The sequence below is a fragment of the Dermochelys coriacea genome, chromosome 9 (assembly GCF_009764565.3).
Source record: "Dermochelys coriacea isolate rDerCor1 chromosome 9, rDerCor1.pri.v4, whole genome shotgun sequence".
Lineage (NCBI taxonomy): Eukaryota > Metazoa > Chordata > Testudines > Dermochelyidae > Dermochelys > Dermochelys coriacea.
The window spans coordinates 30,561,677-30,705,855 of NC_050076.1; the positions used below are offsets into that span (position 1 = coordinate 30,561,677).

General features: G+C 39.7%; 1 protein-coding gene across 2 annotated transcripts; it reads left to right on the top strand.

Annotated features, from left to right (window-relative positions):
* The first annotated feature begins 255 nt into the window (after positions 1-255).
* Positions 256-70,363, top strand: PLOD2 (procollagen-lysine,2-oxoglutarate 5-dioxygenase 2). 2 transcript variants are annotated; one of them, XM_038416840.2, is made up of 20 exons: positions 256-896; positions 17,178-17,269; positions 19,545-19,681; positions 26,470-26,633; positions 30,659-30,771; positions 32,922-32,985; positions 33,795-33,892; positions 36,155-36,256; positions 41,349-41,474; positions 43,363-43,484; positions 53,393-53,497; positions 55,562-55,687; positions 56,932-57,073; positions 58,281-58,343; positions 60,290-60,403; positions 60,823-60,888; positions 66,279-66,383; positions 66,639-66,785; positions 67,159-67,284; positions 68,220-70,363. In XM_038416840.2, exons 1-20 carry the CDS (start codon positions 782-784, stop codon positions 68,373-68,375), a joined length of 2,283 nt encoding a protein of 760 aa, XP_038272768.1. In that variant the 5' UTR covers positions 256-781; the 3' UTR covers positions 68,376-70,363. The 2 variants fall into 2 exon arrangements, with proteins under 2 accessions (XP_038272768.1, XP_038272769.1); XM_038416841.2 differs by lacking the exon at positions 58,281-58,343 and having other exon boundaries at positions 281-896.
* The last annotated feature ends 73,816 nt before the right edge of the window (positions 70,364-144,179 follow it).

The following is a 144,179-nucleotide window of genomic DNA, read 5'->3' on the forward strand; positions in this document are numbered from 1 at the left end:
CTAGGACACTAGACTTAGCAGCAGGCAACGTAGCAGGATAATTACGCCCCCCCCCCGTTAGCCTCCTTCTCCCAGCTGCACCCTCCCCCCTCCGACCCAGCCCCACGGTGCTAGGCTCCCTTGCACCCGTGGCCGTTTTGGCCTAGGGTCTCCCCTTCCCATGACCGCCCTGTTCAGCTCCGGGGCTCCGCCTGAGCCCGCGGGGCTCTCGCTCGCCCCCTCCCGCGCGGGGCACTGCAGGGGCAGCGGCCTCGCTTTGCGAGCGGGCACGTGCGGAGGCTTCCCACCCGCTGGCGGGAGGCCAGGCCGCTTCTGCGGTTCCCCAGGCTCCGGAGCCGGCTCTGCCGCGGCCCGATCCCCGCGCATGGGGCGGCCCGAGCTGCAGCCGCCCGGAGCCAGTCTCGCTCCTGCAGCCAATAGCGGGGATGCTGCAGGAGGAGCCGCCGCGGCTCCCATCTCCGCCCCCCGCGGGGGTCTGCCGGCGGCCCGGACCCTCCCACTGCCGCTAAGCTCATAAAGCCCCCGCCCGGCCTGGGGCGGCCCTTTGCCTATTGCCCTGAGCGGAGGAGGAGACAGGCGGCCCATTGCTGCAGCGGGTGGAGGCGGAGAGCTCGCGAGGGGGGCTTCAGTGCCCCCCCCCCCCACACTCAGCCCCTCCCCGGCAGCGCCCCCTTCTCCGCGGAGCCCGGCGCCTCCCGTGGCGCGGGGGAGGGGGGGGCGTGAGCGGCTGCGGCGGGGCAAACGGGAGCTGCTGGCGGCGCGTCCCACTGGCGGGGTGAAGATGGCGCTGAACGGCAGCAGGCAGCCCCCCAGCCTCCTCTTCCTGCTGGCTCTGGTTCTCCCGCTAGCGCCGCCAAGCCGGGCAGCGGACGCCGCGCTGCCCCCCATCCCCGCAGGTGAGTGAGGCGGGCGGCAGCTCCGGCCCCTCTTCGTGCGCTCCTGGAGGGCTCGTTCATTCACGAGCGGCCCGGCTGCAAGAGGCGCGGGGACGCTGCCCGCCCGGCTGGGCTGCCCCGGGCTCGCCAATGTCCCCTCCGGCTCGCGGTGGGCGCTCGGCGCGGGCTGCAGCGGGCGGCGAACTGGCCGCTGGGCGGCATCTGGGGAAGCTAGTTGCCCCTCCCCCGAGGGTGGCTTGATGATCACGCTTTATAGGTAGCTGCGGTCTGATGAGACGTTGACACCTCTCCGGTGGGTCTCTCAGCGTGGCGCGGCTAAGCCCCGTTGTTGAAATGCTCTCCCAAGAGCATCGCCAGCTCTGGCTTCGGGCTTGTGTGTGTCAGCGGAGTGGGTTGCTCGGGGGTTCTGCTCACTCCCCGGTGCAACGTCCGTCTGAAAGATCAGCCTCCTCCAGGCTCGCGGGTGACTTGCCCTACGTGACCGCTTGATGCTGAAACGGGGAGCGTTTTTAAAAAATTGGAAATGGTTTCTAAACCCCTGAAACAGTTTTATTTGGAGGAGGCAGTAGCTCTTTCTTCATGGTGCATGAATACCTACTGATCATGAAATTCCTGCAGGGGAGGAACTATTCAAAGATCTTCAAGTTGTTGAATAGCAAGCAGATAAATAGAGGGTCATAATGTATTTAGCAAACAGTAAGACAAACCACACAAATATAGACCTACGCTGGCTGAAAAGCTAATGTCCAAAGCCAGGATCTTCCCCCATAGGGGAAGAGATTTGCCCCTGTCTTCCCCTTTCCCTGTTAAGTAATCAGTCCTCCTTCCTCTCCCCCATGAATAGCCTGAGACTCCTGACAAGATGTTGATGGGCCACATACTTCCTAGCTCCTGGAAGAGCAGATGGTGCCACTCACTGATGACCCAACTTAGTAACTTACTTCCAGTGAAGCTACGCTACTTAGCTTCTTCATAAGACTTTTCTCCTAGCGGAACACATTAGAAGGCTGAGCTCCCTCCCTTTTGCTCCAAAGCTTGTTCACATTCTGCTGCTTGAAATCTTGTAACGTTCCAAGAAGCTAGACAGCAGCAAGAAATTCAATCCTTAGTGTTTCAGAGTTGCAACCATGTTAGTCTGTATCCGCAAAAAGAAAAGGAGGACTTGTAGCACCTTAGAGACTAACATAATTTGTTAGTCTCTAAGGTGCCACAAGTCCTCCTTTTCTTTTTGCGAATCCTTAGTGTGTAAAACAATAGCAAAAAGAATTTATGCCCAAAACCGGTTGAAAAAGTGGCCAGAAGCATCTGTCAAAATACTGCCTGTGCTTCCAGGAAATGACTTGTTACAGTTTTGCTGTAATTTTGAACCTCTAACTGGATCTTGCATGGGAAATGTATCCTATCCTGCTAGATGGATTTCACATGGTGATAAAAATAGGTAGAGTCTCTTGACAAGTTCAAAGCTATAATAAGGTTATTTTAATGCCTGGTTTAATTCTCTCAGTATGCAGAAGAAAACTTTTTGGGGAGTGACTCTTGTAAATCTCATCCCGTTTGATGAGACCATATTGGGTAGGGTTGTTGGGAGCTTGAGTAATAACTAATGTAACAAAATCTTGTGTTGACCTATACCAGACTCTGTAGACCTGTGTGAACCTGCTCATCTGTAGCTTCCTTATATGGACAGAGCTGGCCTTGTTAGCTTGCAATTCTGGCTTTAGTCCTGTTAGTGATTTCCTACAAAGCTGCTCTGTGCACAATTTATTGCAGTCTGTCAGAGGCTCTGTGTGTGTGTGTGTGTGTGTGCACGCGCGCACTGGCGCTGCTGTTTTTATATTAGTCAGCACAGTGTGTCAATTTACAGCAAACTGCTTCCATTTCATTCCATTTCAAGTACACTTCCTATAAAAGCACCTTTTCAAACTGTAATATGTGTCTGTTTTATTAACTGAGAGAAATAAGTGTTTCAGGGTGGGAAAGTTTTAGAGGTAGGATCTCAAGATTTAACAGATAGTTAGTGTTGTACTATGATCTAATAGAATACTTAACTAATCTGGTAGGGGTGTTACATTAACTAATCCTCGTGATAGCTCTGTGAAGTAGGATTGAACTATTAATTTTGAACAACATTAATAGAAAACAGTTATTTGTATTATGGAGGCTGTCACTTTTTTTTAAGTGGATTCTGGCTAACATGAATATTAAGAAAATCTGTACTGAAGTATAACAGACTGCTGACTTGAAAGCTGCTCCTTGAGTTTCTTGATCCCAGACATATAGCAAGTTTGTTTGTTAGCTGCAGGTTCCAGTTCTAACGGGCAATGATTTTCCTGAGTTATTCTGTGCACATTTTATTGCCTTCTATTAAGTATGTTTTGCTTCTCAGTGAGAAATAGAACGTGACACGTCTCACTTTTGTGTTATATCAGTCTTGAGCTTAATTTCTAGGTTGCTGGTATTTTGTGGAACAGTATGTAATTTTCAGTGTGTAACACACAGTTGGCATGTTAAATTTTCAAAACATCAATATTACTTGCATTGAAAATCATTTGTAACAGGAGTGTGGAAAAATGGCTGCCAGATACTATCTTGCTCTATTATTTTCAAACATCGTCTTGATCAAAAAGGCAAATGTTTCATTAATACAGAATTACAAATGTTCATGAAGAGTAACAAAAAGATAGTTAACAGACCAGAATTGTGCAGTTTATTGTAGCTAAAGTTACAAGACCTACATTAGGGGTCAATTCTAGTTAAACAAAACAAAAACTCTTCTCCCTCCATCTTCCCCTCCCCCCTGAAAACTCGGCTATTTTTTTCAGCCTTAAAAAAAAAAAAGTACATTAAAGACCATTATTATCCCAATTGGGTACATAATACTTAGCGAAGTTGAAATCAGTATCTAACTCAGTCCACTCTGTGGATGATGAAGCCACATTTGATGTCAAGACATTTCTTGTTGTGTCAAACTTAGTAAATATCTACATGTTGTCATCTAATGTAACCCACCCAAGTAAGTTAGGACACCTATAGGGTTCAGCAGGAATTTTATGGATTGCAGTAGAGTCTAAAACAGATTTAGGTTGCTAAATCTGGTGTTTAGGCACCTAGGTACCTCGTAGTCTTTTGGGTCCTGATCAACAGTTGACTTGCCCAAGATCACACTGGAAATCTGGCCGAGCAGGGAATTGTATTTGGGTCTCCTGAGTGTCAGGCTGCTGCCCTAAACCACTGAATTGCCCAGCAAAAATTACTTATGTGAAAAATCCCTATTTTTGTGAGTAGAGCCACTGAAGTCAATGTGGGCTGCTCCCATGTGTAATGATTATTTGCGGATGTGTTTGCAAGATCTGGCCCTGAATTAGATAAAAACATGCAGAATGATAACTGACTACTGTGGGTGTGCAGCAGGGAAGTGTGTGTGTCTGAAGATAACCGTAAATAAATAAACCTGGTTGCTCTTGGAGTGCTGATGAGAAAAGTTGCTTTTGTGTCACATTTCTAGTTATTTTTTAACTTCAAATATTGTTGGATTAACTTTGAAAGGCTTCCCTGGCAAAATAATTTTGACGCATTTTGCAAGCCTTTTATAGCATTCAGGATACGTGACATAATGAGGGTGGAGTGTGTTAACATGCGTAGTACGTGCTTTGATATATGCCTGTTAGTGCTGGAAATTTCAAATCATCTTAGATTTATAGACTAAGACAAGCTTTTCCTACCCTTCTTCACATTGAGAAACAACTTAGTGTGCAACTAGTTCCATTGATTTCATTGTGCAACTTGCAAGTGTAAGATGAATAAGTGTGGCAAAAATCTGACCCAAACACATTAATACCAAAGCAGACTTCAGTGGAACTACTCACTGAGCAAGTTTCTACTCCATGTGAGTAAAGGTGGCAGAATTGGTCTATTTATCATTGAGGCCCTGATCCTGCAAGCTGCAATGCACAGGTACCTTGGCCGGCTTGCTACTCATTTTAAGTCAGTGGGGCTCTGTGCAAGTAGCTTGCAGAATTAGGGTCTAAATTGGCTGCATGTGTCTCATAGGAAGTATTTATTTGCACTAATTAAAATATTTGGAAATATCATGACTAGATCATGTCTTAAGTGTTTTGATTTCTTCTCTCTGCCAATTTAATTACTCATTTAAAAACAAAAAAGTTACTGGACTGTTGGCATTGAGGGACCATTCAGTTTATGCAGTGAATTGTGCTATTAAAGTATGTTCAATGTAAATATCCTCTATTTCTTATGGAACTGTTATGTTTTAAAGTTTACTTTGCCCAGTGCTTGAATTGATTAATTTTCATGAAGAATAGGTATGGGCATTGTAAGGGCATCTGTAGGTTTTTATTTAAAATATTTGATTTTAAAATGCAAAAATAAAGTGCTCCTCAGAATTATGTTTGAGAGGGTCATAGACTGAAGATACAAGAGAGGAATAATTCCCTTTTCAATTTAAACAGTGACTTGACTTTTCTGCAGAATAAAAATATCTTGTTTGGTGACATTTCTCTAATGGGAATGTATTGTAACTGTGTAGGAAATATTTAGATAATAGTTAGATTATGATTTCATTGGAGGGGGTGTATTTAATCATTAAAGAACAGATTCTGATAGCCTTGCTCACATTCAGGAGCACCCTATTCAATGAGTAGACGAGTAGTCTTGACTATTCATGGAATAAGATACTACTCAAGGTGAGCATGGGTATCATAATCTGGCCCATATTGATCGGACAGAAGTGAAGCATCTAAAAAGCATATTAATGACAAAATAGGTCACTTTCCACCAATAAATAACTACACCCACAATTTTCAGTAGTTACTTGATAGTACACTGTTTCAGACACGCAACAATATCTTGCATTTGGCTCTTCTCAAAACATCCTGACTTCTTTACACTCCAATATCGTTTATTATAATGTGTATATACATTCCTTTATATTGTTTTGTTGGTTTTAATTCAATATTGTGGCTGTAGAACGTCTTACATGCTGACAAATGTTCAAAAACCTTATACTGAAAATATTTGGCCATTTCATCCTTTTCTATGGAAACCAAAATGAAAGGTGCACTATGTATTGCTGTATAATTTTATTGTAAATTATGATCATTTTTGTGATGAAGCACAGAGTAATTTAAGGCTGATTTCCGAAATAGTTTAAAGCAACAAAATACAACTCTGGTTTGATTAGGAACCTTAAACTGGAATTTTATAGGGGAACCATGAACAAAATCAATGTATTTCTTTTTTGATCCACTAGCATATCTTTAACACAACTTTAATTTTTTTTGCTGTAGAAGCAACTTGGAAGACTTACTGAGTGGATTTTTCTCGCAAGTGTGACATGGGGTTTGAAAGATCATGATTTAATGACTTGAAGGATTTTATTGGGAGATGAGAGTTAAAGAATATAAAGTGTAATATTTTTATTTGATAGCAATGCTAATTTCATTCTTTTGACATCACTGTTGTATTTAAAATCTGGCATGAGTTCCTATATTTGTAATTAATGTGAGGATTAAAGCAGAAAAAAGTACCATTAGCCTCGAAACCAGAGATGCAAGATTGAGCAAGAGGAAAGTGCTAGACAAACTTAGTTGTTCATTATGGGCTAAGTTCAGCATTGAAGTCAATAGGAATGTTTCTATTGACTTCCAGATGGTATAGGATCAGATTCCATAGGCCCGTCCTGCTTCCATTGATTTCAGTGGAAGCCAACTTGTGCCCACGAGTAGGAAAAATCAAATTCCGCTAATGAAAGCAGTTCCAGCAGGGTTATTCAATGAAATGCAAAAATTAATGAGTCTTTGTTCCATAGTGTGTGTTAATTTAGACCTCTTCTTATTATAGCAATGTGTTATTTAGTTACTGATCTGGATTCTGACCTTACACCTCTTTTACATCAGTGAACAGCAACTTTAATAGAGTTAATCCTCATTTATAATAGTGTAAGTGAGATCAGAATCAGGCACGTGGACTTAGTAAAAAGAATCTCAGTCATTAGCATAAGGGTGGGTAAGATACAAAGTCTTAGAGGTGAGCTAGGTATCCTCCTGCTTTTCTGTGCTGACTTCCATTACAAGAGTCCTGGCAAGTGTTAGCTCCAGGAGTAGAATGGGAGCAGTTTCTCACTGATGCTATATCAGGACTTGAAACACCATTTGTCTCCCTGGCAAGTAATATTAACTTTCCCTGGCAAGTTGGGTTGAGAGCCAGCCATTTGTGCAGAATAAAGGAGCTCTTCAGAAAGAAACACTTCTGTCCTGTATGGTTGTGAAGATGAACTTCTTGCAGCCTGTGTAACTGTTTAAATACTTAAAGCCAGACTTTCTAAAGAGCTCAGGGCCAGAATTTCAGGTGCTTAGCACCTACAATTGGGGTCAGATGTTTAAAACTGTTAACAGCTTAGCAGCTGCCAGTGTGAAACTTCTGGCCAGATTTTTCAAAAGAGCTCAGAATTTTACCATTTATTTGGTGCTTAATTGGGAGTGGAACAATTCTGAAAATCTGGTCTATATTGTGGGTGCTGACTTTGAGAACCACTGGTCTAGATAATACTTAGTCCTGCTATGAGTGCAGTGGACTGGACTAGATGACCTCTCGAGGTCCCTTCCAGTCCTATGATTCTATAACATTTGAGTCCCTGGATGGTGGAAATAGCATCAAAAGACCAGGCCTTGATTTTTATTTTACTTAATATTATAATTGGAGCATTCATGCTTTTGTATTAACACATTTAATTTTCCTATTGTGAAGGCCAAGACGGCTCCTATGAGCAATAGGCAGTGCAAACTAATGTCACACTAGAGATCTGGAATGGGGGAGTACTTTCTAGGGTCTTTCACTTCCCATCCAGGTAGCAGTTTGTGGTATTGTGATCAGTATCAGGAAGGAAAGAGTAGGGGAGCCAATCTCTTTGCTACAGGACCTTATAGTCATGTAGGGCTCCGACAGCGGTAGAAGAAAAATAGAATTGTTTTAGGCTTAGCCAGAGTAAACAATTCAGGATTAGACCCTTTCTCATAAAGGGCTTTCCTTTTCTTGAAACGGTGACAACATACAATGTTGCTGTATGTCTAGGAAGGCTTGTCTTTTCTTGGATTCCTTTGTACTGTAATAAAATTAAATTGCCTACTAGGTGCTCCTTTAATTGTTTATGTGAGAGTTCTGAGTTATACTTATCCAAATGGGAAAGGAGTACTTTGTGTGTGGTTTCAAAGGAGGGAAAAAATTAGGCTGAAAATAAGGTACTATCCAATATGTTTTAAATCAGCCCTATGCTAGCGACTTATTTTCTGTATAAGGCAAGGTAATTGTTGTAGAGTTCCTTACATTTTCCAGGATATGCTCCAGAAAAAAAATACTTGATTTGTAACACTGATTACAAAATGTAACTCTCAAATACACAGATTGTATCACAAAGAAGCTATTAAGAATTTTCCTTATCAACCTTTACTAGTCTCATCATAACGTTCTGGGTTATTTTGAGTTTTGAATTCTATTCAGTAGTTCAAAAACCCAAGGATCACTTCTCTGTGCCACATTGGTTTGGATTTAATAGTACATTCAGTAGTTGCCATTACCCTTTATATTTACTGTTGGGTTTGCGAGACAGCACATTTATGAGAGCAACAAAAATAAAACTGTCTACTGTGTCATGCTTGAAGGAACCTATCAGGAGAAGGTGCTGGCTGTGCAGATATCTTGGTTATAAGCACAGTTATGGACTTACTAACCAATTATCCATTCCAAATTTTTTTTTAGAATACCTCTGTTCAAGGCCCAGCAGAGGGGGGACGCAGGGAAAGTTCTCCAGCGGCTTTTTCTAAATACAAGTACTAAAAATTCTGGGAGTGCAGGCACCCAAATTCTGAAGACAATTTTTATTTATTTATTTATTTTACTTTTAGACTGATGCTTGATGTGGATGACCAACATCTAAGAGTGGCTGGGGTTCCTTTTTTTACAGGTTATTAGCTGCCTTTCTGTTCCAGCTCCTGTGGATGCAGGGGTTGGAAGGAACAAAAGTAGAATAATAATCAGGACTCTTAATAATTTCAGCTGTTTCCTGCTTCCATATCCATGGAAATGAGTATCCAACTGGGGAGCAAACAAGGGTTTAGAGAAGCTTTTTTTTTTTTTCTCCCTCTGTTTTCATTTTCTATGGAAATTGGATCAGAAAGGCTGCTGCAAGAACTCTTAGCAACTTTAAGCTATTGGTTTTGACCTTAGAGTACTCGGTACCAGGTTTCAAAACAGTAATTTAGAATTTTAAACGAAGGGGAGGGAACCTATTTATTTGTCTGTGATCTTCCAGTGAGGGAGAGGATGAGCTAGCAACTGCAGTAGAACCTCAGAGTTATGAACGCTTTGGGAATGGAGATTGTTCATAATTCTGAAATGTTCGTAACTCTGAACAAATGTTATGGTGGTTGTTTCAAAAGTTTACAACTTAACATTGATTTAATACAGCTTTGAAACTTTACTATGCAGAAGAAAAATGCTGCTTTTAACCATCTTAATTTAAATGAAACAAGCACAGAAAGTTTCCTTACCTTGTCAAATCCTGTTTTAAACTTTCCCTTTATTTTTTTTTTAGTAGTTTACATTTAATACAGTACTATACTGTATTTGCTTCCCCCTCCCCACTCCGGTCTCCGCTGCTGCCTGATTCCGTACTTCTGGTTCCAAATGAGGTGCGTGGTTGACTGGTCAGGTTGTAACTCTGGTGTTCATAACTCGGAGGTTCTACTGCAATACTTTATATGCAGGGCTAGCTAAATCTTTCTTTCCCATTTCAGGGATCTGAATCTTCACTTACATCCTCTTTGACGCATCCTACAGTCTGGAGAGTGATGTATGCCCTATTACTCAGGGAACACTATAGTGGGTCAGGACATCTATATGGATGGCTGGTCCCTCCGTCCAACTTGCATGGTTTCCATCTTCTGTTTGGTGCCATGCAGTCAAGCCCACCTGCCCCGGCCTCAGCCTGTCTCCCCTGACACACTTGAATAAGTCCAGCTGGAGGTGCAGCAGGGCTAAGACAGGCTTCCTGCGTGCCCTGGCTCCACATGGCTCCCAGAAGTGGCTGGCATGTCTGGCTCCTAGGCTTAGAATGGCCACGGGGGCTCCGCTTCCTGCCTGAGTGCCGGCTCCACAGCTCCCATGGGCCGGGAACTGTGGCCAGTGGGAGCTGGGAGGATGGCGCCTGCGGGCATGGGCAGTGAGCAGAGCTCCCTGACCCCTTTGTTTAAGAGATGGACATGCCGTCCGCTTCTGGGAGCTGACTAAGGTAAGCACCACTTGATTGGAGTCCGCACCCCAAACCTCCCACACACACCTTAACTTCCTCTGAGACCTTGCACCCCCTTCCTCATGCCAACCTCCCCCACCCCAGCCCTGAGCCCCTCCCATGCACCAAAACCCTTGGCCCTGCCCCAGAGCCACACCCCAAGCGGGAATCCTCAGGTCCTACCCTAGCCCGGAGCCTCCTCCTGCACTTTGAACCCCTCATTTCTGGCCCACCCCGGAGCCCTCTCCCCCTCCTGCACCCCTGCCCCTGCCTGGTGAACATTAGTGAACGTGGGGGAGAGTGAATGATGAAGGGGGGTGGTGGTGTGATCTGGGGGTGGGGCCTCAGAAGGGGTGGGGCTTCTGGGCAGGGCAAGGGTGTTTGGTTTTGTGCAATTAGAAATTTGGCAACCCTAGCCCAAGCTCCAGGACCCTCCCACTTTGCAATTAAATAACCTGTTAACTTGAGCCCTGCAAACCCAAGTTAGCTGTCATGGGCCAGCTCTGGGTATCAAATTGCAGTGTAGACATACCCTGGGAGAGCCGGTGTTTGTCTCTATGGCTGTGTCTTCTCTCCTTGGAGTCTTAGGCTCTCTTCTTCCCCCATTCCCTGTCTCTTGCCTTCTAGCCACTTTTGGCAGGTATTTGTGCCTTTTTGGTTTCCTCTGCACCCAAAAAAGAGGAGTATAGATCTAAAGAAGTTACCAGTTATTCAGTTATTCTGGCTGTAATTCTATTTTGGGTTTACATAGTCTCTAGAACCCTAGGGGTGGAACTATATTTCTGTAATTGTAAATCTTTAAAAGTCTATGCAGTAGAGGCTCAGAAATCCATTATCTCTTTTCTACTTGGGGAGAGCACAAGCACGTCTGTGTCAATAGGTCTACAAGGTTTGGATCTAAGAATTGAACCTCAGTCATCATATGGTAGCGAACAGTATTCTGAGTCTTGGCTGCTCCTAAAACAGTTCTGAAAGTGTTCACAAGCACTGCTGCAAATCTGTGTGTCTTCATTCAATATAAATAAAAACCATGTGGGACAAAGATTGGCAAAAGTCTAGCTAATCATACATTGTTTGGCAGGGGGCTTGGGTGGAGGACATTGTTACTTAAACTTGGCAGAACTGTTCCTGGCTTAGACCTTGTTGGCTAACCTTCAGTCCAAAGCAAATATTCTGAATTATAGTTCTGACTCCTGAAAACAAATCTTTATGATGGGAGTGTTGTCTGATCCTTGATTATAGCAGCCCAAAAGTCAGTTATGTAAGGGAAATTAGATGATGAAGTAAAATATTCATTAGGAATCCTAATAAGTTACAAAGACCTTTGTATGCAACCTTGGCTTTGTTGACGTGACTAGCAAAGTGTTTTCTTATTGGTAAAGTTATAATTTGCATTTAAAAATGAGCACATTTGCCCTGGAGGTACTGAGTGTCTCTCAGTGGTCGTCTCTGGAAAGCAGGTCTGTTTTATTCATGTAATTGTCAGACTGCCCTCTATAGTAGCACTCTAAGTTTAGCACACTCAGCTGGATTGAAGTTCCGGTCTGCATACATCCTTTTATACTTTGGCATTACGTTGGGCTATAGGATCACATGCTTCCTGTTTACACGCTGCTTAAGTCTGCTGTATAACAAAACACTGGACCTGATACTCCCCTCTGGTGACAGACAAGGTGCAAGTGACAGCACAAAGAATAGGTGGATGAGCAATGCTCATGGAGTGCCTTTGCCCCCTGCATGGATATCATTGGTCTCCTGCAGCTGCTTTGGTTCCCTAAGTGTATAGATCTGGGTGGGGAGGCACAGTCATGTTTGTTGTCTGAAATATTATTGGGCATGTAAATTGCATGTGGTATTGGAAGTTTCCAGAAACTAAATAGAATCCATTTTAATTTCAGCAGTTTGTAACACTACGCCATGGGTGTTCTGTCAGTAGCAATGTTCAAACCCAGTCCCTGTAGATCTAAAAATACAAGTCTCTACTGCTAAGCTAGAAGACCCCGCTCTGTTAGCACAAAGGCTGTATGAATTCTAGCGATCCAGCTATTAGAACAGGATAGAGCCTCGCTGGGTGACCCTGAATTACAAGCACATTATTATGTAGTCTCATGGAGATGAAATGCTAAGTTTTAACATGAGGATTTTTTAGCTGTTTCTTCTTTTTCCCTTCCCCCTCCTGCTTTTTAAGTGAAATGATAGTTTGTTAAAGGTACTGAACTCACAGACTTTAATATAATAAGTCCTGCTTTTATCCACAGGGCCAAGTCCTGCTTGGTGTCCGTGAGTAGCCCTGTTGGAGTAAAGGAGACTACTCACGTGAGTAAGGCGGCTAGGTATTGGCCCAGGAAAATTTATATCAAGTACAGTGATAAAGGAATCTTCCCAACATTGCTCAACAATGCATCCTAACCCTTGTTTAGAGGGATCACCTTCGGGAGCCAGATGCTAAGTGTAGCATTCAATTCTTGATCTATGACTTAGTCTTCCATCAGGGCGTGAGATATGATGATTTTTGTGATGTGTGGAAATCTGCTAGGAAACATACTGAGGCCATTGCATTATGTGGTCTTTTATTTGTTAATTTGAGGTTTGAGGCATCACATCTTGGAATCAAAAGACACCTTGATTAAACTTACCTGTCCTGATTCTGTTTTTCACATACACTAGTTTTATGACTTCAGTAGAGTTGCCTCAAGTTCATTCCAGTATAAGATCAGAATATGGCCCATTGACTTTAAGGACTTGCTGCATCTGAATGACTAAATTAGTGAATTCAGGTCCCTTTTAAATAAAACTAATTTTACCTCTTACATTTTCATAGCAGATTTCAAGAAATTTTTAATTGGAATTGACATTAGAAGGTAGCTGTTTTGCAGGATCAGTGTGTTAAAGCCACCAGGCTCTTTTTCTTTTTAAAATTGCTCAGAAATATAACTAATGAGAAGTAGAATTGTCGAAGAAATTGACATTAAAGATGAGTTGATAAGGAATTTAATGCGATGTGTGAATATAATTTTTTTTAGGTCTTCTTTTACAGAGGGCAAGTCTAGATTACAGAGCTACATCAGTGCAGCTGCAACAGGTCTGGCAATGCTGTCACATGCCGATGGGAGAGTGCTCGCCTGTTGGCATAATGACACCATCTTGGCGAGAAGTAGAAACTATGTTGATGAGAGAGTGTCTCCTGCCAACATAGTGCTGGTGTGGACAGCCCGAAACTTGCATCGCTCAGGAGGGGTGGGGCTTTTTCACACTCCTGAGCAAAGTAAGGTATATTGATTTAGGCTGTAGTTTAGACCAGCCCTCACTTATATAGGAATAAGTGAGCAGCAGCTCCAAGGACGTCGGGTATGCCAGTTCATGAGATCAGAATAAGTCCTATGAAGTTGTATGAATTACACGAGTATTTTTTTAGTAACTTGTTGGTTTGAAAGAAAAGGGAGCTGCTTTTTCAGTTGTGTGCCCATATAACTAACTAATCTGATAAATTTTTGCAGTGCCTCTCCGGACACAATAGACAGGATGACAGTGCATTCTGTCTGCTTTCTTCAGACCGATCCCAATTTAAAAAACAAAACAAATCCCTTCAAAGGATAACTATTGCATAAACAGAGTCCAACTCAAAGCACAGTAGCTGCAGTTGCTACTGTGTTTGTAAAAGAACTCTTCAAGAATCACATACACCTAACAACTTGTACCCTTATATGATCAATGGATTAGAGCTGCTGAATGAGAGTATGCAACAACTCATTAGCTGTAATATAAAAAAATGCATGTTCAAACCAGGACAAATATACCAAAAGACACAATATTCTTATTGCAGATATTACCTATAGCCTCATTTTGATATGACACAGTTTGAGACACTAAATAATGTAATCAGTTTGTGGTTTCAATTAATACGAACCATCTTGTAAGTCCTCTTGAAAATCAGTGTCAAATGTTCCTCAATGTGGCTGCCTACGTTTCCCCATTTTATACAGTCACAGGTTGTGAATATTTATATGTCAGCATACTTGCTCATTTCCCCCATCTTGAATGAGTCTAGAAAAATGTACTGGACCATTACTGTGCTGTATAATGAATGTTGGGCTAAATGAACACCGTGCATATTGGACTGCATGCCCCAAATGCCTTTGCACAAAATGCTGATGGCTTTATATAAACGTTCTTTATACCAAAAACCAAACAAATACCCCCTCCCCCCAAATTAGCTATGCTAGATAACTTGTGCTTGTCAGAACATATGTTGATTTGAATTTTTTTCTGAGTCATTAAGTTGAATTGCATATTTAAAAAAATCTCATCTAGCCCAGGCTTGGCACTTACATCATTGTGTCTAGTACAGATGTTGAAATCCTTGACGTTAACATTCTGCAGGAAAGGGTAGATGTAAAATATGTCAGCCCCAAATGAAATTCTGCCAAGTCTTGTAAGTCTGTAGCTAATTCTTTAGGGGTCATGTAGGATTAACTTGGCTTTGTAATGGTCTAGTATGATCACATTTTCCAGTGCATTCTATTTCTTTTAAGTACTGTATTTTTAAATTAATATATAATTTACTCTCATTTCACAAGGAAAAAACCCAACCCTTTTCTCTTCGGTTTTGTTTTAGTCGTGGTCCATGATTTACTTTTATTCATTCTATATTGACTCCCTTATAACCACTTTAGATTGGCTGTCCTTTAAACAAACAGTTTTTTAGTCATATAGAAGTACTATTTCACATTTTGTGTGTGGTTGTAGGTCAGTACCTCCATGGACACTTTGCATTGAAGTCCTATTGTGAGAATAACCCATACATTTTAAAACATGGGGACTGTATTTTTACAAAAGGTTGCTGAAATATTTTTAAGTTGCAAAGCTTGAGAAATTTAAAAATATTTGGTTAAGCACTCTAAAGCTTGGATGTATCTCTAAACCTGTCTAGTACACAAACTTGGGCTGTAAATCTCAAATTGATTTTTTTTCTTGTCACACTTGAAGAATTTCCCGTTTCCACTTTGGCTGGGGATATCAGAGCCACCTCTCTTGCACGATTTTGGTACTTTTGCTCCAGGAAAGGAAGATGTTCAAGGACCGGAGGAGTGGGAAATAATTCTCTTTTTTTAACCTCCAGAAGTTTTTGTCCACTCAGTTCTTAGGTTATCTGTACTACTTCACTGATCTCTATTAAATGCTACTATTTACTTAAAATATCATTTACATTTCTATTGGCTCTTTGATCCAAAATAATTTCCAAATACTTTAATTTAAAACTATTGACACCACTCCATCACTGAAATAAAGCCACACAAGAAAGGGAAGGCAGTAGTTAGGCAGACAACCAGGGCAAGGCACTGCACAACGGGGAGTCAGAGGTGTGTAATTTTGATTCCCTATTTATATGGATCTTGAGGCCAATCTCTGTAGTCTAGTGGGGTTGAATTAAAAGGAAACACTTTCCTTCATGAACGCTCTAGGTTAAAACTCCACTTCTCCTTTGATGTGGCTAGCGAATCGTTATTTTTTTGGGCCCTGTTCTGTTCGTAGTTTTCCTTTTGCTATTTTGCTAGCTCTCACCCAGTAATCAAAGGAGTAGGTGAAGAAGCAATGAAATAGTGATAGCTCAATTGGTTTGCTGAAGCTCACTGATCCCAGGGAACAGTAACTAGTGATATGCATCCCTTCTACAAGGCAAATGATGGTAAACGGATAAGCAGTATATTTACTACATCATGGTTTATTAATTTGATTGTTACCAAACAAAACAAAATGCCAACTGGAAGGTGACCAATAAAATACACAGATGTTGAAGACCTGTGTGTTTAGGGGCTGATCAGTCTGTCCTGGAGTGAGCTGCAATCATAGTAGGGATGTTGTCACAGCTTCTGCCTAGAACAGATGTTGCAGCACTGCTAAAGATAAGACTAGAGGATTTTTGGGGAAGTGAAGCAACGTGAACTCTGTCTGGAGAAGGTCATTTTGAATTTCTGGATGGGTTGATCTCACAAGCTCTGCTTAGAAAACTGCTGTGGCTTGAAACAAACTAGAGAACTGAAATACTCACTGGCGGACCGATCAGTCGAGTTATAAAGTTAAAGTTGGATAGGGTTCCTGCATGATTAGGTACTCATAACTGAGTGTGTACCTTTATTGCATAGCCATGGTACTGAGGCCATGGTACAGAGCACTGCTCAACAGTTGAGTCAGGGCAATGCCACACTCTTTCGGAGCTTCACAGTTTCATCTGAACCGTTCAAAATAGGGACTTCTCAGTCAAAAGCAAAGGCGATGACAAGAAAGTTTGTTGTACTGTCATTCGCTGGCATGCCACTGAAAGTACAGAGTAGTCAACAAGGTGTCATACAGACCTCAGACTTAGAATAAGAATGAACAGTTTTTCTCTTTGACAACATGTTCTAAAGGCAAAAAAATTTAATCAGTCACAGGAGTGCAGGCTTCCAGGGGACTCTACTCCCAGCAGTGTATTACTAGAACTGTAAACATGTTAACCTATAAACTAAGAGTCTCCAAGCCCCTGTGCCTGCCAGTTGCATTTAAAGGATTTGTTAAGCTGGGAACTGGTACAAAATTCTGTACTGCATTGCTGCCGTGGTGATCAGACATAGGATTAGTTCAAATTCAGACTAGAAATGTATTGCATCTTTTTTCTTTAGCTTGTTTTTCCTTTATATTCCATTTGTTTGTGTCTGAGATATATTCTGCTTTTTTCATTGGGGCATATGGAAGAACACTGGGTTTTTATTCATCTGAAGTCATTGGTTCCTCATTTGAAGTTATAATCCTGTAATGTGACATCCTCCCCATTTTTTTTCTAAATCAGACACACAGGGGCACAAGTACTTTAACACCACCATGTTGCTCAGGGTGGACTATGAAAGCTAATATGCATTAAAATCTGATGGTCAGCCTCTTTGTCATAAACTGTGGCTTTATGATATAAAGTTGTTCTTATCTCTCTTTGCCCCCACCAGATAAACTATTAGTTCTAACTGTCGCAACTAAAGAAACAGATGGCTTTCACCGCTTCATGCAAACTGCAAAGCACTTCAACTATACAGTGAAGGTACTGTATGCTCTGTCACTCATGCTGAATATGGGACATAGTTTTATAGCCTTAACTCAGAAATGAAATAGTCTTAACACAGAAACAATGTGTCATGATTATGCTGCAGTCAGGTAAAACAGTTATGGAACCTAGCAATGGAGACAACCCCTTAGGTCATCTGTTCCATAACCTTGCAGGATATGTTTCCCATTAGACATTTGCTAGTGTTTTGTCTAGTCTGTTTCTAAATGTGCCGGGGAATGGAGTTTCTTCCACTGACCTTGAGAAATTATTCCACATATTCATAGATTTCACTGTTGGAATGACATTTCTGAAAGTGTGTTTTCTTTCTTCATTTCATTCTATTACTACCACATTTGTTATTACTCCTAGCTATTTTGCTGTTACTTTGCTGTTATTTTGCAAGTTTTTATTCTAATACTTTCCCTCAGTATTCACACCCTTCAAGTGTTTGTAGATTATCATGTCACAGCTTAGTCTCTGCTTAGCAAAGCTATATTTATTTGACTACCTCATCATCCCTCCTGCAGCAAAACCTATGGGAGCTGTGCTGACAGAGCTTATGCAGCTGAAGATGCCTTCAGGGCCCCATACCTCTTAAATGGGTCCTATTATTGGGGAAGTGGGGTGCATAGAAACCTAATAAATCCCTTAGCTGTGTTACATTTCCCAGGGAATCTCTGTAGAGCTGGTGAGAGGACAATACAAATCTTGCCACTCCTCCCTTATCACTGTTTCACCACTTTTGATCACCCAATCCTCTTGCTGGCCTACTCTGGCCTACTATTTCCAAGGCAGAATGAAGGAATCTGTATCCTGAAGCTGCCTCCTGGATGCATATCTCACAGGAGCATGATCAGCCCTCCCCCCCTCATTTTTTAAACTTTTCTCCATAAATCAGTCCCTCAAGTCCAAACCAAGGGATTGAAATGTATCTTTGATAAAACATTATCCATGCTTATCATATCTGATGAAGTGAGCTGTAGCTCACAAAAGCTTATGCTCAGATAAATTTGTTAGTCTCCAAGGTGCCACAAGTTCTCCTTTTCTTATCACGCTATTGAAACTATAAATCAAAAGAGACCAATTCATGACTGTTGGCCCATTGATTTCTCTTTTAGAAATAAGTTGAAATGCTGCAGTCTGTTTACTTCAACCATCAAGTCCTGAAAAAGTACAGGAGGAAAAATCATCTTTCCTAACTGAACAATAATATATTAAAAATTCTAGGAAACTAACCTTTGGAGAGTGCCATTTGCTTGTAATTTTGCTGATTGTTATATAGCAACTATATTGCTGTAATCCCTCTGATATTTAGTAGTTCAAGAAAAATAATAATCTTGTGTTTAAACTTTCAAGGATTACAAAAGATTTAGGTGGCTATTGTTGATATGATTCCCTACAATACTTGGTAAGGTTGGAATTCTGTTTAGTTGATTTAATTGCCTATCATACATTGAGGAATCCATCCTAAACTTCTAGTGTGAGAAAGTGGCCTGAGGCATTAAAAACAACTAAATGTTTGTAGTATCAGAGGGGAGCCATGTTAGTCCGCATCTGTAAAAGCGGCAAAGAGTCTTGTGGCACCGTATAGACTAACAGACGTATTGGAGCGTATGCCACTTAAATGTTTATAAAAAGAAAAGGAGTACTTGTGGCACCTTAGAGACTAACAAATTTATTAGAGCATAAGCTTTCGTGAGCTACAGCTCACTCATCGCATCCGATGAAGTGAGCTGTAGCTCACGAAAGCTTATGCTCTAATAAATTTGTTAGTCTCTAAGGTGCCACAAGTACTCCTTTTCTTTTTGTGAATACAGACTAACACGGCTGCTACTCTGATAAATGTTTATAGTTTCCATTGTCATGTCCCTTCTATGCTCTTTTACCCCTCTTTCCCTCCAAATACTATAGCAATGTTTAAAGGTCATGTAGTGAGTGAATTATTGTTTTAATACACAATTTAGAGGAATATTATTCTCTTCCTAAGTGAGAGAGATATGAGATGTAGTGGAAAGTAATCTTTGGGTTCTTATTTGTTAGGAATTCTCTCTCCTATTTCTGAAATGATGTCATTGTGCTCAGTTCTACTTGAGACATGGAAAACTTACAATGCTTGAAATGCTGGCTCACTGCATTTTACAATGCTATAACATCCACTAGTTGATGTTTGCTTGCTTGCCTCTGCTTTGACATCCATTTTTTAATGAGGTTATATTAAAAATTACCCTTTGGGTACAAGTGAAAAAATACAATTTCTCCCTGTTCCCAGGTTCTTGGTAAAGGTGAAGAGTGGAAAGGTGGGAAGTTAATTAACTCTATTGGAGGAGGACAGAAAGTGCGATTGCTGAAAGAAGGAATAGACAGCTATGCTGATCAAGAGGACTTGGTTGTAATGTTTATTGAATGGTAAGCAAATTCTGCTTGTTGCTTTCATGCTCTACTCTGTATAGGATTCTAATAAAAGCTCTTGTGGCCTCCTTTAGTTTTTATCTGAGAAAGTTAGCTTCTAGTTTTCCATTCATAAAAATATTATGCAATTGGAGCAGATGTTGGTTTTTGTCAGATTTACAGATGTAAAAATTGTCTCAGGGCCATGGCTCTGCTGTACTATGAACAATGTTATTGCACGAACAAGCTGTGAAATCCATTGACTGACTAAACATTTGGTTATTGGTTTACCTTTTCCCATGAAAAAGCAACTGTCGCTGTTTAACAGAAAGTGATTGTGAGATGGAAATGGGGTGTGAGGAAGTGGTAAAAGCAGCTTCAAACTGAAGTGGTGGCCAGTAGACTGCTGGGGCATAATTTTCAAAAACACTAAAGCCCCTTTATGTTGGTCTGGCAGTTTAAAGGGGTCCTAAGTAGGCTGGAAATGCTCCCTGAAAATATTTCCTCTCCAACTGCTGTAGAGCTGCAGTAAGGGCCCCCTCGCCAGCCATGATTCTACTGTCTATGGGGAGAGGACAGCCCAACAGCAGGGATGTAACATGCTGCAGTACACTGAACTACCATGATTTTCTGCTTCCCAGGGCCCATAGCAAAGTATAAGTTAGAGCAACCGCCCTTGAGGGCCAGGTAGGTCCCTCAGACCAGAATACAAGGAGCACAAAGGTGACCTGAAGCTATCTTTCCCTATACCCTCCCCACCCCCAGATCCCTCCTGTTCCTTCCCTAAGGACAGGATTGGTGTAACTGAGAATCTGGTCCATGGAATTCTACAGAAGCTTCCCTGTCAACTTCTATCAGAGCCAGGTCAAACCTTTAAAGCAGTTACCTTGGTGGATGCAAGGAGAGTGAATCACAAAGTAGGGAATTGCAGAAATGCTTCAGTTTGCGCACCCTGAGAAGTTTTGTGTGAACCGAGTAACATCTGCTGCTTTTATTATTGACAGTGATGTCCTATCTGATACAGACTTTTGTCAGTTTGGAATAAAATTTTTGGCAGACATACTACAATTCTTTTTTTTTCTTTTCTCTTTCTTTTCATCTTTAAAACCACTCAGTCTGTCATTTACACACACACTCATTCTAAACAAGGCTGCAATGCAATGGCCTCTTGGACTTGCATCAGGTTAATTTCTCTTTTGATTTAGTATAACTTATGTGCAATTTTGGATTTCCTTTAAAGTTTAGGAGTGTTTTTGTAAGTTAAACAGATATGGAGGGGCTAGGTTAGCAAAATTCATGTGTGAGAGAGTGATCTCCCTGCATTCTTATTTATTCAAAAGTTCTCATGCTTTTCTGATTACATTATGAGTTAGGGCAGCTGTTCGACTGGATACTCAACCTTACAGTTATGTTTTATGACTTGACTTACATTCTCTCATTTTTTTTCTCTTTGTGATATGCAATAAGTAGTTAGAAATGGAAAGCACAAGTCAGTTTACCTGCTTTATGAATAATATTTGTAATAGAACTGACAGGGGACTAAATATTTTCACTCTCCTACATTTAATTTGCATTTAGAGTGATGTACGATTGGTAGGATAAGCTACCCATTCAGATATGAAATTGCTACTTGCAGACACTTTCTTTCATATTTAACCTTATTACCAATTTACTGTATTTTGATAAATGGAATGCATCTTGAGAGCAATTGTTTGTTTCATTCTTTAAAAGGAGTTAACCTTATTTGGGTTTGATAAAATGAGTAATTTACTCTGCCCTATTGGGCAAGTAGTAGTGAAACTTATTTTAAAATTTAATTTTGAAGATATCTTTACTTAGGGTGTGTGTGTGTGTGTGTGTGTGTGTGTGTGTGTGTGAGTGATCTCAAATTTTTATACTGATTGTAGAGGGATTTCTCCCCTCCCCCATTTTATATTTCTTGAGTTAGTCTGTCCTTTTGCTTTTGCCCTCTCCCTAAGTGGGTGTAAAAGTCACAAGGTCTTAGTCCTATAGTCTGAGTATTAAAGTCTCATACTGCTAATTCTCAGAGTCCCAGGTTCAAATCCCACTGTTGCTCATGCAAGGTCAGTTAGATACACTGAACTACTGGTGCAGTCTCATAATTCCATCTAGGAACAAGCTCAGTTTTCTAGCTAGAAATGGGCTGTGCTATTAATCTAAGCTATGGCTGAACACCTGTGTAGAATTGGGAAGGAATTTTTCCCATGCTGCAAGATGCTTTTTCTTTTTTTGCTTTCCTTGAAGTAACAAGCAGGCATGGCATGGCATGTAATGAATGATACAGTCAATGACAAGATTTAGTTACAACATTTAGTTACATTAATGTAGGAAAGTAGGGTAGTTTTTGCAAAGGCCTTTACTTACTTCAACCCTGAGCAATGGGCCAAGAGCCAATGAGGACTCAGATAGGGGTATTGGGCATCTAAATTGTGCACATGTTCACTCATCCATTATCAGTATTTTTAGCACTTTTCTCCATGAAAGAGAAGCATTAGAAGGATGGTTAATCCCTAATGCAGGCATTTGTTTGGATCAGAAGTGAAGCTGCCTTGTATGATAAGAGAGCCCTCTCAGTTAGTAGAAATTGGAGCTCTACAATGGATTGGTGTTGCTGAGTAACAGTTGTGGTGGTGGTGTTTAAATTAAAGCTCACTATTAATAAAGTCTAATCACACTGACTAATAAAGCTTCAGTTGGTTTTTTAAAGCCATAAACACCTTTATGGGTTATTCTTGCGCTGGCCAGGACTCAGCAAGTGAATCCATTTCACAAATAGTGCAGGGCATTACACTACTCTTGTGGGGATGAGGGAGGAATGGAGCCACCTTTGATAAACCCGTTATTGCAGTAGTAAATTTGCTTGGGAAGCAGTGTTCTGGAGATGCAGCTGGCTCCTGTCCTCAGCTGGAAGATGCTGCAGTAGCTTCATTTGATCAAAGTGGAAAAGTGCAGCCTGCCATAAAGCTACTGGGCTAAAGCCTTTGACCAACCCCCATTTTTCTTCTCCCCATCAGCCTTTTCCCTCTGTCTTGCTGTATCCTAGCTCTGAATCTCAGGCTTCACCAATTTGAATGGGAAGAAGAGGGAAGGAGGTTTCTGGGCAAAGGCAGATAATTTTTGGCGGGGGGGCTCCAAGGCATACTTATTTCTTTTCATAAAGCCTTGTGACAAACCTACAAGAGGGCAAACCAGTTTTCTATACGTTACGGAACACACTTCCTTTCCTTGAGGTGCGTATTTACCAGTTACTCTGGTTTGTGCTGTAGAGCCCTCCTCCTCTTTCCTCTTCCAAGCTAGTGGTGGCTGTGTTGGTCGGGTCTACCAAGCCAAATGGATAGGATTACCTTTTTTAAAGGCTCTTTATACAATTGCAAAATTGGAATGAGTGTTAAGAAGTTCTGTGAATGTAAAGATACTTAGATGTGAAGCACTGTATTTTAGCATCATAAATTTAAATCCTGTTAGAAAAATCTATAAAGACTAGACTCCAGCACCTTTATTCCTTATTCTACTCTGTAAGTAGGTCCCCTTCACTTCAAAGGTCTACTCTTAGAGTAGTACTCAGTGGATGGATTCTCCTTTAGTTTGTTCCTGCATTTGAGGAGGGAAGTAGCTTTCAGGCAGAGACCCTGGGGGTGGGGTGGGGGGTTCACCTTCTTTTACAGTGTGGGGCATTGATCACTTGCTGGTTTGAACTAGAGTAAATGGTGGATTCTCTGTAACATAGTCTTTAAATTATGATTTGAGGAATTCAGTAACTCAGTCAGAGGTTAGAGGTCTAATAAAGGTGTGGGTGGGTGAGGTTCTGTGGCTTGCAATGTGCAGGAAGTCAGACTAGATAATCATGATTGTCCCTTCTGGCCTTAAAGTCTGAGTAATTGATTATACCTTTTGCGGGGCCTACTCAGCCTCTGCTACCTGCCCCAACCCATGTAAATTAGAATGATTTCCGGGCTGCTCTGACACTCTGCTTCCCATGGTCGCTGGGAAGCAAAGAATAGATGTTGTGCAGTACGCTCTGGCATGCCTTCTCCCCTAATGTATATGCTTATGCCTTTTGGAGTTGAGTGCAGCAAGAAATTGCACCTGCTTGAAGAGAAAGGGGCACCAAAGAGGATACTATCAGAAAAATGAGTTTCCTTTTAAATTACTCATTTGTCTTCAGAGTAATTTGAGGCAAGGATTTTTTTCCCCTTAACTCCAGAAAATGGTATTCTTGCTATTACTGTGTCCTCATCTTGGCAGATAGATTGAGATTGTTTTTGAAGTCTCTCTTCCTTCCCCTCTTCCCCCATAGGAAATAAGCTAGAAAGTATGCAGCTATCCAAGTCTCTCAATAAGACTTGGAATAAGGCATCTTTTTGGCAAAGGGACTCAACTCTGACTCTGCTGCTTCTGTTATGGTTCATAATAAGTAGCTTTTGCCAGTGGTTTGCTCTTTCTTTATAGAGGATGCTTTGAAAACCTATTTCTCATAAATGTCTCTTTCAACACCTGTTTTATTACTTAAACAGTATTTTCCTCTAGATTAAATAAGATAAATGCCACCAATTTTCAGAGTGTATGCATGCTTAGACTTAATCTAGGGAAAATAGGGACTTGGGCAGATACCATGCCTTCCACTGCCAATGTCTACAGGAAAGTCAGTTATGTGGGGAAGCTAACTGCATTGTGTGGTATGGGTTAGGGGAGGTATAACAATAGCATTAAGTCAGGTCTTGAGGACTTCAGGGACTGATATAGCTTCATTGGTACAAATCCCTAGTGTAAAAGGGGAAGGCAAACAAGTGCAATTAGTCCCACTTTCAAGCAAAATAAGCTGCACCACTTCAAAGAGTATCTTATTTTTGCTTTGCTGGCTATACTGGGTATTGGTAATGATACAGCTACACTAATGGCTGATCACTCACTGCTATACCTGATTAGAGAAGGCCTCAGAGGAATCAGAGCCTTGTCAAGTGACAGGGATATGTAACTTAGAAATGCATGTTGGCAGGAATAATTTAAATAAATTGAACTACACATAAACATTGCTTATTGTAAAATTAACTGTAACCTCTTGGGAAAGAGACCTGGGCATCATCGTGGTCAGCTCAGTGAAAACTTCTGCTCAATAAGCAATAGCAGTCAAAATGTTAAGATGTGTAATGAATGGGATAGAAAATATTATAATGCTCTCAGTGATATGTCTCTCTTCACCTGGAATACAGTTTAGTTCTGCTCAACCAACCTCCAAAAAGTTATAGCAGGAAAATGGTGTTCAGAGTTGAGTAATATTACTAGAAATAGAAAGATTTCATTATGAGGATGGAATGAAACACTGGAGCTATTTAGTTTAGTGGTGATGGAGAAGAAGGGATATGTTTGCTTAATACCAAATGATGAATGAGACAGAGAAGTTAAATGCAGAGCTTCTGTTTACCAAGTTTAGTACTGTTTACTGTTTAGTACAAGAACATAATGAAATTGAAAGGCAACAATCTTCAAACTGAGAAGTTTGTTTCCCCTCTCCCTACTCGGCCCTCCAGTGCACAAACTTGTGACGCTACTGCTCCAAGATATCACTGAGACCAGGAGCTTAGCAGGATTCAAGGATTCTCATGGGTAAAGAGAACATCCACAGTAACGTTACACTGGCAGCGGGAGAGGGGGATTACAAGGAATAAAAAACTTTCTCTTTCATAACCATCCAGTAACTGACCGGATTTAGGCAAAACTTCTCCTATGGGCAAGTAGTTCAAACTGGCCTATTGAAGGGCTTCTTTCCCCTTCCTCAAACATCTAATGCTGGCCATGCTAGGAGACAGGCTGCTGGACAAGATGGACTACTGATTTAATTCAACCAGCAGTTTTTATTTCCTATGCTCCTATTAATTTGGTTTACTTTTTTGAAGTAAGTGACTAGATTGCATAGTAAAAAACCCATAGATCAAGACTCAGACCACAGGGCATATATCTGTGCTACGTAACATATTCATGGTATGAATTCCATATGTAATTGCTTTAAATACAAACCTCTATAATTGTCACTAAGGAAAGCAGGCATCCTAGCCTCCCACTTACTGACTGGAATAGCACCTAAAGTGTGTATTAACAGGGGCGCTAGTCATTAGATGTAGACAGTATTTCATTATATTAGTGAAGGTAGATGCGTTCACTGGTTTCTCTAGGTTTACAACTGTAGGGCTACTCTACATGCTCAGTATGTGACTTTTTAAAGATAGTCATCCCATCAAATCAAAACCAGTTGCTTTCTGGAACTCACTGCCTTCCAGCAAGGGCCATTTTATGCCAGATTTCAACCCCAATCTGTGTCAGTTGTTGAGCCCTTACCCAATAAATAAATTTTTAAAAAGTTGTTTTACAATTGGAAAAAGTATATTCTTATTCTTCCTATTTAAAACTTCTTAAACTAAAAAAACCCCAGCCAAACCCAAAAAAACCCTTCCAAATTAGAGGCAAAGCCTTACACATTTCAGCCACAAAAGTGAAATATTCAGAGAATTTTGTGTGTAAGTGAACAGGGAAGGGATACATATATGTAGAGTGGTTAAGATAGTGATTGGTCTTATCTAGGTAAGAAATAAGATCTGTAGATGGTGTTAACTTAAAGTATGATAATATGCCATGTTTCTGAATGAAACAGTTGCATCAAAATTAAGAGACCACTCTTTGGTTTATTTAACTCTGCATGGTTTTAAGTCTGAACAAGCCAAAGCTTTTCTGATTTGAATTTTCTTGTTTAAAATCAGAGCTATCTAACAGGTATTTCTCAATTACTTTAGCTATGATGTTATCTTTGCGGGTGGCCCTGAAGAGATGCTAAAGAAGTTCCAGCAAGCTAATCATAAAGTAGTATTTGCAGCAGATGGACTAATATGGCCCGATAAAAGATTAGCAGACAAGTATCCTGTTGTCCGGAGTGGAAAACGATTCCTTAATTCAGGAGGTAGGTATGACTGTTGTACATATTAAAGGTTAATTAAGGTTAGCTGTTCTGTTATTCTCATAGTGTGTGTGTGGGGGGGGGGGGGCAACTAACCTAAAGTGCAGGTTTCCTAAATTCATGTTTGGGCACCTAAATCACCATTAGAGGAAAAATTTTTGTTCACTCTTGTGACTGAGAGTCACCTTGTTCCTTTCTTCTTTCAGCATGGAGTCTTGCTTTATTCTTAGCTAAGTGTCAGCCTCCTAACATCACCAGCCTGTTAGCAACTCGAGCTCTCCTCTGAGCTATGCCAGTTCTTACTTTACCTTGCAGTTTAACAGGTTCAGCCCAGTACTCAAGTCCCTTTTGAAGTGATCCCCTCACATGGGCTACTCCAGAGCTACGAGGTCCACTGTTCCCAAAGGAACAGAACTCATCAGTTTGTAAGATTCAGCTCAAGATCAGAACTTTGCTTAATATCGCAGCACTTCAATAAACTTATTCTCATTTTCACTATACATTTATTATCAAAGATTCAAGTGATAAAGTAAAAATATTGGAAACAAATATAAAACACAACTGTAACATGCTTTCTAGAGTCTAAACTTAACTAACAGGTTAACCACTTGTTTATCTCTCTCAAAGTCCTCTGCAGCGTTTTCAACGAAGGCTCGCTAAGATCCCATATACCCTCAAAGTTCATTGTCTTTGCTCATAGACAGGAAACTACCTGAGGCTTGCTTCCCTTCCCCCCCCATCCCCCGCATGCTGCTTCTGTGTTGACTTTGACTTTGTATATAAGTGGGCATCCATTGTGTTAGCTTATACTTCTTAATTTACATCCTGAAAGAGGGATATACATTTCTTACCTCCTGGCTGAAGGAAAACCTGTTTTTCATCTTTGCTGGTAACTAATACCTTTATATAGACTTTAAAATACATTTGGAGGTCTTGTGCTGCCTATATTGAATTTCTAAGCATTATAGATGACCATTTCCTAACTCAAAAAGTGTTGTGGCCAATATGGAGGTTGATCTAATAGACTTAGACTTCTGTAAGGCATTTTACTTGGTATGCTCAACGTTTTGATTAAAAAAACTAGAACGATGTAAAATTAACATGGCACACATTAAATGGATTAAAACCTGATTGACTGATAGGTCTCAAAATGTGACTGTAAACAGGGCATCATCACTGAGTGAGTATGTTTACAGTGGTGTCCCAAAGGGATCGGTTCTTGACCCTAAGTTATTTAACATTTTTATCAATGACCTGGAAGAAAACATAAAATCATCACTGATAAAGTTTTCAGTGTGTGTGAACTGGATCACTTGGAAAACTGGGTGCAAGCAAACAATATGCGTTTTAATATGGCTAAATGTAGGAACAAAGAATATAGGCCATACTTGCAGGCTGGGGGACTCTGTCCTGGAAAGCAGTGACTTTGAAAAAGATTTGGCTGTTTTGGTAGATAATAAGCCCTACATGAGCTCCTAATATAATGCTCTGGCCAAAAGAGCTATTGCAATCCTGGGATGCATAAAAAGAGGACTCTTGAGTAGGCGTAGAGAAGTTTTGTTACCTCTTTATTTGGCACTGCTACTACCGCTGCTGGAATACCATGTCCAGTTCTGGTGGCCACAATTCAATAAAGGTGTTAATAAATTGGAGAGGATGCAGAGAAGAGCCACGAGAATGGTTAAAAGATTAGAAAACCAGTCTTATAGTGATAAATAGATTGAGCTCTATGAATCTAATCTAAGAAAGAGAAGGTTAAGAGGTAACTTGATTCCAGTCTATAAGTATCTGCATGGAGAGCAATTATTAAATAATAGGGTCTTCTATCTAGCAGAGAGGTATTGTGACAGGGCACTATTAGTAGCACCCTGGTCTCTGAGGTTGCTACAGCACTGGGATGAGTGCAGGCTTAATTGTGGCCAATTAATCAATTTTTGTTGAGGGTTACTGACATTTGGCAATTTCTGGGCTAATGGGACAATTGGCTCAGTAATTGGGATGGTATAAGTAGGAGGAAAAGGAAGCAGGGGAAAAGTTTAGAGAGTGAGCTGGGGCTGAGCAGAGAAGGCTATGTGGAAGCCGCTTCTTGCTGTAAGCCTGCAGTATGCTGTTATACTTTGTAAGGCTAGAATAAATACGTGGTGAAAGGGCAACAACCTGGTATGTTCTCAGTCATAAAAGACACATGAACTGACCAGGCAGTGAAGTACACTGGATAGCAACCAAGGAAAGGTATACATTGGAGAGGTATAACATAATCCAATGGCTGGAAGGTGAAGCTAGACAAATTCAGACTGGAAATAAGGTGTAAATTTTTGACAGTGAGGTTAATTGTCCATTGGAATAATTTACCAAGCATTGTGGTGGATTTTCCATCACTCACAATTTTTAAATCAGTGCTCTAGGAATTATTTTGGAGAAGTTCTCTGGCCTGTTATACATGAGATCAGACTAGATGATCACAATGGTCCCTTTTGGCCTTGGACTCTGTGAGTCAATCTATGAATTTTCAGTGTACGTATAAGTAATTCCTTATATAGTATCTGTACACACTTTTCACAGTGGTATTAATGACCAGTGTGACGCTGGCTTTCATTTGAGATTTCACATGAAATGCTATTGAGAACTAGGATGCACACACCAGACTCATGAGATTTCTATAACCCTTTGTCAGTTAGCATTGAGAGGTTCTTGAGTCACAAAACTTTTTGTAATAGTATTCTCTATTTTCTTTTGCAGGAATGCGTAGGAAGATGTGTGCTAATTTATGAGGGGGGAAAGGAGGGTTATTGAATTGAGAGAGCTAAAATATTTATTTAGCAAAAACATTGCTTGCATAAACTCTGGCTCTGGCGCTGCCAGGATGGGGTTTCTTCTTGGTGACTTTTCCCTGATGGCTGCCATGTTTGTGCTAGAGATTCTATGATTTATTTATTTATTATTTTAAAAAAACCAGCAGCGAAGTCTTTAGACTTTGTTTTTGCAAAGATGACCTACAAAATGTAAACCAAGTGTAACTGAGGCCTGTTCTACACTTAAAAATTAGATTGATCTAGCTATGTTGCTCTGAGCTGTGAAAACATTTTCACCCTGAGCCCTGTAGTTAAATCGACTTAAACCCTGGTGTTGACCTCCCTACCACCTCTCAGAGAAGCGTATTAACTACATCAATGGAAAGAATCTTTCCCTCAGTGTAGGAAGCATCTACCTTATAGCTCAACAGCAGCACGGCTGCAAATGATGTAGCTTTGCTGCCCCAGCGGCTGTGCTGTAGACACGCCTTATGAGTCTGCAAGCAGCTTGAAGCAATAGCTCTGAGAGAAGAGTGATTTACAGCTATTTGATTTCAGTGAAGTGCTAACTCTGAAGCCGAACTGTTGTCACTTTAAATGTCAGCATGGTGAACCAGCTAATTGCTGACAAGAAGGAAATACGTTGACTATGAAAACCTGTACCATCTGTTGTGCATGGCATCTTGTCTTGGGCTTCTCTTGGACTCATGAGTGGGTGGAGCTTCATAGACATAGCTTTTGAGAGTTAATGCCATTTCCCCCCCCCCACACACACACACAACCTAGCCCCTGCTTTGGTTTGTTTTGTCTTTGAAATAAATGTGATGTATGGCAAGTTTCAGCTGAATTTCCTGTACTGTTGTGGCATGTTGGATTTATACTTTCCTGCCAGCAAGGAGAGACTGACAACGATAAGGCTTAGCTTCTTGCCATTTTCCACAGCTGGATCCCTTCTTTCTCAGCAGCAGTCGTAGCCTCAGACCCACACCTTGGAACTGACTGAGCTCTCCTCTAGCCATCTAAAACAGATCCCAGAATCCTTCATGTTTCTTAAAATACCATTATAAGGAAAACTAACTAAACAGGTGAAAGCAATTCAAAATATGTATCATGAAGATAGATCTTTGGAGATGGAAATTGATGGCAGAGAATGGTTACACTGCCATCTGACATGCAATGGAATGATCAGAAAGATAATTTATTTCAACTTGAAAACTATCTTGTGTGATATTGCAGGATTTATTGGTTATGCTCCATATATAAACCAAATGGTACAGCAATGGAACCTGCAAGATAATGATGATGACCAGCTGTTTTATACCAAAATCTATATTGACCCACTGCAGAGGGTATGTAGTGACTCATTTTCTCCTTAATAGTAGTTCTTGCCACTTGAAATAACTTGCTGCTTCAATTATAGTGTCAGAAAGCTGCTACAAACCTGCTAAGAGTGGGGAAAAAAAAAGTTTGTATAATTAGCTGTGAATGCCATAGTGCAAAGATGGTTGCTGTACTGCAGGGGCTGTCAAGGCTAGAGGGTCACAAATAGGGTTCCGGAGGATCATGATTCAGAGTGTTGTTTCAGGCTGTCTGCGGTTCTTGGAAGGCATCACTGTATTGTCTTAAAATAATAGCTCTGAGATGTGATCAGCCCCATTAATCTCAATAAAGACCCTGTGGACTCTGCAGGTACCTCTTGCTCTCCAACTTTCCATCCAAAGGGAGAATTAATCAGATTACAGCCTGGATTCTCAGCATGGGGAGCACAAGCCCCTACCCATCCCATATTGCTAAATGGGAGTTCCAATTAAGTCCCAGCAAATGAGGAGATCACAGGGTGGTCCTGGTATGGCAAGAAAGGTCGCAGTGTGGAAGAGTCTGGGAACCAGAATGACGTGCCAAAGTTTCAGAAGGTCATGCTTCAGAAGTAATTTGGAGTTTATAACATAGGATAAAGGAAATGGCTTACTGAGAGGTGAAGTCCTTTGAAATGTATATAAAATCAAACGATAGTTTGTGAAACCAAGTCACAAAATATGTAAGGAAATCTGGAGAGCCCGAAGTAACTGTAATTCAAAGCTGAATATAAATCTGTTTGAAGTGTATATGCCTCGATCAACATTTTAATTTTGGGTTCCTACAGCCTGGCACCTAAATCTGTAATTAGAAATGTAACTCATACCCTGAGTTTCAGAGGTATAGTTAATCAGAGCTGCAGCGCTGGAATTCCTGTTTGATCCTTGCTAAATGCTGTTTTCACTGCAATGAAATACTTCAAAAATATTTGCAGATCACCTTTTACGCCTGATACTGAATTCTTTGTTCACCCTAAACTCCACTGAAGCCAAGGAGAGCTTGGGGTGTTCAATGAAATATACAAAGAAGCCCTAATTATTTTCTAGGGGCAGTGTAGAAACTTCAGTTTTAGTAGAGCTGAGTGTATTAGAGCTACTGATACTGTATTATATCAAGAAGCTTAGTTTTAACTTTTATATTTGAAGAAATAGGCTTTATTTTGTGTGTGTGGGGGGGGGGGGGTTGTTTGGTTTTAAATGTTAATCCTGTTTGGCTATGACTTTTTTTAGTCCTAAAGAGGACATGGGGGGAGATTTCTCTCTAGCTTATACTGACAAACGGATTCCTTTGGAAAGTCATGAGTCCATTTGCTGAGTTTACATAATTTAAAGCAAACTCATTGCTTATGTATAGGGCCCTACCAAATTCACAGCCATGATAAATGTGTCCCGGATTGTGAAATCTGATCTCCCCCCATGAAATCTGTATAGTATAGGGTAAAAGCATACAAGACCAGATTTCATGGAAACACCAGCATTTCCCAAACTAGGGGTTCTGTCCCAAAAGGGAATTGCAGGGAGTTGAAAGGCTATTTTAAGGGTGGCAATACTGCAAACCCCCCACTTCTGCGCTGTCTTCAGAGCTGGGCGGCCAGAAAGCAGTGGCTGTTGGCCAGGCACCCAGCTCTGAAGGCAGCACCGCCGCCAGCTTCAGCACAGAAGTATGGGTAGCAGTACCGCAACCCCCCCCACAATAACTTTGTGATTCCTTCCTCCCCTCCCCCGCCTCCACAAACTCCTTTTTTGGTCAAGACCCCTATAATTACAAAACCATGAAACTTTAGGTTTAAATATCTGAAATCATTAAATGTACAATTTTTAAAGCCTATGACTGTGAAGTTGACCAAAATGGACCGTGAATTTGGTAGGGCCCTACTTGCGTACTAGATCAATTTTAAACAATTTTCTGATTAATCAGATGTTCTGGAGGGAATACGTGTGCAACTAACTGTCAGCTGTAAAGCTAAATGAGACTTTGAAAAAGAAGAGTATTGAAAGATTAAAAACTTGCAATTAGATCCCGAAAATTGATGAAACCTAAAAAACCTGTAACTTTTAACTGGTTAACATCTGTCAATACATTTAAACATGTGCTATGCTAACTTCTATAACACCTCAATGTCTTTGCTGTTTTTAATTTTTAGGCACATATTAACATTACTTTGGACCACAAGTGCAGAATTTTCCAGACCCTGAATGGAGCTGTTGGTATGTGTATTAGCACGTATATTGATTGGCATGTACTGCATATGTGTCTGCCGTTAACATTCCTTTTTTGTTTGCTTTTAAAGTGAAAATAGTTCTTATTTTAAATACATAAATTTTACATGTATGCAAGAGATTACTCCATGATGAACACATTAGTAAGATTATCATGCCTCTCAGATCTGATATGTACAATATCAATTGATTTTTCTGTATCACTAGCAAAAAATTTTGATTTGGAGAGTTTTGGTATATCTAACACTAGGTTTGTCTAACAGTGAACTTCCTTCCTTACCTCCACCTTTGACCTTCAACTGTGGAACAACAAAATTGAATTCCTTCGTAAATGGAAAGTTGAAGTTAAGCTATTTTATAAGCTCTAAGCAAAGCTTCTTAAAACATGTGAAGGATGTAGACCTTATTCTCCATGTCTAATTTACCTATGCAGTGCTTAGAGACTAAGGTAAAAAGAAAGCCCTTTAGATAAATAGTATAAATAAATTAATACTTCACTCTTTTATATACCATTTTTCATCCACAGACCTCAAAGCATTTACCGAGGAGGTCAGTATAATATCTCAGTTTCACAGAGGGGAAACTGAGTCATAAGGCAGAAAAGGCACTTTCTCTCACTCACCCAGCAAAATAGTGGCAGAGCCAAGACTTGAACATAGGGCACTGGACTAGGGCCAGACTACTTACAGGACCAGAATATATTTAAAGTCTGTTAATTGTGACACAGCACCAATTGCTTGAGCATCCTCCAATTAACTATTTTCATTCGTATTGTTAACATGCTGGTTAATGTGCAGATGAAGTTCTTCTGAAATTTGAAGAAGGAAGAGTTAGAGCTAGGAATTCAGTGTATGAGACGTTGCCCATCACTCTGCATGGAAATGGCCCCACTAAAGTAAGTGACGGTCACTTTTTCAGCTTTTATCAAGGACCAGTTTTAATAAGACAACAAAAGAACCTGAAATAAACTTTCAGCATAGCACCGGTAAATGAGGGACTTACTTTCCGATTAACGTTAATCGTCATGTGGCTAAAGTTTCATATATTCTGCTGATCACTTACTCCTCGGCCTGTTATTCCATTGCCACTATAGTGGTAACAAGTTATAGCAATTGCTCACTCTTTGCTTAGCAAACTGATTGCAGCGCTGGATTTCAGAAGCTAATGCTTTCATTGAACTATCATCGTTGCTGAACAGCAAGTGGAGAACTTTGATTTTATTCATAATCACAGTAGGTGATTTATGCATAGTGGGGCTTTTTGTAAATGAAGTATGTAGAGGCTTTGGGGGGGAAGAGAAGTCCCAGGCAGGGCACAGAAGTGGAGTATAACACCTCAAGGCTGCAACTGCCATCCTGCCAACACTAATCATTTTAAAATCCCAGCCACTAGTGACTGTTAGTTTTTGGTTTTTTTTTCCTCCTAGCATTTCATCTTTTAAAATTAAAATCTACTATATTAGATGTTGTAAACTATGGTTGACTTAATTCTAAAATACATACTAGATAGCTGATATTTCTTCCATATTGCTTCCATTTATAAATATTTGCTTTGATTCTATTTGGCACTAATTAGTACCTCTACTTAGCTGTCAACACTCGGATACAATTGTATTTTTCCATTTTTGTTTTGTTTTTTAAGTAACATGTGTGACAAGTGGATCGGGAGAAGCCTAATTCCCAAAATATTCTATATTAAACAAAAATTATTTCCTGTTTGTAGTCACACAGCAGTTTACCCTATTTCTGTCACGGGGCAAAAGCATTTTAAGGATTTTAGTCTAAAAACCTACTGAACCAGGGAAAAAAATAATCCTACTATGAGTTTCTCTGAAACATTTTGTCATAGTCTTTGATTGTGCCCTTCAGTGGCAATAGAGCTTAAGCAGAGATGCATAAATGTGATGAACAGGTTAGAAAAACATTTAAACGTTCACCAGATGGGGAATGGCCATGCACTGAAATCTCCAAAACTAAAATACTTAATATTTGCAAGAAACTTCTATTTTATACATGCTCTGTTGAACTCAGATTAGGATTTAGTGGATTACTTTTTATCTAAAAAGTAGGAGCAAAATTATAGCAATAATGTAAAGTGTTCTTTATGCTTTTCCTTAGTGTAGTTATCTTTGTATTGGTGTCATATTTTATTTGGCTAAGCGCTCTTACAGATTTATTTTTAGGTATTTGAAAGTCCGGTAATGATTTAGTTTTTGTCTGATTTTGATAAATATTTTCCACTGACTGCATCTGATAAAGAAGAGGGAAATAAATATATCAGGAAATAAACAAATGGAAGCAAACTGTAACATATTTGAGTTTATCACGGAGCAGTTTTCACATGGGAAATTATGTTCTGCCTACTCATTGAGTATGATAAGGGTGGTTGTAGGGCAAATGAGTAGGCAAATTCTAAAACAGGTTTATGATTGTATGGAAGAAGTCCATTAACCCATGAGAATGGTAATATGAATTTGGAAGGGACCTTATTTGCTAATGTGGCCATGGATAAAATATGGCACCCTAGACAGCCTAACCTTCCAATAATTATATAACTGATTTGGAGCCAATTCCAAAATTGCCAACACAACTGCCAGAGAACCTGTTGGAAAGCCAGGTGCATCAGTGAAATATGTTCCACTGTTTGTTTTCTGGGTCCTGGAATAGCTGAAAAAGCTTCAGTCCAATTCATTTGACATCTGTGCACCTGTGTCTTCTAAATTTTATATATCCCTTCCCAGGAAGTTTTACCCTTTGCCCATCTCTGTTTTCACATAAATACCAGTGACCATCAGTTGCAGGAAGGGTACTAACTTGGTTCTGCTAATATTTTTTTGGCATGGCATCAGTCATGGCATTTTTCAAAGACCAGTGAAATGCAGTATGTGTTTTATTATGCCCACCATAATTGTTCAGCTTCCTGAATCTGGGACCACAAATTCCAGAGGATGTTATCGCTGTATCTTGTTAAAGGGGTCAAAATAACTTTTAGCAGATTTTTTTTTGTGTGTTTTGTTTTAAAGGAAGAAAAGCATACCTATACAGAAATTATCAAACCAATTTTGAGGATTAACACTGATGTGTTGAACTCTCTGTAAAGATACAGGGATGGGTTGCATTTACATACAGTAAATGTGAATTGTTCTTTTGCTTACTAGATTCAGCTCAGTTACTTTGGAAATTATATCCCTAATGCTTGGACACGTGAAACTGGATGTGGTGTTTGTGATTTAGATTTACGAGACCTATCAATGGTTAAAGTAAGTATATCTCAAGTATAACTGAACACTTTATAATGCATGAATTTCAGTGCCTTTATAATGCTTTTTCTGAGACAAAAAGGCTACAGTACATAATGTTACATTTCAAGCACACTTGAGGTTGTTTTCATATGTTAGATATTATACAAAATAATAATGGAAACAGATTCATGAGTTACAAACTTATTAGTACTATTTTAAGTGGCAAATGTCAGTATTTTCATATTGGTTATAATATATAATAATCATACCCCAGAGCCCTCATCTCCTCCACACCCCAATCCCCTGCCCCAGCCTGTGAAAGTGACTGAGGGTGCAGGAAAGTGAGAGAAGAATGAAGTGGGGATGGAGCCAGCAGGGGCAGAGCCTCATGGGGGGAGGGGATGGATGTTTGGTTTTGTGCGATTAGAAAGTTGGCAACCCTACTTGCATAAGTGTATGTGATTGCAGATAGCGCCCCTCAACCAGCTACAAGTCTGTGCAAGGATGGGAGGGACTATCTATGTGTGGAAGGGGGAATCACACCAGTTCAATGTTGTTGTTCCCTCACCCCACTCCCACCCCATGCTGCCTTCTGGACCCCTGTGAAGGGTGGGTCTTGAGCCCATGCTGTGGGAGAGGGTAGAGAATGGGAGAGGTCAAGGGGAAGGAGTGTATAGGCCAGGAATAGGGGTTGTTAACGTACATTCTCCCCACCATGCCCAGTGACGTACTCTCTTTTCATAGGTGTTTCCTTCACCACCTATCTCTGCTGCCCCAAGGCTCCCTGTGGGAGTGTCTGGTAGCAGGACTCTGCTGGAACTCTATAGCCTATGAGCAGAGGAGGGCCCACGAGGTCACCACCAGTGCAGAGGCCCAAGAACTCTGTGTGGCTGGCCCTGATCTCTTGGGGCTCACCAGGATCCACCAGATTTGCAGATGAGCCCTTCAGGTCTCTCTGTGGCTTGAGGGGGGCAAATCCTTCTCCCCTACCAAAAAAGCAGTACAGTGGTGGGGAATCTCTGTGAAATAAATCTTCATGCAGATTTCCTTCACCGTAGTCCTTTGTTTTCCTTTGTGTAATGAGCAAAGGATGCAATGGTGACTGGAGCACTTGTGTGTGGTGCTATGCAAACATGAGAGAGGAGATCCTTGTCCTTGAAGGGCTTACAGCTTAATAAAAGGCAAGATGCAACAATTGAGTAAGGTGTAGGGAGGATGGATGGACCATGATAAAAAAAATAATGAGGCTGTAAAGGTGCTGCTTCCTTAAAAGGGCTTATGGGACCACATCTCTTCCGTTTGCATTGGGGGGTGGGAAGGCTCAGCTACCTACCTCTGGTCCTGTTCCCTGGTGCTGCTGATGTGGTTGCTGCTTCTGAATTTCTTCCTGGGGCTATCTTGAAGTGCCACACCCCCAGAATAATCCCATGGAATTTGAAAAATATGCAAAATCCATTGTATTGCCTGTCTTGCTTGTGTGTGCTTTCTATTATTGGTAGCAATTACATATGCCCTGCTTTAATGATGCATTTTATTACAGCATGTGCACTTTACTGATAAATCATCTTCATAGAGTGGTTAACATTTGCTTGTAATCAACAATACAAGTTACCCTGACACCAGTCTCAGTAGAGCAGTTCCTGCCAGAATGACAGTAGATTGGAAATTTTAATAATGTGTGAAATCCAGAAACAGTGCTGTATGCAGTGGTGGTGTATCCATGTCCATCCCAGTTTATTAGAGGTGGGTGAGGTCATGCCTTTTATTGGACCAGCTTCTGTTTGGTGTGAGTCACAGCTTTCTTTTTAGTAAGATCATGATTTTTAGTGTCTCGCAAAGTTACAATAATAAAGACTGGATTCGTGGCTTATTACAACCATTTGAATCTGTTAACTCCCCTTTTTGTCCTCATGACTACAGGGGTGTTAACAGGCTACTTCACCTTAAATGGTTCCTTAGAATATGCGCTACTTGTGCTACACTATTTGTGTATTTAGCTGTGACACTAGGAGTACCTTTTCCAGACCTGAAGAATAGTTCTGTGTAGCTTGAAAGCTTGCCTGTCTCACCAAACAGAAGTTGGTCCAATAAAAAAGACATTACCTCACCCACCTTGTCTCTCACTTGGACAATGACACTGAAATTTCAACACATCCTGATAACTTGTGCAGACACACTGTAAGTGAATGTAAACTTGCTTAAAGAGAACTAACTTGAAGATTTTTATACCCATATTTGGTTTCTGTCTGAAGTCCATTGCAGTGAGTTTTAACAATGTTTATATTAAGTGTCTGGTTTAGAAGTAGAAAAATATTTTTAATGATACATTTTTGTGTGTAGGAGTACATTACTAAAAGCTTAGATGTCTATCTCAAATAACTTACAAACCTGTTCTAGATAAAAAGTTACCTAATTTTGTTTTAGTGGTGATCTTTTTATATAACGTTCCTGTAATTTAATATTACTATTCTAAACCAAAAGTCCAAAATAATTTTAGCATCTAAATGGTATAAAAGCCTTTGCCTGGCTTTACAACACTTCTCTTCTCGTCTATTTTTAATGAATTATTTAATTATTCTTGTTACCATAAATTGCAAGCAGAAAAATAACTTTTGCTTAATGCTAACGAGAAAGTTTTAACCATCTATTTGCATGATTATAAAATTCTTATTTTAATGAACTATAGTAAAATGCATCTACAATGCGTATCTACTATAGCTGACCCATCAATAGTTCCTTGAGTATGAATCAGTTAATAGGGAAGTAGAGAAGGCTGCTGTTACGCCTTGCCTGTCTTTGGCTGCTTTCCATGCATTAATGAACTCGTATAATATGGATGAGTAAAATATATTTTGTGGCATAAATTCAGTTATGTAATTTATTTTTAAAATCAGTCTGTTTTCCTTTAGACAACTAAAATGTATTTTCTATAGCTAAAACATTAACTTGATAGATTTTACATACTATTTTTAAAAATTATTTTGTGAAATATTATTTTTCTAATGTTTATATGCATTTCTTTCATATGTCAGTAATTTAAAACCTTGACTTGCAATATTCAGTAGCTACACTGAGACTGAAAATGACTTGTAGAGAATTTAGTTAAGTATATAAGTGGCTATATTTGGTCAGCTCAATTGTCCATCTAGTAGCAGTTTTGCAATTTCATATTTAAGTTTCTTCAGAACTCTTGGCTGAATACCATCTGGTCCTGGTGACTTACTGCTGTTTCATTTATCAGTTTGTTCCAAAACAACCTCTGCTGTTGCCTCAATCTGTGACAGTTCCTCAGATATGTCACCTAAAAAGAATGGCTCAGGTGTAGGGCTCTACCTCACATCTTCTGCAGTGAAGACTGTTGCAGAGAATTCAGTTAGCTTCTTCATAACTGCCTGGTCTTCCTTGAGTGCTCCTTTAGCATCTCGATGGTCCAGTGACCCCACTAATTGTGATGTGTCCTTTTTATGTACTTTAAAAAAAATGTGGTTAGTGTTTGTGTCTTTTGATAGTTGTTCCTCAAATTCATTATGGCCTGCATAATTATACTTCGACTCTTGACTTGCCAGAGTTTATGCTCCTTTCTATTTTCCTGAGTAGGATGTGACTTCCCATTTTTAATAGATATTATTTTAAATTTCTAACAACCTTTTTTTACTCTGTTTGGTCATTAAGGCATTTTTGGGGGGGGGGGAGGTGTCCTCTTTTTTTTATATATATATATATATATATATATATATATATATATATATATATATATATATATATATATAATGTTGTGTGTCTTTATGTATGTAAGTTTAGATAGTTTGACCCTCTATTATGGTGTTTTAAAACAGCTTCCATGCAGCTTGCAGGTATTTAACTCTTGACTGTTCCCTTTAATTTTCGTTTACTTAGCCTCATTTTGTGTAGTTTCCCTTTTTGAAGTTAAATGATCCTAAACTTTGGTATTTTCCTCCTTCCAAGGATGTTGAATTTAGTTATAGTGTGGTCACCATTATTGAGCAGTTCAGCTATATTTACCTCTTTGGACCAGTTTAGGACTAAATCAAGAATTTCCTCTCCTCTTATGGGTTCCATGACTAGCTGTTCCAAGACATTAATGGTATCTAGAAATTTTATTTTTGCATCCCATTCTCAGGTGACATGTTCCCAGTCAATATGGGATAGTTGAAATCCCCTATTTTTATTGGGTTTTCTGTTTTTATAGCCTCTCTAATCTGCCTGCGCATTTCACAGTCACCATCACTATCCTGGTCAGGTGGTCAGTAGTGTATTCCTAGTGTTATATGCTTATTATTCAAGCATGGCATTTCTATCTATAGAGATTCTATGGAACTATTTGATTCATTTAAGATTTTTACTAAATTTGACTCTTTCACAAATAGTGCCATCCCTTCCCGCCTCCACTGGTACAACCTATTTTGTAATTCCTATATATTTTCTACCCTGGTATTGCCATGCCCCATTGATTATTTTCGTTCCACCAAGTTTCTGTGATGCCTATTATATCAATTGCTTCACTTTAATATAAGAAACACAAGATGAGGGAACTTGAATTTAGACTTCTTGCATTTGTATACAAGCACTTATAAAATGTGTCAATATTAATTTGTCTGCCTTCATGTGAGATAATTAAATGGGCCTCTTTTTTTCATTTGACTGTTTCTCTTCAGTTCTTATCTGTACTTTTATTAACTTCTATCCCTATTCATAAATCCTGGCCAAAAGGAATGTGTCTGTCCAAACTCACACCTTCTGACTTTCCCCCAGCCCTCAGTTTAAAGAATCCTCTATGACCTTTTTAATTTTACATGTCAGCAATCCGGTTCCATTTTGGTTTAGGTGAAGTCCATCCTTCCTGTATAGGCTCCTCATTTCCCAAAAGGTTTCCCAGATCCTAATAAAACTAAATCCTTTTGTTTTACTGGACATCTATGTTAGTATCTTGTAAAATCAGATAGTGAATGTACACAGAAGCATGATGATTTTTAGATACGTAGTTGAGATCAACTGTACTAAAAGCAGGACTGAGTTCATGCTGTTGTAGTCTTAGAGAGGAGGCAAATGTTCCTGGTTGTATTTTGTGTCAACATATTATTTCTTTTAGGAATATCCAAGGGTTACAATTGCTGTTTTCATTGAACAACCAACTCCTTTCCTACCTAAATTTTTAGACAGACTGTTGACTCTGGATTACCCAAAGGAACCACTTAATATCTTCATTCATAATAATGTAAGTACAAGGGAACTATCTGGACCAGTTTTACTTTTATTCAGGTGCAATTGCTGAAATGTAATTGAGATTTTTCCTAATACGGTAAGCAGCAATGGAAAATATGCGGTAATATAATGTTAAATAGCAGCAACAGCGCTTTTCTCAAGGAGTTTATTTGATTAAATTCAAGAGGCACTTTCTGGAACCTTTAATTGAATTGGATTAGTTTTTTTTCTGCTTTCGGTGGCCAAGACCTCAATGTTATTTTATTACAATTCGGGTTCCTGATGTTTGTCATAACAATTGTATTACATGAAGCTCCCAGCCTTAAAGTGAAAGATACGAGTCTCCAAAACATACACAGGAGAGAACAATTGGGCTGACTTTTACTTTGAGTGCTCCTTGCTATTCATCTAAGGCAGTGATTCTCAACCTCTGGCTATGGGCCGCTTGCAGCCCAGTCAGCACCGAGCAGTGGCCCATGTGACATCTTCAGGGACATAGAGGTAGTATTGGATGCAGCCCATGTAACACATTGTGAGAACCGCTTATCTAAGGGCTCAATTGTGCAAAACTTATGCCCTATTGACTTCAGTAGCATTAATCATGAGTAGTTACTGATGTGCACAAGTCTTTGCAGGATTGGGTTATAAGTGATGTGACAATAGGATTGGTCCCTGTATTTTTCTCTTTATACTGGCATGTAGTCCATTGACATCAATGGCATAGTGTGCCTTGATAAGGAGTTGGCCTTCAAGCTTTATGAATATTTTTGTGGGGGGATAGTAAAAGAGATGCAGATTATATACCAGTAATAATTATGGGCTTTTATCATTATGCAAAACAAATGCCTCATTGTGCCAATCAGAAGCTAAATAGCCTTTGAAATTATCAAAAAATTGGCTATCCTCCTTTTTTAATATAAAGGGGGGAAATTGGTGAGAATTTGAGTGGTGGGTTTGTTTTTTTTTAATTATTCTAAAGCCAGCCATGTTATCTGAGAGTTGGCTTAGAACTATTGCATGCTGTAGAGAACTGTAAGGTATAGCCAAGAAAATTAGCAATCAAGAGAAATAATAATTAGAAAGTCATTTCTGAGAGAATTATCAAATATCAGCACTTCTATGAATATACACTGAAATGTTGTTTTTAGCAACTTGGGTGAAGATTCTCTGCACAACTTCCACCCTGCTTCCTCTCCACAAATACTCCGTTCTTTCAATCAGTATGTCCAAACAGTTTCTCCACCTCCATCCATTTAAAAGGTCTCATGTCATAACAATCTTCCTAACTTCACAGAAGGATGGATGTGGTTCTAGCCAGAGTAAGTTTTGTGCCTCTCCTCTTACTGGCCAACCAGGATCATTGGAGAGCAGTGAGAGGCACTATCTCTATAGCATTCTTAACCTGAAAGTGAGAGACTGAACCTAAGATCCAATCACTGATCCCTATGTGCATTTTATAAAGCTTTAAGCCCACATCCTGCAACTGGATATGTGTGGGCAGACCCCTACATCTCTACAGAGCCCATTGAAGTCCATGGGCGTTTGCGTGGCCATATGGGTTCATCTGTGCAGATTTTATTATGGGTTTGGGGCCATAGATTGCAATATATGCATCCAGCAAAATTATCATTTAAACAGTTTGTGACTTCCCCAATACTAGAACCACAATAGTTATACAAATTCCATTGTTGCACCACAGAGGTTTTTCTAAATTCTTCAGCAAAACAGCTTGTTTTAGTACTTGAAAATATTCTGAAGATATCTGTAAAAATTGTAATCACCTCTTCTTTCTTCCTGTGATAGTACAATTTGCATTTGGACATTAAGTGTTTTATTATGTATCTAACAGCACAGCAATTGGTATTGTACATTAACGCTGAATTATGTTAACATGATTACAGGAGGTTTATCACGAAAAGCACATCAAGAAATTTTGGGAGAAAGCCAAGAAGGCTATCAGAAGTATAAAAATTGTTGGACCTGAGGAGAACCTGAGTCAAGCAGAAGCCAGGAACATGGGAATGTAATTTTTTTTTTAATTGTATATGAACGTTAAGTTAGATTATACATTTTCAACAGAGGATAAATAGACACTTAAGCAAAGATTTTCATGGAATAACGCACTCTGTTTAGACACACACAGTGTAATACTGAATGTTTTATGATGTGTCCTCATTATGTATACCATCATTTGTTTTTAATATAAAAAGCTGTTGTTCATTTGTGTAGGCATTTCTTGTTGGCTTGATTTTAGCTTTGTTTAAATTATCTATCATTTGGACTTCAGATGAAGGCTTTCAGAATATAGGGAGTAATAGATTATGTAGGAGTGGAACAGATGTTGTGGATTATTCATGAAGTATATCTGGCAGGAACATGAACATATTTCTAAGCATATATGATGAGCAATAAAATCTGTCCAAATATAAATTCGTGTTTTTTGAAAAGAAGCATGCTATGCAAACAAAGTAAATGATGCAACATAAAGTACTAGTTAAACTTTATACTACATTACAATACGAAATGTGTGGCTATTATTTCAAGTTTAAATAGATATGTTAATTTCTGAAAAAAGTATTTTTTCTGCTACTATTTTCAGGGGTGCACATATGCTCAAGACCTAAAACAAAGTTAATATAGACTGATGTGTCAAGGAAAAAAAATACACCTTGCATTCAAAGATGCATCAACTCTATGCATTCTTGTACTTGACATCTTCCATCTTGTTTGTTATAGTAAAATTAAATTTAGTTTAGAACTAGAGAGAGATCTGGATATGAACACATCACAATTTTTTCTTTCTGCATGTGTGGAGTAGGGTGGGGTTCAGAAATTGAACCCAGACCCAGATTTTGCATCTGGCTCCTGTTTCATTAATTTGTATTTTATTAGTTCAGATCCATTCTGAACATCCCACCCCCAGCTTTATATGTGGGTGTAGTTTGGAACCTGAGCTTTGATCTGTATTTTATGGGTTTGGTCTAGTGTCTCTAAGTAACAGTGAGATTTCAGATAGTCTCTACAGAGACTATGTTAAATTCCAGATCAAACTGCTCAATAATCCATTTTATTTCCCTAATATCAAATATATACATTCCTACTCAGTGGGTTTACAATTACTTTCATTTTATGCTGTAAAAATACATTTTCTTTCATTATTTTAGATTATTTATTTGTATTGGGGAGGGCCTTAGTGCTATTGTTTTTCTGGGTTGTGTAGAGTTACATCAGAAGCTAAGGATTAACAGATTTCTTGACCTTTTCCCATGTTTTGTTCTAAACGTATATGCAGCTACTTCCAACTTTACGTCTGCTTCCATGTGTTTAATGGCCTCTAAAACTGTATTTCACGGTACTTCCAATGAGAAATTGCAATCGTGATTATTCTCAGGACATTGCAAAACAATGCTTAGGGGAGAGGAACTGAATCAGATGGGCTCCTAGTTGCTGTTCGTTTGATATTGAGAATTGTTGATTTAAAACATCCAGTGGATGTTATCTTTATCCATGTTTAAGTTCTTTTGACTTACTGGTCTAAACGTCATTTAGGGAATTATAGATATTTTCCATCCCCAAAAGGGCACTTCCATATTACCAATGTGTTTCTGACAATCTTACCTGCTGTTGGGTATTCCCTCGGGTCTTTTATTACCTTGGAGGCATAGTAATAATTAAGAAAAAGACCCTCACTGTAAAACAAATTAAGTTTCAGAATAGAATAACACAACTCCAGAAGCACAGCTAAACCACAGGTTAAACAATCAGAGTTTGGAAGTAAGAATCAGCCACTAAATTGTTAGATAAATAAACGCTTCCTGTCTGCTGGCAACCCCCTCTCCCCATTAGTGGTGATGGCTAATGGACCACATTCCCCTCTTTGGCTTATTAGAGCCTGTTAAATATAACTGAAGATACCAGTAGTGTTTTGATTGCATCTATAGGCCAAATGCGTCCCCGGTGCTGCTTGGTTAGGCGTGAAGAGGAGTTGCATGTCCAATGCCAGGGCTGACTTTTTGGCCTTTTGTGTGTATACATATTTGTCCTGCATCTTTTCTGAGAGCCACTGTACATTCCTTGCCTTTTTCTCTGCATGCCTAGGTAGTTATACCAAGAGATGTTTCAAAAATATTTCATTGCCACCGCCTTACCACTAAACATATGTATCCTGATGTAAGAGGTTAAATTTGTGTGTGTAATATATGGTCATGTGAAAATGTGTACTGCATCATACAGGGCTCCAAGCTATTGTTCATAGATTCATAGATAATAAGGTCAGAAGGGACCATTATGATCATCTAGTCCGACCTCCTGCACAACGCAGGCCACAGAATCTCACCCGCCCACTCCTGCAAAAAACCTCTCACCTATGTCTGAGCTATTGAAGTCCTCAAATCGTGGTTTAAAGACTTCAAGGAGCAGAGAATCCTCCCTCAAGTGACCCATGCCCCATGCTACAGAGGAAGGCGAAAAACCTCCAGGACCTCCTCCAATCTGCCCTGGAGGAAAATTCCTTCCCGACCCCAAATATGGCGATCAGCTAAACCCTGAGCATATGGGCAAGATTCATCAGCCAGATACTACAGAAAATTCTTTCCTGGATAACTCAGATCCCACCCCATCTAACATTCCATCACAGGCCATTAGGCCCATTTACCATGAATATTTAACATGATTTTGGTAATTAATTAATCTTTATCTCAGCATACCATCTCCTCCATAAACTTATCGAGTAGAATCTTAAAGCCAGATAGATCTTTTGCCCTCACTGCTTCCCTTGGAAGGCTATTCCAAAACTTCACTGCTCTGATGGTTGGAAACCTTTGCCTAATTTCAAGTCTAAACTTCCCAATGACCGGTTTATATCCATTTGTTCTTGTGTCCACATTGGTACTGAGCTTAAATAATTCCTCTCCCTCTCCGGTATTTATCCCTCTGATATATTTATAGAGAGCAATCATATCTCCCCTCAACCTTCTTTTAGTTAGGCTAAACAAGCCAAGCTCCTTGAGTCTCCTTTCGTAAGACAAGTTTTCCATTCCTCGGATCATCCTAGTAGCCCTTCTCTATACCTGTTCCAGTTTGAATTCATCCTTCTTAAACATGGGAGACCAGAACTGCACACAGTATTCCAGGTGAGGTCTCACCAGTGCCTTGTATAACGGTACTAATACCTCCTTATCTCTACTGGAAGTACCTTACCTGATGCATCCCAAGACCGCATTAGCTTTTTTCATGGCCATATCACATTGGCAGCTCAGTTATCCTGTGGTCAACCAATACTCCAAGGTCCTTCTCCTCCTCCGTTACTTCTAATTGATGCGTCCCCAGCTTATAACTAAAATTCTTGTTATTAATCCCTACATGCATGACGTTACACTTCTCACTATTAAATTTCATCCTATTACTATTACTCCAGTTTACAAGATCATCCAGATCCTTCTGTATGATATCCCGGTCCTTCTCTAAATTGGCAATACCTCCCAGCTTTGTATCATCCGCAAACTTTATTAGCACACTCCCACTTTTTGTGCCGAGGTCAGTAATAAAAAGATTGGTCCCAAAACTGATCCCTGATGAACTCCACTGGTAAACTCCCTCCAGCCTGACAGTTCACCTTTCAGTAGGACCCACTGTCATCTCCCCTTTAACCAATTCCTTATCCACCTTTCAATTTTCATATTGATCCCCGTCTTTTTTTTACAATTTAACTAATAATTCCCCATGTGGCACAGTATCAAACACCTTACTGAAATCTAGGTAAATTAGATTGTTTGTTTAATGTTGAGAATCATTGATCTATCTTCCTCTATCCCCATTTAAGTTCTTTTGAAATAATGGATCTAAACATCACTTAGGAAATACCTGTAATCGCTGGAACCTTAATTTTGTTTTCCAGTTGATTTATTCCTTCATCCATCTTTAGGCTTGACCCTGCTCTTATGAGGTAGAGAGAGGATCCTGAAGTCTACTCTGTGCTGCTCTTTTGAGGTTTGCAGGTTTGAAAAAAGAAATAAAGATTCTCTGCTTTTTCTCCACTATTACATACTGCACTTGAAAACTTGTTAACTGGTTTATTGTATGTACAGCTCTAGAGGATTTTCCACCCTTCCCCATTTATATTATTGTATAAGTGTAAAAGGAAAGTGCTATCTTCAGTATTAAGCTTATATCATATTATAACACTAAGCTCCAGATCTCAGTTGCAGATCTCTGCCTCCTCTCATGAAGCTTACAGTAGCATAATGTAACAGAAAGCAGAACTACAGACAAAAGCCCCTAAGACTCTTTGCGATCTAGCGGATTATAAATAATTTACATGGATGGTAGGAGTGGTGGCTATAAACTAGCCATTCACCAGAAGATTAAAAACAGCAAAGAGCCCCACAAAACTACCTGTTTGTCAGTGTTGCATAACATTCTATCAAACTCCCCTTTGTAAGATAAGAGTATGTGATACATAACACTGGATACTTATTTCCACAAAATACAAATATAATTTGGCCCATGTTGTTTCTCCTCTGAAATGCCCCTTGCTAACAGTCTCTGTTCTCCAGGGGATGTGTAGCATAAAGAGAAAGTGTAAAAAATCATATATAAGCCAACACAGAGAACTGCATTGTGCTCAAATGATAACTATTAAAAGTAGGAATTTTAAAGTGACTAATGCAAATATAAATTGACAGAGCACCTTAATTCAACCTAAAATCAATTCTAAGTCAATTTCAGGTTCAACTATGTATTCTTCTATCCTCAAGTTCTGTTTCCACTCCCTTCTGAAATTAATCTGATTCCCTGTGACATCTGAAAAATGTATGTTTGCTTTTCTCTGATAAATCCAATTAAACTTTTGGGTTAGATTTGTGACACAAATTCCCTGTGGTTTATATCAGCTGCTTGCTCTCAGCCTTTTCTTCTCTTCATCTGGAATTCAGAATTTTATTCCATTCCCTTTAGTATTCCAGTGTGAATGCATTGAAAAGAGTGACTCTTCACAAATCTGACTCTTTTTTTTCAAATTTTGCTTGTGTAGCTCAAGCAATGCTCACACAGTTGTTAAAAATCGGAGGATTTCGGGGCCAAATTCAAAAGTGATTTAAAGTGGTGTAAACGCATCTTCTGGCCACCTCAGTATCTGTAATATCAATTGATACTTACACACCTCCTCTTAAGTTGCTTTTACTGCTTTGCTTCTCTTCGATTCTCTTAGACTTGCCTCTGAATTTGGCCCATTGTCTTAAACAGATTTCTTGTGTGGAATATGTGTTTGAACAAATAGAAATAATCCACCAATCAACATTCCACAAAATTCTTGACCACTGAATGGCTATTTTCAGTTTCTGACATCTTAATTTGGATTTATTTTCTAGTCAGTCTATTTTCTATTTCAAGTATTTTATTTTCCCTTATCAGCAGTAAACATTGGTTGCACATGCCAGAGTTCCATACAAATGAACTTACTCTCTTACTTCTATATCCAAGCTTTTTTGAGAAATAGACCCAAAGTCCTTAACTTTATCCATAGACTCATGGGCTATATCAAATCCATTATGTAGCATATTATCTTATACTTGTTTTTATCACTATGAAGAATATCCTGAGAAAGGGTATGCACAAGTCCTACCGACCATTATAAGATATAAAATTTATGGTAGAGTCCTGTGACTTTCCTGTTTTTACTTTTGGCAATCTTTTGGCACAGCACATTCATCAAATTGGGTAGATTTTCATTCTTCTATCCATGTCCTTCTAGTGTGCCCATTATTTGATCCCTGGTACAAAATTAAGAATTGCATAACAGTTTCTCCAGGAATGTTACTCTCTTCTTCTCCTTAGTTTAACCAACCTCACTCCTGCACCCCAACTCCCTGCCCTGAATCCCCTCCCCTGCACCCCAGCCCTGAGCCCCTTCCTACACTCCGTACCCCTTCTGCACCCCAACCCCCTTCCTGCACACCGCACTCCCTTCCACACCCGAATCCCCTGCCCTGGCCGTGCATGCAATTTCCCCACCCTTTGTGGCCCTCAGGCCAAAAAGTTTGCCGAGCCCTGTCCTAAGATTTGTCGTCTATTGCAGAATAGCAATTCTCTTTCCAAACTGTGACGGACAGAAAATGATAGGCTGCTTCAATTTCAAATACAAAGCATGTTTATAGATATTTTAAATGGCTGTTTGCTAGAGGAAATTGAACAGATTATATCTCTTCCCAACAACTTACTGTGGGTTAGGACTAGCATATTTCAAAATCACATGGTCTTAGTGGAAAGTTTTGTTCACAAAAGAACAGCAACATTTTTCCTTTTCCTAAGATATACTCACTGTCACAGATAATCCAGTACTTCACAAGCAGAGTTAAACAGTATTTTTAATCCTCTCTCAGAATCTTTGTCTTCTCCTACTGACCACTTCTTATCGCTGCTTTAAAACAGCTTCTTGAACTCGTGTACAAAAAAAAAAAATCTTTTCAACTTTCTCGTTTATACTACTAAGATAAATCTAAGCAAATGTGCTGAGGCCAGGAAAATAAAGTTCTTCCTGAAGAGTTCAAGCTAAAAAGGATATGATTTGATTTTAGTGGTGTTAAGCACCTCTGAAAAGCAAGCAGCCCATTTGTCACTGCTATCCCTATCTCCTATTTGAATTAAGGAGTAGGGTCACGTGTTATCCTAGCATATCTGTGTCCTTTAAAGACTAGGCTATTATCAAAATGTAATATTCTGAAGCAGAAAGACTATCAAAGACTATTTGTGTTTCCTAGGGAGAGCTACTAGACTGTGTTGAAAGCCTCAGAAAAGTAAATTTGAATTTCATTATTATGAGCAGATTTCCTTTATTAGTATTGGGGAAAAAATTATAAGTCCATGTTATGTATAATCCAAAGCTAGGGAATTTTATAGAAGTTTGTTGATGGTGGTTGCAAGTGAATAGGTAAGAACCATGCTTCCTACAAAAATTCCAGAAATGCAGGAAACTCTTAATGAAAAGTTCAAATAAATTAAAATGCTCAAATAAATTTGTTAGTCTCTAAGGTGCCACAAGTACTCCTTTTCTTTTTGCGAATACAGACTAACACGGCTGCTACTCTGAAACCTTAATTAAAAGTGAAGCTCTAACCTAATGATACAGCCTGTTATACTATAGTGAGAATGGAAGGAAAGAGTTAAAAAATGGAAGGATTCAAACTAAGGTCAGGAAGTCCCAAATGGATTTGCTGCATTAATTTTGAAGATTCTTGTGGGGTTTTTTGTTGGTTAAAAATATTCTTATAACTTATTACAAATGAATTCCCGTATATTTAAGGTAATAGAATATTTCTAAAGGCTTCCAAATAGATCACTAGTACTTTGGGTATATGTTAACTTGAAAGCTTTTTAAATGTGTCTAATAGCCTGTCATTTAGATGAATATATTTGAATACAGTACAGAAGGATTTGTAAAACTAGACACAGAGCCAATTTTAACAGAATACTCTGGCAATTTATTATGTAAAAATAAAAAAAAGTTGAAGTCCCACAAATTGCCTGCAAAATTTTATTGGAAGAGACTTAATTTTTCCAATTACGTCTCCTCAAAAATGGGAATCTAAAGCTGCTACTTTTGGTTTTATTTTATGTAGCATATAATTAAAAACAATCTATATGGATTATTTTCAAATGGTAAAAGAAAACTCCCTATGACAGTTAGCTGAGATTTTATTTTCTAATAATAAAGCCAAATGAATTTTATGGCAGAGTTACAAAGCTTTGGACAGAGCAAATTAATAGACTGAAATAAACTCTGCCAGTGTCAGATGGAAATATTGAGTGTAAAGAATTCAGAAATCATAGTTCACAACCTGATACAAACGTGTAGGACATTCATATGATGGAAAATTGGCTATGAAGGAAGTGCTGGTTAAGTAATAGCCTGAATTTTCACCCAAGACTGTTAACCATGGACCTGTGCATAAAAACCTCTTCAATGAATTCTTCATTGTATTGACTATCCTTCCTGTTAACTCAGTATAATTTTAGAAATTCAGCTCAAATGATTATTGCAACTGTGTGTTGACTAAGTGAATAGCTTGGTTTTAAGTCAATGGAATGGAGAAGGATGTTGTTTACTTTCCAGTGCAGTTCCACAAAAGGAACTTGAGGTACCAGTTTGAGCAGAAGAGGACTTGATAATCAAAAGGGTTACAGTCCTTGATAAAAGAAAAGGAGTACGTGTGGCACCTTAGAGACTAACAAATTTATTAGAGCATAAGCTTTCGTGAGCTACAGCTCACTTCATCGGATGCATTTGGACTAAAATGCATCCGATGAAGTGAGCTGTAGCTCACGAAAGCTTATGCTCTAATAAATTTGTTAGTCTCTAAGGTGCCACACGTACTCCTTTTCTTTTTGCGAATACAGACTAACACGGCTGCTACTCTGAAACCAGTCCTTGATAAAGAACGCTTGCAGGAGAAATACCGCAGGCTGAATTCTGTGGTAAACTGAACAGGATATTCACTTTTCATTGACTCTTTTTGTGAGATCTGTTGGCTTTATGAAAAACCACCATTAATTTCCCCAGATATCAATCAAAACTCAGTTCAATTTATATTAAACAAAAGTAGCATTTATTAGAATTTTTACAGAAAGTGGAATAAGTGAAATAAAATGTATGCAGGTAAGATGGAATCTGTAGTGAGACTGTACAAGCCAGAACCAATAAATGTAAGCTGTATAGGGAAGCTATTGCCTCAGAGTGATATTCCATCTTTTAAAATAACATATTCCCATAGAGACATCATGGCCAAATTCATTGGTGATGTAAATTGTTGCAGTTTCATTGATTTCAATGGAGCTGTGTTCACTGATACCCGAACTTGGCCCAGAGAGTTGTCTACGAAAAAAAAAAATTCTTCTGCACTTGTAATTGGTCACATTTATATTAAAGGATAATACAATATTCCTCCTCCTTTCAGTGAAGCTTCTCTGGAGAACAGGGACATGCAGAAATTACTATTTCCTCCTTTTCTGGTATCAGAAACTTGGGTGATAGATTGCTTCAAAGACGACATCCTAAGGGCATGTCTGTGCTACCCTGCAGTTTGGACTATCAGAGTCTGAATTGCAGCATGCACCAAACTGCTGCACTGTAACTCCCCTGTATGGAAGCGGCAGACGTGAACGTGAACTCTGACAGGACTACCTCAGTGTGAACTAGCGACTTTTAAGTTTGCGCCTGAAGCATCCATTCAGGGGAGTTACAGTGCAGCTCTTTTGTACTCACTGCAGTTCATACCTCTGTGGTCCAAACTGCACAGCAGTGTAGACATGAGTTCCCTTTTTTACACTGATCAGTGGTCACCTCAGTTGGGATTTTGGTGTATATAGTATTTTAACAATTACATTCTTATTCTTTTAGATAAAAAGTTTTGCTTAATCAACTGAGTATAAGAAGTTCAGTTGATTCCACCCCCCCCCCCCCAATGTTGCTAATGGCTTCAGTTAACTGCTTTCTGGAAGGGAGTTCTATCACCATTCAAATCCAGATCACACGTGTAGCTCCTTTGTTCAAGCAAAGCTCATGGATTGAGACTATATTAGACACCCAGTTAAATGATCCTTAATACAGAACCCAACATTTGCAAACTTGGCTGCCCAAATTTCAGTACCTACATCCATATTTAGTCACCTAAATGAAAACTGGAGATTTTCAGAGATGTTGAGCACTTACAATTCCCACTGAAGACAACAGAACCTGGAGATTGCGCAGCACCTTCAAAAATTAGACCCCTTTTATTTAAGCATCTAAATGGATTGAAGTACATAATTTTAGGCACCTAAGTTGGAAACGTTTTATCAAGTATTTATTAAACGTGCTTGAGTTTTTCACATAAATTTATTTTTAACATCACACAAGGATGTACTGATTGTGCTAAGAGCTGCTTTCTCTCTTTGCAGGGACCTTTGTCGCCAGAATAAAGCATGTGACTATTACTTCAGCATAGATGCGGATGTTGTGCTGACAAACCCGAAGACTTTAAGACTTCTGATAGAGCAGAACAGGTTCAGTATAACTTTGTCTTGCAGACTGAGGATCTTCATTTTTTTCTAGTGTGGAAGCGCTCAGGGATCCCCTTTTACTTGTCCCTTCTATGGTATTGCATTATTGTAAGAGAAGTTTGGTTCAATTCCTTCTGGAGCTTATCAGCATTCCACTCTACTTGAGGGAGCATCAGGTGTTCATGTTACTGCAAACTATGTGGTGCCAATAGACCACTAAGCCATTACAATGGCAAACATTTTTAACTCTGTAATTAATCTTTGCTGCTTGTTTGCCCCCCCAAAAAAACCCACGAAAAACCTGCTTTAATGGAATGTTGAATTCTGTGGGGAAAAATAATCAGACCTAATTATTTGGTTAATGGAAACACTTTCTCACTTGAAAATGTTGAAGTGAAAAAGGTAGGTGAACTGAGTATGCTGCATTGGGCTCTGCAGGCCAGTTAGGTGGAGGACTCACTCTGGGCTTAGGTATCTGCATGCCCAGAGTGAGGATGCATGTGCAGAGGCAGAAACATAAGCACCTAGGGAACTTTTACTACAAAAAAGTAGGTGTCAAGCAAGTTTTGGCACCTACAGCGTTCAGCAGCAACTGGATGGGGGTTTTGTGAATCACAGTGGGGCCTGATTCTGAAATTTAGGCAACTAAAGGGGAAGCTAGGCACCTAAGTCCTCTTGTGAATCTGGCCCATGTTGACCAGGAAGATATACTGATTATCACTCTTTATACCAAGCATGGGAGTTAACCATTCACAAAATCTTTTGCATAGAAGAATATGCACAAACAGCAATTCCTAATCTGAACGTCTAAGAATCTAAATCATTCTGAAGACAGCTGTGTGGTGTCATTGCTTTCTGTTAAATGAAGCAGGATTTCGAAGACTGACTGATCAGAAATTGTACAATTCAGGCATAAAAAAAGCCCATTTGTTTCAGTCTTAGTATTTGGAGTTTTAAAAAAAGAGATTTATTCTTGGAGATGATAGAACATCATTTTTTTTGCTCTTACAAGCTGTTTCTCATTGTTAAATAATTTCTCAAGATACAAGACAAACTAAACGTTGACATCCAATACGAATAGAAATAATATTTGTTAGCTTTTCACAATTTCCAGAAAAGATCCAATATTGGCTACTATTTACGGCTCATATTGGGTTTTTTTCCTGCTTTAGGGCCAAATCTTGCTTGCTTTACTCATGAAAATCTGTGAATTCCCATATGAGTAAAGTACACCGGATTTGGCCGTGAGTGGTAATGCCAGGCTTTTCAGGTGGGTCAGACAAAGAGGCGAGTATTAATTTCATCACTATATGTTGGAAACTTGCATTTACCTAATGACGAGGACTGAGTTGTAGATAGAGGCGTAGCTTGCATGTCATTTTGATTTATATTATTTCTTCGCTGAAATTGGTTGTTTTTGTAAAAGAGAAGTTTAGGACCCAGGATAGTGCAGACAGAAGTAGCATAAGCTTCACAAAACAGGCCTACCCGGGGACAGCACTTCTAAAAGAATTTCCATTATTTTGCTTCCATCTCTAGTCACCTCACATTTCCCTTCTCACCTGTTTTCAATGTCTGAGTTATTTTTCCATTTGGAATAATTTCCGTAATCAAAGTCCTTGCCTTTTTTTTTTTCATTTTTCGTTTTGTTTTTGTTGCCTATGCAAAAAATCCTTGGCTAAGCTTTTGATAAAGGCTGCCCCTTTGTGCTAATTCTGTCTGCAGAAAGAGGACAAGAGAGTATTTTCCTCTGCCTGAAAACTCCATGATTTATAGGGATCCTGGGCATGGCAGCTGAATGTGTCTGTTGCTCTCACCTTTGGGTGGCTGGTGGTTTGGAAACTAGCAGTTAATGGAAAATATTTCCCTTCCGCTCAAGTGTAGAATGGCTGCTTCTAGATTTGATGATTTGATGGTCCTTCAATTCTGATGCTCTGTCAAAAAGTGCAGAAATGAGAGGCACCATCGATACATCGCAGATACTCACATGCAGTCATTACAACTATTTTAATGCTAGCAGAATCAAAGTTCATGTTTATTTTCTTATGGAATATTTTGTTTTTACAGGAAGATAATTGCTCCACTTGTAACTCGCCATGGGAAGCTATGGTCCAACTTTTGGGGTGCTTTGAGCCCTGATGGCTATTATGCTCGCTCAGAAGATTATGTGGATATTGTCCAAGGGAACAGAGTGTAAGTTACCTTAAACTAATCACTAACACCAGATATCATTGGACAGTAGTTAGTGACATATTCTTTCCTTGCCAAGCAAATACCAATATTTTTCATGTAAAGAGAGAGAGAATTTCTGAACCGTTAATGTCAGTTACATTGATGAATTTCTTCAATAATCCAGGATTACTTTCTGTTTCTGCAACCTGGAATAGAAGGGCACAGTGCCCAGCACAATGAGGTCCTAGGTACTATCATAACACACACAATTAATAAGTGATGGTCATCAGTACTACATATGATAACGCTATGAAAATGAAGTGTAATTAATTGCAAAAACTGAAGGAGTTATACTGTGAATTTATGCCAAAAAATAATCTAGTGATACTTCATCAAATGTGTAACAAGTAAAGTGTTTCCCCATCTCTTCTGGACAAGCACAGTATTTAATCAGCAGCTGAAATTAAAATTAATAACCATTTTTGATGCAGCAATATTTGTTCCATTATATGCTATCTACTTTCCATCCTTAAAAGAGCCCAGAAATGTTAGACTAAAGTCAAAGCAGATGAGAAATACTTTCATTTCACATACAGTAACTTTTCCCCAAAATGAATGTACTTTAAACTACTTGAGGCCTGATTCTCAGGTGTGCCAATGGCCCTTTACTTGACCCTGGCAATTCGAAAAGGTCTTACTGGCCTGATACTCCTTTACAGTTATGTACTGGTTTTATAGATCGGCCTCGGGGAAACAGAAAATTTGTAGAGTAGTGCATTGTCCTATGGAGATGCCTATTTGTTGATATTGGCTCAACGGAATTAAATTGATGGCCTGTTGCATTCACCGGGTATCAGTGTAAAAGGTCAGACGGTCTACGAGAAGCTACGGTTGGGTGTTTAAACTAACATAAAATCTGTTTAATAGTTTTCTCCATCTCACTGAGTAACTTAATGCTATAATATAAAGGAATTTCATTGGTAGCCTTGACCTAGTCTGAAAAGGGATGTGTTTATATATTTAAAACCCACTTTAAGGAATTTGGTAGAATTACTTGATAAAAGCTCATAAAATTTGAATTACTGCTTATACTCCCTTCAAGTCCAGCTGTAGTTTTTCAGATATCTTGGAAACCTTTCATCATTGCCTTGAACTTTGTCTGGTCTTTCCAGTAAATAATAAACACATGATGTTCAAATTGTAAAATATACAACACATTCCAGTTTTCATAGTCTTAAACCTTTTCCCCTGGACTTCTTTTACAGAGGAGTCTGGAATATCCCTTATATGGCTAATATATACTTAATTAAAGGACAGACTCTCAGATCAGAGATGAGAGAGAGAAACTATTTTGTTCGTGATAAGTTGGATCCTGATATGGCACTCTGCAGGAATGCCAGGGAAATGGTAAGGTGGATGGATGGATGGCTTGCTTTTAAATAGTACATGCGTTTTTTTTTTAATGTGCTTGCTACAGGTGTATGTATGTAATCTTGATGTGGATTCACTTCTTTCTAATTACAAGTACTAGCCAATTTTTTGTGGGATACTGGCATTTATTGTGATTTTTTTTTTTAATAATTGAAAAGAATACAGTGGAAGCATTTGGCTTTGATCAAGACCAGTGGATTGGTGCACTGACAGCACATTATTTCTATTTAAATACAGTTAAAATTCATAGGTACTATAAATTACCTTACTTGTTGGTACAATTGTATAACATGAAGGCGGACTCAGTGGCCACCTTGATAATACATCAGCTATCATTGAGTATCTCCATTTGTCTTGAAATGTCTTAGTTAATTTGCACAATTTGGAACTTATAACAAGTTAGGTGGAACACTTTGTTTTATGTTTAAGTGAGAATACTTAAAGTTAATGATTGAAGCTGTCAGTATACAAATCTTATTTTAAGCCATTTTCAGAATGGTGATACTCTTATTAAAGGGTATTATGCTATTTAGTGTTGTATTATGCTGTCAGTAATATGAAGATTGATTTATATTAGGAGTATAAATATGCAAAACCATATTTGTACTGATATTTACACTAGTTTCAGAACAGAAACAAATAAGAGGTAAACTACAGCTAGTTCCAGACAGTATAGCATTGAAAAATAACTTGCTGAATTGAACAAGAAAAGTTGGCAAGTATAACTTTTTTTATTCCCTCCATAACAAGGCATGATTTCATTTGTTTGTACTCATTCTACAGAACAACCCAATCAACATACTCTTGTTTTCAACCTTCTAAGCAGCAGTTATTGCAATTTGTGCTTACCATGTGCACCTGTTAAACTAATCTGACTCTGTGGCTCGTCAGGGAATTGCCTTCTCTCTTTCTCTTTCTCAACCTGTGCTATGAGACCTTCTGGTACGTGCTTGTTTTTGTATTGCAGCAGATAAGGGGCTGGTGGGTACAGCTTTAACATGTACATTGGAGCTTTGCTTGGAGATGCATGCTGCCCGTAAAAGCTATTTTGGAATATCAGCTTTTGATCGAAGGCTGTTATTTACCTAATGTAACTGTGGAAACCTAAAACCTAATACATCTCTGACAAAGAGAGAGAGACCACATATCGGTCAACTGATGTGATGCTTCTCCTTCATTTTAGAGTTTACAAAGGGAAAAAGGCTCCCCTTCTTCGGAAACATTCCATATGCTCAGATCCCCAAAGGTGTTGCTTTTTTTTATTCATTAGTTGTTACTATTATGCAGTATCATTCTACCACAGGAAAATCCTTCCCCTCTCTCCACTTACCTTAGTAAAAGTTGCTATACCTTTCTCTTTAGTCTTAAGTTACATTTTCTGAAGCGACTGCTGATATTGGGTGCCCAATCAAAACATCTTAAGTTTTGATTTTTCATGGTGAGGGCTCTTAATGCTCTGAAAATCAGGTTCCTTTTAAGATGTCTGAATCTGGGCACCAGGAAATCAAGATAACCAATATCACTAGTCATTTTTTGAGGATTTAGGCCATTACAGCTTAATTTTTGGCATTATTAGTACAATGAAATTGGTTAAACGATTCAAAACCTCTCTGAATACTACTCAAAATAACAAAAAAAGACAAAGTGCAAAGTTTCTCTGACCTGTCTAGCCTGTCTTATTTGTGAAGTCTTTGTTCAGTTTTGCTACAACTTGTGTTTGTGCAGCCATTGGGCAAAATTCTGCAGTGCTTACTCCCATGAATAGTCCTATTGCTAGACCTATTGCAGAACTGATCTCAATGTGTCCATTACTTCAGTGTCATGTTTCGAGAAAAGGAAGCAAGCACTAATGGTTACAATCACATGGGTGGTGGACACACTTAAAAAGTTGCTTCTGGTTCTAGAGATACTAGCAGTATTTCCTCATTTCAAGAATATAAAATCGTTCTAAAGCCAGAATAAACTTAAGTTTACCTTCTCAAAGGGCTTGATTGACATTTGTGTTTCTCCATATTTCTGATGATGTAACTCTATTGAAATTAAAGTTACACTGAATAAAACTGGAGCAACAACGTGGTGAATCAGGCCCAGGGTATACTATATAGGAAAGCTTTTTGTGTTAAGTATTGGTTAGCCACTTTTGCCAGACCCTCCTTATTTTCCCTGCTGTAGCTATTTAATGTGTTAAGAGCCAAGAACTGAGCACATGTTTAACACATTTTATGCTGGCAATTTAACACTTTTTCAGACCTAAAACTGAGGTCCATACAAACAAACAAGTGGGAATGGCTCTGTGTTGTGCAAATCTAAAATGGAGAAAACTTTCTAAAATGGGGTTGGGTCTGAAAAACAGTTAAACTAAAAGAAACCCCAATTTCTTTTAAACAAAAATATTTTCTGCTACTATTTCTAATCAAGGGAGCCCTGTTGATATCCTAGCTTTTATATATGAAGCAATGTAGCAGCACATTTAATTATTGGTCTTTATATCACTGAGATATTCTTTATTCCTCATCATAATTCTAACATGCATTGTATTTTCAGATATTTTTATTTCAGGACAATTCACCAAAAGGATTACTTAATAAACGTTCTGAAGCAGCGCAGAACTTGCGTGTTTGGTGTTCTGACAGTACTTAAACTTTTTTTCTAATAGTTCACTTATTTCAGATAGAATTCCCCAGCCCCAGACTTTGTTCTCAGTTTAATTTGTATGAGAGAGTTCTGTTTGAAAACCGGTATTTCAAGAGGGTTGAACATTTTAATATATGGTCTTTCTAGGCTTACTGAAGAAAAAAACAAAAGATATTAAATTTGTTTTTCTTTTCCAATAGCATATTTGCACTATTACAAAACATTTTGTTGCCTTAATTTGATTAGAAAACAAATGATACCAAATGTGTCATTTTTAATGTGGATCATAGTAAAAATGCATGTTCAGGAATCACTAATACAGGCTGTAATCAGAAATAGTCCTGTGAAAGTTTAAAGATTTCCTTAAAAAAACAAACCCAGAGGTAGTTAAAACATGTTTATGAGAGATACATAAATATATGGGTAAAATATAAATTATATATATACCATATTTTAGCTACATGTCTGTGTTTTGGGGATATATAAAATTTTAAAAGCCAAATATCATTCTTACTGTTACACAGTGTTAACATAATTTTTCTTCTTTGTTTGATACAGGGTGTCTTTATGTACATTACCAACAGACATGAATTTGGGAGACTTATTTCAACTGCCAACTACAATACCTCCCACTACAACAATGATCTCTGGCAGATTTTTGAAAATCCTGTGGTATATATCACATTATGCATGAAACTGTTAATAAGTTTTAGAAATCATTACATGACCATATGGAAAATTATAACTTTTATGGTTACTATATATTGGAAAATATTACTAAGAGGCGCACACATCATAATAAATTCAGTATCAGCATATCATATAAAATATGACTCATAATCTGGAAAAAAGAAATGCATGCCTGAGTCAAAAATGGACCTATAAACCTCAAAATGTTTCCTGAGATAAATGAATCAAGAGTTAATTTACAGATAGAATAACATCTTTAATTATTTCTAATGATTTGAATGGAAGAAATCAAAGGAATTTGCAGAGTAGTAAAATTCATTTTTAATTTCTATATTTTTTGTTGTACATTTTAAAAAATGAACTAAGTGAGCTGTTTAATCTATTCAAATCATTCTTTTCAGGACTGGAAGGAAACCTATATAAATCCCAACTACTCAAAGATCTTCACTGAAAATCTAGTGGAACAGGTTAGTATTAATATTATTAAAATGAGAGAGACAAAAATTTATCTAAGTTTCAGTTCAATGAACTGGCATAGAATAAATGCTTCGACTGTCATATTACATTGAGCTGTGATCTTGTTAGATCTCAACGTGTATATGCACCTAAAACAAAATGGAAGTTAGCACCTCACAAAATTAGAGATTTTGAGGAATGGCCACAGAACTGAATTTTGCATTGTGGAACTTTCTCTACTGCTAAGCTTCACATGGTTCATCCTTTTCAGTAGTTGGATGGGGGGTGTCCAAGGAAAACTGAGGTGCAGCAAGAAGTGGTGGCCAGAATTTATTAGTTAGGAGGCGCTCCTTCCTCTGAGTGGCTACTGAGTCGGTACCCAACATGATGCTAAGTGTTGTTGGAAGGACTCCTTTTCTGAGTGAGACTTACAACTGATGTGAAGAGTACTTGAGATCAAAAGAGATCCCCATGGAACTTTCTGCGAGAGGAAGAGTGTCAATCCCAATGTTCTGGTGAAATTTCACTTTCTGTTCCACCCCTTTATTTAAATTCCCCCAGTTGTTTCAATTGGAAAATGTATTCTTTATTCCCTTCTTTGTAACAAATAGATCCCACCGTGCAGCGATTTTAGTGCCAAATGCTTAATATTTGCACCTCAGAATTGTTTGATCCTTGTATTTAGTCTGCTTAAAAAACAAAACAGAAACCCTGTAGATTCCTCGGCTGTTACACAACGCCAGGTTGTTTCACATGCACTTGTAGTGACCTTATACAAATTATTTTAAAATAAAGATCACTTTACCAGACAACAGTGAAAATGTCCAAGTAGCAGGGATGGTGGCAGAACTGATTATGATGTAGACTTCAAGTCTTTTATTCCCTGAGAAGTTGACAGTAATTACTAGGTTAGTGCTGGAGATGAAATCCTGGCCCTATTGATGTCAATAGAAAAACGCCCATTAATTTCAGTGAGGCCAGGATTTTACCATCAAAGTTGATAATGGGCAATGTTTGGGTTGATTTTCAGCATTGCAGACGTTTGGCACGTGGAGTTTCTATTTAATGACGACGTATCAGAGGGTTTTTGAGTGCATGGGTAGCTAGGGCGGGCTTTTCAAAAGTGCTCTGCATTGGCCTAGCTTTAGACTAATTGAAGTCAGTGGGAGTTAGTGCTGAGTGCTTTTGACAAGTCCACCCTCAGTATATACTTGCAAACTATAAAGAGCTAGGGATGCTTATGGGGGGGAGGGAAAGAATGGTCCAGAATGATGGGAAAATGAATATGGACATTTATGCCAAACCAAACTTGAATACATACTGTCAAGTTGTCAGACTTCAGACTAGACTTAACTAAAATGTAATTTATCAGGCAGTCATAAATTCCATGCTGATGAGCTGGGGAGTTCAAATAAAACAAGCTAAGGAAGATGGGATTGATTGACGTGGCAATTCAAGCATGCAAACTTCCACCATATCATCTCATTTGTCTTCAAGCTATGCTGACAGTGGCTTGACATTCAGAACACCAGCAAGAGCGGTTGGGAATTGAAGACAACTGCTGTGTTTTGTAGAATAGGAATATATATTTATAAACTTGAAGAAGTGGAGCCAGATACGTGTGTGTGTGTGTGTGTGTGTGTGAGAGAGAGAGATTTAGTGCTCTCTACCAAACTGTTAAGTGGAGGGAGTGCGAGCATACAATGCAGGACTTTATCATTGAACATGGGACTGGGAGTAGGTGGGTTTTGGATTAAAATTTATCCCTGATAAATTGCTTTGTCCTAATCCCTACTAAATGAAACTGGACACTGGTTAACATCCCAGCAGGTGGAACTAAGAAAAATCCACACATTTTGAGACCTGTGTCCTAAAAGAGCATTTGTTTTGCCAGAGCACTCCACTGCAAGGATCTTCCCTGTCTGTAAAACTTCTCACAGCTCCTGATTCGGTCATCCGTATATATGCTGAGTATTGCCTTACTCTGTGAATAGTTCCACTGTAATCAACTGGAGTACTTTGGGAGCAAGGTACTGCTTAGTGTGAGTGAGAGTGGGCAGAATCCAGCCCTGAGTAATCACCCCAAAAAGTATGATGGACAAAATTGTAAAAAGAAGAGTAAATGTAGTGGGTAGCTTTCCAAGGTCAATAATGTGCTGAGAGACCAGGGCAAAATAATCTTCCTCTCATGTCTTATTCACATTAGTGCGTGCCTGTCTCTGAGCCCTCTAAAGGGCAAGGGTGGAAGGGAGAAGTTTTACCATGAATACCTAAGAGAAATCAAACTAAAGTAACTAAAATTCCCTATCCTACAAACCTTTAGTTGGTCTAGATAATAGGAACTCCCAAAGCAATGTTCATTGCAGATACCATGTGTTAGGGTGGGTACTTGGCATCAGAGGAGAGACCCCTTAAAATATCCCTGATTGATGCGTGGTAGGGGTCTACTTCAGACTGCCTAACCAGGAAGAAGAGGTGGATGAGGCTCTTTATAAACAACTAACAAAATCATCCAAAGCACAGGACTTAGTGGCGATGGGGGGGGACTTCAACTACCCAAATGTCTCTTGGGGAAATAACACAGCAGGGCATGGATTATCCAACAAGTTCTTGGAATGTATTGGAGACAATTTCTTATTCTAGAAGGTGGAGAAAGCCACTAGGGGAGAGGCTGTTCTAGATTTGATTTTGACAAATAGAGAGGAACTCGTTGAGAATTTGAAAGAGGAAGGCATCTTGGATGAAAGTGATCATGAAATGATAGAGTTCATGATTCTAAGGAATGGTAGGAGGGAACATAACACAATAAAGATAATGGATTGCAAGAAGGCAGACTTTAGAAAACTCAGGGAGCTGGTAGGTAAGATCCCATAGGAGCAAGTCTAAAGGAAAAATTAGTTTGAGAGCTGGCAGTTTTTCAAAGCGATATTATTAAGGGCACAAGAGCAAACTATCCCACTGTGTAGGAAAGATCGGAAGTATGGCAAGAGACCACTCTGACTTGGCCATAAGATCTTCAATGATCTGAAACCAAAAAAAGAGTCCTACAAAAAAGTGGAAACTAGGTCGTATTACAAAGGATGAATATAAACAAATAACACAAGTATTTGGGGACAAAATTAGAAAGCCCTAGGCACAAAATGAGACTAAACTCACTAGATACCTAAAGGGTCACCAGAAAGCATTCTACAAATACGTTAGAAGCAGAGGAAAACTAAGGACAGGGTAGGCCTGTTGCTCAATGCGGAAATGGCAGATGGACAGAATGGCTTTTTTTGTTTAAGTTTTCACAAAACTGTTTAGTAGTGACTGGACATCTAACATAGTGAATGCCCGTGAAAATGTGGTAGGATCAGAGGCTGAAATGGGAAAAGAACAAATTAAAAATTACTTAGACAAGTTAGATGACTTCAAGTCACCAGGGCCTGATGAAATACATCTTAGAATACTTGAGATCATTGAGAAGATATCTGAGCCATTAGCAATTATCTTCGAAAAGTCATAGAAGATGGAAGAGATTCCAGAGGACTGAAAAAGGGGCAAATATAGTGCCCATCTATAAAAAGGAAATAAGGACAATTACAGGGGAATTACAGTGACCAGTCAGCTTAACTTCAGTGTCTGGGAAGATAATGGAGCAATCAATAAATAAATAAAGCAATCAATTTGCACACACCCACAATATAATAAGCTGGTAAATTACAGTCAGCAGGGATTTGTCAAGAACAAATCATGTCAAACTAACATAATAGCTTTCTTTGACAGGGTAAAAAGCCTTCTGAATAGAAGGAAGCAGTAGTGTGGTATATCTTGACTTTAGAAAGGCTTTTGATACTGTCTTGCATGATTTTTCTCCTAAACAAACTAGGCACATACAACCACATGGAGCAACTATAAGGTGGGTGCATAACTGCTTGGAAAACCGTTCTCAGAGAGTAGTTATCAGTGGTGCACAGTCAAGCTGGAAAGGCATATCAAGTGGGGTTCCACAGGGATCAGTTCTTGGTCTGGTGCAGTTCAATATCTTTATCAATAATTTAGATAATGGCATAGAGAGTACACTTATAAAATTTGCAGATGATACCAAGCTGGGAGGGGTTGCAAGTGCTTTGGAGGACAGGTTTAAAATTCAAAATGATCTGGACAAATTGGAGAAATGGTCTGAAATAAGTAGGAGGAAATTCAATAAGGACAAATACAAAGTAGCTCCACTTAGGAAGGAACAAACAATTGCATACACATAAAACAGGAAATGACTGCCTAGAAAGGAGTACTGTGTAAAAGGATCTAGGGGGTCATAGTAGATCACAGGCTAAATGAGTCAACAGTGTAATACTGTTGTCCCCCCACCCCACCCCCCAAAAAAAGAAACATTCCACAATGATGTTTGCTTTATCATCAGGAGTGTTGTAGGCAAGACACACCCAGTCATTTTTCTGCTCTACGCTGTGTTGATTAGACCTGAACTGGAGTATTGTGTCCAGTTCTGGGTGCCACATTTTCAGGAAAGATGTGAACACACTGGAGAAAATCCAGAGAAGTGCAACAAAAATTATTAAATGTCTAGAAAACATGACCTATGAGGGAAGATTGGAAAAAATGGGTTTGTTTAGTCTGGAGAAAAGAAGAATCAGAGGGAGACATAACAGTTTTCAAGTACATAAAAGGTTGTTATAAGGAGGAGGGAGAAAAATTGTTCTCCTTAACCCCTGAGGACAGGACAATAAGCAATGGGCTTAAATTGCAGCAAGGACCGTTTAGGTTGAACATTAGGGAAAAACTTCCTAACTGTCAGGATACTTAAGCAATGGAATAAATTGTCTAGATAGGTTATGGAATCTCCATCATTAGAGATTTTTAAGGGCAGGTTAGACAAACACCTGTCAGGGATGGTCTATAATACTTAGTCCTGCCTTAAGTGCAGGAGACTGGACTAGAAGACCTCTTGAGGTCCCTTCCAGTCCTACGATTCTATGCAGGTTTTGCCTTCCAAAGATAATTTCTTCAAAGATCTGCATGTTTTAGATGACAATAATCCTAGATCTTATAGATCAGTTTTTTTTCTCCTGTATATCTAAAAATGCTTTATGAATGAAGGTAAGCTTAAAGTAATTGTAACTCATTCTTTCCCGGCAGGAACACAAGCTAAACACAATAAATAACCCTTTAGAGTGAAATGAAGAGACGATGTATTTCACTGGTGGTTAGTTTTTGCCACCTTCAGTGAAAATACAGCTACAAATCAGGAATTTCTTCATTACTTTAATATATCTGAATTCTGACTTAGTGGAAGTAGTGGCACTATTTTATTGATCTACCTAGCTCTTTTTTAAAAACTGTTTAAAAATTACTGCAGTAATAAATATGAATTCTAAAACAATGCTGTGGGGGTTTTTTATAGCCATGCCCAGATGTGTATTGGTTTCCCATATTTTCGGAGACTGCCTGTGATGAACTGGTAGAGGAAATGGAACATTATGGACAGTGGTCTGGAGGAAAACATCGTGTAAGTGTCACCTCCTGTAAACAAAACTGGTACTTGTTTTCTAGCAGGTCTTCATGTATTTTAATGTTTTAAATAAATGCTTCATTAGAAAGTGCACTGGAAGGTGTAGTCTGCAACTACTGAAAACTTAGTTAAAAATGATACTTTTATTGCCTTTGTTTTAGTTCTGTATGCCTGCAGTTTTCAAATAAATTAAAACCTGTATTATATAAGTACTGAAAAAAACCACATTTTTGAGGCCCTTCTGTTTTTTAGGATAGTCGTATATCTGGAGGTTATGAAAATGTCCCAACTGATGATATTCACATGAAGCAAATTGGGCTGGATGGTGAATGGCTACATTTCATTAGAGAGTTCATTGCACCAGTAACACTAAAAGTCTTTGCTGGCTATTATACAAAGGTAAACTTTTAAAATTATTATTGGTGAATAGTTGAGTTGAGTGGTTAATTTGTAGGGAATGATTTATGAGATTAATCCCAGAATCTTTTTGCTCATGAAATATTTTAGAGGAGGCTACACTTTTCTCAGTTTTATTTATTATATATTTTAAAAAATTTGTTACTTCGTGTGTTTGAAAATATTCCAGACTTGAGCTGTGTTGCTTCGTTGTGATGGGTAAGATAAATCCAGTGTTGTAACTGTTTCGGACTTGAAGCACAAACATTTGCCAGTGAGTAGCTCTTAAAATTCAGCTCTCACGAATAAGCACGTATTGATTTCGAAATTCACACTCTGATGAAAAATCCTTTGGATTGCTACACATTTATTTCAGGGATATGCCATGCTGAATTTTGTTGTAAAATACACTACGGACAGGCAGCGTTCCCTCAGACCTCATCACGACTCCTCTACGTTTACCATCAACATTGCTCTCAACAAAGGAGGAGAAGATTTTCAGGTACGCAATAGTCATTTCACTAAATATTGCTGCTCTTCAATTTATCTAAATCATTTCCATGCTTGGGTCCAAATAGACATGGTTAGGACCCTGTGTAAGAGGAGAAGACATGCAGCACGCATAGCAATGTGTCGCTGGTGGTAGAATCTGGCTCTGGATCATATTAACTCATCCACAGGTAGAACAACTTGTTCCGTTTTGACCATCAAGGCATGCAGTGTATTTTTCCATTCCTATACTTGCATTATTTAGATTATTTTCAAAACTGCTATCTTGAGGAATGATGCTTTGGCTCTAGACCCCTGATAAAGGCAAACACTTGATCATGGGCTAACGTGCTGTCCTAAAGAGAGAAGCTGTCTTGAGTCCAAGGCCTAAAAAGGGTAATTAACTAGTCTGTCATCTACAGTCATGTTACTGAATGGATGATTGGTTGGAAACAAATATACCACTAAGACTGTTCAAAGGAGCTCCTCTGCAGTGGTTACCAAAATAAAAGTGACTGAAATCCCTATTACCGGGTGGTGTTGCCACATGTACTGCTGCAAAGGAAACATTCCTTAAGAAGTATGCCTTACTAGTATGGATAGGTTTCAGAGTAGCAGCTGTGTTAGTCTGTAATCGCAAAAAGAAAAGGAGTACTTGTGGCACCTTAGAGACTAACAAATTTATTTGAGCATAAGCTTTCGTGAGCTACAGCTCACTTCATCAGATGCATCCGATGAAGTGAGCTGTAGCTCACGAAAGCTTATGCTCAAATAAATTTGTTAGTCTCTAAGGTGCACAAGTACTCCTTTTCTTTTTAGTATGGATAGAGAACTTCTTCTGATGTTAAGTATCTGTTAATAACAATAAAACATTCTGATTGTTGGACAAAAGGAAAAATGCAATTATAACTCAAACTAAGAAATCTGTCTTCTGATTTTTTGTAACAGGGAGGTGGATGTAAATTTATTAGATACAACTGTTCCATTGAGTCACCCAGGAAAGGATGGAGCTTCATGCATCCAGGAAGACTTACTCATTTACACGAAGGACTTCCCATTTTAAATGGAACAAGATACATTGCAGTATCATTTATTGATCCCTAACTTTATTTTCCTGCCTCTTCAAAACCAGTGGTTGCTTCTTTATGACATAAACTGTTATTTATAGTTTTCCTCCTAGAAGATGGTGATAAAAGAAACTTTAAATTACTTCCTCTAGACAGCAGATTTACTTTGAGCTAAAAGATTGAAAAAACAACTTTAAAAAATGTTGGACACTTCCAAATGTCTGCTCTGAGCCTTATGTCACAAAGTAAAAATGTCCTGTTTACTTTTGTACGCTGCTGTCTTGAGGGGTGGGGCGGGGAGGGAAAATAGAAATGCATTTTAAAATGAATTATTTTTTTTCTGTTATGAAAAATTCTGAGATACAAAATTATCTCCAAATCTTTTCTTGTGGTTTTAATTCAGTAAAATGATGCAGATAAAGTTGTGTGTTGTGCATATTTTATAACTACCAATAGAAGAACCACATATAGAATTAGCATCAAGTGAATCCCATAGCCTAGCAGAATTGCACACAAATTTTGGCTTTAAGCAAAAGCATATTTTGAGTGTTAATGTGCACTTTGGCAACACCCCAGTAAAACTTTTAAAAATACTTAGTTTATATTAAATATCAATATCTATATCCTCCTAAAGAAAATATGCATTGCAGAGTTTGAGGAATAGATTGAATACGTTAGATTTCTTTTTTTATGGCTTTATCAAGAACTGCAAGTATGTGTTTTAAAGAAGAACTTGTCCCATTAAGGTTACTTCTCTTTACCAAGTGTTCTTCAGTTAAAATGAGCTATTTTTGTAATACTGGAAATTTAAATTCTGTTTTCAGAACACTGCTAAATTTTAATATCAGGATGTTTTGTAAACACAATTTTCTGTTTAAAATTACTTGAATTTTGTATCAGGAAAATGAAATTGGTTGAAGTCTTTCTTTTAAACCTAAGAGGTTTGACTTACCATTTATTTTAAAGGAATCAGTTTTAAATATTCCTACTGAATCTACTGTTTGTAATTTAAAGAAACTTGAAGCAAACTTTAAACCAAGGAACCTAAGATGCCAGAATGCACAATGTGTTTAAAAACTTGTGAAAAATAAAAGGTAATTTTAAAATTAATGTAACAGTTTGTTTGTCTTAGTGAAGATGGCAATATATCCCAAACTGTTATCTTTAAAATGAAATGTATTTAACAATTTTAAAAGGAACTATTGTGTATCATGGTGAGCATGATCAAATCTATGTTGGCAAAAGTTTTTTTTTAAATATTCTGAGTAGTCACCACTAGCTACTTGTTGCTCTTGAATAGTGTCTGTCATTAATTGGTGCCTCAATCATTTATCAAGATGGGCAAAGTTTTAAGAGCTTCAGCAGCAGTGTGTCTGTTTGCTGCCTGTTGTAAAAATCCTTTTTGGCAAGCAGGGTATCGTAGTGATCTAAGCAGCAACCTTTCCCCCACTATCCTGACTGATGCTGTGTTGAAGGGAATTCACCACCAGTACTGTATGTCGGTCGGAGTGGTTTTAAGACCAGTTTGTTTTCTCTGAGTTGTTGTTTCCCGTATTTATATTCTTAACTTTTCTCCATTTCAAGCAGATGCTTACAGATTTCAAAAATGCACCAGCACATTGAGTTTCCTGACATCAATAAATTCCAATTTTGCAGATACCTTTACCTGAGTGAGCTGCTTTGACTGGGTGTAGGCTGCACTTAAGCAAATGATAAAATTCAGAAAATCTTCAGAACTCTACGGCATGAAAGCTGCCTTTGTTAATTACCTTTTTTCTGAGTGTTTGCCTATGGTCTGTTAGGATGGCATGGAAAACAGACTGGGTCAGTTTAATATAGGTCAGTGTAATAAAGCTTTCTTTATAAAGAGATACTTGAAAACAGGACACGGAAGGAGATTTTTGGAGCTCATTCTGCATAATTTTTGCTTCTGCATTCTAGATTTTGTTTTTCACTGATTCACTGATCTGTTTTGATTTATTTGTTTGAAGACTTGGATTATTAAACTTCTAGATTTTCATTCATTTACTCTTTCAGCTGTGAGCTCTTTCAACAAGCTAGACACGTTTACCTCGCTCAGACTTGCATTACTAGAGTCCTTACCTTATTAATCAACCACAGAGATTACTAAATCTCTTTCAGGCTGATAGGAATGTTACAACATTGAGACAGAGCACTCATTCACTTCTCTGCATTGACCAAATATTGGCAGAATAGGCAAATTCCAAAGCGCATTAAAATCTAAAATGCACAAATGTTTGGTCTTAACAATGAATTTAGATATGATTTGTTAGCTTTAATGTACTGTTAGTAAACTAGCTCATTTAAACTGAATTTTCACGAGTAATACTGTAAAGCAAGCCTTGAGAGAGATGTCTGACCCTCCTAATACCAGACTTCAGAGCTGAGACACAAGATAAGTAACATGGAGAAAATGCAGCCTAACCTCTGGCAGTATTCATAAGACACTAGGAGTACAAGGACATAAAGGTGGACTCTTTAACTGCAGTAGATGAGACATTTGCAGATTATCTGATTGGTGTTGCTTATGTTCAAGCTTAGTTCTTCACTAATAAACCAGACATGAATTCTAGATTCAGTGGTAGGGGTGATGGGAGAGAAGGGAATTTGTAATTATTTTTTAACAAAATGACAAGCCTGACTATGTTTAATCCACTTTATTGGTGTGGGGGGCCACTGTGACCCTCCAGCACCACTTGTGGACAAAGTACTGGATAACACTCAGTATATCAGTTGACTTTTTTTCGGGGGGGGGGGGGGGTTAAAAAACATATGTAGCCCTCATTAAAGCCACCATGCCACAAGCTATTGTAGCATAGGCTTGTCACTCACTTCATTTTCTTCTGTTGCTACCAGGAATAAGAGCATAGTTAAACACAAAGGTAAATGATGGATTTTCAGTAATGTAGAAACGCGGACCTCATCTCAAGTGTGAATGTTTAGCGCCCTCCACCCTAACCCAGTTTTAGTTTATGGATGGAATATATGTTAATCAAAAGCAGGGCATCCACATGAAAGCCTTCCTTTTGTAGGTCTTATAGAAATAGAGACACAGAAATGAAAAGGATGCAGAAGTTTGGGAAGGACTCTGCCAAATCCCCTCCAAAACCACATTCAGATGGGAATTTATTTTCATCTGTGCAAGTAAAGTTTGTATGAATTCTTTTCAGCCACAGCAACATACTTATTTTATTCTTTTATCTTTATCTCTGATATGCTCCAGCCTGGATCCAGAGGCTGAGAAAGCAGTGGATGGAGCCCTGGGTTGTGTCTTTCTGGGATGAAAGTAGTAGGCTGCTTGTTAGCCTTATAAATGGCATGAATGGATTCACTCCTCTCCGGAGCCCTGTGAGTGGTTAAGCTATCAGCTGAATGACTTGAAGGTTTTTCGGGTGATGTAGCAGAGCTCCAGACAGCAACATTAGTCATTGCACTAGTTCTGAAATAATCATTTTCAGGCTGTCAGCAGTTGTCCTTAACTGGGGCAAAGAATATCTTGAGTCTGAGACTCACATGGTGTAAATTATTGTAGCTCCTCTGACTTTAATGGAGGTATGAGATTTTACATCAGGTTCCTGGCCCATTGTCTTTGCAACTCTTCTGTTGACTGATCCATTCATTAGCCTTAAGAAGCCGATGTGGTCAGATATTCAGCTGCGCGTGTGTGTGTTCTCCATGTGTGCCATCCTAGCTCTACGTAGATAGCCTTGAGCGTAGTAGACCTTGAGCGAACCGTCCAATAAATCCACAGACTCTGTTTTCAATGAAGGAACTTGGTCAGGTTTATTGCCAACAAGACACGGTGCTAATGCCCCGGCTCAATGGTTACAGGTACACAAACGCATGTATGCCTGTGACAATGGACCGACTCAGTGAATCCCAGCTCAGTGAATCCCCTAGGCCAGACAGAGGCATTGCCTTTGAGATGCATCTTTATCACAGATACAAACAAGTTATGTATTACTCCTTTGACGTGGCTAACCACCACCCATTACCTTGTACCTATTGGTTCGATCAAAACATCTCTATCCATCATGCTGTCATCCTGACCTCATCTTTAGGATGGGTCAGTATGATTCTGTTACTTTTGAAGAATGTGCTGGTATCAGGGTGTTCTGGCACCATCCTGAAATGTGTTTACATGTATGCTTTTGTGCATAGTACCTCTTAAGAATGTGTTTCTGCAATATCAGCCCTGTTCTTTCCAGATTCTGTGAGCAGGGCCTGCCTCTTCCTCACAACTTAACCTTGCTTTATGGGAGCAAGTTTTGACCACTACTTTAGCTCAGGCCTCTCATACACAGCCTTATGTTTCAGGCTCTCTTCCTACTACAGCCCAAAGTATGGTGGTTGTTTTGTTTTTTTTTCTTCCTGGGGGAGCTCTGCCAGGCAAGAGCTCTGCTGGGACCCCAGCCAAAACTGAAAGTGAGGGGGATTCCATACTGCAGAATCTTCACTGTATCCATAACGTTGAGAGTTAGAGTGCAGATCCAGTCCAATGGCACTATATGTTGGCTTCCTGGAAACTCATTTTATCTTATGCAGCAAGTCCTGCTCTCTCATACTAAATTTTAATCAAAATCTTACGTGTTGCAAGGCAAATCTGAGATATGGCCAGAGGAGAGAAGAGTCCTGAAGCAGGAAGATTCCTTTCCTCTCAGGGGAAAAGTGACTAGTTGATTACAGTTAACATATAGCTTTAAGAGTGGAGGATCATGGACTGCTCTGTGTGCATTTAACTGCCTAAGAGAGATGCACACACGCAGCAGGAAGAGCCGTGAGCATGTGTACTTATTTATGAAAGATGTCGGGGAGTGGGGACAGGAGTGTCAGTGTTCAGGAAACCTCAAAGTTCACCTCAGACACTGGACTGTGTTCCTATGGCTACCTCTCCCTCAAACTTGTGGCAGATGTTGGGGGGGTAGTGATAGGCCTCCTAAGATGATGCCAAGGTCTGTAAACTTGATGGGAAAGAGAAGGTTGCCTTGTTTATCTCATATTTTTTGACAATTTGTTCTGGATGGGACTTCAAATGTTCTTTTTGTTCTGCAAAGAGCTGTATGTTGCCAGTGTTTTTACAATGATACTCCAAGGGATGGTTTTATGCAAGAAACTTGTGTGGCATAAAAAGTGCAGATAATGTATATCTGAAGGTAGTTCACTGTATTAGTAGGAGATGGCAACAGTCCAAAGACAACTGCAGCCCAGGATTTCAATCCGCAGTGGTTGCAATCTGTAGGCTAAATCCTCTGGTGGTGTAAATTGATATAGCTCCATTGAAATTACTGGCTGACGTTCTGGCCCTACATTAACAACACCACTACTGATGCTCAAGAGCAATGCGGTGCCTGCTATGATACCAGTTTATTTAAAATAAAAAACAAGAAAGCCTTTACATAGTCAGAAACATGAATCTTATTCCCTATATATCTGCTCTCTTCACTGCATCCATGGTCTTGGAATTCCTCTGATTATTTTTAGATGATTTACAGTCTCTGGAGTAGAGCATAAAAGTATGATGTCACTCTACAGCAAGTTTATACAGAAACTGTTTATTTGGCCTGAAACCAGCATTCCTGCTATTTCTAAAACCTTTATCCAGCTGTGAGTAGGAGTTGGTCAAATACTAATGACTTTGGGGCAGCTTGTTCCCTGACCCTGAACAGGATGTGCATGTGAGACGGGAGTGAGAATGAGGAAGTGCAAGTAGACTACTCCCCCATGCTTAAGGGAATGATACTCTAGTTCCTTTAGGTGACAGATGCCCTTCAGCAATAGGCATGGAGAGAGGCTGTAAGAATCATTCTGTAAAGCAGTTGGTCTCAACTAGTGGTGCATGCACCAGTACTACTTAGCATTGGCTTTTCAAAGGAGTTAAGTAAATAGCGTGTCACCTAAATCCCAATCTAAGATCTTGGGAGCTGATGTCCTAAACTTCATCGTCTCAAATTAATGATAGGCCTGTGGCACAGCCCATGTTTGTTCATGCTGTGATTCACAACAGAGGCTGAGCAGTTCCCAATGTCATTCTTGTGGATTTATTTCTGAGCAGCCTTGTGGTTCTGAGTATGCGCAAATGAATGCGAGGCAAGAAACACAGGTGTGGACATCCAAGGACTTAGTCTAATAAAATGACACACTTACCCCAGATGTTTGAGAGCCATTGAGTTAGAGAGACACTTCTGTAGGGCTTTTAAAGTTCTCTTTGGAGAATTCACTTATAGCTAAAATTTAAATATATAAACTAAAAAAACTAAGTATAGAACAAACTTATTTTTCAAACGGTCTCCTGAAACTTCTGAACTCTGACACCACTAATTTTAATCTGAGATAAAAATATCACTATTTCCTCCTCTAAGCTATTGCTTTGCTGAAAAGAACTAGATAATTTCATGGAGGATAGGTCCATCAATGGCTATTAGCCAGGATGGGCAGGGATGGTGTCTCTAGCCTCTGTTTGCCAGAAGCTGGGAATGGGCGACAGGGAATAGATTACTTGATGATTACCTGTTCTGTTCATTCCCTCTGAGGCACCTGGCATTGGCCACTCTCAGAAGCCAAGATACTGGGCTAGATAGACCTTTGGTCTGACACAGACCGGCTGTTCTTAAAGAATACACCATGCCATTGCTGCAGAATAGAAAGCTTTATACAGCACCACTGCAATAAGAAAAACAGACACTTATTGCCCAGGTTTCAGAGTAGCAGCCGTGTTAGTCTGTATTCGCAAAAAGAAAAGGAGTACTTGTGGCACCTTAGAGACTAACAAATTTATTAGAGCATAAGCTTTCGTGAGCTACAGCTCACTTCATCGGATGCTTATGCTCTAATAAATTTGTTAGTCTCTAAGGTGCCACAAGTACTCCTTTTCTTTTTACTTATTGCCCATACACCTACACAGACTATACACTTAGCAAAGCCTTAATGAACATGAAAGCATTATCAGTGTGTGATGAATGAATACAGGTGTTCATGTAGGCTTATGTAAAATAATGTGTATATCTGCTATTTTGCTTAAATGTATTACAATATACAGCAAGAATACAAATTAGAACAATATTAATAAATAACAGACATCATGGCCCATCCCTACCTTCCCCTTCCATGTTTGCACATGTCGCACTGGCTTAAACTGCTATTCCTTTCACCTGTCATCTGTTTACCAGATGTCAACTTTCCAGTGCAGATATAACTATATTGTGCCACTCCAGGCTTATTCTTATCCAAAGTATCATGTAACTGGACAAGAAAGTGAGGAGCAAGAGAGACAAATGCAAGGCATCTGTTGTTTGTTATGAGATTTATTTTAAATGCAAAATCTAATTCCCTCCTCTGTGGCCATGAGGAGCCTCTTGGCAGCAGGACTCTATTTCCAGTTGATAAAGAATAGGACTGGGGGGCTGCACAGGTAGCAGGCGCACCAACGTGGAGTAGAGTTCAGCTTCTCATAAGCTTCATTTGCTACAGTATAGGAGGCTGGAGGCGACAGGATGGAACTGGAAGATTCTTTGCTTTTTTGATCCTACCCACCTTGTAAGGAGCCATATTACAAGCCTGTAGATGCAATATCAGTCATTGGATTAGTACAGCCTCATCAAAATGGCTTCATGGGTGCTCTGCAGTTTGCAATGAAGATTTTTCCTGCCCCTCCTGCTTTCTGCACATCTGATCAGTAGCCACCTGGCTATGTGCCCTTCATGCGTGCTTTCTGCTTGTTAATCAACAAATGCCTTATTTTAAGGCCACCTTTATTTTCCCCATTCTGTACTGGAACCTTTTTTTTGTAATTCTTAAAATTAAGACTAAACCAAGTCAGCATACCAGCGGAATAAGATGGCATGACTTAACTATCTTTAAAAAACAGTGGTAGGCACTGGGAATTTTCTGTAGACCAGCTGGATAACGGTCTTAAAATCTTTTAGTTCCCAAGCGATCCATATGGTAGGACAAGATCCTATTCAGTTTTAAAAGGAAGGACTATGATCTTTATGCAATCCAAGGAACTTCCATCCCTGTGTAGAATAAGGGAGAAAAGTTGGTAACACAGATGCATGTAACTGAAGTCCCCTTGTGACCAAGATGGAGTCCACGTTGTGGGGGTGGCTCAATCCAAGAAAAGGTGAATGAAGCCGGAAACTTGCCTTCCACCCCAGGGGCATCTATTCCAAACCTCCCAGAGTAAACGCACACACTGGAACAGTACAACAAATGCAGGAAAGGAAAATATTTATTTATAGAGGTATGAATGGAGAAAAAGGACAGGGCGAATACAGAGGGAGTGGTCAAACGGGGTTACATTCAACACAAGGCCCAGTGGTACCACAGTATAAAAGGATAGCTGCCAAGCACTGCGTCTAGCCTCAGAGTTCAGGACTCCTGGGCAGAGTTCCAATCTGGGAGTGAGTCCTGGCCTTTGGCACCAGTGAACTTTCCCCAACAAGCCCTTCCGGTGCCACCTTCGGCCACGCTCTGCAAACCCACACAGAGCGACAACCTCCTCATTCAACTAGCTATAACCACTCTCCTTATTCCCAATGCAGAGTCGGAAGCCCCAGTGCTCACAGCCCTGCACAGTTCTGAGGATGGTGCTACTGGATTAGCTCGTTTGTCCTTTTCAGGTGATTCCTTCCTGGTATAGTGCTCCTGCTGGGCCCCATTCTGGGGCGTCCCCTGGTCAGCCACTCTGTCCCTCCTGGACTTCAGTCTCAGCTGCTTTGTTACATAAGGGCCTGCTCACTATAGGCCCTCTTCTCTGGAGCTACAGGCTCACACTCACCCGCCCCATCACTCTCGACCCCCACCGTTCCTGAAACAATCAGCATTTCACCTTCCTGGAACAACCAGCACTGTCTCTATCTCAGGACAAGATTTTAAAGGGGCTTTGCTCTCTGAACCCCAGTTGGGTTATGTACAGCTAATGGGGGCTTAGGTCTAACTCATTCTTTAATATTGTATGTAAAATACAGGGCTAAAGACCTAAAATGGTGTTTCAAAATTCAGATACACACACATGCTCTTGAAATTTTGTCTTGGCAAATACATTTAGTTGCTTTTGGCAATTTTGTGTCCTTTAATTGTTTTTAGTCTAAAAGGAAGAGAAACACATTGTAGAAATACTTTTGACAATCTGATTATTTAGCACTGTTTAAACACTGGGAATCAAAATTCTATTTTTTTTTAAAAAACTGTGGTTGGAATACAGCAATATTATAGCAGAGTAGAGGTAACCTCTGTGCTGTTAAAGCATTGACACATTGCACAGGCCTAAATGGAACACTGAACAACTAAAAACCCAGAAGAGGTGCAGTACTAGAGTCCTCAAATAACCGCAGCATGAATGCCTAGTTTGGTTTGGTTTGGTTTGGTTTTGACCAAGTTTATCTTTCCAAAAAAATAATCTTAAAAATTAAATGGCCAGGACAACTAGGCTGCAAACATTACTCCTGATGTGTGTTACATTTTTTGTTAGAAGTGTGAACTTCCAGGAAATCTCACTCTATGGGTGAGCATATATATTATCATTCATGAATAAGGGGGCCAAATCCCATAGTCTTTTAGCTTTTCTCCTATGAGAGAAAAGCTCTCACTGAGTTGATGTACTGCTTGTAGGTCTAATTACTAACATACACATACAACTGTATGGTAAACAAGTTAACCTAATTTAAAAAAACATATTGACACATACTAGGACAGCTGTTTTGAGCAGATTAAAGTATTTGGTAAGTAAGGGTCTGCTTCTTGTCCCACTGAAATTAATATGTTTGTCCATTAACTTCTATTGCTGTAGGATCAATCTCCAGATCCTATGAACTGCTCAGTGGGTTGTGGTGCCCAAGTGCTTAGAAAAAGTCCATCTTAATGCTGTGCACTGTCCATTTCTAAAGTGAGTGCATTTATTTGCTTTAAGGCTAATGCCACTTTATAGAACTCCAAAGATTTCCTAAGATTTTACAAGAAAGTTTAGAATCTTAAAAGAAAATCTAGGATGCCATGTTGTTGTTCTTGCTTTACAGTTTAGGAAAGTTAGAACTTTCCGGCTTTTCTCTATATTAGCCATAAGTTTGGCCGTTAAAACACTGACCACCCTTTATCTAGTCAGAAATTAGAGTTTGTGCTGCAATGAGGAATTCTGCTACATAGGTTTCCAGATGCACCATTTGGTCTCCAATACTATTTGTCCTCCTGGTCTGAGTCCAAAGAAAACAGTAAAGCAGTCAAATAATACAGAAACAGTCCTATTGAATATCCTCTCTCTCTAGTGTGATTGTTCACGTTATTAAACTTCCATAAATAGACAGACAGCAAAATCCATTTCCTCTAACACCGGAGGGCTTATTTATGTGTCTCAGTGTAATTTATTTTGAAGGACTTCCTTACAAATTGAATGAAGATTTAGTGAAATTCCTGTAGATTTGAAAAGATTTCTGGCAATAGCAAATAATACAAATCATTTGCTTGGACACAGAGGATGAAATTTGAGCTAAAAAAAGTTTGGGCATTTTGTGTGACATGGCAGAAATATTGGAATTTGTAGCAATATTTGGTTTTAAGATTAACACTCTGGAAACTCTGAAGTTTTAAAGGAGCCAGGAAAATGTACATGTATGTAAACTTCCCATCACATTCAGGTCTCTTAAAGTGGTGCTGTGCAATAAGTATAATCACACTTTGTACAAAACATACTTTCAAATGTGTTCCTTTTATTACTGGGGGCTTGGTCCTGCTCCTAGTCAAGTCCCAAGGAAAAACTATTATGAAAGCAGGATCAATCCCTAACTGACCAGCTACTAAGTCCCATCAACTTTCATAGTAATCGGAGGCTCAACGGCATGCAGAATCAGCCCACATAGGAAAGCCAGAGGTCTTTGTCAGAGTCAATAGAGCAAACACAGCAAATATAGCAAAACAGCCTATTTACAGAACAAAAAGTGACCGTGATCAAGGTCTGTTGTACTATGGATTTGTTCATATCTGCTATGAACTGATGTGGTGCTACTTCATTTTCTTTTCATAAACCTGATAACTCAAAATGTGATCCAAAAATGCAAGTGTAATTAGAGCCAATTATTTTTCCATTAAGTTTTTAAAAAATTGTAAATTTTACATGAGATTATTTTGGTTTAATTTTCAAAAACCAGAATTTTTTTTTAATTTAAATTGTTTTGGTTTTTGAAATCGGAAAACTAAGAATTTTTACTAAAACTTAATCTTTAAATTTCTGGGTTTTCAAAATTGACATTCCCTCCACCCCAAAGTTGTTTGTTTTTTTTGTTTTTTTTTGTAACTGTTGGAAATAAATGTTTAAATTAACTTCCCTCCATCCCCGCTCCCCGCAATCTGTTCTATTGGTAACATATTGACCCCTTTAAGTCTAATGCGGGAAACTATACTGTTCTATGGTGTCCTGGAAGAAATATCTTTCAGAGGGAATGTGGGTGCTGAGAGGCTGCTATCCCTGTTGAGAACCCAAAAGTGCACCTGGGAAACTGAAATTGCCCTTCTCCTCAGTACATGAGTTGACTGTTTCCAACCAGTCTTCCACCCATCAGACTGTAAGAGTAGAGCAGGTTGGGACTTTTATTTCTCAGAGCAGCTGAGGCTATAGTTCAGGGTTCCTGCAAGGCCTGCTGGATAGGGCACAGTAGATAAGATACTCTGTAATCTTGAAAGAGAGAGAGTTGGAGGGAGCTGGAAGAGATAAGAATCCTCCTGTGTTACCTGTTTGGATTTTTATCATTATTTTATTGGCTCATTTTTTATACACTGGAATTTTTAGTTGAAGAAATAACAGGAAGGCAACCCCTCTAAAAGGAGCCAGGCTTAATCCCAAAAACTGGGGGTACTCCTCGTTTGAGGATGGATTGTAAATTCATTTAAATTTCTCTGAGCCCCTTAGGAAATGATTGAGGAAGAAAGTCCTTTATAAGGGAAGCTTTTGTCTTGTTTTGAAAAGAACTCTACAAATTGATTTGGCCTACTTGTGTAATGCACAGAGTAAGGACTACATGAATAAAGGTTTGCAGGATTGGTTTCATAATAGTGACAAATCCTCTTCCATTTCACAAAGAAACTGGGGAGAAGATGACTATTGTGGAACCTTGTTCCTGTTGCTGTTCTTACATGTGGAAGAGGATGGAAACTATTACTGAAGTTGCAACAGTTCAGTGAAACTGCTGCTGTATACGGAAAAACCTTGGAGAAACCAGTGTAACTGGTGGAAATATCATAAAGTTCATAGGTAGCATAAGCTAAGACGTTTTACTAGAATAATCATCAGGGTGTTTTAGTTATTCCACTATGGTGAATATTGTCCAAGTCTTTTTCTTAAAACTCTGCCAGCTCCTGTACATTGTTTTCAACTATTTTAAAACCTGTTTATTTGAAAAGGAAAAAAAAAGTAGTGAAATCTTGTCTTATGCATCTGTAAGCAGCCCAGTATTTAGCAAGTAAATCTTAAGACTGAGTGCCAAGGACTGTATCCAAGGCCGCTTGGTCAGGAATCTTTATTCTTCCTGGATAACAGTATGGGTATCTGTTTCTCCCTCCCAGTCAGAAGCTTTAAGGCATGATGTTCTGGGCAGAGGATAAGCACAGGCTGGAGCAATCCTGGATCTGGGTTTCTTTTATACATGTCCAGAATATATGGTAGGTACAAACCATGTACTGGCAAGTAGATAGGCTAGATGATCTAATAGAATTTAAAGTTGCAAAAGGCCTAGGGTGAAATCCTGGCCACGTTAAAATGGATGTCTTGCCACTAATTACAATTGTGCTAAGATTTTGCTCTTTGGATTCAATACAGGCAGACTGGTCTGTGAAGAAGACATTAATTCATATACAAATAATTCCTTATATCTCATAAAAATGCAAATTGGTTTTTATCTTCTCCGTATATAAATATTCTGCTTTAGTTGTCTCTTTTTAAAGTGTTTAACTTCAAGCTGATGATTTCATGCGCCGTGGGGTATGTAATGCTGCTTCTGTATTGTAAAGAGTGAAACCTAAAAAGCTTACTTGGATTGAATATCTTCCACATAACTTTGACCTGTCAAAAGGTTTCATTTCATGTAGACATTGCTTTATTGGATTTTTATCTATTCATTCCTCCTCCGCGGCTGCCATCTGCTCCACTCAGCGCCTCCGCCCGGAAAAGGTAAGAAGAGTTTATTGCTGATAACAGGGTTGTTTCTTCCACAAGTAATGAAGCTTACAGATGATGCAAAAGAACTATTTAGGCCTGTTTTATCAAAAGAAACTCATTTTTGCCTGCTTTCTTTCTCTCAGGGATATCTGGTTTTGTGGCTAAACCCAATTTACACAACATATAAAATAAGGGAAATTCCATTGATGAACCAGTAATAATCTTAAATCTCAAAACTCAAGTGCTTAGATATTGCAGAACATCTAAAGAGCTTTTTTATGGGAGTGAAAGGGATGGTTTAAGATCATAAGTAATTCTACATAACTTAGCCTGATCATAAATAGCAATAATGAAGTACAGAGACAGCCCTGTCAATCCAGTTGCTAATCTCTGGTGAATAAAGAAATACAGGTCTTCAGAGATTAATAAAGCCTCTTTTTGCCTACAATGCATGGGTGTGAGAAACCTGATTCCCGACAAATATTTCTTCCATCACTTGCACAGGATCCTTTGACTATGTCTTTGATGATGGTATGTAAGGTGATTGATAGAAATTTTAGCTTTTTCCTAGCTTTTATTTGTCTTCACTTTGGTAATCCTACTTTCTTGACTTCAATGTTTAAATGACTTTAGTCTGTTACACTTACATCCTGCTCCTGCTAATTGCTAGGTGTGCATTCCATGGAAACTACAAGTGGAATATTAAGACACTTTCTCTCTCCAATACCACTTGGTTGATCAACTCTGACATCATAATCAAAAAGGCTGACAAAGGAGGTGCTGTCGTCATCATGAATAGGTCGGAGTATGAACAAGAGGCTACTAGGCAGCTCTCCAACACCACTTTCTACAAGCCATTACCCTCTGATCCCACTGAGAGTTACCAAAAGAAACTACAGCATTTGCTCAAGAAACTCCCTGAAAAAGCAAAAGAACAAATCCGCACAGACACACCCCTGGAGCCCCGACCTGGGGTATTCTATCTGCTACCCAAGATCCATAAACCTGGAAATCCTGGACGCCCCATCATCTCAGGCATTGGCACCCTGACAGCAGGATTGTCTGGCTATGTAGACTCCCTCCTCAGGCCCTTCGTTACCAGCACTCCCAGCTATCTTCGAGACACCACTGACTTCCTGAGGAAACTACAGTCCATTGGTGATCTTCCTAAAAACACCATCCTAGCCACTATGGATGTAGAAGCCCTCTACACCAACATTCCACACAAAGATGGACTACAAGCCGCCAGGAACAGTATCCCCGATACTGTCACGGCTAACCTGGTGGCTGAACTTTGTGACTTTGTCCTGACCCATAACTATTTCACATTTGGGGACAATGTATACCTTCAAATCAGCGGCACTGCGATGGGTACCCGCATGGCCCCACAGTATGCCAACATTTTTATGGCTGACTTAGAACAACGCTTCCTCAGCTCTCGTCCCCTAATGCCCCTACTCTATTTGCGCTACATTGATGACATCTTCATCATCTGGACCCATGGAAAAGAAGCTCTTGAGGAATTCTACCATGATTTCAACAATTTCCATCCCACCATCAACCTCAGCCTGGACCAGTCCACACAAGAGATCCACTTCCTGGACACTACGGTGCTAATAAGCGATGGTCACATAAACACCACCCTATATCGGAAACCTACTGACCGCTATTCCTACCTACATGCCTCTAGCTTTCATCCAGATCATACCACTCGATCCATTGTCTACAGCCAAGCGCTACGATATAACCGCATTTGCTCCAACCCCTCAGACAGAGACAAACACCTACAAGATCTCTATCATGCATTCCTACAACTACAATACCCACCTGCTGAAGTGAAGAAACAGATTGACAGAGCCAGAAGAGTACCCAGAAGTCACCTACTACAGGACAGGCCCAACAAAGAAAACAACAGAACGCCACTAGCCATCACCTTCAGCCCCCAACTAAAACCTCTCCAACGCATCATCAAGGATCTACAACCTATCCTGAAGGACGACCCATCACTCTCACAGATCTTGGGAGACAGACCAGTCCTTGCTTACAGACAGCCCCCCAATCTGAAGCAAATACTCACCAGCAACCACACACCACACAAAAGAACCACTAACCCAGGAACCTATCCTTGCAACAAAGCCCGTTGCCAACTCTGTCCCCATATCTATTCAGGGGATACCATCATAGGGCCTAATCACATCAGCCACACTATCAGAGGCTCGTTCACCTGCGCATCTACCAATGTGATATATGCCATCATGTGCCAGCAATGCCCCTCTGCCATGTACATTGGCCAAACTGGACAGTCTCCACGTAAAAGAATGAATGGACACAAATCAGACGTCAAGAATTATAACATTCAAAAACCAGTTGGAGAACACTTCAATCTCTCTGGTCACTCGATCACAGACCTAAGAGTGGCTATACTTCAACAAAAAAGCTTCAAAAACAGACTCCAACGAGAGACTGCTGAATTGGAATTAATTTGCAAACTGGATACAATTAACTTAGGCTTGAATAGAGACTGGGAATGGATGAGTCATTACACAAAGTAAAACTATTTCCCCATGTTTCAGAGTAGCAGCCGTGTTAGTCTGTATTCGCAAAAAGAAAAGGAGTATTTGTGGCACCTTAGAGACTAACAAATTTATTAGAGCATAAGCTTTCGTGAGCTATAGCTCACTTCAGTGAGCTGTAGCTCACGAAAGCTTATGCTCTAATAAATTTGTTAGTCTCTAAGGTGCCACAAATACTCCTTTTCTATTTCCCCATGGTATTTCTCCCTCCCCCCCCCCCCACTGTTCCTCTGATATTCTTGTTAACTGCTGGAATTAGCCTACCTTGCTTGTCACCATGAAAGGTTTTCCTCCTTTCCCCACCCCTGCTGCTGGTGATGGCTTATCTTAAGTGATCACTCTCCTTACAGTGTGTATGATAAACCCATTGTTTCATGTTCTCTGTGTGTGTGTATATAAATCTCTCCTCTGCTTTTTCCACCAAATGCATCCGATGAAGTGAGCTGTAGCTCACGAAAGCTTATGCTCTAATAAATTTGTTAGTCTCTAAGGTGCCACGGGTACTCCTTTTCTTTTTGGTTGATGAATGGCACTTTTCCATACCTTGTGCCATTTTCTCACTTTAACCCATTTTTTTTCTAAAATGTCTGTTGTCCACTGGTAAAGAGATTATCTGCAGTCCTTCCTTACCTCTTTCTTAAATGGTTTACTTATTTTAAACTCCTAGAAGCCAGTTGTAGATAAAGCATTTCTTCTTTGCATTGACACCTGTGGCTTTAGTACAAATCGCTGGTAGCCCTTGCTTCGCACAACTTGATACAAAGAATATTCATCCTTTCCAGCTAGCTTCCCAACCTCTCAGCTTTTGAATTAGGACAGTTTTTCATTATGGTAAGGTGTTACAGCAGAGGAAAAATACTCAGGCATAGCTGGCATAACTGAGAGTACAACTCTGTAAGTACGTAAACTAAGGAATTCTCCATGTTCATTAATAAGAAATAGCTGTACTCTTCCACTGTCTCTTGTTTCTCTCTCCCTGCTGTCCCCTCTTCACTGCAGTATTATCTTCTTTCAGACCAAATATAGACTAAAAACCCCCTTTCCTTTGCTTTTTGAAATGGAAACAGCTACACAAAGCTTACTGATTGGCAAAATGTTGAGTTTGCACTTCATCACTCAGACAATCCCTATTCTAAGGGTTCATTACAATTGCTTGAATTAAACTGTTACAGTCTTCACATTTAAGTACATTGTGATGCAGTGAGTTCAGAAGGACACATGAAACCCAAGCAAAGTTCTCTGAATTTTGTCATTGGTGTTTAGTATTCTTTTTTACAAAAATTCAGGGCAGGATTCCATCAAAAGTCTCATGAATTTGCTAAAGTTGGACCAAGAATCAACCCATAAAAGTTGGGATATAATTTGAGACTACATTTTGGATATTTCCATGGCATGCTCTTTGGCTGATGTTCTGCTTTGGTTATTCATCCTGTGAGCTCAGTTGCAAGCTACATATATATGTATTCAGCAAACATGCCATGACGACAAAGTCTTAATTTCTCATTCAGTGGTTAGTTTAAATTACTAAAAAGCAATGTTACAAAGATCTGTTAAATACAAAATAAACCATGGTAATTCCAGTTTATCTGCAATGAAAACAATACTTTATATGGAAAATAAAATAGTAATCTCAGTTGTTGCATCATGCCTGTAAATTACTGAGCTTATGTACAGCCTCTGATTTCTATTACCTCTTGGAAATGACATTTCTTGACTGAATTCTAGAGTAAGGATTAAAAACTTTGTAGTGCAACTCCTTCTCTTAATTGGCTGCAGAGGTTGACGTATTTAGCCTAGTTTACTGAGCAAGAGAAGACAGAGGCAGTGTAAGTAAAAAGGCATTCCTATATACACCTTTCATTGGATAAGGAACAAGTGGAGTTAAAAATAATGCTTTGATTCTATACTTCTGCCATCCTGTGGTCAAACTGGCACATTCAATTTGAAGGGATGTGTTAGTGTTGCAAATAGCCTAATTCCCTTATGCATGATATTTTCTCTCTAAATATTTAGCTCTACAAATAATAGACCCTGATTATTAAGGATTCGTGTGTGTGTGTGTGTGTGTGTGTGTGTGTGTGTGTGTGTATTTATAGCACTCTTTTAGCTCTTACATATTACATCTCTCTTGAGATGGTAGTAATACAGTCTTGTTTGACAGAGGGTGATACAATTCCAGTTAATATAACAATACTTCTACAGATATTCAGAGTAGCTTGCAAGCATAATTTCTCACAATGAAGTGGGTATCCTCACCAGTTTACAAACTGGGAAAGGTCGGTGTCATCTGACAGCACTGCTCAGAACAGGCGAGTTGCCCTGCAGTCTTTTGCTTTAACCACTGGACAAGTGGTTCTTGAACTGAGCTCGTCAGACCAACAGTGATCCCTAGATCCCTTCCTGGTGGTCTGTAGAATTAAACACATTGACAGCCAAGTGGTGGGGGATTAAAATATATCAGTGGGATAATTCATGCGACACCCACACAGGCTACTCCTCGAAAGAAAGAAAAATCAGGGAAATATTGTGAGCCCCTCCCTGACCTGTCTTGCATCTTTTTAAGGCTCTCTTCCCCCTGAAATTACAGGCTCCAGAACTTCTTACTATCACATTAATCTAAACAATAACCAGTAGCAGGACTGGAACACCACCCCCACCTTCCCTGCATCTCTGGTTCTCACGGGGGGACACTCCCACCCCCTCTCCTGGCTCAGATCTCAGAAGTTTATTCCTAGAATATACCCTTGGGTAGTTAAGCAACTGTTTGGTATTCTGATGATACAATTTAAGGCCAGACATGTTTAGGCAGAGGAATTAGTAATACACAGAAAATGCATTAGTACATGGGGTACTGTGAGTTGGAAGTTGTCTTATTGAGTCTTTGCGTTATTTACAAGCCAAAATGTATTGCTGTAAATCAGATGCTTAGCTAGATGAGTTTAATAATCCCAGTTAAAAAGGACATACAGTCTTCAAAGGGCACCTAAATTTCCTTGCAATTGCCCCCTTTGTCCTGCAGGGAGAATTGTATGTTGATCTTGTTTGATTTTAGCCATTCTGGGTAGCTAAGTGAATTCTTTTCTTTCCAGAGGCTTTGTGTTACTGTACATGTATGACTAGAAGAATTGTCATCACCTCTCGTCCTCCTACCCAGTGAGAAATTTTGGGATTCTCTGGGTATCAACTTTGAAGATGTATCTGGTTATCTAGCTTCTTAGGAAGACTTTTTTTGGGCAGGGAGGGATGGCCGCTTCTCTTGCCAGTGTCTTGTTACATCTGGGCGGTCCCCAAACAAATCTGTAGTCTGCTTTCCATTTTGGCACAGCCAGCAAAGATCTGTAGAGCTAAGGAATGCATGGGGTGGAGTCTCTACTATTTTATATTGACAGGTTTCAGAGTAGCAGCCATGTTAGTCTGTATTCGCAAAAAGAAAAGGAGTACTTTTCTTTTTGCAAATACAGACTAACATGGCTGCTACTCTGAAACCTGTCATTATGCAAGGCACTGAATTTAGCCGTATAGAGTGGAAATCTGTCAACTTCATGAAATTTTTTTTATATTTTAAATTTGTTAGTCTCTAAGGTGCCACAAGTACTCCTTTTATTTTATATTGTGATCATTGTTAGGTAGGTATTCCTTGTGGCTTTCTCATATTTTGCTATATCTTTTGCTAGGTTCCCCTCATTATTATTTATTTATTTTTATTTTGACATCAATTCTCAGACTTTATTACAGTGTTGTGAAGTTCTTAGTGTTTGAGAAGTTAGAAAGTCCTATACTGAGAGAGACTCGGGGCTTGTCTTCACTATTGTACTACATCAGCGCAGCTGCAGCTATGCTGATGCAGAGCATCTGATGAAGATGAGCTCCCGTCAATGTAATTACTCCACCTCAACAAGAGGCCAACATAGTGTGGTATAGACTTGCAGAGAAGGTATGCAGCAAGCTTTCATGCTAGAAAAACTGCAGTAAGAGAACTGGTTACAAATATTGAAAAACCTCATTTTTTTTCTTAAAAATGAGTTTTGAGAGTCGAGATCTTTTTCCAATCCTTCCTCGCTAGTGGTTTTTTGTTTTTGTTTTTTTTCCTGCTGCGGGGTTCATTTCTGAGCTCTGTTGTTAATGACACTGGCCCTGCTGAATATCTCGGTGTCTAGGTGCTACATTCCCTTCTTTTAACACTGCATTTTCTCCCTCTCTCTGGAGTAGGCAGCTGTTTAGTCTTTCAGATTTCAGACTTTTTTCCTAGATAATCATATGTGGCATATTTTCCCTCTCTGAAATGTTTTTGTTCATAAGGGTTTTTCCCCATTTCAAGCTTTTATTACATTAGGACTCATAAAGAATGAAAACAAGTTCTGATGTGTATGAACTGGGTATGACTGAAATATGAAAAACATCTGTAGTTGCTATTAAACCACTAATTACTATGAAGATTTCTGTTAACTCATTCTCCAGAAAAACTGGAGAACTGGACCAATAAAGTAGCATTGGATATTTAATGTCAATATCAAAAGTTTGTCCTTGGTATAGAGATGTTTTTTTAAAAAAATTGAACTTCCCTCTTGTAGGAAATTTTAACAAATTTTAGCAAAAAGTTGAGTTATCAAAAATATTCACAAAATGAAGTTTTGAACTGGAAATATCAAAATGGAAAACTTCAGTATTTTCAATCAAAACAACTCACCCATGTCAAGATGATATTTTTTCATTTTGATTCTACCAATCAAAAAAATAAAAATTTTAATTGAAATCAAAACAATCTTGTAGAAAATTTTGATTTAGACAAAACCCTATGTTCTGACTGAAATACTTTTCATGTGGAAAAAGCTCTGCTTTGGCAGATGCCCCTAATCCCTCTAATCAAGTTTTAAAAAAAACAAAAACAAAACCCCTTAAACATGAAGTGGAGACTCCTGTAGTGTTTCAGTGGGTGGCTTAGCTAAGTATGTGGGTTTGAAGAACTACTGATGGAAAGCAAAGTTGAAAAAGTGGATCTGAATACTGTTGATCTGAGTACTGAAGTTTGTGGCTATTCCTGTCTCTCTCCTGTGTGGTTTTTCTAGACTACATCTGGCTCCCACAAGTGTTCTGGGTGAAATCCTCGGCAAGTTGAAGTTAATGACAGTTGTGCCATTGACTGTAATGGGCCAGGATTTCACCCTCTGTCTCTGGAGCTCACAAATCCTTTTTCAGTTGTACCAGTGGAACCTCATTGTCGAGGAAGGTCATTATCTGGGAAGAGAGGCACTCTTGCAGTTAGAATGGGCCATTCCCCTGTCCTTTGGATTTTGAGTTTGATGCTGAGCCAGTTCAGCAAATAGAGCAATGAGATAATTTGATCATGGTGAGCTGTGCTACAGCGTAGATGAGCTGTTGTGTGAGCTGTAGCTCACGAAAGCTTATGCTCTAATAAATTTGTTAGTCTCTAAGGTGCCACAAGTACTCCTTTTCTTTTTTGCGAATACAGACTAACACGGCTGCTACTCTGAAACCTGTGTTTTTTGAGTGGCATTCTTCTGGGTGAGTGGCATTCTTCCTATTACCAACTGGAATACAAACAAATTCCTAATGTAGCCTGAAAGAACCTACATAGGATAAGTCTAAGTTAACTTGTTTGCTTGCTAGCTAAGTTTCTGCTTCTTCTAAAGAGTTAATGCACCAGAAACCACAAGGCTAAATATATTTGATTTTACATTGAAAGAAAATGCCATCTCCTCAAGGAATGCTAACAGACAGGGATGAAGACTTGTCCTCGGATGCAAGCGTGAGAGATGCAGCAACAATTTACAAACTTATTACAATACGGCTGTATCTGTTTGGCTCGGGCAAATATAAAGAGTGAGCTCCCAAAAGGCATGCTGGAAGAAAAGTTCCTCTAAGACGGCAAAAAGGCACTGGAGAGAGCTAACAGATGAACACAGGGTTTGCTGGCTGCTTTTATGTGTGGCATATCACCACTCTCTTGGAAAAATACCACAATTTTCTATGCTTGTCTTACACCAACGTTATGCTATGTTTGTTTTATAATATGCAGTCATCGTAATCAATAAAGCTAGGAAGGAAATGGTTTTCCCATCCTGCAAAATTTTGAGACTTCCAAAATTTTCCTGTTCTTCATTAAGATGAAAACGAGACCTTTCAAATATTTTTGTGTAAAATGTGAGAGACCCATGCACCCCTGAAAAGGGGATGAGAGGGGGAGAGAGCAAAAACCAACCCCAGAGCAGCCAACAGCCTGGGGGTTTGGGCACTCACCTGTGATATGGGACACCCAAGTTCACAATCCTGGCCTTAATCAGGCAGAGCAGAGACTTCAACATGGCTCTCCTCCATCCTAGGTGAGTGCCCTCATCACCTGGCTATTCTGGGTTGAGCTGAATGTTCTCTTTGTCTCTCTCTGAATGTGAACAGAAATTCCATCCTGGTCCTGAGAAACCTTTCCTGATGAAAGTTTAATTGAATCTGGTATGGGTATGTGAAAACTTGCTGTTGTGACACATTGATATTTTGACAAAAAAACATTAAAAAAAAATCCTGGCCAATTCTAATAGTCAACACTACAATACAGTCTTGCTTAGTGTACTGTAATCCCTGGTATATTTATTCTAAAAAGAGTCCGATCCTGGCCTTGTGTGAATTTAGGACTAACAACTTGGATAAGAGGGTATAATCCAGTTTTGCATTGGGCAGGATTTCATCATGAGGGGCGAGGGGTGGAGAGAGAGCTTGTAGAGCCAAAACAAGTTGTGACTCATTTTGTTTTCATGTTCTGCTAACCCTACCTAGTTTTTTCACTAAAGAGGAAAGAAAGGGAATGGGAATGTCTACTGCACCACTGTTAGAGAATCAGTGTCTCGTACCCTTCTTTCAACTCCATTGGTCTAGAATGACAAGACTAGAAGGAAACAATGAAAATGTCATGTTTCAGTTTTTACTAATTGCCCACATTTATAGCGCCAAGCACAATAGATGTTCCTCGGCTCCAAGTGAATGAAACCTCTAAATCAAGAGCTGTACAGCTGCTAATGAAACAGCTGCTTACTCATCAGTTCCAGCCTTGTAGTTAAGTTCCTGCAGGAAATCTTTGCTCAGAATTCCAGTGCATACACATATGCAAAATATCTATCAACCAAGGAAGGATGGTCTTAAATATAAATCAATGTACACATTTTAAATGCTCTTTTAATTGCAATTTGGATATAGGCACTTCAGATGTGGCTTTTTAAGTGGGGAGCTGAGCTGATGTTGCAAAATTTCAAAACCAGCAAATTGACTTCCAGCAGGGTCACAAAAGGGCAGAAAATGTGCTCGGTGTCATTAAGCATCTTGACAGACAGTGAAAAGCACTTTCAGTGGCAGTACTAGCTACACTCTGTGTGGTGACAAAGTTCCTCCTCTGCCTTGGTGGGTCCTGCGCTTATTGGTGGATTTGCTCGCCTCAGAGATTCACAGCAGCCTTCAGTTTGGCCACTTTTGCTAGTGTCTCAAACCTGCCATTCACTCAGCTAACCTCATCACTGGCCAGCATGGGGAAAAGGAAGGAAAACAATCCCCACAGTTTCTGCTGGTCCAACTAGTGGGTTGGGGGACAGGCCAGGGACCTTCCGCTCTGGTGGGGCTCACAGTTCAGGTCAACTCCTCCTGTATCCAACGGGGAGATGGGGGGAACCCGGGCCTGCCCTCTACTCCAGGTTCCAGCCCAGGGCTCTGTGGATCACAGCTGTCTACAGTGTTCCATGTAACACCTGTGTGACAGCTACAACTTCCTGGGCTACTTCCCCATGGCCTCCTCCCAAAACGTTCTTTATCCTCACCACAGGTCCTTCCTCCTGATGCCAGATAGCATTTGTACTCCTCAGTCCTCCAACAGCACACCCTCTCACTCTCAGCTCCTTGCACGCCCCTCACTGACTGAAGTGAGGTCCTTTTTAAACCTGATTGCCTTAATTGATTCTAGCAGCTTCTTAATTGGCTCCAGGTGTCCTAATTAGCCTGTCTTCCTTAATTAGTTCCAGCAAGTTCCTGATTGTTCTGGAACTGCCCCTGTTACCTCACCCAGGGAAAAGGGACCTGCTTAACCTGGGGCTAATATATCTGCCTATTATCACTCTCCTGGACCCCCGTCCCAGACACCTGCCCCTTCTGCGGCGTGAGGGAGACCTTGGTGCACGTTTACTTGGAGTGTGCCAGGTTGCAGCCCCTATTCTGGCTCCTCACAAATATTTTGTTATGTTTCTGGCTACACTTTTCCCCTCACCTCCTTATCTATGCACTCCCTATCTGTGGCCCCACAAAGTCACGGTACCTCCTGGCCAACCTCCTCCTGGCCCTGGCTAAAATGGCCATCTATAAAACCAGGGTGAGGAGGTTGGCCGATGGAGTCTCCTGTGACTATGGGGCCTATTTCCAATCCTCCGTCCATTCATGTATCTGGGCAGAGTTCCTCTGGGCAGCATCCTCTGACTCCCTTGACACCTTCGAGGAGCAGTGGGCGCTGTCCAGGGTTCTCTGCTCTGTGTCCCCGTCTGGTTCCCTTAGTTTGACCCTTTGACCTCACTCCTGTCCCTGTTGTTTCATCAGTTGTCCCCTGGAATTACTTGGTTTCCAGGTCCTGTGGATCACCCTCTTATGCTGGGGGGGGATCCTTTAGCTGCCTGCCCCTTTCCTGGATCCCAATAGGATCGCTCTCCTGTAGCCATCTGTCCCAACCCTGTCACTGTGTGTGTGTGTGTGTGTGTATATATATATAGAGAGGGGGGGGGGTTTCTATGGAGTCTTTAACTTCTGTGTGAGGGGACTGAGTAGACTTGGTTCCTGTGTTCTGTATTTGTAGCCCTTGTAAAGGAACCTCAGATTAAAGGCATGTACAGAACTAGTACCAAAAGCACCCTTGTATTCACCCCCTACACACCACTGCAATAATGTTCATACAAAATATGCCCTGTGAGGTATCATCTGAAAACTAATAACTTGCTGGTCAATATTATCTCAGTGAAATACATGTAGCAACATTATATGTAAAGTTATGAATTCCCCCTATATGATGATGATAGTACATGTTCAAAACCACACAGCCCTGCCTAGGCAAAAGTTGCTAAACAGGCCTATGCTAAACAAAGGAATGTGTGTTTATCTCAGTATACATATAAGTAATAAACAGATCCTCCAAACAGCAGGGGTAGTAGATAGCAGAAAACACAACCATTTGTATTTTAGCAGACAACGGTGGGGGAAGAAAGCGCATGGAACTTCCTTTACCACTGGACTCTATGTTGCCTTCCTTACTGCTTGACTAAACATTACTGTGAAGGGTAACTTCAGAAGACTCCATATCAAAGGTTCACTGGCTATAAAAAAAAAGTGGCAGAGGATGTCAAATTCTCTTTCATCTAAAAAGAAAATGGTGCCAGAACCTTTGGGTCTCTGGGTGAGATCCTGACCAAGGAAAGGCTCAGTCACTATTTTGCTGGAAGCCAGGAGTAAGAGAGGCCATCTGAAACAAAGGCTTGAACCAAAATTTACTAGATTAAGTTTTAGATTTCTAGATGTGTGTTTTCACTTTTACTTGCTTACAGCCATTTCTAACTTTATCTCTTATACCTGAATTTACTTAAAACCCTATCTTGTTTTGATGTTAAACTTGTTTTATTTTTGAATCCAGTGCTGTGTTTAAACTGAACTGTTTGGTAACTCAACTGTTGAATATTGACTCTACAGATCTGAACTGTCCAGGAGAGGGCTGGACTTTGCAGAATACAGGTTTTGGGGGAAATCCAGGACAGAGTGTGTGTTGAGTATGTGCAATAACCAAGGCTAGTAGAAGTCTGAGCGTGATTGGTATATCTGTCAAGCAGCTGGGGTCAGGGCTGCAGCTAGACACACATATTTAGGCTAGTTGTGAGTGGCCCAGGTTGGAAGCTACAGAAACAAAGCATTGTGAGGCACCCAGGGTTATGGGACAGGTGGTGACACAACCCATCAGTGTTCTTGGCTGCACCCCAGAATGTGACAAGAACATTATTCTTGTTGACACAGAACACACAATATTGGCCTGGAATGTTAAATCTAGAGGAGAAACAGTAACCCATCCGGCTTTCTTCATAGGTTTGTGGTGCACAAACGGAAACAAAAAACTAAGAGGAGGAGAATCCTGTGAGTCTCCCGTTTCTTCCCAATCTTCTCCCTCTAGATCTTGGAACAGATGGAACATCTCCACTATACTTCTGTCCCTGTTTCTCAGAATTGGGAAATTTATTTTTCTATCCTCTGTATATGCTGTACCTGCATTTAAATGGATAACAAATTCAGATAAATCCTAACGTTAAACAGTATACTGTGCAGAATCAACAGAATCCCTATTTTGGTAGCATTTTGGATTGCATATCAAGAAGGAGACTCGTAGATAAATTCAGAGCTAGTGTAAACAGCTTCGATTCAGATGAAATTAAGGAAATTGCAGAAGACTGGAATTTAGCTATCTGCACTAAGGACTGGTTAGTGATCATGTTATACAGTGAAACAACACTTGTATTTTTAGGAACCATCAGGGATTATCTAGTACAGGATGTCACTTTTAAAAACTTGCCCTAGCTTCACCGTTTCCCTCAAACCTTTCAGTTCCTATCTTTAGAAATCAACTTAGGTCTCTCTAGAACTCATTTAAATGTAATTGTGTCATTCTTCCTATTAGTGTAAAACATGGATCTCTGTTGACTTCAAATGGCTTTCATGATTTTGAAATACTTATGTTATCCTGAAGCTTCATTAACATATTCATTGTGATGCTCAGGTTTTCAGAGCTCCACAAGTGAAATACTGTTTACCAATTAAGAGTAGCGGGTGGCTTATAAAATTTAGTTGCTACTGGCTAAGAAATGAAGAGTCCTCTTAGGGGATAGTTAGGCAGGCATATACATATGATGATTACCATTTAATGGGCAGCCTAACCGTGACCTACTACAAACTAAACTGCTGTCTTTTCCCCTGCTATTTCATAATTGGTTTTCAAATGGCTTCTTAAAGCAGATGTTCCCTATCCGTGCATGCACTTTCTTTCTATTACTAACCTTTCATTCTACACAGTTCCTTTGCTGATGTTCTTTGCATTTGGGGTGGGTGGGACTCTTGCCATTACTATTGTTTCTTCTTTGGCACTAAAACGTCTGATCACATCTCACTACTGCTTCCAGATGTTTTTTTCTGGACCTTTCTCCATAAGTCCTTGTTTGTACTTGGATCTTCCCTTGGTTATTAACACTCAGTTTTCCTCAAGAAAAGCCTTTGACTCTATAGTAAATAGACATGGGCTCAAGCCACAAATGTCAGATCTCAGCTTCCCCAAATTTGAGGTTGTTTGGACATGGAGGTTTTTTTGGCTCCTCATTGGTCAGGCCTGAAGTTCATTCCTAGATGCAGATATGAACTTTCCTAAAGTTCAGGGCACTTCAGGTCTGTTGTTTTGCTTTAGTTCCATCTCTAACCAGTGCCTAGAAATTTAATTCATGTTTTTCTTGGAGTTTCTTGCACCTGTAGCCCATAGAGCTAGCTTTAGCATTTATTTTATTCATCAGTAGTATCCTGTAAGTCATTGGCTTCAGCACTTAGCATAAGGCTTGAGGCCTATGTACTTTGGCACAGATAGTCTAATGTTCACCCCTAAGTTTTGGGGAACTGGGAATAAAATGTTTAAGGGGGAAAGTTTGTCCATAACAATACTAGCCAACCACAGGAACATGAGCTAACATCAGCTTTTGGACATTTTAGGATAGAACATCTGAAGATGTCTGACCACAAGAGTGCCACGGCAACAAATTGACATATATGATAAATTGAGATCATTAATATAGTAACCTAGAAGGGTAACCCAACATTAGTAGGGCGAGGAAATACAAATAAGGATGAAGGGAGAAACCTCTCCTGAATATGCATTAGACATAGTGGCATCAGAGTAATATATTATAAAAGTAGTATCCCAGCTTGTGTGCAGGAGGGGAGAGAGAGAGGGAGAGAGAGAGAGATTTAGCCCTTGGGAGATGCCAGAATGATGGCTGGTGGCAATGATGTGAAAGGTGATGGTGATAAGGAAGATAATGGCTAACGTTTCAGATTCTTTTGCAACGGATGGTGCGAGTATATGGATGTTCAGATGTAGGGTCTATATTACCTTATCTACTTTGAGTTAAACTAGAGTGTTTGTGACTTTGCTAAATATATTAAATTATTGTTAATACAGAAGGGTTCCTAAAGTATGAGTGTTGCAGCTGTGAGCAGCAGGGTTCCCAACTAAACAGTAATTTTAATAATACTGGACCTGATCTTGGGACAAGAACCTGTCAAACCTCAGAGTGATAACTGAGAATTCCTAAATATCTACATAATTAATACATAATCTATAGATCGGGCTACACACTGGAACAAAACATATAACTGTACTTGTTTATAACAGGTGGGTGGATTGGTTGTTATATATGTGCTGTAGACTTCCACAACATGTCATGAATGTTCACATACAGAGCACGGTGCTTGCAGTTTTCTGAATCTTATTTGCAGTGAAATATAATTAGCATGGAAACCTGTTCTCTTATTGACTTACTCACCCATCCATCTGGAGAGGCTACTGGGTTGCATCCTCCACCAGGACTCAAGAAAGCTAAATGAATTTTTCTGAACCAATACCTTCCCGAACCAACTGTACCTACTCTGTGATGCCAGCTAACTGCATCCTCTAGCGTGCAGTTTCCTCTTGATCCTGTGCTCACTGTATTCTTTCTATCTAAACTATTTTATAATATAATAATAATACCACCTAGCTCAGTGATTTAATTGGGTACTTTCTATTGTCAGAAAGACGAAGATGAGCTTCCATTCTCTCCCTATCTAACTATGCATTTTTCATCATTATGGTGAGCACTCATGGCATAGGTGACTTATATTTGCAGATTGAGCTTCATAGAGTATTCTACATTTTACCTTTTTCATATTGGAAAAAAGATCTGTTTGAACTGCAGATAGAGAGCATTGTGCACTGGAAAGATGTACTCATGCTCAGTTCCATTGGAGAGATGGACTGCCATATTCTATACATGCAGGATCCTCTGTCACCTCTACCTTCATCTGCAGATACAGTGAGTCACAGCAATCAAGTCTAACAATGTCAAGCATGTGGCTTATTGTGGCCAGATCCACATGGGAGAGGACAGGATGCAAGTTGCAAGTGGAAGGAGGCACCAATCTACATGGTCATTCCGGATACTGATGAGCCCAGTAGAACCCTGAGCCTTTGTTCCACTTTGACAAATAGGAGGGTAGTTTAGTGCTCTGGCTCCCCCCCCCTTCCCCCCGCATTTCCTCCTTTCACTAACATCCTGTGGGTCTTGGTTGTGTCTAGTGTGAGTCAGTTGTTCCTCCAGATCCCGATCTCTGCTACTGAAAAACATGGCTAGGCCAAGAGCTGCCTCCCTAGCAATTACAGAGGAATTAAGCATCTTGAATAGCAAGAGAAAAATCTTTTGGTATCCTCTCCTCCTCACAGCTATCACTCCTCCTGCTCATCAGTGTCCAATATATACAACAAAGAAGCACAAACTGCTCCTATTTAGCCCAGACTATTTAGCTTTCTTCTTGTTTTCTGACTATTGCCTCAATTGTGTAGAGATTGGCTGGGGAGTCTTCGTAATTCCAAAAGTGTCATCTACTTTGTCTCCAAAGCAGCCATTCTGCTAGGAAAGCTGGTTGACTTGTATCCTCAGGTCCTGCCTCTTTACCTACCACTGGGCACAAATACTAAGGGGAGCGGGTGAGGGGAACAAGGAAGCATGATTGGAATTAATTCTTTGCATGCCAGTGACTAAACTGGGCCTATCACACATACTTACAGGTTTTACTAAATATCACTGTATTTAGCTCTCTCCCGGGTTCATAATTAAAATTGCACCCAAATTCACCCAATCCAGCTCACTGATTTAACTTGTGAATATGCTACAGGGACTGCTATGAATTATAAATAAACATAACAGAGAGCCTTTCCCCCCAGACAATCCCATTCCAACATTTTCAGAAGGACTTTATCAAATTAAAAGTGAAAATGTATCTAATCAGTAAGAACTAACACACCTCATTTGGAACTGGAAGTATGCTATCAGGCAGCAGTAGAGAGAGGGAAAAAAACCCCAACCAAATACAGTACTACTGTGCTAAACATAAACTACTAAAACCAAAAAAGCAAAAAGTTTAAATTTTTTTTCGACAAGGTAAGGAAACTTTGTGTTTGTTTCATTTAAATTAAGATGGTTAAAAGCAGCATTTTTCTTCTGTATAGTAAAGTTTCAAACTGTATTAAATCAATGTTCAGTTGTAAACTTTTGAAAGAAAAACCATAACGTTTGTTCAGAGTTATGAACATTTCAAAGCTACAAACAACCTCCGTTCCTGAGGTGTAAATAGGGTGACCAGATGTCCTGATATTTGGGGTTTTTTCTTACATAGGCTCCTATTATCCCCCAACCCCATCCTGATTTTTCACACTTGCTATCTTGTCAACCTAGGTGTAAATCTGAGGTTCAAATGTACTATTTAGAATGCCTTAAATAAACACAACAGCCTGGCCATTTTTCAGCCCACAGGAGGGCAACATTGAGCTACAGTTAAAAGCTAACAGGCTTTGCTAAAGTAGGTGTACAATTTATTAATTGAAAAATTAATGAATTGAAACAAGTTAGCTAATTTAAACATATTATAGACTATAGATATTTAATAATGTGTCAGTCTGCATTCAGACTGACTTCATGTTTGGTTGTGTTTGTGATTAATCTATAAATTGTTCTAAATTGCCTTTGTCACCTGTAGCCAATGAGAAATGTGTGTGGTGAAGAATGAGTCAAAGTTAAATGTCAGGAAAAGAAAGAGAAATACAAACTATTCTATGCAGATTAGTTTGATGTTAGGAGGCATCAAAACTCTGTAGTGGTTAATTAAAGAACATGCCTGTGTGTAAGGGGATGAATAAATAGGCTGACTTCAGACTTGAATGACACTCGTAGTTGGAGATCCTGTTAGTATATATTCAAGAATATGAAGAGTTTAAATAAAACTTGTAATGAAGTCTCATCACATACCAAGAGAAAGAAGCCATGAATGCACCAAAAGGACTGCAAGAGTACAGCAGCATTCCAGCATGCCCTCTTTCTTTAAGCTTCACCATGACATGTCCCCTAAGCCAGGGAATCTATGCCAGGGGAATTCCCAGGTAGCCAGTTACATAGGCTACAAAGTCCTTACATTGTCAACATTATGTTTAAGTATTTGTACCCAATTAAGATTAACAGGACACTCTCAGATCTATTTTCCCTGGGTGCTCTGCAGATTCATGTAGTTACACTTGCTCAGTTTACACTTGGTTCATGTTAGCTTTTCTCGATAACCATAAAGGCTAGAACAACTTATTTTTAAAATTATTTTTATTTTATGTATGGGTGTATTTATGGAAGCTTAGATTTTGGATTGCATTTGTGGAGCAAGGAGTGGATTCTATGTCAAGTTCCATGGTTCCAGAATCGGAGCATTACTAGGGGCCTATGTCTAATGTTCAAAGCAGAAAGGATGCTCGGGGAGGGGAAGCATTTAATTTTATTATTTTTATATATACCTACTGACCCTTATTAGAAAAGTTTTATTAAAAGTCAAAAAGCTCAATTAGGACATAATTATGTGATCATCATGTTAAGGATATTTTCTAGTACTCTACTAGGAAGCAATACGAGTTCCAGCTGTGATGTAGGCAAGGGTGCAGCACCATGTATCTTGTAAAATTAACTCTACATGAATCAGCATTTTGTGAAACTGCAGTTTCTGAGAAGGCCCTTCACACTTGACTTATCACTAGGCTGAATACTAACAACTTCATGGTGGCCATGAGGATAAAATGTGGATCCATTGACTTAAAAAATGAGCCCCTAGCACGTAAACTAAAAGGCAATCTCCATAGTTTTTGGCAGCATGTGGTTAATGAATCTGATATACAGCTTAGTAGTTCTAAATTTATTCATGGCACAGCAAAGGACACAGATCCAATAGCCAGCTCTTTATAATATCACTTTAAAAAAAGAAAAGAAAAGAATGGACAGAGCCCTAACTATTGCAATTAAGCATTGAAATCACTGAGGGTATAACACAATGTATGCCCCACTTTTCTAGGGGGTTAAACATTTAAGATGTCATGGTGAGGTCTTTTTTGGAAAGAGAAAAAGGGTTTTCAGGGTTTTAATGGAGCTGGAACCAAAAAATAAAAGGATCCAGATGAAGAGCATTATAAAGACTGATCACGGCATATCTTAAAAGTACTTAATGGAAGGAAATGGAAACTGTGTAAATAAAGATGTAGCATGAGACCTATTTTTGATTAAAAGAAGTACTGTCCATTGTAGGTGGCATAAATAGGTTGTTTGAGGAGCAGATGCATATGCAGGGAACAGCCATATGATTGATGAATGGGTGGAGAATAATGATCCTGCTGATATTCAATATTACAGGCTTAGCAGAGACCAAAGACAGATGTTTTCATTATGTTCTCTGTCTTAAAAAGATGGTAAAGTAAGTTTGGTCCCAGAGAATAAATACAGCTTTCCATAAACGGGCAACAAAATTGCATTGAAATTGATGTATTATCTGTCCTTCTCCTTGTCCTCTGAAGTACAAAGAAGTAGCACAGTGGACTATGGGATACAACTTATGGGGCAATTTGTCATGAAACAAGCTCTTTTCATTCTCGACCAGATCTGTTAATAATTGATTCCCATTTCAAGATGTAAACAATTGAGCATTTGTGTACTGACAGAAGCTAAAAACGTCAGTAGAGATGAACAGATAATAAAAGTTCCTCATGGCTACTCCCCACTTATTTATTGGGCAGAAATATATTTCTTCATTTCTAGAGGAATCACTTCTGACACCATTTCAGCATCAACAAATTCCAGCATTTTTGAGAGTATCAGGGTCAAGGAGCAAATACATCAAGAAACAGTGATTGCAAGGACAAGGTGTTGTCTCCTAATAGAGAAGCAGCAGTATGAATAGCAATATATCTTACCTGGTTGGTTGGAGACATCTACATCATATTAACTGGTTTTCAATCTTCTGCAGAAGAAAAAGTAAATGGGCTAATTTGCTAAAATTCTAAGGGTTAGCCCAGTCTCTTCACATTTTTTTAAGACTAATCCCCAAAATTATTCTCTGATCAGCATCTACCTTCTCAACTGTCAACCTCTGAGTCAGGACACCAGGGACTAATGTACCCAATAGCACGCTAAGGGGTCTCTACATATCCATTTGGGCCACTTCTGTTATCCCCTGCTGGGCAGACAACTCCCATCTTTCACTGGCCTAAACATCATGAGATTGATGCTGGGTATCTAGCCTACATAACTGAGCACAGCACTACCACTATCTAATAATGCTATGGAGACAGATGGTGTGGACAGAGAACTCGACTGGGACTCCCACTGGCCTGCTGGATGACCTTGGGCAAGTTACTTCACCATTCTGTGCTTCAGTTTTCCCATTTGTAAAATGAAGCTAATGATAGTAATTGACCTCCTATATAAAGCACTTTTAAATCTACTGAAAAAAGCGCTAAGTAAGAGCTAGTTGCTCTTACTTTAAACATGATCCTGTACCTATTGAAGTCAATAGAAGCATTTCTGTTGACTTTGAGTTAGATTGGACCCTTTATTCTTAAGAACTCTTTAAATGGTAAAACTTCTGATACTAGAGGAAAGTTGTGTAAGATTTTTGCTATTTAAAAGGCTATTGCCTAAACTGATAGATCCAAATTATGATGTGCCTGATTTCAACAGCTGTGGAAACTAATACAGGCAGCAGGCATACCAGCTTTGGCACAATGCACTGGAAATGATGCTTAATCTTGTTTGGGCACACTGACCTCTAGGAGAGAGGGTAGTTCAGTAACCAGCCATATGTGATTTTTTTCAGAGTTTGCTGTCAATTTTGATAATTATAATAATTTAATGAATTTTTGATGAAACTAAAAGAAAAGGAGTACTTGCGAATAGTGCCACAAGTACTCCTTTTCTTTTTGCGAATAGTGCCACAAGTACTCCTTTTCCTTTTCTTTTTGCGAATACAGACTAACACGGCTGCTATTCTGAAACCTTTGATGAAACTGTATCAGTAAACACCATATACACAAAACCCAGAACACTGCTAACTCTTATTCAGTGTTCCTGAGGAGTGGATGCTTCCGGGGACTCATAATGTTATAATATACAGAAGTTTTTGCTACTAGGTTGCTGGTTCAAACCCAGGTTAGGTCTGTAGAGTTTAGAGTAGGTCAAATTTTTCACTAGGAGTATTTTTTTCTGAATTTAACCCTTTCCTTGCCCTTCCCCCTTCTATTTGTAAATCAATCTTGATTTTTGCTAATGTGATCAGTATTTGTAAGTCTATGCTGAATAATTTGGATGGATAACTTTCAGCCCGGGGCTGACTCTCAGACTATTTAGAGTGAGTGACTGGTTACATGATATCATTCTTGCTTCTGATTAGATGGTTGAGACTTTTGAAACTGGAAAGTAACAAATATCAAGCGTCACAAACTCAAGTTCATGAATAAAAACCCTTGTTTGAATGTGAATCTGGTTATTCATACAAACAGCCATTTCCCACCTAGCAACTGTTTCTGAGGTAGAGGTTCAAGTACTTTCTGATGGCCTATGGAGACTATGCTGCTGGCTCTTTGTTTCCAGCTGTTAAACTGCATTAAAACAGAACTAAAGATTTGTTAAATGCTTTCCCATTATTACTTTTCCATGTCGGTGTTTGCTGTAGCTGCCTCAGGGATGTTATTTGATAGTTTGCATGACTTACCTTCCTCTCTATTAATGTATGAGCTTTACTGAAACATTTGAGAACCTATGTTCACCAATTCCATTTAACCACTTTTGGCTCAAAGGAGGAAGAATTTTTATTTTTTTTGGAGGAAGAATTTTTACAAAAAAATATTTTTATTTAATTTTTTTAAGAATGCTCAAAGCATAGAGTTTTGACTGTTATAATAATACTGTAGTCTTACAATTGTAATAATGAAATGCCTTCAGAGACCTTTTTAAAGGGCCTTAGAAAATGGGTAATAAGTGGCACGCCTTCTGGTTCAATTACCACCAGTTCTTCACACAGTTTTAAAAAAAATTAAATTCCTATAGTGCCTAATAACATGTAGGACAGGATCATTTTCAATAGAACCAGATAATAAAAACTATTGCACATTAATTGCAGTAATTGTGCCAGGAAACTGACAATAATTTACTTAGAGTAAAGGACAAATTATTTTTAATATTTTAATATTTAATATAACATAATATTTCAGTAAAGTAAAAAAAGAGGAACTGAAGTTTAAGAAATAATAATTCTCTGGCTCTGTGATTTGTTGGTCTTGGGTGCACTAAATGATGACAGTGGTGGGTTTCATTCTTCTCCTCCCCCATGTCCCCTATAGATTTATACAGTATGTCATTAGCAGGGAATAGGCTTGGGATAGGCTCACTGTAATAAAACCATGTGAGCAGAAAGAAAAGGAGTACTTGTGGCACCTTAGAGACTAACAAATTTATTTGAGCATAAGCTTTCGTGAGCTACAGCTGTTAATAATTCATTCCCATTTCAAGATATAAAGTGATCAGGTAAGGTGAGCTACTACCAACAGGAGAGAAAAAAAAACCTTTTGTAGTGATAATCAAGGTGGGCCATTTCCAGAAGTTGACAAGAACGTGTGAGGAATGGTGGTAGATGTGCAGGTGAACGAGCCTCTGATAGTGTGGCTGATGTGGTTAGGCCCTATGATGGTGTCCCCTGAAGAATTAATTTGCAAACTGGACACCATTAAATTAGGTTTGGAAAAAGACTCCGAGTAGATGTGTCATTACACAAAGATGGACTACAAGCTGTCAGGAACGGTATCCCCGATAATGTCATGGCAAACCTGGTGGCTGAACTTTGTGACTTTGTCCTCACCCATAACTATTTTACATTTGGGACAATGTATACCTTCAAATCAGTGGCACTGCTATGGGAACCCACATGGCCCCACAGGATGCCAACATTGTTATGGCTGACTTAGAACAATGCTTCCTCAGCTCTCGTCCCCTAATGCCCCTACTCTACTTGCGCTACACTGATGACATCTTCATCATCTGGACCCATGGAAAAGAAGCCCATGAGGAATTCCACTATGATTTCAACCTCAGCCTGGACCAGTCCACACAAGAGATCCACTTCCTGGATGCTACAGTGCTAATAAGCGATGGTCACATAAACACCACCCTATACTAGAAACCTATTGACAGCAACACTTACCTACATGCCTCCAGCTTTCATCCACACCACATGATCCATTGTCTACAGCCAAGCTCTACAATACAACCACATTTGCTCCAACCCCTCAGACAGAGACAAACACCTACAAGATCTCTATCAAGTGTTCTTACAGCTATAATACCCACCTGCTGAAGTGAAGAAACAGATTAACAGAGCCAGAATACCCAGAAGTTACCTACTACAGGACAGGCCCAACAAAGAAAATAACAGAACGCCATTAGCCATCACCTTCAGCCCCTAACTAAAACCTCTCCAGTGCATCAAGGATCTACAACCTATCCTGAAGGACGACCCATCACTCTCACAGATCGTGGGAGACAGGCCAGTCCTTGCTTACAGACAGGCCCCCAACCTGAAGCAAATACTCACCAGCAACCACACAACAAAAACACTAACGTAGAAACCTATCCTTGCAACAAAGCCCATTGCCAACTGTGTCCACATACCTATTCAAGGGACACCATCATAGGGCCTAATCACATCAGCCACACTATCAGAGGCTCATTCACCTGCACATCTACCAATGTGATATGTGCCAGCAATGCCCCTCCCGCCATGTACATTGGTCAAACTGGACAGTCTCTATGCAAAAGAATAAATGGACACAAATCAGACGTCAAGACTTATAACATTCAAAAACCAGTTGGAGAACACTTCAATCTCTCTCGTCACTCGATTACAGGCCTAAAAGTGGCAATTCTTCAACAAAAAAACTTCAAAAACAGACTCCAACAAGAGACTGCTGAATTGGAATTAATTTGCAAACTGGACACCATTACCTTAGGCTTGAATAAAGACTGGGAGTGGATGGGTCATTACACAAAGTAAAACTATTTCCCCATGTTTATTTCCCCCCAGCCCCCTACTGTTCCTCACACATTCTTTTCACCTTGATTAACACTACAAAAGGCTTTTTTTCTCTCCTGCTGGTAATAGCTCACCTTACCTGATCGCACTCGTTACAGTGTGCATGGTAATATCCATTGTTTCATGTTCTCTGTGTATATAAAATCTCCCACTATATTTTCCACTGCATGCAGCTGATGAAGTGAGCTGTAGCTCATGAAAGCTTATGCTCAAATAAATTTGTTAGTCTCTAAGGTGGCACAAGTACTCCTTTTCTTTTTGTGGATGTAGACTAACATGGCTGCTACCCTGAAACATGTGAGCAGAGAGCATTATAGTGGAGGTTTTTAAAGTGCTTTATCTTGCTTCCTCCCCAGCCCCCATCATCAACTAAATGATTGCATAGATGATCTCACTCCATTATTTATTTTACCATGGAGAAATAATACGCTTCCCCCTTCCATATGTCTTTTACATAATGATTGAGATATGGAATGAGCTTTTATGGAGGATGTACATTATTCAGAGGTATTTTTGCATCAGGCAACTCAATTAGGTGCATCCCCCACAATTACTTTCTTAAAAATATATATTTTGGCCTCTCTCTACTGCCCTCCCTTAGAATGATTCTGGTGTGGGTTCGTTAAGAATTTTATGGGAGGGATAACTCAGTGGTTTGAGCATCGGCCTGCTAAACCCAGGGTTGCGAGTTCAATCCTTGAAGGGGCCATTTAGGGATCTGGGCCAAAAATTGGATTGATCCTGCTTTGAGCAGGGAGTTGGACTAGATGACCTCCTGAGGTCCCTTCCAACCCTGATATTCTGTGAATGTGTTTTGGGAAGAGTGCTTGAATGTGGTCTTTAACCACCAAAGAACCTCCTTGTATTTAAAAGTCCTCTTTTGACATGATGACCTGTTCAGTTTGGAATTAGTTACCTCTTTGGATTTGTCATTGGCAGGCACTGCATTGTAGTGACCATTTATCTCTGAGTGCCTACCTCTGCATGGGTCTGTGATGTCCTCATTAGCTGAGATTTTGTAATGATCCAGTTTCAGGTTTTAGCCATTTCATGTGTATAAAATATCAATTGAAGTAGTTACAATAAAAAACCCCCCACAAGAATACAAAACTGTACCAATCACACCAGAATGTTACTAGAGCTTGAGCCTGTAACCTCACATAAAATGATTTCATTCTTTATTTGGATTTAAACATAATAATATAGAAAGCCCTAATTGGGTCAGAGATGTTCTTGCCATTGGTTAAAATTTACAATATAAGAATCACTACAAAACCAGCTGTGACTGAATGCACCCCTGTATTCACACCCTACACACTATTATAATAATGTTTGTACAACATATGTCATGTGAGGTATCATTTGAAGACTATTAACTCAGTGGCCAATACGATCATGCTGAAATGTATGGAGCAAGATTATGTGTAAAGTTATGAAATCCCCCCGTATGATGAAGATAACAACACATGTTCAAACTCTCAGTCCTGGTCAAGCAGCCCTGTTTTAAACAATGAGATGTATGTTTACCTCACTTTGCATATAATCTGTAAATAGAATCCTCAGACAGGAGGAGGTGGAAGAAAAAAAAACAAAGAAAATCTGCGTTTCAGCATACACTGGTAAAAATAAACAGCATGAAGCCTCCTTCTGCTCCTTCAGTGTTCATGTTTCCTTGCTGTCAGCTGCAAAGAACTTTAACTATGGCTCAGGAAATGCTTTTCAAAGTGTGACTGAACTATAAAAATGAGGGCCAAGTTCTGTCTCCCTACGCATCTGTCATTTCACCTAAGATGACAAGAGAAACAGCTGTTGGACTTTGGGAACAGATCCTGGCCTGAGACTTTCATCAGCAATGTTACTGGAAACATGCAGTAAGGGACTTCACTTTGAACCAAGTCTGGTTTGGTAAGTTTAGAAAGTGTTTTATCTTTATTTCTCTTGTAACCATTTCTGACTCATTACTTGTAAACACTTAAAATCTCTCTCTTTGTAAGTAAATAAACTTGTTTTATTCTTTAATCAAAACTAATCCAGTGTTGTGAACCCTGTGGGCAATTCCATTTGAAGTAGCAAATTGTTATATATCCACCCCTTAGAGGGGCAACAGACCCAAAATATCTGCACTGTCTAGGAGAAGGCTGGACAGTGAAGAATGCATGTTTTGGGGGGACAATCCGGGACTGGGAGTATGTTGGGGTCACCCTGCATGTGGTAACCAAGGCTGGTGGAAGCCAGCATGTTACTGGTGTTCTGAGGTTAGAGCTGGAGTCAGAGCTGCTTGACCAGTGGTGTAGCTATACACGGACACTCAGTGTGTGACCTGCATGTTGGCAGTCTGTTTTTGATCGACACAAGTTGGAAGCTACAACAGCAAAGCACTGTGAGGCACCCAAGGTTGCAGAACAGGGCGGCCACAGCCCCTCACTAGTTTGGATTGCACCCTGGCATGTCATATTAGCGCAGCAGTATATTTTCCCCCCTAATGTCCCAGAGAAAAGCTCTAAGCTCTCTCATATCCTAGCTGGAGCTAACAAGATTCAGTACAAGTCAGATGCCAGTATAAGATGCCAGTATAAGTCAGCGGTAATTAATTTGCATCTTCATGAATGCTCCTAGCACCTGAGACTGGAATGACTCAAAGAGAAGCCTCATATTTATAAGATAGGCCCTAAAACGGCTACCCTGTTACATATGCATCTCATTAAAACAGGGGTGAGTCCTAAGACTCATTTGGGGATATACCCTATTTCTCACTTCCTGATCCTCCTCCTATGGATATGCAAATGAGGCTAATTAATAAAACACCTTCAATAATAAAGCATTAAGCACCTTCAATGGTCTAATACAGACTACGGTACCATACATTGGATCCCCTCAACAACATTAAATGCTATATTCTATATAAACAAAGCAAAGCTTATGTAAATTACAGCCAACTGGATTAGCTATATGTTGTTGTTTTTTTAATAACTGCCAGACAGAAATTGCTGAACATTGAATTATGAAGCTTTCACATAGAAATTCCAACTCTAGATGTGCTGTCACAAATTAACTTTTGAATTGTTATCAGTATATAGGAGCTTACATATGCTTGTGTGTATATATATACTATCTGTGTTTATATCATTTGTGTCCATGCATATATATTTATGGATGTATATGCATGTATGGATGTATCTATATAAATAAAATAAAAGCCTTTCACTATGTATGTATCTTCAGGATTGGCATTTTCCTCATGTGGGATAAACATGACAGCTTTTGTCATTGAAATAAGGGACCGAAAATTAGGGTTCAAGATTCTGACTCCCTCAAACCTAAACACATTTTATGTGCATACTAGCAAGATATGTTTATTCAGTAGTGAAAATGCTTGGCTTTAGATTGTGTGTGGAATGTATTTATACAATCTTTCTGAAAGTACACTTCCCAAATGAGATTCTTCAGGCAGACTCAGGATATTTGGTGAAAGTATGTAGACACTTTAATATCAGAATTTAGGATCATATCCATGTTGAAAACTGAAATCTAAGATGTTTATTTGAATCATATCTTTTATTTATATGCTCTTGTCTTCAGACATGTTTAAACTTTTGATTACTTATAAAGTCCAGACATAACACCAAATTAGTATTCAGAAAGAATATTTGAATCTTCATGCATTATTTGATCATGCTAAGTATGAATTGCACTTTGATTAAGACTTTGCAGCTCCTGGAGTAAAATCATTAAACATTCATAAGTGCCCATTGCCTTTTCTCTTCCTCAAGTATGTACTGACACAATTTATGCAATTATCTTACTGAACTCTTGATCCTCTTCACACACTCTCAAATGCTTACATCAGGTAGGAAAATTTAATGTTAAAGCACTCTGTAAATGCTTACATAGAAGTATCTGAAACAAATGACAATTATTTTAAAAAGTAGTGTCACAGTCATGTCTTGATTCTTTTATTTTTGTATATACATACATGATTTTGCTATAAGCCCTTGACAGGCTGAAATTCCTTTGAGGCTAGAAAAAGATGGATACTTAATTAAAATGTGGCTATACTTTGGAAAGTGACCCTGTAAAAATGGCATTGTGGGGAGTCTGTATTTGTCTATTACAGTGATTTCCTTATAAAATTTGCCCATTTTCCAAAACTGGAGCATCTTGTTTTTTAATGATCAGACCCATAAGCTCTCCCAGGGATCTGAAAGTCAGGCTGGGTTCTTTTCTTCCCAGATATCATCATTGCCAGTAACCCTCATCTAAAGCATGGGAAAAAGTAGTGATATCTTACTTGATTTCCACTCTCAATTCCAAAATCTCCTATCCTCCCACAGGATAAAACTCCAAATGACAAGTATCACACTGGAAAATGTTTGAATAGATATTAAAATACTGATATTTCTCTAAAAAATGTAGTATTGCAATTCACTGACTGTATAGTTTTTACAGTGGTTTCCTGTTTTAAAAAATATATATATCAATTACTACCCAACATTACTTGGGCTCACACAATATTTCCCTGCGCTTAAGAGAGGTGATCACTTCAAATGACAAATAGTCATTCCATGAATCACAGATTGAAAGGAAATAACTTGTGATTAAAAGGGCTGAACAGTTGGAATCTCTGTGAAGTCAACTCTTTTGGACTCTTGTCGAGGTTCTCTTTGGAAGACTCATGTGAGCTCCTGCAGCTCAGCTGACAGCCAACAGAACAGGGAATCATGTGGATGGCTTATGCTGAAACTGGAAGCGAAGCAGTGTGGGCAGGGACGGGGATCGTGGTGTGTGGCAAAAACCTCTCACTTGCTGACAGTTGCTGCTTTGTCATTGGAGGTTGGATCAGCAAGGATGTGGCAAAGCTAGAGGTTTCCTCATGCAATAACCTAGGTGGAGGATGCAGGTCTTGCCTTAGCCTTGGAGGTGTGTGGGACTGCCAGAGCCTTGAGTCTAGAATCATAGAATTGGAAGGGAACTCAAGAGGTTATCTAGTCCAGTCCCTGGCAGAACTAAGTATTATCTAGACCATCCCTGACAGGTGTTTGTCTAACCTGCTCTTAAAAATCTCTAATGATGGAGATTCCACAACCTCCTTAGGCAATTTATTCCGGTGCTTAACCACCCTCACAGTTAGGCTGTTTAGGATTTGGACAATTAGGTTGCTCTAAATTTGAACAGCTAAAGGGGGAGAGGCTGGTGACAGCTCAGGGTGATGGTTGCCTCCCCTTCACCTTTCATTCTTGCCAGGACAGTTACCTTGTTTGTTTTACGTTACCGTTAAATTGTGGCCTCTTACACAAAATCTAATCTCACTTATAACAAGTATATGGCATGGAGAAAGGTGAGCTCTCAGGTAACCAGGTCCTAAACTATTTAGCAAGGTATATTATGTTAGTGGGTTTAGTATGCTGGGGATTTTGTTAGTACACACGTAAAATGCCACCAAAAGCTTGGAATTATCTCATGATATGCTCCTGGGTTATTTTTGGGAATATTGCATATCAAGCAATATCATGCTGGCTGTGCTGGAACCTAAGCAACAAAATGGGTGGGCACGATAGGCCAGATGGCTTTTCCCTGTTTCTATAGTTTATGCTCTTGTGTTCTAACTGCAACCTGGAGAAGTAAGAGGCAGAGACCAAAAGAAACAGATATAAACTATTATCTTCAATATCTGCAGCTATCTAAAAGCTAAAATATTATTGAGAATTCTTTGCTAAATAATACTAGCCTTTTCCATAGTCTATTCTAAATGTGAGCATTACTCTTAAATAAACACTATAATTTATGGGCCATTTAAAATATGAAAGCTTGTTCCTGTTCCAATTTATCAATGGCAAATCCCCCGTTACTTTAGTGGGCTCATATGTTAGTCTAACATTCTTAAACAAAACCCTTATATGCACATATTCCCGAAGTAGAATGTAAAGTATGTAGAACACTGTTCAGTTCAGTGTGATGGTATTCCTATGTCTATTAAGTTTACAGTGAGATAAGGGGAGGGGAGGGAAGGGACTGTCTATTCTAAAGCTCCAGAAGGAATGTGCATGTGTTCTACTAACACTTTGCATATAATGTTTAAACCAACTTCATGCAAAGCAAAAACAAAAATTGGGTTTGGGCCCCTTTTTCTTTATGATGGCATTTTATTTTTGTGGCTTGGTCTTGTGCATTAGGTCCTGTGTAGGCTGATGGACAATTAATGAAAAAATAGCACCACAAGAGGTAAAAGAGTAAAAGATGAGCAACTGAGACTAGAGCACATTGTCAAACCATTTTGAGTTTTGCTTCTTTTTCAATTTCTATTTAAACTCAGTGACTAATATTTTATATACAGGAATATTCATTAATCTGTACTCTCAGATCTTTAATTACGATTTACTGTTGTAATACACATCCCTGAGACCTCCTAGATATCTTCCAGGGACGGCCAAGCTTGGCATTCCTGATATTTCTCTTTATAACCCTTTAAAAACAGAAAAGCAAACAGTCAAAACTTCTCAGGGCTTCTTTCTACATCATTGTAAAACAGCCCATATACATTCAGAGAGACAAGGTAGGTGAGCTAATATTTTTTATTGGACAAACTGCTGTCTGAGAGAAAGACAAGCTTTTGAGCCACACAGAGCTCTTCTTCAGATCTGGGAAAGATACTCTGGGCATCAAAGCTAAATGAAAGATAGAACAGATTGTTTAGCATAAGTAATAGACAATCTGTTCCATCTTTCGTTTAGCTGTGATGCCCAGCGTACTTTTCCCAGACCTGAAGAAGAGCTCTGTGTGGCTTGAAAGCTTGTGTCTCTCATCGATGGAAGCTGGTCCAATAAAAGATATTACCTTACCCACCTTGTCCCTCTAATTACCTGAGACAGACATGGCAACAACTATACTGCATCCATACACATTCAGGACAAGCAGATTGTTCACATCAGTAAGAGAATGTCCAGCTACTGATTATGTTGCTGATGTTGGCTAGACATCTGGAATTAACTGGATTGTGTAACTATCTTAATCTGTGCCTCCAAAATGCAAAGCGAAATACATACTCCAACACTGAATCATGGTTGCTTGTTTTAAGATTTTTTTTCAGGATTTTCTCCATGAAGCTCTGGGAAACAGTGTTGTGTTGCTAATGCAGATTCATTTGCTGGTATTTCACGTGTAATGCACAGTTTGACAAACTTGAACTAAGCTGTCTTCTCTAAAATATTTGTTCTCAGTACACAGACCTTCTTGTAGTTTTCCAAAATAACTGAATAACATGTAAATATTTGACTTGTAATATATACTTGAGCAGGAATGAACTGCATTCTTACCACATTCTGCCTCTGCACTTAGTCTAGACTCCGTGTAGCTCTAAAAATTTTTCCATCATCTTTCATACGAAAACTTTCTGAAATGTTCTATGGGTTTAGGATTTCTTTCAGTAACTTCTAGGTTATTGAAGGACAAATGCAAGAAAAACAGAAGAGTCCAGATAACTTTCGCACTGGGCACAGAAAAACTTGAGCAGAAGTTCAAAATTTCTACTATAGCAGATAAATTAAACTTGTTAGCTACAGTGCAACATTTTCCAGACTTTCCTCATTTGAACCACAAGGTTTTCCAGCACAGTCATTTATAGCTTCAGTATTGTCTGCCAGAATACCAGCATGTTTACTTTAAAAGAAATGTCTGTGCTGTAGCATGCAGAAAAATACATTTTAAAATTAAACAAAAAGCCTGCTGATATTTCAACTGCATCCCAAGAAAAGGGAAAAAATTCATAGGCAGGAGTTGTAGACCAAGCTAGATGAGCAAGCATCTCAGAGAGGTGATTAAGAAAAAGCAGAAAGCATACAGGGAGTGGAAGATGGGAGGGATCAGCAAGGAAAGCTACCTTATTGAGGTCAGAACATGTAGGGATAAAGTGAGAAAGGCTAAAAGTCAAGCAGAGTTGGACCTTGCAAAGGGAATTAAAACCAATAGTAAAAGGTTCTATAGCCATATAAATAAGAAGAAAACAAAGAAAGAAGAAGTGGGACCGCTAAACACTGAGGATGGAGTGCAGGTTAAGGATAATCTAAACAAATACTTTGCCTGAGTCTTTAATGAGGCTAATGAGGATCTTAGGGGTAATGGTAGCATGACAAATCGGAATGACGATATGGAGGTAGATATTACCATATCTGAGGTAGAAGCGAAACTCACACAACTTAATGAGACTAAATCGGGGGGCCCAGATAATCTTCATCCAAGAATATTACAGGAATTGGCACATGAAATTGCAAGCCCATTAGCAAGAATTTTTAATGAATCTGTAAACTCAGTGGTTGCACGGTATGACTGGAGAATTGCTAACATAGTTCCTATTTTTAAGAAAGGGAAAAAAAAGTGATCCGGATAACTACGGGCCTGTTTGTTTGACAGCTGTAGTATGTAAGGTCTTGGAAAAAAATTTGAAGGACAAAGTAATTAAGGACATTGAGGTAAATGGGACAAAATACAACATGGTTTTACAAAAGGTAGATCATGCCAAACCAACCTGATTTCCTTCTTTGAGAAAATAACAAATTTTTTAGACAAAAAATGCAGTGAACCTAATTTACCTAGATTTCAGTAAGGCGTTTGATACGGTGTCAAGTGGGGAATTATCAGTTAAATTGGAAAAGATGGGGATCAATATGAAAATTGAAAGGTGGATAAGGAATTGTTAAAGGGGAGACTACAGCGGGTCCTACTGAAAGGTGAACTGTCAGGCTGGAGGGAGGTTACCAGTGGAGTTCCTCAGTGATCAGTTTTGGGACCAATCTTTTTTAATCTTGTTTAATCTTTTTATTACTGACCTCGGCACAAAAAGTGGGACTGTGCTAATAAAGTTTGCGGATGATACAAAGCTGGGAGGTATTGCCAATTTAGAGAAGGACCGGGATACATACAGGAGGACCTGGATGACCTTGTAAACTGGAGTAATAGTAATAGGATGAAATTTAATAGTGAGAAGTGTAAGGTTATGCATTTAGGGATTAATAACAAGAATTTTAGTTATAAACTGGGGACGCATCAATTAGAAGTAACGGAGGAGGAGAAGGACCTTGGAGTATTGGTTGACCACAGGATAACTGAGCCGCCAATGTGATATGGCCATGAAAAAAGCTAATGCGGTCTTGGGATGCATCAGGTAAGGTACTTCCAGTAGAGATAAGGAGGTATTAGTACCATTATACAAGACACTGGTGAGACCTCACCTGGAATACTGTGTGCAGTTCTGGTCTCCCATGTTTAAGAAGGATGAATTCAAACTGGAACAGGTACAGAGAAGGGCTACTAGGATGATCTGAGGAATGGAAAACCTGTCTTATGAACGGAGACTCAAGGAGCTTGGCTTGTTTAGCCTAACTAAAAGAAGGTTGAGGGGAGATATGATTGCTCTCTATAAATATATCAGAGGGATAAATACCAGAGATGAAAAGGAATTATTTAAATTCAGTACCAATGTGGACACAAGAATAAATGGATATAAACTGGCCATCAGGAAGTTTAGACTTGAAATTAGACGAAGGTTTCTAACCATCAGAGGAGTGAAGTTCTGGAACACCCTTCCAATGGAAGCAGTGGGGGCAAAAGACCTATCTGGCTTCAAGATTAAACTTGATAAGTTTATGGAGGAAACATGATTTTGGCAATTAATTGATCTTTAACTATTCATGGTAAATAGGCCCAATGGCCTGTGATGGAATGTTAGATGGGATGGGATCTGACTTAATACAGAAAATTCTTTCCTGGGTATCTGGCTGGTGAATCTTGCCCACAAGATCAGGGTTCAGCTGATCACCATATTTGGGGTCGGGAAGGAATCTTCCTCCAGGGCAGATTGGAAGAGGCCCTGGGGGTTTTTCGCCTTCCTCTGCAGCATGGGTCACGGGTCACTTGCTGGAGGATTCTCTGCTCCTTGAAGTCTTTAAACCATGATTTGAAGACTTCAATAGCTCAGACATAGGTGAGCGGTTTATTGCAGGAGTGGGTGGGTGAGATTTGGTGGCCAGCATTGTGCAGGAGGTCAGACTAGATGATCATAATAGTCCCTTCTGACCTTAATACCTATGAATCTATAACTCTTTCTTTTATGCCTTCACTCCAGTTTGTTATCGGGAAGTCTCTACATAAACAATAACATTCTCTACTATAACTTATCCCTGGCTTCAGTTTGTACATACATTTAAAAAATTTCTATGACACAGTGGTTCTGATTCTGTACTGCAGCTTATTTTGCTAGTACTTTGCATTTGCAGAACAATGGTTCTTTGAGGAGCTCAGTGTGCTTTACAGTGCTAGGCTGGACTTACTCGCATTTTACTTATAAAGAAAGCAAGACATAGAAGGTTTCGGTAACATGCCCAAGGTCTCACAGCAAATTCATTAGCAGAGTGGTCAAGACACCCTTGGACTCCTCACTCCCAGGACACTACTGTAACCACCAGACCACCATGCTGTCACTCCAAAGGATTTGAGCGTATTATCTACAAACAAGAAATAAGAGGAGAAAGGTTCAAAATATAAATGGATTGGAAATGATTGGGTTTGATTCCTGTACATAGGAGCGGTATTGGAGGAGGTCAGCTTTAATTTGTGGTTGGGGTTTTGTAGGGTACCTGCTAGTTGAAGTGTCCCAAGAGATACACTAAATCAGCACATCTCTAGATTACAACCTTTTGTAGCTACTTCTATCCCTCTTTGGGACTGCACTAGCCAGCAGTGGGTCATTTGTCAGAGTGGGTTTGTGCCACACTGCACCACAGTGACTCCCCAGCAGATGCCATTTCTTCAACTGGGAACCCATGTGCGAAGAACAAACAATATTGGACAGATGTATAGTCACAGTGCTTAATATACTACAGGAAGGCACTCGTACTATGGTGATAAGCATGGTATAAGAACTTCTATAGAAAGAACAGAATAGTGAATCAAGTTTGTTATCTGTATGCTGGTGATTTTTCTGTAGTAGTTTTATTATAATTCCTTTGATTTATCATACAAATAAGCAAATTCAGTGTTAAGGGCTTGACTGAATTGACTGAATTTATGCTGGTGTAAAGCAGGAGTAAGTCAGCTGGTATGAAATGGTGTAAATTAGAAGCAGATCCTACACTTGTAGTACGTGTGCTTTAAGTACGGTTCTTAATGTCTCAGGAAGAGGTTCAATAACTTCAATTAAAGACATGAAAGAACTCAAGCTGAAATTTTACAAGGAACAGTCAGTGCTGTTGGTCAATCAATATCAGTAAAAATTGTCCAGAAACCTTATGGAGACACACAGTGCAGAAGATGAGTTGCCAACAATTCTTCCAAACTTTGGTAAAGGAAACAGAACTTAATGGTGACACCAGACTTCTTTCAATGATTAAAAATGTTCCAAAAGGGTTCCTCAGACAACTAGGATGAAATATATCAGTGAAGTTTCAAAAGAATTACATTTAAAAAAAATGGAGTTCCTGCCACCTCCCAAGAAATTAATGCAAAATTAAAGCTGGCTGCACTCAACCTCAGGTTATCTTTCCTCTTCAAAACCATGATGAAGAAACCTCCCAACCCCACAATCAAACTCACTGTGAGCTGCTGGATAATGTCAGGATATCTGCAGATGCTGCTAGCATGTGACCAGACTGTTTGTTTTTCTCTGCAGATAGGAAGGCTGGTCTTTTGGTGACTATATTTGGCTTCCAGAGAACATGGTAATGGTGAATAGTGTACTTTTGCACTCAAATGTGGCAGGTCCATGAAGACCGGGACACACATGGACTCGTTGCTAACTGGTAGGTAGGTAGGAAGCATTGCCAGTGGGAGAAGGAGCCATTCTTGTTTCCCCATCTGCTCTCTCCTGCTGTTGGTTCAGGGGAACCTTTTCCCTATGTTAGCAGAATCAACACTGTGCGCTGTATTTTGTGTGATTAAAGCATTCATAACCTAGAACTCTTTAGTACTGATTCTTTTTCACATTTAGGATCAGAGAGGAATTTTTTTCCATGTGGTATATTTTGTTTGTTTGTTTCTGGGATTATCAGATGAGGACACATAATTGAAGGTTGGGTGTCTGAAAGTGGCATGTTGGCTGCAGATAGGCTGATGGGAGCCCAGGTTAGAGTGGTCTGCCCTGTTTGGGATTAGTTCATTTTCATGGTGTACATTGGGATACAAAGCCTAATATATTTACCTCATTGATAACTGGTGTACTATGATTTATTAGACTGGAACCCCTTGTGGTAAACTTGGTGATTGTGGTTCCCTTTCCCAGAAACCTGGATATGGGTTTGAGAATGTGAGTGGGGAGAACCACGAAGGTGTGAGAAGCCCTCCTATCATGTATAATATAGCCTTACTCCCTCACCCCACCCATGAATAAATCTGTCCCTCCCTAACATTTGCATGGTTTGGAAACTGTAGCTATTGGGGCTATGTCTTATTGGTGTCCACAGTGCAATCTGTATGTAGGCTTTTATATTTCTAGAAATACAAATACCACCCCTGTGAAGTAATACTGCAGTGAGTTATTTCACTAAACAAAACTGCAGCCTCAGCCTTTACTCTAGTTACGGCACCAGTGTGTTTTATTACCACATTATACTGAACAGTCTCAGTCATGACAGAAAAATTATAACATTTATACTCTTACACATGCCAACTACCAAATGTGAGAGAGAGGTATCAGGTGAAGAATAAATTCTCCCTGACCAGTTACAGTTTATGATGAGCTACAACAAGTGGTTGGATTTATTGAGAGGGATAAGTAGAATATTCCATCAAATATTTGTGTTGGTTCAGGGTACTTCCCTAAAGAATGTATTTTAGCTTTCTGCACTGAAAATTTCCTATTACTTGACGCTTCTCCCAATGAAGACAATGATAGGAATTTTGCCATTGAATTAATTGGAAGGAGGATTGCGACTCTTCTGCTAACCCCAACGCCCCTTGTCTCATCTACTCTCCTCTTGCTGTCATATGATAGGTCAGCATTGCTGTATTCTAAGCCTGCTGTGAGGGTGCACTATCTCCTGGAACTGCTGAATCGGGGCTAAAAATCAAGCTCATGGTGGTAGTGAGAAGCAGCCATGGTTACATTATAATCAATATTATGTTCATTTTTCCACTTGCAAACCCTCTGAATTGTTTTTTAGATTCTGGTCTATTTTCAAGAAGATTCTTTCAAATGGGCCATATCAATGTACTGATTGGTACTACTGCCTTCTGGTTCTGCTTTCCACTAGCTTTCACTGGGAGAATTTTCTCCAAACATGAATTCCATCTGGCTTTTGGAGTGAATGATGATAAGATGGAGCATCAATAAGCGCATTTGCAATTGATGGGTATAGCTTCCACTCATCTTAATTTAGACAGAGCCTGTCTAATGTACAAGAACATTTTAAGCTATTCTATTAGGTTTAGGCCAATTAAGTCAAATTTTGAGCTTTCCACCCCACCACTCAAGTGTAAACATTAATAGTTAGTTTCAGCCAACTTAAACTAAGAGATTCTGAGAATGGGGGCAGCTATTGTGAAAGAAAAAGAAAGCTGTGATAGCAAAGAGGGAAGATTATCTAAAGTTGGCGTCAGATGCTGATCAGTATGTCACACGACATATTGAAGTTTTCAAAACTTGCAATGAAACACAAGGAGCTGCTGAATGAAAATGAAACCAAATGTCTGAGGTGCAGCACAAGACGATAAAAGGAGGAACATTTGGATTTCGTTCTAGATCAGAATTTTGCAGTTCAGTCCCCAAATGGTTTCCCCTTCCCCTTTTGAAATATTTTTAAGCAGTATTTTTTTTTGGAGGGGGGGCAAAGGGTGGCGAGAGGAAGGAGAAGAGAAACTATCTGCTTTTACAATAAACTGCAAATAATGGTTCTGTACTGCTTTCATCCTGTAGGCCACTGAGCAAAAGAAAATGCATCTCTTCGTTCAGCACTCTTAGTTCTCAAATTGTTTAATTCCTAAACACCAAGAAGTGCTCTGCAGATCACTGACGGTTGACAAACAGTGGCTTGGGAAACAGAAAACTAAGCAATACAAAATACTGAATAAAAATAGCACACCTCAGAGCTAAAAAGTGTGTGGGCGGGGGAGAGGAAAATATACACTGTAAAAGAAGCATACTAAGATTTCCACTCAGGCCCCAGTCACAGGCAGAGGAGTTAAAAGAAGCTTTGTTGGTTGTGCATTGTGCATTGAGGACATGAGGTCAACATGCCCATGGGCCAATGGACATAGGCTGAGTACCCAAAACAAAACAAAACAAAACAAAGGAGTTTATCCTTCAAGGCTGAATTCAGCTACATTAGCAGGAGTTCCAGCAATAATAATGCTAGTTTATGGATATGGCAATAAAACTGATAAAAGATTCAGAAAAACTGACCTGAGGGAAGGTTTAAAAAAACCTGGGCATGTTTAGGCTATGTCTGTACTGCTCTGCTGTTTGGATTATGAACAGTAGTGCACACCAAAGTGCATCCCTGCATGGACACCATGGGTGTGAACTAAAAGGGTTCCTAGTTCAATATAATCCTGTTTGAAGAAACCTACGTTAAATGTGAACTAGGAACCTTTTCATTTGCAGTGTCCAAACGGGGGAGATACTTGCAGCACTTTGCTTTCACTGCTATCCACACCTCCAAAGTTTGAACTACAGGGCAGTGTAGACAAGCCCTGGGTCCCAAGAAAAGAAAACTAAGGAGGGGGGGACTTATATGTCTTCAAATATGTTAAGGGCTGTTATAAAGAGGACAGTGATCAATTATAATTAGATATTAGGAAAAACTAACTTGAATGATCATGAAGTATTGAAATAAGTTACCAAGGGAAGTTGTGGAAGCCCCATAATTGGAGATGTTAAAGAAAAGGTTAGACAAGTGTAACCCACATACCTCCTGGTGTGGTGTTCTGTCCCATCTAGTGGCACCGAGACCACTTAGAGAGCGATGAATGAGTTTTCTCTACAGCTTTAGCTTACAGGCAGCTGGCTTTTAGCTCATGCTGTAGAGGCTCATGCACTAAGCGCCAGAGGTCCCCAGTTCAATCCCGCTGGCCGATGACCAGGGTCTGTCAGCGTTACAAGTGGGAGTTCATCCCAGATTTCAAGTGGGAAGACTCTGAAGCTCAGGACGTGCTTCCTCAGCTAGGGGAAGTATGTAACCCACATGCCTACTGGGTGTGGTATTCTGTCCCATCTTTTGGCACCGAAACCACTTAGAGAGCAATGAATGAGTCTGCTCTACAGCCTTAGCTAACGTAGCTCATGCTGTAGAGCAGGGGTCAGCAACCTATGGCATGCGTGCCAAAGACAGCACGTGAGCTGATTTTTAATGGCACTCTGTTGCCTGCCGGGTCCCAGCCGCCGGCCCCGCTCAGCCCACTACCGAACCCAGGTCAGCAGCGGGCTGAGCGGGGCCAGTGGCTGGGATCCGGGAAGGCAGCAGCGTGCCATTAAAAATCCTGCCGGCCCCAGCCCGCTCTTCTCCCCCCGCCCGCACGGGGGCAGGAAGAAGCTTGGTCCAGTCAGCTGCTGCTGCTGGGCAGGCAAGCTCCCCCTCCTGCACCTCTTCCCCCAGCATGCTGGGTTCCTGCCCCTCCTCCTCTCTCTCCCTACTGCCAATCAGCTGATGGCCCTTGCGAGGGTGGGGGAGAAGCGGAGCCGCAGCGTGCTCCCTGCTCCAGGGAGGAGGCGGAGAAGAGGTGGGGATAGGGCCTTGGGAGAGGGGGGTGGAATCAGGGCATATCCCCTCCAGCCCCCTGCCATGAGCCGCAGGGGGCTGGGAGTAGCCCAGGTCCCTAGCCCACACCCCCAGCCCTCTACCCTGGTCTCTGACCCCTGCACCCCCCTCACACAGCCTCAGCCCTCTGCCCTGACTCCTGCACCCCCCACACATACCCAGCCCCCCCACACTCCATGCCCTGACTCCTGCACCCCCCCATGCACCCCCAGGCCTCTGCCCTGATCTCTGCATCCTCCTACGACCCCAGCCCTGACTCTTGCACCTCCTCACACACACCCCAGTCCCCTGCTCTGACCCCTGCACCCCCCTACACCCCACCAGCCTCTCTGCCCTGACCCCTGCACCCCCCTCACACATATCCAGCCCTCTGCCTTGATCTCTGCATCTTCCCATGACCCCGCCCTGACTCCAGCACCCCTCACACATACCCAGCCCCCTGCCCTGACTCCTGCACTTCCCACACATACCCAGCCCCCCGACACCCCATGCCCTGACTCTTACACCCCTCACATTCCCACCCCCACCCTGAGCACCAAACAGGAGCTCCTGCACCCCTCGCACCAAGTGGGTAAGCAAGTAAGCACTCCACACTCAAACCTTCCGCCCCAACCCTGAGCCTCCTTCCTCATTCTAGCTCCTGGCCAGACCCTACACCCCAACCCCCAGCCTGCTCCTTCACCCCCAGCCCTATGCTCAGTGCACTCCCACCCTCAGCTCAGTGCAGAGAGAGAGGAAAAGAATGGGCTAGAACCAGAGAGATGGTAGGTACCCACTCTATGTAGGCAGGGCTGGGATCCCAGACTGGCAGTGGGCTGAGTGGGGCTGGCAGCCGGGACCCTGGCTGGCAGGAGCCAGCAGACGGAACCCCAGACTGGCAGCAGACTGAGTGGCAGTGGGCTGAGCCGCTCAGCCCACTGCCGGTCTGGGGTTCTGGCTGCTGGTCCCTTGCCAGCTGGGGTCCCGGCCGCAGGCCCCGCTCAGCCTGCAGCCAGCCTAGGTGAACGGAACCCCAGGCTGGCAGTGGGCTGAGTGGGCCCGTGGCGTAAGATCAGCATTTTAATTTAATTTTAAATAAAGCTTCTTAAACATTTTGAAAACCTTGTTTACTTTACAAATGACAATAATTTAGTTATATAATATATAGACTTCTAGAGAGAGACCTTCTAAAAACGTTAAAATGTATTACTGGCACGCAAAACCTTAAATTAAAGTGAATAAATGAAGATTCGGCACACCACTTCTGAAAGGTTGCTGATCCCTGCTGTAGAGGCTCATGCACTAATTCCAGAGTTTGATCCCGATGACCGGGGTCTGTCGGTGTTACTCAAGCACTGGTCAAGGACGGTTTAAGTAGACTGGGCCCTGCCTTAGCATGAGGGGCTGGACTCGATTACCTCTCTAGGTCCCTTCCCACCCTACCTTGCTATGAGTCTGACACCTATCTCTAATATAAGTAACCTCTTTTCTTTTGTGGCAGCTTTGCATTTCAAACTCAAAACAAAATCTCTAAGGCACATAACAGCTGCTCAATTGATTTTAAGACATAACCATTCTGTTTAGCAAAGAGCACAAGTGTTGAGCCTTAGATCAGATGTTTAAAATTCTTTCTGTAAGATTAAATGACAAAGATAAGGGGTTAGTTTAAAACTGCTTTAAAAAAAATCTTGATAGTCTCCTTTTCAATCTGTATTTTTCCACCCTGAAAAACCATTTGGTTTCTTAGGAAGAAGGGAGTGGTTTCTGTTGAAGAAAGAAAGTGCTTTGGGGAATTATGTGCTAGCTAGGAATTTAAAAAGTAAGCTGTTGGGGTTTTCCTTATCATTTTGAAAGTTTTACAATACTCCAGTGGCAAGATAAGAAAGAAAATGTGACTTATTGCAGAGACTTTTAACTCTGCTATGTGAATGCTAGAATGATACTGGCATTATCAAATTTTTCCATAATCAAGGTAAAAGTCTGTAATCTCATCTAAGGTGCATGATATAAGAAAGTCTGTCCCCTTCTGGTTTGGTGCTTTTAATTTACTGTTGCTAAAACAAAACCAGTTTGTTTAGGCAGTTGATTTAAAAGATTGAATCTGCAATGAAGACAATATAACTTATTTTTAAACCTTCTAAATGTTATCTCTTTTAATGCATGTCATGCATATTACCCATTTAGAGCTTGATTCTGAGATGTGTCCCATAAATTTACTTCAGTGAAAGTGAAATACACGTATCTAACTCTAAATAGATATATTAATTTCATCCTCTGTGATTAGTTATTCCATTCAGCAGCACAAGTTACCTACACTGTCTAGAGAATATGACTGCACATGCAGCTGAATTAGTGTCAGCAGTCAACTACAAACAATCAATCTACTAATCCTTTTTACTGTAATGGAAATAATGATGTTTCCCTGGAGCGAGCTGTGCAGATGCAGGATCATTCTGCCTGTGTGATCGACAGGGTCTGAGTAATAGTAACTGAAAGAAAGGAATCTTTTATAGTGCAATGGCAGACTCCATCTGGTCTCAAGTTCCCAAAAGGCTTGATGCAAGCAGTAGGAAGCCAGGTGCATCTCAGACTGAATGCACTGTAGCTTGTTTCAGAGTAGCAGCCATGTTAGTCTGTATTCACAAAAAGAAAAGGAGTACTTGTGGCACCTTAGAGACTAACAAATTTATTAGAGCATAAGCTTTTGTGAGCTACAGCTCACTTCATCGGATGCATTTGGTGGAAAAAAACCAAATGCATCCGATGAAGTGAGCTGTAGCTCACGAAAGCTTATGCTCTAATAAATTTGTTAGTCTCTAAGGTGCCACAAGTACTCCTTTTCTTTTTACTGTAGCTTGTGTAACAGAAACATGTTTGATATACAATGCAATTGCATAGAATGCTCTGTGGTATGTACATTTTATTTAATAGTTCTAAGAGTGCAGTGCTAATGTCAAAGTGGTAATGTTCATTGTGAGCCTCTCTTCTGGTGAAAGACAGATTGATGATTGAAAGAGACCAAATGAAGAGGATGCAATTCCATGAATCTGAAAACATATGTGGAAGGAAATTCTAAGCTGCATATCATGCATATCAGACACTGTCTGAATGAAAACAAATTAGAGAACTGTGTGTGTGTGTGTGTGAGAGAGAGAGAGAGAGAGAGAATGTACAGGCTCTTGTCCAATATGCTCCTCCCAATCTACAGAGCACCTGGAATTTGCACAGCAGAAAACTCAATATGTCTGAGCCCAAATGTCAATGCCTTTGGAGGTGAGACTACAAGCTGCTGAGCACATTCAACTCTCACGTGTTTCAAGCTGTAGATGTACAGCACCTCACAAAGTCTGAACTTTTGTGTTTCCAGATTGAAAACCTACAGGATAATTCTAATTGGCAAAACAAACCTTGAGAAAATAACTAATATTTCCACCAAATAAAATAGTTTACTGGTTATTCACTCTATCACATTAAAATAACATTGGGGATTGATTTTTTTGAAATTTTTCACATTTTATGCAGTGATGCAAGACCTATCTCAAATTAGGATCACTATTTGAGGGGGCCTGACTTGGAAAGATTTCAGGACAATTGCACAAAGACAAATGGAGCAATACGGACAGATGATGCAATCGTGTGCTGACCAACACTAGTGTCCCAGAGGCCTTGCACTCTGTGTGTAAAGAACACACCCTGAATACTGCCATAGACTGTTCAAGTACTCTCAGACCAGATGCTAAAACCGGCCTAAATGTGGGAAGGAAAGGCTATGAAACACTCATATCTTCAGCTAAATAATAATGTGCCACTTCCAGAGTTCAGGAAGTGGTTTCTAAAGATGCAATTGAAGAAGGAAATATATCCGTTCCTTCAGCTAGTACCACATCTTGCTGACTGCCTCTCATAACTGAAATGGAAGTCTACAGTCATTAACCATGTATGTTTTTGACCGTGATGGAGATTGTGTTCTGTATTTGCTTTCTGCATTTGGCTGTACTTTCAGTGTGCACAGGAGTGTAGCAAATCTTCTACTAACATTATATGCTGCTTTTCTCTATGGCCATGCAGACCTGGAGAGTTCATAGAATGCATATAACACTTGCATAACTGTTTATTTCCAATGTTTGCCAGGCTGCGCTGGAATTCCAGAATTGGCTTCATGGTTTGCGAGAAGCAGCTGTAGCGCCATAGCCTCAAAACATCTAATGCAGGGTCCTGCACCTGCATAATGATGGAGGTGCAGCTGAAGCGAGCCTCAATGCAGTTTAGCCATAAGTATAGTCAAGCTCAAGCCATTTCAGACACCATGGTTAAAACCTACTTTCTGTAAGTCTGAACTAGAGAGTGACTCTCAGTGATGTGATAATCAAAGATGCAGTAGTCCTCACTATGTATATGTGAAGCACCTCTCCCACAGTACAGAAATAGCACCTCCCCCATTGACAGTCTTACAAGACATACTATTTAAAATTAACATTACAAACACACACAAAAAAATCCAAATTGAAGAGTGATATAACAGTATTGTCAAATTGTAGATAAAGTGTGTGAAGACAGGAGCCATTTGTATCTTCAAATGGTGTTATGTGCATCACCAGCAATAGTTGTCCTTTGTAGTGCAAAGCAGAGGGAAAAAGATGAAAATGAAATGGCAAAATATTTTGCTTTCTACTGGGAATAAGAAGTCTTTCTCCAAGAGCTCTTCCTCTCCCCAGGGTAGCTGTTCTAGTAGCAGCTTACACAGCAGTTACCCCCAATTTCTCAAGTGCCACCCTCTCATGCACCAGAGAAGCAGAGAAACCCACAAGAGATGGGAGCAGTGGCCACCAGGGAACAGGATGCCAGTTATAGCGCTGACATGTACCTAGTTCTGTATATCAAATGGCAGAGGAACTGTACCTCTCAATTCAAGCAGTTTACTCTGTCGTTGATTAACTGCTGTGCCTGTGATGCACAAAAAGGATATTACCAAATAAAGGCTAAACATGTTATACATAAGCATGTGAAAACATGGATTCCTTCTTTCATCATCCTTTACCAGACCCATCAATATACTGACTAGACAAACTCTTCTCCTGGCTGGTTCAGCATAGAGGAGCAGATATTTACAGGGGCATTCTCTTCTGGCTGCAAGTACTGAAGAGTGGGGTATATTTTAATGCCTTCCTGAATGGAAGCAATGTGCACACACATCAACTGCTGGCCAGGTCTGTTGCTGATGGCTGTTTGGGTGGTTTACAAATCTTTAAAACCACAGAATGTGTCCCTTTATATATGTGTGACCCAAGAACCTCTTAATGCCAACAGGCAAAGGGGTGGTGAGGAACCACCCATGGGCGGCAGGTGAACCTCCACTTTAGGGATGCTAACCCACTAGCCACTCCCCTTCCTTCTGAGGCGCTGCCCCCCCCGCACGCTGGAGTCTCAAACCACCCCACCCCTGAAGGATCCCCTATGACTGGAGGAGCCCAGCCCGCCCACCCCATCCATGCTGAGCTGCCACCACCAAATGCCAGTCTGATCCCACCCATGCCGGGCCCCCGAGCCACTGGCAAGGTCGAGCCACTGGCCCTTGGTGCCACCAAGTAGCACCCACCCCAGGCACACCGGGCCGAGCTGCTGGGTCAGCCCTGGTCAGGCTGGGCCATCTAACCCCAGCCCCGCCGAGTGCTGGGCCAAGCCCGCGGCCACCACAAAAGCCAGGCCGGGCCCACCCACTTTAATCCTCCACCAGACCCTCCAACTCACTGCTTGCTGGCTGCATTCCCTCCTCACTCCCCCACCCCCGAGGAGGAGGGACACGGTGAGCAGCAGCAGGCAGGCAACAGCAGACAGTGGGGGCCTTGGGGAAGGGGCATGGGCAGGGCCGCTGCAGCCCAGGTGTCCAGTGGTGGGCAGCTCCTGGCCTATTATACTGCCTGATTCTGGTTATACATTCTGGTTCACCAAAGAATGCCATGTGAGGTCCCAAAGGAAAGCCACTATTACACTGGTCATCAATAGCATTGTGAAATGTACCTGTAGACACTACATAAAATGTGTGTTTGTGCATGTATACTGAAAATATGCTCTTTTAGTTGGCTGGGGGAGGAGGAGAGATGGTCATGAGAAAAAGTGAAAAACAGGTATTCTGACAGACAAGATATGGTTAGCCATCTGTCTGTTTACATGCAAATTGAATATTGTCTCATTCACAGTAGGTCTCCTATCACCAGTCTGAACTGATTCCAAATGAAGGATTGAAAGACACAGGAAGAACAACACAGTGGGGGAGAAAAGAACCTCATTTTGAGATTAAATCAAAGGTTAGCTTTACTGTATTTGAGGGGAAGAGAGGGAAGCCTTCACTGAGGAACTAAAAAGCCAGCAATTTTGCTTCATGAAAAAGGAGTCTCAACCAGGCTTGGCTGAAAATGCTGACGATAACTTTTGGTGAGATAAGCTTCTTTAGATATCAGAATAACTTGTTAAAGTTTAGCCTCTAGAAATCATGTTATGATTTTATTTTATATTTAACTATTTGTTTCCAATATTCTTACTCATACTTAAATCTTTATTCTTTGAAATAATCTTATTTTTGTTTTCACTAAAGTGTGTGTATGTATGTATATCTATATCTCTATATAAAATCAGCGCTTTGGTGTTAGGAACAGTTAGGAACAGTCCTGAGTTGAATCTTACAAGCTGGTGTGTACTATTCTCTTGGGAACAGCAGGCCTGATTGTTCAGTAGATAAGGGGGCTGGACGCTTCAGGAAACGCTCCAAATAACTCAGACTTGTTGTGTGCTTATTGTTATTTGTTCAGAGAGAGCAAGGCCTGTGTGGACCTGGAAGCTACTGGTTTGTGCTGCTAAAGGCTGTTGGTTTCAGGGAGCTGATCCACCGCTGGCACAAATAAGACTGCTTTATGGTAAGGCCAGGTAGTAGTGTACCCTTGGGGAGTGTCACCGTGTGGGTGTCTGCAGGACAGTAAACCAGTCTACCCCTTGCCTAGTACTCTCCTATGGTTTGTGGAGGCAGCCTATTCTTCTATTTGCATAGGGATGGATGTAAATCATTGGGAAGGCTTCTAATAATTCAGTCAACAATGTCTCCATATCCCCGTCACACTTTTTCCCTGTGTATTTCAGTATTTAATTTAAAGTCCACACAGAAATCTCTTTAGAAAGCCTTACAATACAGGTCTTACATTTGAGGTAATGCAAAGTAAATAATAATTTGCTGTTTGAAGTGTTTTTTTCATTGTTGGGCTATTGCAGACACAAGGGAATGTTACGCACACTTCATAAATAATACTGAAATCAGGTTACTAATCAAAAAATCAAGCAGGAAATCCTTCTCTGGAGTGCACTGTCAAGGATTATGGACCTGGTTGGCAAATTTGCCTCAGGCTTATTACAAGCCCAACTGGTCCATAATCTCTGGCAGTATGCTTTTAGGCAATTGTAATTGCTATTCTCTGTTAATGGGGACTTAAGATTTGCATATTACAGTTATACAAAGTCTCTCCAGTCTTCATTGAACTGGTCTTCATTAGTTGTTTTACTCTGTGTGCATTTTTTATTATGGGAGACAGGGTGGATAAAAATCAATGATTTTTTTTAAATGAATTTTTAATTTAATCAGATTTCTTTAATTTAAATTAAATACAGGTTTATTTTTTAAAAAACATGTTTGACAACCCATATTAAGGCCTAAACTTACTATAATTTATTAAAATAATTTAAATTAAATACAAAAAGTAATATTAAGCATGTTTGCTGTCCTGTTTTTAAAGAAAGTCAAAGGAGTGAACAGGTGAAAGTCACTGGCTAAGCACCTAGAACCAGAGCTTGCTGAAATGCTAAACCGGCTTTTGATAGCAGTATGGCCTTCTATAGGTATAGAGAGAATATTTACTTCATTTCAGTTTATTCAATTACTTCAATAAAATGACTAGCTCTTAGTTTTGAATGAAACCAATTGGGCATTGAAAAAGTAGAAAAACTTGTTTGCCACTTCCAATCTATGAATAAAAACCAGGTGTGAGAGGGAGTGCTACTAGTTCTAACATGTTGAAGGGTACGGTAACCAGAAGCAATTAGTTCAATTCATTACCTACAGATAATACTTCTTTTTTAAATAAATGAGTTAGTTTTAAATGCAAAATGTTTTGATAAACTTTTTTTTCTTATGTATCCAGCACTTTTCAGGTAGGGTTAAATAATAAGAAGAACAATTGCTGTTTTTGTGCATTTATATTGAATTTGTGTTTCCATGCAAATAGCGCTTGGCACAACTCATAAGTAAAAAATTAATCACTTAGTAAATAAGAAATGCATCATTCATAATTTTCTAACATAATAAAAATGTAAAAATTAAGAACCTGAATACATTTAAATTAAGCTATAGAATTTTGTGTGTTAATATATGTATATTTATATATGTAGCCACATATATATGTATCCTCCTGTATAATGTAGCAAAAGGGCACACATAATGTAGTATAAAGGCTATATTTCATTGCAAATCAACATGTTCTAATGGTTACTAACTAAGAGAATCAACCTTTCTTTAGAAAAATAACTAAAAAGTACAAGTACAAAACATGATTAAAATCGATGATTTAAATCAAGGTTTCCTGCTTGCTGATTCAAATCATGCTTAAAGTTGCGTTGATTTAAATCAATTCACCCTAATTGTGGTTTTTATAAAAAAGAGACAATGCATGGGGTGTTCTATGGCTTTTTGAGATTTCCAGTGGCATGACATAATGTAAAATTCTCTGTAATAATAAAGCTGGGTGCACAGGAGAATAAAAGAGGCAAACAAATTTCAAAGGCCTCAAAAGCCAACATCCCCAGACTTAGACTACAGGAAAAGTGTCTGAGAGGTCCTAGGACTTGACGGCCCCAAGACCTTCCAAGTAGTTGCAAATTAAGTACAGATCCTATTGATTTATGGATCTAAGTTGTAGCTGCAAAGGATCCAAGGCCCAACAGAACTTAAATTCACAGATCAGTCTAGGGAGGGAAGCACTGCTGGAGAAAAGTGTAGGTAGGAAGTTGGGAACCAGGAAGACTTGGGGTTGTTTTTGGTTGGCCTCTTGAATCTAATGGTAGAATTTATTGCAATATTTGGTTATGAATAGGTATAATCTAAGACATTGCATGTCTATACTCTATGTATAGTACGGTAGCGGGCTAAAGTCCAAGCTGGGTCCTGCATACGGGGCTGCTGGATTCACCAAAGAATCACAATGTGACGAGACTAAAGGTGGATGATAGACAGATGTAGCATGAGCCATTACTGCTACAACCAATATTGATTACTTTTTCAGTGGTAATCCTTGCCTACTCAGTCTGATGTTGCCCAAGTCTTTAAGACCACTGTATTCCCTCTCTCGCATCACTACATTATTAGGACCTAGAGGCTTGTGTGACTAGGCTAAGACAGAATTGTGTTTCACCTTGCAACATCAAACCTAAGGAGATACTTACAGTATATAATAATGGCATAAAATAGTGTTAAACTTATTTTTCTATGGAATGGACAATCACCAAAAATTTTTAGGATCTGTTGGAGAGGAGGTTTGGTGTCAATTGATGCTTAGGGAGAACACTCATGAGATTACCATAGCAAAAGCAGGGTTTCTGAGGATTAGCATTGAAACACTGGGTTTTTGTGCAAATGTCCATCCTCTGCAGATACCCTGAGATCCATGCAATTTCCTGATGGATCTCAGGGAATCAGTAGGTGAGAGGGACCAGATACCCTTCCTGCTCCATGGAGAGGAACATCCAGAATGATTTGCAGAGATATGGCAGTAAAACTTATGGAGTTTCTTTCTTCTTGCATATTTTTTATGGAGAATGATATGGCCATAAGGGGGTCTTTATTAGTGTTAACTCCTTCTCAAACTGCCAGAAAACATACAAGACATATTTCATCAGCAGTGTCTAGGGGAAAAAAAAAACAAAAAACCCCTCAAATAAATGGAATACCAAGATGTAGTAGGCACACTCAGCAACCTTGGAAATGCAATTCATTTAATTACTTTCCTGAATGCATTGAGACAAGCACTTTTTTTTAACAATGAAATGATTAGAGGGTGGTGGTAGTTGTTTTTGTTCTTTTTCCAGGAAATTCGTCATTCATTATTGTTTGCTATTATTACTGTAAATAGAAACTTAGTTGTTGATTGCTTGTTATCTTTCAGTTTCCCTTTTGAATTAATCATTTGGAGACATCGAGCCTCTTATTCATTGTTGAAAATCCTAGAAAATAACAGTGGTCCAAGTCTACTGCCATATGTTTTTCAGATCCACTATTCTTGATGAAGTAAAATTTCTGGGCATATTGGTCTATTTAGAGCCAGTAGAATTGAACTACTGAAATTATATAATTATTGTATAATGAACCACTAGTAGTTTTTCTGTTATATCAGTAAGCCTGTGTTTTTCTAATTTATTTCTAGGTATGCTATGATGAAACCTTCTTAAATCAATGTGTTCTAGAAATAAGTCTGACACTAAAATCAAACAATTGTATTCCAAAACTGCCTTTAATACCGTGTTATCAAGAATTAAACTACATGCATAAAGCACAAGAGTTAAGTGCATTGGCCCTAGACATCCACAAATATCTAAAAAAGGCGCATTCAAAATCTAGATCCAGATTAGGATTTGAATTATTTGATTTGAACGTGTCACTAACTACTGCTTTCTGTGGGGAACTCTTGACCGCCTTTGCACTTATGATCCATAGACTTCAAAGCACTTTGGAAAGGTCAGGAATAATATTTTTTTCCAATTTTGAAATGTAACATTTGAAAATAAATTGGGGAAAAATTTAATTTTCTTTATTTTCAACCCATTGTAGGGCTGATTTTAATGTTGAATTTCAAAATTTGAAAAATTTAAGTGACTGAGAAAGAAAAATCACAATTTCCCCCCTTTTCAACCAGCTCTACTTATTATCCCTGCCCTATAGAGAGGTTAAATGGCTTGTTCAGTGACACAGAGTGAGTCAGGGACAGAACTTAAAACTTCCACTTGCGTCTATCTGCTCCAAGGTTTAACTATTTCCAGTCTTGCAGGTTCTCTTCCTGGCTTTCTTTCCTGTGGCCACGTTTGAGTTCTGTTCATTAGGCTGCTTGATTTTGTCAGTGAAAAATGTTTTAGTATTTAGCTCCCTCAGTATTGATTTGCTTTCATTTCATGTTTACACTGCAAGACAAACGTAGGGAGCCTAATCCTTATTTCCTTTAGTAATACTGTCTTTCTTCCTACAATGTTCTGCAACTTGTGGTTGGCTTGTTTGTTTGGTCATTCACAAAAAAACATTAACGTTCAGGAAACCACTGCAAATATAACATCATCATGGGATAGTAGAGAAGACAGAGCTCTGGGAGTGAGGAGATCAGGATTTCATTCCAGCCACTCTTCCTTACTTAATGTATATGACTTGAGCAAATCCCTTAGGCCAAAATTTACAGGTGTAATGTTTAAAGTGAGACACCTAAATATGTGACTTGACTTTGCTGAACACCTAGAGCTCTCATCCAGGTCAATTAAAAAAATGCAACAAGAATTAAAATATTTTGGGACAATGCTTTAATAGTTTATGCAATATACATTTCTCAACTTGCGCAGAGTTTTTTTGACAGCTCCTAATACTTCCTGATCATTCATCATGGGATCTGCACTTTACAGAATGGGTATATCTCTGAATCTTTCAAATAATTTGTGCACAATATACCTGTTAGTGTATTCATAATTCACTAATGCATAAAAATAAAATCAACTTTAGAACATCGTATGGTCTGTCTTTTCTCTAATTATAACATGGTTTATGTGGAATATAGTAATCAAAATGCATTAAGTGTCAGTGTCATTACTGTAGTGGAATATTCACTGGATCAGGTTTTTACTGTAGTTTGGCAGACAGGAAAAGCACTAACCCTGATGAGAAGCATGATAAAGTATACTAATCTGTAGGATTCAAAGGAAGCTGAGCACCTATGAAAGTCAGGTCACCTGGTCAGACACTCACATCAGAAAATTCTGGCCTTAAACGTTTGGGCCCAATCCTCTCCCCCAGCCAAGGCCCCTCAGCATGACTCAAGAGAGAATTTGGTGCAAAGATGGCTTTAAGCCACCTCAGGACGCCTACAAAACTGGAGCCATTATTCTTTAGTCTGATCTCTCAGTGTAGTTAAAGCACACTGAAGACTACTTGTTTCCAGCTACAGATCACTCTTGGGCAGAAAGCCCCTGGCCATGTCTCCTTTGGTCTGGCCAAACTCTGTGCACTGACTGCAGGGAGGGATGATACTGTACAGAGACCATAGATACTCACACACCATTTAGAATCCACCTACACTGGTGTGTGATCCTCTTGAGGCTGACTAAGCTGGTGTTATGGCAATTTTGTGCTAACAAAGCAATGCAGAGCTACATGCTCTTGCATCTCCCACTCAAAGGTATGATATTTTGCCCTACTTTGAAAAATACTTTAAGATCTGTTAGCCCTGACTGAGCACTCTTCAGCTAAGTATTATTTACCCTTGGGAAATTAGTTCATCATTTTATTAGCCATGAAGAACTTATATTTTCCAATAATTTTACATTCCTTAATAAAAATAAATTGACCAATTATAGACTTGGTAAACTATCTACAGAGTCAAAGTACAGAATGTAGCAAAACATTTTATAACAGGCAAGAGTATATTCAGATATTAATTACATATGCTAATAAGAATGAAAATTAGCTAGAGAATTCAATTTATGGACTGCTGAACTCTTTTTACCATAATTAATCAAGGAAGGCCATATAACAAAGTATTATATGAGTCTCTTATGATGCTAGTCATTTTTTTCGTCATTAAGATTTCCCAAGCCTTCATTAATAAACTTAGTAATTGGCTACAGGAACAACACTGCACCATACTGTATAGCACTTCAGGACTCAAAGGGCACAAGAGACTGAATTTAAAAGTTGCCTCCTGATTCAGCAGACCTACCACAGCAGAGGTTTCTGATGGAGCTAGGAAATTTCTTTAAAGAGCTAAAGGACTGCTAATTTTAAAAACAGATGTGAGTGGCCACTATGAAATCATTTCCTCCCCATCATGCTGATTAGCCAAACAGTTTGTGCTACTGTCTCTTGAACAGATGGTCTACAGTTCTTTTATAAACTCCCAGAGTTGCTGCAAGGCAGAGGTTTTTACTTCTGAGGTCTTTCAAAAAAATAAAATAATGCTGGAAGGTTAGGTATGCTACTTATGAAGAAACACATATTTTCCCTCAGAGAAATATTTGTCCCACAGCCTCATGCCTTACAACTTTCCTTTGTTTCCTGGAGTAAGTCTTCAACTCTAAGTCCCAGTCTTCAACTCTAACTTCTGCCTTATTAGGTTAGTCTGCCTGCCAACAGTGGTTGATGTGTTTTATTGTCTGCCCACTGAGCCTCATTGTGTGTTTGAAAAGACAATCTTAGGCAAGCTTCTTTTGTTATGACAGTATGTCATGGAACATCTCTGATATTTTCAATCTGTTTATGTTTCCTTGGGTATCAAAAGTTTTATTCTTCCAATGACTACACAGAGTTGGTTCTGATATATTTTCCCCTAAAAATGAGTAAATTGTGGGAAGTTGCATCCACATTTTTAATTAGTTTGATCATTCTTGATGTGGGATAATCCAGTGGTCAAAAGCTGTAATGTTAGACAGCACATGAACATTCATTATATAGCTCATTGTCATTGTACTGTATACAGCCTACATTTTTGGTTGGGAGAGAGAGAGAGAGAGAGAGAGAGAGAAAACAGTCTCGGGATCAGATACAAGCCTTCCTTAGGGGTAAAAACAAGCATAGTATTAAAGACTGCTAAATTTTTCCTTGTAGTAGAAGACTGTAAGGGACTGTGGAAGACTTTGTTATGGCCTAGCTAGGGAATTTCCGCTTTCTCAAGCCGAGAGGTTACTGTAGGACATAGATAGTTACTGAAGGACACAGAAACATAGATAGTTACTGAAAGACACAGGGAAGCAGCTGGGACTGGTCGCCCACATGGGAAGTACCTAATTCTATATTCATAAGCTGTTTCTGTGTAGTGCTTATTAATGCTGATTGTCTACCCCTCTGTTGGACTCCGTTCCAGGCAGAGCTCCAGTGTGCTGGTTCCCCGCCTTCGTGACTGCAACCCTTGGAGTTCCCATTGCAGGAGGGTCACTAACCTTCAGTAAAGCCAATAACTCACTGCTGTGTGTAAGCATTGTTTTCCTCGGAGTACTCCTGCCAGGCCTGTGGTGCTTCGAGCACCTTGGCCCAGAACAAAGACAATGCTGGAACTGCCATCTCTGCCGCAAGTTCAGCCTTGTCCTATTGGATGTGACTGAACATTTTATAAACTGAGAATTTATGTTACTGTTTAGCTTTGTTTTGTTTTTCTGCCATGTGTTTTGGTAGAACAGTCTTGAGCTGACAGTATATCAAGTCAGTTCCAAGTCAACGTTTACTGTCTTATTTTATTTTTCTAAAAATTATGTTTTGAGTATTTAGTACCAGTGAAAGTCTAATAACTTTGGGGCTAAATTCAAGGCAAGGGTCTAAAGCAATGCAGCCAGCAGAGGCAGAATTGACTAGTGGAACAGACTGCACTGGTATAAAGTTACTGCAACTGTATTTGTTCTGAAAGAGACCTAGTGGGCAAACACAACCTCAAAAATGGGAGTCTGTGGCTAGGAAGGGGTGACAAGGGCAGCTTTTCTCAAGCAGCTTCCACAGCTGGGGCTGCACAGATGGTCCACACAAACTAAAGCTGCTCCCTTAGTCTGTGGGGTGCTGCAGTGGTAGTACTACAGTACTCACCTTCCTGAGTCTGGGAGCCTGGCTGACTCAGGAAAGTAACTAACACCTTCCACCAATGATTTATTGACTCTGGACTTCAGTTTAAGCCAAGTATTGCACAGGTAGAGCTCATGTGATCTTCCTTACACCCCTATAGTTTGACCATCAATGCTGCTGATGCTATTTGTGTCCGTTGTCTGCCATGAGCTGACATTGAGCCAAGTGGTGGGGTAGTTTTGCACTGGGATGTGCACTAGGATATCTCCATCATACTTGTTTACACTTCTGACAAAATCCAGCACACAAACCCATGATTACAGTTATGAACGGCTGCCCCTCTAGTTCCTCTTGCCCACCTATGAAATTGTCCATTAGCCAGAATGGTCTATTACTGAGATTCTTGCACATCTGAGACTGTCCTCTACTGAAGACAAGAGACTGATGAGTGGGACTTTGGTCTGACCCAGTTTGCCCATTCATATGTGCCAAAAATCTTAGACAAACAACTAATGTAAATTCTTGTTATCCTAGATATGAACTAGATTTTAAAAAAGGAAGTATTCCAACCATTGTTTTTTCTCTCTTGTTTTTATAATGTAATGTATATATAAGAGACATTTTCATCTTCTCATATATATATGTATGCAAGACTAGAACTTACGCCCATGAATGTTAATATTCAACACAAGATATTATCTAATTTGACTTGCAATCATTTTAACGAGAGAATAGATAAAGGTTTTCCTAGAGGTAGCTTATGCTGCATGCTGAATAATAATTTGGACTATTGACAGAGTATCCCTCTACTATTTATCAGGGGGCTAATTTGATCAATGCTGCAGCAGTCAGATGCCTGGGGCTTCTCTAGAGAATTTTGAAAGTGCTGGTTTGGCACAGTAGAAGTTCTAAATCTAAAGAATGTGATCAAACTGAAGATACAAGATATAGGTATATTGAAACATATGCAGACGTGCTCTTGCTTTATTCTTACTATGATTTCTGAGCTAGTTGGTCTCTCCAGGGTCTGATTTAAGTGCAGGAGCAGCAAATAAGCCCAAGAAATATTGCAAAGCAGTGTTAGGAGCTCCTACCTTCTACTAATGTTATCAAACTAATTGAGAGAAAAAAGCATGTAGCTCAACATAGCAAATAAAATATTCAAACAAAATAAATCCTTCTGGATCTTGGCAACCAAGAAGCCTGAAATTCCTCAAGAAAAGGCATGCCAGGAGATTTTTATGAAACATACATTTGTTTTACTACTGTATAGCTCCTTTTGTAGAAAGAATCCCATAACACCTTACAAAGTAACAGTGAGTTAGATACTGAGACTGGAATGACAGACAAATAGCAGAGCTGTTAGCCTCTCATCAATAGATCATATAGAGTTGGGCTATATACTACTCTTGTTTTCTAGCAGATCTCCTTCTGACACTCTTAGAAGTGGGGAATCAAAGGAAGTTAGGTTTATCTTGGCAGTACCTGTCAGGTGCTACAGATATTTGGACTGGGGGTTCTGTAACATGTTGGGCTGTGTGTCCCAGATGCTGTGTCTGATTACTGACTATATGTATGCCTGATGTCTCAATACCTAGTCCTGCCTGGGAGTATTTAATAACATAAAAATATTAGGCTCAGAGCCTCTCCCTACCAGAGAAGACCCTTCTTTGTGGAGAAAAGGAGAATGAAAGGGTGAGTTGTGCTGTGATAATTGGGCCTAAAATTTACACTAATTGTGAGTTCAACTGTAAAAAGCAAGTGAAAGTTTATATGATGTCACAATAACCTATAACAACAAATGTTGATGGGAAAAGGTAGAAGACAGACTGAATTAGTCTAAACAAAAAAGCCTACTGCTATATCTCAAGGACTGCATTAATATCATGCTTGGTAAAAACAGAAAATGTGGAATCAGAAATTAATGAACCAAAACTGGTGTGTTGACTATCAGTCCTAGTTACTGAACAAAATAAGGAGATGATGGACTATTCCACCGATTGCTCCCTTTTTGGGTCCTTAAAGAATGAGACTTTGTGAGAGGAAAATAACCCCAAAACCCAGACATCGGCTTCTGAAATGAGCTTCACAATCATGGCTGCCACCATCTCTTGGAAGTCCCCGCTTTTGTGATCCTAATCATGCAAGATGGCCAGACCGGACCAGATAGAGGGAAACGGATAACATTGACACCTCTATAGCTCAGGCTGAATCCCAAATACCACCTGGGATGGTGGTCCAATGGGGCTGGACTATCATGACAGCAGCAAAAATAACAGCCACTCCAGCCCATCTCAACTATCTTCTTTTTTTTTCTCTAAAAGGACAATTATTACTATCTTTGATACCCCCCTAAGAGACTGCCAGACAAAGGGGAGGAGGGGGTCCTTCTAAAACTCTCTACAGCTAAAGGGAAAGGGACCAAGAAATGTTGTTAAAATGAAAGCCTTACTTTATAATTTCAAATGTTTTAAATGTTTTCTTTCTTTTCTGTATCTTTAATAAAAGGTTAAAAGGATTTTTAATGGTTTGTTTGCCATGGTGCTAAGCAGCTTGCAGTCTCTGAATATCCGAACCTGAACCTTGTTTAACACAGTTTAATGTTGGACAATGATTGGGTTATGGTTAATACCTTTGGCCCATATATTCCATCTAAATTAATAGAACAGTTGGAAGAACACAGTGAAAGCTATGTACAAATGAACCTCGATGTCTCTGGCCTCACACTAGCTGCTATTCTTACAAGGAGAAATTATCTTTCCATATTTCTGATCACTGAACATATTTTCTCATAAACCATACTCATCCTCTGTTCCAGCATCTGAATCTGGAATTAATTAACAGAAGCAGGAGTTACTAATTGCTTTGGAAAAGTCTATAGGATGGTAATAAAGTAGAAAAGGGCTATGTTATCTCTTCCTGGGGAAAAATCCAAGAGAAAGGAAATTACTAAAAAGAAAATACAAGTCATGGAGTCACTGCCTATGCTCTCTTCCTATGAGGATGGAGTTTGCAGAAGCACGAAGGAGGCAGGTGGCATGGTCTTCAATGGCTGGCCTGATGGAGCCCAAAGATTCATGGAACCTAGGTCCAAGAGGACTTGCTGTTTTGCATTGATATGGGGGCTGACCTTCCCCCTCAGGAGCTGTCCTATCCTACGCTTCCCAGCTATGCTTTTTCAAAGGGTAGATGCCATACAAGGTAACATGGAAGCTCCCTTGAGTATGATTACCACCAGTACAGATTTTTGCTTAGAAATGTGAAGGTTCAGAGACAATTATACCATATAGGAAAGCAGCTTCTAGACTTTAACCCAGTCTGTCCTGATTGCATCTACTCAAAATTAGCAGTGCGAATCAGGTGATATTAATTTAGAGTGTTGCTGGGGAAGTCACAACAGAGGGGGCAACATATTGTGTGACCTCTACCGCAATCTCCCATTCAGAAGTCAGAGGGTTTTGTAATTTTGTAATTATTTTTAAGTGAGTACAAGTATAAGACATTAAAGTCAGAAATGGTTACAAATGCAATAAAATTAAAATGCTTTTTAGTAGCTAAAACTTAACAAGCTAGACTTGGTTCAAGGTAAAATCCTTACCCCATCTTCCCAGCAACATGGCAGATCAGATTTTAAAGGGCCAGTTCCTTTGTCTTCTTAGGGAGTAAAAGAAAAAAAGATAATCAGGGGTGTTTTTCCCCCTCACTTTTACAGTCCAGTCAACCTTTGGAATGCATTTTCCTGAGGGTTACCCTTAGATAAAGTTCATTCCAGCTATGAGGAAGGAGTGATGGAGTCTCATGGTGAAAGAGGTTCAATGGTGTTTGCTAAAGTGCAGCGTGAGCTGTTCCTGCCCCGCTTTGTTGCCAAAGAGTGGCCACTTGAGAGGTATGTGTCAGTCGACTTTGATGACACATGGTTAGCAGGGCCTTTGTCTTTGAGAAACAGATTTCTCCCTGCCCCAGACTTGTCTGGTTAAACACATTTTAGTTGTAATTTCAGTTTATGTTCATAACTCTTAATACACATTTTGTACATACATTACACAAGAATATTAATGATCAGTGTATTCATTTTTAAATGACACTGCAGAAGGCAATTTTGCATAAATATTATTACAGTAGTGGTGTGGGGTGGGGATACAGAGGTACTTAGGGTTATAGCCATGTCCTTTGAGCTTGCCTAAAGAGAATCAAGTTTCTATAGCCGCCTCCAGTCTATTCTAATGTCACTTACATCTACAGCACCTGTGGACATGCCATCACTTGCAGGTCCAGCACCACTAAAGTTCTGGGACTCTGCGGAGACTGATGTGAGGACTTGTGCACACTGGCCAAAGCCTGAATCTTAAATGGTTGAGTTTAGGGAGGTAACACACATACAGAGGAGAAATCTTGTCACTGTGGCAGCAGCGGGACTTTTGGCAGCATAGCAAAGATTGTTTTGCTACACAAAGATGGCTTCTGTTATCTGGTTGCAGAGGAACTACAGAGTATAAAATCTATGTGGCATTACACAAGGGCCAGGAGTGGGTAGACAAAGAATGGAGACAGAGAATCTGCCAATGAAAAGATCCTTCTTCTTCTTTCCCCTTCCCCTTGTGGAGGATGCATGGGGGTGGCAGGACCCTGGGTACTATTTCTGTTCTCCCTCCATGTCCCCAAAACATCAAGCCAGGCCCTATGCAGGTTACTTGGGCTGAATATCTACCCTTAATCCTAACATTAGAGGAATTTCAAATTACTGTATACTGTATATTTAGACTGGGGGTAAAGTATGACCTGTCCTTTGGAAGCAAGCTTGCTGGGTGGAGAGAGTGATGATTTTCAAGGCAGTCTCCTCCGCAGCAGTTTAGAAGCAAAGTGCACGTAGTCTGTGAGGAATTCCAGAATGTATTAGTTGTGGGTAGGAAAATGTCTTTTACAAGAACCTCTTGTGACTCACCCTGACAGGAAAAAAGCTTGAGGTCAATATCTGAGCCAAAAGGCTGAATTTGGCAACTATAACCTTTTGCCAATTTCTGAACAATAAATGTACATGTAGTAACTCTTTCTGCAGAAATGTCAGCTCATTCAGCCTCCAAGATGCAGAAAAGTTTCCATTTATAAGGACAGATCATCAAGTGGTACCCAACACCCACAAATACAGCTCTTGGATGAAATCGTATGGATGGATTTGCTCAAACTTTACAATATATATTCTGCATAATCCACAAATGGAAGTGAAAGCATTAGAGGCAGACAGCACTCTTTTATTGGCACTCTACATTTTTTCAGTATTGTTTGTTTTCTGAAATGGATTAATGATTATTCAGTTCCTGTGACCAGAGAAAGACTGAAATCCTGCAGATCCCAAATGAAGTAAAAATTTTAGAAATCTTGCAAGATTCTCCCCATCTTGAGTGTTTACATCTTGCAACATCAGATACACTGTGAAGGCTTTTGGTGCTATCTATGGCTTTGATCCTACATGCTCATACCCACAGACCGAGAAATCCCATTATTTCTAGAAAATTAAAATGTCCTGTATTCTTCTTATAAGTACTTGTGTGCTATCTAAAGCTCCAATCTTTCAACTCTCATGAATGGGTAAATCCACACCCCCCCCCCCGCACCTTACATAGCATCTAAAGTCTTCATAATGTATCTATCCTCAAAATGCATACATATCATTCAAGAAGGGGGAAGATAAAATCCAAACTAGCTCGATCCCAAATTCTAGCCTAAACCTAAGGCAGATCAGAGCCCAATACAACTTTCATAGATGACCAGCAAAAACTGGCAACATGGATGTGCAGTAGATAATCAACACAAACTGAAAGGACTTCAGAAAAATAACTGAACTTTGCTGTATGTACAAATTAGGGGTGCACTGTGTGGATTAAAAATGTATTGGCTCTGAGGAATTACGTTTTCCAAAGGTAAAAATCAGAAAGCCTTTAAAAGACACACACATTATGTTCTCCTCTTCTAGAAGGAATTGCCTTTCACTATTTATAAATTTAGCAAATATATTTATAGTGGGAAGTTTACCTTGCGGATTGCGCTTGCTGATCCAAACAGCATCTCACACTTGTTTCAGGGCTCATTTTAGCGGCAGTCCTTGCTGCTTATTTCATTAAGATTATTCATGAGGTTTTTTTCCTGTGAAGACATCAGTGAATAGGCCCAAGTTATTAAAAATAAGAGCTTAATTTGCATGACTCTTTACTCTTTTAAAAAGTAGGTTTTAGAGACAGTCAGCACATTGTGGCACAGAGAAAAGTCCTTTGGGAGGGAAGTATCTGTGAAATCAGCTCAGTTTAGGGAACTTTCCATCCTGTTGTTATAAATTTATGAGGATTGATCAAATACTGAGATACAGACACCAGAGATGAAATGTAGGTCATTAAGAAATCTTTTCAGGCAGTGAGTTATTCCAATTAGAGAGAGTTAATAAGCAATTTTCTAAGGCTAAGTTGATGTGCTTCTTATACTTCAATGCCATTTTGTTGGGAGAATAATCTCTTATTATGGTATACTTCAAAAACTGTGACAGCAAGTCAGACTCACCTTCTATCCACTAATGAACCATGTGAGCACTGATCGAAGTGCAGCAGTTAAGAAAAGAGCAGAATAGTTGACACAAAACCAAGTTAATTTCCTAGGCAACTAACAAGTTCCAAAAATGGTGATGGCTTTGAAAAATCCTCATCGGCAGAGGTGGTTTACATGCAAGTTCCAGTTTATTTGAATCCACAAGGATGGGAGTATGGGCAAATAGTTCAAATTTTGGTCATCTCTCTTTTTAACTCTTTAGTTCTATACTTAAGGATGAATAGGACAAGAATAACAGGTTTACCTAGTGAAACCATGAAAAAATCAGAAGAGATTGGAGGAAAGAAAGGAGGGAACATAATGAGACTTTGGCGAATTGCTATGGAGCGGAATGCATCTATATTAAATAGGTAGTGTGCAGAGACCCAGGACACCATAGCTGAGGTGAATGGAAGACTATCTTATTTCCTGTTTACATGGATTCTTATCTCCTTCCTCAGTGCCCCATAGTGACCACTATGAATAGTGGCCCTAAACATTCACAACTACCACCACAAAATATAGTAAAGAAGTACCATTACTAAACATGCAACTTCTTTGGATACTATTCTTAGAACTGAGAGAATAAGATCAAAACTATTTCCATTAATGTTAACTTTAGTAAAAACTAATTGGTTTTGTCGATGGTCCACATGCATTTTGTGTTAGCCTTCTTAGACTATTCTAGCTTGTAAATGGCAGAAACATTATCTGAAATGGTGAATTTTAAGTGAGTGTTGGGAAACCGTCATGAAAAGAGAAGTTTGTATTTGTAGCATTCACAAACATTCTAAAAGTTCATAAAAGTCATTCAGGGAAAGGAAACATACCATATGACCTATGTATCCAGCAGGAACTAACCAAGCTCCCAGTCCTCCAATGAGCTCTGTATAGCTGTGCTGCATTACTTAGATCAGGGCGCAACACAGCTCAGACATTAATCACCTGCAAAAAACACTATTTGTGAGCAATCTATAGAACAAGAATTGTTCATAGTATTCAGCTGCTGAATGGTCAAGGTTTATGAGCCTCACATCTCCTCCACTTGCTCTCTATTGGAGCTGAAGGGAATGACAGAGAGGTTTGGTGGCTCACTGTGATGCTCCAAAAGGGATAGCTATCAGGTGGTATCCAGGGAATCATGGGAGAACTCAGGTGTTACTTCTGCCTGTTTACTTTGTGATTCAGGCTGGGAGATCTACGCTCCTGTCTGACAGCTGGCTGGTGCAAAGATGACAGCTCATTCCTGTGCCTTTAGAGAGAGGAAAGCTGCTTGGTTCTCTTGCTGTCTTCCAGCTGAGTTCTCTGGCTGTCAGGAGGACACTACCTACTGCACAGGGGCCTGATTCTTAGGTACATCATGGCTTCTTTGTGCTGCTTTCCTAGTGAAATTGGTTCTTAAAGTGGATGGAAACAGGCCCTGAGAAAGCCCTTTGCACTGACAGCCTTCCTGGCTGATGTTAGAGTTCTTTCATAGGCCTGCTCCCAGCCCGTGGAAAAACAGTTGGATCAGAGGTGTAGTCAGCATGCACTTCACTATGACTAGTTTCTGCTTCTCAGAGTTTGTGGGGGCTAGAAAAAGCAGAGAATAAATTATAGTAGCCTGGGATCTTAAGCCATCTTTGTGCTCCTTGGTTTCTTGTGCTGTGCAATGACCTGCCCACTTCCTATGTAAGTTAGAGCAGCCCTAAGGATGTCAGCATCCCTCCTCTGTATTGCAGTAACACTTGGA

Excerpts from the sequence above, each read along its gene's own strand:
- PLOD2 (XM_038416840.2), top strand. The coding sequence starts at position 782 with ATGGCGCTGAACGGCAGCAGGCAGCCCCCCAGCCTCCTCTTCCTGCTG. Across the intron at positions 43,485-53,392 it reads GAAGCCAGGAACATGGGAAT|GGACCTTTGTCGCCAGAATA; the intron begins GTAATTTTTTTT and ends CTCTCTTTGCAG. Across the intron at positions 58,344-60,289 it reads ATATGCTCAGATCCCCAAAG|GGTGTCTTTATGTACATTAC; the intron begins GTGTTGCTTTTT and ends TGTTTGATACAG.